Source organism: Leiobunum rupestre, chromosome 8 (assembly GCF_980474605.1).
Source record: "Leiobunum rupestre chromosome 8, qqLeiRupe1.1.hap1, whole genome shotgun sequence".
Classification (NCBI taxonomy): domain Eukaryota; kingdom Metazoa; phylum Arthropoda; class Arachnida; order Opiliones; family Sclerosomatidae; genus Leiobunum; species Leiobunum rupestre.
In genome coordinates, this window is record NC_143391.1 from 18876285 (window position 1) to 19019895 (window position 143611).

At 37.7% G+C, this 143611-nt stretch overlaps 12 protein-coding genes across 17 annotated transcripts; 6 read left to right on the top strand and 6 right to left on the bottom strand.

The window, feature by feature from the left end:
• The first annotated feature begins 10338 nt into the window (after positions 1–10338).
• LOC149932622 (N-acetylneuraminate lyase-like) lies at positions 10339–101728 on the top strand. 2 transcript variants are annotated; one of them, XM_090156126.1, is made up of 10 exons: positions 10339–10346; positions 99353–99410; positions 99473–99543; positions 99681–99771; positions 99847–99904; positions 99966–100041; positions 100095–100187; positions 100263–100408; positions 100473–100604; positions 101127–101728. In XM_090156126.1, exons 2-10 carry the CDS (start codon positions 99376–99378, stop codon positions 101304–101306), a joined length of 882 nt encoding a protein of 293 aa, XP_090012252.1. In that variant the 5' UTR covers positions 10339–10346; positions 99353–99375; the 3' UTR covers positions 101307–101728. The 2 variants fall into 2 exon arrangements, with proteins under 2 accessions (XP_090012252.1, XP_090012251.1); XM_090156125.1 differs by lacking the exon at positions 10339–10346 and adding an exon at positions 99096–99203 and having other exon boundaries at positions 99355–99410.
• SMC6 (Structural maintenance of chromosomes 6) lies at positions 33197–36742 on the top strand. Its single transcript, XM_090155102.1, has 3 exons — positions 33197–33279; positions 33342–36289; positions 36355–36742. Exons 2-3 carry the CDS (start codon positions 33358–33360, stop codon positions 36633–36635), a joined length of 3213 nt encoding a protein of 1070 aa, XP_090011228.1. The 5' UTR covers positions 33197–33279; positions 33342–33357; the 3' UTR covers positions 36636–36742.
• LOC149932624 (uncharacterized) lies at positions 36773–39147 on the bottom strand. Of its 2 annotated transcripts, none has more exons than XM_090155103.1 (8): positions 39042–39147; positions 38091–38195; positions 37878–38029; positions 37732–37820; positions 37544–37663; positions 37149–37238; positions 36949–37062; positions 36773–36876 (listed from the first exon to the last, which is right to left on the bottom strand). In XM_090155103.1, the coding sequence occupies exons 1-8, from the start codon at positions 39074–39076 to the stop codon at positions 36811–36813; spliced, it is 771 nt and encodes a 256-aa protein (XP_090011229.1). In that variant the 5' UTR covers positions 39077–39147; the 3' UTR covers positions 36773–36810. The 2 variants fall into 2 exon arrangements, with proteins under 2 accessions (XP_090011229.1, XP_090011230.1); XM_090155104.1 differs by having other exon boundaries at positions 39050–39146.
• COX5A (Cytochrome c oxidase subunit 5A) lies at positions 44709–45564 on the top strand. Its single transcript, XM_090156135.1, has 2 exons — positions 44709–44899; positions 45082–45564. The coding sequence occupies exons 1-2, from the start codon at positions 44827–44829 to the stop codon at positions 45468–45470; spliced, it is 462 nt and encodes a 153-aa protein (XP_090012261.1). The 5' UTR covers positions 44709–44826; the 3' UTR covers positions 45471–45564.
• On the bottom strand, positions 45667–48138 carry Dic1 (Dicarboxylate carrier 1). The gene is made up of 9 exons (XM_090156127.1): positions 47525–48138; positions 47405–47456; positions 47060–47340; positions 46962–47003; positions 46783–46897; positions 46617–46709; positions 46479–46559; positions 46365–46421; positions 45667–46269 (listed from the first exon to the last, which is right to left on the bottom strand). Exons 1-9 carry the CDS (start codon positions 47569–47571, stop codon positions 46165–46167), a joined length of 873 nt encoding a protein of 290 aa, XP_090012253.1. The 5' UTR covers positions 47572–48138; the 3' UTR covers positions 45667–46164.
• On the top strand, positions 49335–50112 carry LOC149932627 (histone H2A-like). The gene is made up of 3 exons (XM_090157495.1): positions 49335–49494; positions 49564–49857; positions 49921–50112. The coding sequence occupies exons 1-3, from the start codon at positions 49476–49478 to the stop codon at positions 50028–50030; spliced, it is 423 nt and encodes a 140-aa protein (XP_090013621.1). The 5' UTR covers positions 49335–49475; the 3' UTR covers positions 50031–50112.
• Etfb (Electron transfer flavoprotein beta subunit) lies at positions 50542–52087 on the bottom strand. The gene is made up of 5 exons (XM_090155549.1): positions 51977–52087; positions 51665–51823; positions 51217–51375; positions 50928–51149; positions 50542–50862 (listed from the first exon to the last, which is right to left on the bottom strand). The coding sequence occupies exons 1-5, from the start codon at positions 52031–52033 to the stop codon at positions 50692–50694; spliced, it is 768 nt and encodes a 255-aa protein (XP_090011675.1). The 5' UTR covers positions 52034–52087; the 3' UTR covers positions 50542–50691.
• PTPMT1 (protein tyrosine phosphatase, mitochondrial 1) lies at positions 101636–103258 on the bottom strand. Of its 2 annotated transcripts, none has more exons than XM_090156128.1 (5): positions 103018–103258; positions 102530–102700; positions 102377–102457; positions 102128–102319; positions 101636–102061 (listed from the first exon to the last, which is right to left on the bottom strand). In XM_090156128.1, the coding sequence occupies exons 1-5, from the start codon at positions 103021–103023 to the stop codon at positions 101918–101920; spliced, it is 594 nt and encodes a 197-aa protein (XP_090012254.1). In that variant the 5' UTR covers positions 103024–103258; the 3' UTR covers positions 101636–101917. The 2 variants fall into 2 exon arrangements, with proteins under 2 accessions (XP_090012254.1, XP_090012255.1); XM_090156129.1 differs by having other exon boundaries at positions 102763–103257.
• A 311-nt stretch (positions 103259–103569) lies between these two features.
• ND-49 (NADH dehydrogenase (ubiquinone) 49 kDa subunit) lies at positions 103570–105754 on the bottom strand. Its single transcript, XM_090155288.1, has 9 exons — positions 105636–105754; positions 105218–105428; positions 104947–105148; positions 104772–104884; positions 104477–104715; positions 104283–104402; positions 103979–104204; positions 103777–103918; positions 103570–103708 (listed from the first exon to the last, which is right to left on the bottom strand). Exons 1-9 carry the CDS (start codon positions 105725–105727, stop codon positions 103671–103673), a joined length of 1383 nt encoding a protein of 460 aa, XP_090011414.1. The 5' UTR covers positions 105728–105754; the 3' UTR covers positions 103570–103670.
• A 6447-nt stretch (positions 105755–112201) lies between these two features.
• LOC149932631 (uncharacterized) lies at positions 112202–116471 on the top strand. Its single transcript, XM_090157155.1, has 4 exons — positions 112202–112319; positions 114922–115917; positions 116109–116329; positions 116397–116471. The coding sequence occupies exons 1-4, from the start codon at positions 112202–112204 to the stop codon at positions 116469–116471; spliced, it is 1410 nt and encodes a 469-aa protein (XP_090013281.1).
• Positions 116472–119646: 3175 nt separating this feature from the next.
• On the bottom strand, positions 119647–121375 carry ORMDL (sphingolipid biosynthesis regulator orosomucoid 1-like). 3 transcript variants are annotated; one of them, XM_090155307.1, is made up of 5 exons: positions 121237–121375; positions 120999–121135; positions 120751–120928; positions 120527–120678; positions 119647–120462 (listed from the first exon to the last, which is right to left on the bottom strand). In XM_090155307.1, the coding sequence occupies exons 3-5, from the start codon at positions 120922–120924 to the stop codon at positions 120327–120329; spliced, it is 462 nt and encodes a 153-aa protein (XP_090011433.1). In that variant the 5' UTR covers positions 120925–120928; positions 120999–121135; positions 121237–121375; the 3' UTR covers positions 119647–120326. The 3 variants fall into 3 exon arrangements, with proteins under 3 accessions (XP_090011433.1, XP_090011431.1, XP_090011432.1); XM_090155305.1 differs by having other exon boundaries at positions 120992–121135; XM_090155306.1 differs by lacking the exon at positions 121237–121375 and having other exon boundaries at positions 120992–121229.
• Positions 121376–129567: 8192 nt separating this feature from the next.
• On the top strand, positions 129568–130590 carry LOC149932633 (uncharacterized). The gene has a single exon (XM_090157156.1). It carries the CDS (start codon positions 129568–129570, stop codon positions 130588–130590), a length of 1023 nt encoding a protein of 340 aa, XP_090013282.1.
• The last annotated feature ends 13021 nt before the right edge of the window (positions 130591–143611 follow it).

Consider the following 143611-nt stretch of genomic DNA (forward strand, 5'->3'; position numbering starts at 1 on the left):
ATACTTAGTTTTTTAAAATTTTAATTACAAATTTATTTAAATACACTGCTGGTTGTTTTTACTCTGTAAATAATTAATTTTTATGTTGTTATTCTATCATAGGGAATCTTAAGTAGTTATACAAAGGAAAAAAAACGGGTTAATACAATGTAAAGGAGGTTGGTTGACATATTTCATTCGTACTATTTTTGAATATCATTTAGCAAATCTGTTAATTAGAATAAACATTTGTTATTATGACAATCGAGACAAGTTGCTGCATTTAAGGACAATCACCTTGAAATTTTCCGTCGTACTTGGAAGATGTTACTTTACCTACATAATTTACACGTTCAACCTCCCAAAAATATAAAATATAAAACAAAACTCTCATGTTTCTCCTTTCTTATATTATATTTTTTTTAAATTAGATAATTGCTTTTTTATTATTTGATGCGTATTATGTTTAAAATAAAGTTTGGTGAAAAATAAAGCTAAAAAATAAAGTTTTGAATTGAGTTTACGCAAATAATTTAAATTAACCATAAGGTAAACACTTATCAAAATGATACCTTGTTGTATGTCACTTCTAGATTTAATAGTAAACATAATTTAAAAAAATTACATATAACAAACTTGCACTTTAAACTCTATCAATACAGACGGAGTTTTTCCCGTTATTTACATAGTATTATAGAACCCACTTGTTAAATCCAGAACCCCTCGGGATATCTATTCATTATAAAAAGGGATGCATATTGTGAAAGAAAAATACGTTACAGACTCCGCTCTATTAATCTCCTGTCAAACATTCCTTCACGTTTTAAGGAAAATCATATTTGTGTGGTCGGTACAACGAAGAACAATATAATTAGCTCCATTATGAAAAGGGATAAAAGCTAAACCCTAAACAAATTTAAAAAACATTTAAAAACTTACAAATAGCTCGTACCAATAATATTCAATTAACAATAATTTGGTTGTCATTTGGGTTCTGATTTATTAAGAGATAAGCGACTAGAGATTTTTGAAAAAATATCTTCACGGAAAACGTATGTATAGTTAAAAATTTAAACGTGGTTAGGTTTAATATCCGTTTTTTTTTCCGAATGATTTACATTCTATTTTTTAAGTTCTGAATAAATTTTAAATTAGAAAATTCTTAGATTTTTAATTGGATTGTTAAAGCATGTATAAATCTATACGTATTATAAATATTGGAATATAAAAATTTCTACTATAATTAACGATCGGTATTTTAGATACAAGTATATAGTTATAATTTTATTTATTTTTTAAAAACTGAGCAAATTTATTTTGAAAACAACTTTTTTGTTTTCAAAGAGGAATAGGTATTTACGAGAATATTGTATTAAAATTAAGGATGTATAGAAACTCCTCGAAATAATATAAAAAATACAAAATTATAAACTGTTTTTATTTACATTTTTTAACCTTTTATTAAATAAATTTAAAAACAATTAAGATTAATTATATTTATATACGCTGTTTACATTGCAAATGTTTTACACAAAATTAATAAAAATTAAAACATTTTATTCTAAAATATATCCGAGACAATATGAAATCAAGTCAAATATTTCATGTTATGTTAACGTAATTCTGATAAATGCAATAAAACATTAATCGGGTAAAAGATGAATCCATAATTAATTCTAGCGGTGAAATTATGTAAAAATGTTATTAAATACAACACGGTTCAAATATCTTATACCCCATATGTCATCTTCAAAACTTGTTGTAGCCTATTGAACCAGAAAATGTACAAATACAATAAACAGACTAAGATAAGATAAGAACGATTTATTCTTAATTTGTTACGTTTATTCAATACACGAAGAGTAAAAGTTCACGAATGCAAATTTTTCACGCGGACAAATACATGAAATTAAGTTTTAATACGCTTATAGTACTTAAGATACCTAATATTTCCAGATAATAAGGCGTACGTAAAGTCTGGTACCTTACGATGTTCTTTTATCTGATTTTAAGTTTAATTTACCCTTATATTTCTTTTTTTTGTCAATTTATTTGCAGGCTTTACATGGAATTTCAGACCATTCAAACTGATCTTTTATTAATCTCGTATTAGCTCTATTATTATCCTACCACCGACTGTAGAAATTTTCGAACCACCTGTCAGATGTGTATTACGAAGAAACAACCTAATCATTAATAAACTAAAGTCTCTAGATTCTTTACAAGGTTTTATTTACTTTTTATCAATTTTAAATTAATATTTTAACTCTATCAGTATTTTTTTAATTTTATTTTGGCGAAATTCGCTCTGCAATCATAAAAACTGAAAATTTAAATTTTAATAACAAACAGATGAAATCAGAAGAGCATTGTGAATTTAACAGAATTAATAATGAAACGTTAATAACGGTTTAAAATTCAAAAAATAATCGACTTAAATATCTTCCCTTTTTAGGATCATGTTTCTGCAATTAATATTTATATTTTGAATTCCACAATTAATGTAAAATTAAAAAACGTGTACTTAACAGTTGAAATGTCTTTGTGATTGGAAATACGATAACTGGTCTGCTTTTAAATCTGAAATCCATAAATCAAACGGTTTTATGATACAGGTTGTAGAACATGTCGTATAATTAGTAAATAATAATTTAAGCTAAATTGTTCATAATCTGATACCTTGGATTAAAAACAGAATATAATTTGTGTTAATTAATGTTTGGTTTTATCTTTTTATTAGAATAACAAAATTTAAGACCGTTGCGCCCGTACATTCGAAAAAGCACACAAGTTCAACAAATTACGTTGCCTGTTTAAACACGTAAATAATTCCCTCTATATAAAAACATATACGATAAAATTAAATTGTTTTATAATTAACATTCGATAGTGTACAAGGTTACGCTTATTATTTATTAATATAAGATAAAAGTATTTTTGAGAAAATTCACTTTATTCTAGTGAAATCTTGCTATTTTTTTAATAATGATTCTTATATTTTTTATCTTAATTTATAATAAAAGCTCTTACAGATAATTGATTTATAGAAACTACGCTTACAATATAAAAATACAAAAATGATACTGTTTTTATTTATTTTTACGTTTTTAATAATTAAATTTAAAAACATGTTGTTTATATTCAAAACCAAATACATTCCATTATTACCAATGATGCTGTTGTTCAAATGTAATGTGTAGGGAGAATTCAGCATAAAAACCGCTCTTTTAACTACGTAAACACATTACAACAGCATAAAATCAAATAATTTGTTAGTTAATATTTATCATTATATTCATTTAATTATACTAATTAACAATTACAAGTTTTAGCCCGAATTTCAAACCTGATACCTAATTTCGTAGTAAAGAAATATCTTCTACGAATTAAGGTAAATATAACTATATTTAATTGTATCCTTATAATATTTATAATTTTGTTAATGTTCTATTTTTACAACCTTTAATTTTTTTCATATTACTAATTATCTATTAATTAAATAGGCTATTTTGTACATATTTGTGATTGTCTTATTTTTAAAAAATGCTTATTAATTGTATAATTTAATTTGCAATTGTTTAAAAAATAATTTTATTGGTGTACATTTTTTATCTTATTTATTTATTGCACTATCCTGGTAGCCAATACATTTAGTCTTTTGCGAAAGAAGTATTATTATTAATAGTTGTTAAGTATTATAAACGATTGTATCTTCAAAAAGTAAATTGTCAATAAGCTTTGTTTTTAAAACCATTCATTTTTATTTACAATTTTTTTTCAAATTAGAGGATTTATTAATTGATATTTTATTAATATCTAGCGGTTGTTTGTAAAAAACCAGTTTTTTCTTCTCACTGGCTCTGTGGAATGTCTCCTGGCGAAACGTGATCTGCGTTTTTAATTTTATCGTTTTACCGCCGAGATGTGTTACAATGTAAGTGACAAGATAAGGGTAAAATCGATTTTTATAAACATTTTTGCGTTTGAAAGTGTGATATCGTTATTAAATTGTTGAAAAATCCAAACTAGTTTTAAAAGGTTGTAATGAGTGGATAAACTCTACACGTGACAATAATTAAGGGGTGGTTATCAAATCAGTTTTACAAGGCTAATGCAATAGAATGTTGAACCAGTTCTATCCTTGAGGTAATTATAATTTATGAATTTAAAGATATACCTCGCAATTAGGCAGAATTTCATAGATCGTGTCGTCTACAATCGCTTTGCGTGTTTCTCGTAACGACAGTTCACCAGAAAGTTAAAATTATAAATCAAATAAAGTAAGTCATATTTAATTTAAAAATAATGAAAATTATTAAACTTAATTTTGTTTTAATTTAGCCACCAATAAATACCCGTTCGTTTACTGTGTATAGTCAGAGAAAATTATATCTACGTGTATTCACAATTTTGCTATTTTTAATTTAAAAAAATTAATTATTTTTTATTTATTTTAAATAAATGGTTTTTGGAATTTTTATTGATTATGTAACTTAAAAATGATTTTCCAACTTTAGAATATATTATTTTACTATTAAAAAATAACCAGACATCCATTTATAGTTCTTCGAGTTGCAAAAGTTAGTGCTCGGCAGTCGATTAATTTTTATCCATGAATAAAATAAGCTCGGCTATATTTCAATATTTATTTAAATAACCAATAGTTTAATAAAAATTGCAAAATTTTTAAATAATTGAAAGTGAATAAGCCTATTATTTAAATAAAAAAACAATTACTTAAATAAATACCGCTTTTATTCAAATAAATGCATCGTTGCGTAAAAACATAGTTAAATAAGTTAAAATTGTATTCTTTTTCCCATCCTTTTTTAAAATAAATCGGAAAATTTGTGGATAATGAATAAACAATTGCGAACACTAGCAAAAGTATCAATAAAAACAACATTGTATCTTCAAAAATGTAAGAATTATTTTATATTGGTAAAGTAATACGTTTTTATTGTAGGTGGATAACATTATACTTTTGAATTGCTAAAACATTGTATCTTTAAAAAGTAAATAAATTGAATTTTTTCATAATACATTAGTGACTATATCTCTGGCGGATATCGACCGATTAAGTTCATTGTTATGTTTTTAAAATGTTTATTGATTGTTTATGTAATTAATTTATTATTTTAAAATAATTGTTTTTCGGATTTTTATTTGATTATATTATTTTAGAATGTATTAGTGTACTATTGAAACCAACAAGCTATCCTGTTTGGGGAAAATTACACCTTTGTATTGCAAATGTAAAAACATTGTATCTTCAAAAGTAAATAAATTGTATTCTATTTCGACCGGGGTTATACATAAGGGGCTATATCTCGGGCGGATATTGACCAGCCCCATTGTAATTTGTTTTAAAATGTGTATTGATTGTTTATTTATTTATTTCCAAAAAGTAAATAAAGTTTAATTTTCAACAGGGGTAAGTTGGATATCACGTGATTGGTTGTGGCCAAAAGTTGCCAAAGCTATAAAGCGAAGGTTGCGAATTTGTTTCCCTATTAACTAATTAGCATTTTAAATGGCGAAAAAACGAAAAAACGAAAAAAAACGATATCAAAAGTGAATGAACGTTAGTAATTGTGGGGTCAAATATTACCGTCGATATCTCGGTCCGAGCTTGTTCGATCGTGTCCAAACTTGTTGGGGTGATAGACCGAGGCTTAGGGATTGTGGTCAAGGGTCAAGCGGTGAGGTCAAGGATTATCTTCAAGGTCAAATTTAGAGTTAAAATTAAAATATGTTTTTCGACTTTTCCCAAGGTCAAAACTGGTTTTTGTGGAAATAATTTTGACGTCATCATTGGTGAATGGGTCTCTCGAACAATCAAGGTATTACCACATTCCAAACAAGGGTGTGGCCACAAGGACAAAACCAGGGGGAAACATAAGTACTGTTCAAAGCTATCGGCCGCCATCTTGGATTTCGGTCAATGAACTCGTTAAAAGGGACTTACCTTCTACTACTAAAAGATACTCCTAACATATGGGGTTTATATCCGTATAACATTATTGTACCGTATTATACCGTTTAATTAATAAGTAATAACGACTTAACTATAGCTTACAATGATTCCACACGAAAATTTCTAACTGCCGTTATTTAAATCTCGCGCACGGCGAAGCTTGTCCCACTAAATTGTCTCCCCCCCCCCCCCCCACCCACCGCTAACCTACCGTCTTCTCGAAAGTTTGAGAGACGCCCACGAATGCGTTGACGAAGGTACGTGTGAAATATCCAGTAAGCGTTAGCTATTATTATCAATCCAAGGTGTGGTCTAGAGGGCAATCTCCTTCGCTGTTTGGATTACTTTCTCATCAGGGATCACACCACTCATGTCAGGGTCGAGAGTGCTTCTTCTGCACCATTCTCGATCACGAGAGGCGTACCTCAAGGCAGCTCCATCAGTTCTATCTTATTCAGTGTTATGCTGGAAGGGATCCCAGGGCTGTGCCCCAGCTTAGGGGGACAGAACATGGAAAACACGCGGACGTCTCCCTGTCAGCCTTATATGGTCATATGCAGCTTTCCCCTAATAACATCTCGGCATATACCGTAACCTGGGGCTCAATTTCCAACCCCTTAATTGCCAATGCGTGGTGATTTCTAAAGATAAAAAAATACCGGATACTCTAATACTTAAACTCGGCAGTACAATCCTGTCTCGGGTGCCGACTTGACGTTACTTGGGCGCGATCATTGACTCCAGTCTCTCCTGGAAACCACACATCGAGGCGCTAGTTTCTTCTTCTATCAAAAGACTCTTGACTGCAAGCCATTTCGGCGACCGCTTGGGGCGCGGGAAGGGGGTTTCTAAGCCTCTTACATTCTCACCTCATCCGCTGCAGACTGGACTACCGCGGGGTGGCGGAGTGGTTAGCACTTTCGCCTCGCAGCAAGAGGAGCCGGGTTCGATCCCAGCTTGTGGCACTGGGTGCAAACTCGGAACAACTCCTTCTGCGTTGAGTTTGCAAGTTCTCTCCCCACTGGTTTAAGGGGTTTTCCCCCGAGGTCTTTGGTTTCCCCTTCCATAAAAACTTGTTGAGGTTAACGGTAATAGTTAGTGTAGGGAGCTGTTGGCTCGATCTCGTGGCATGCAGGGCTTGCCACCACCCTCCTACGCATTGTAACCCGGCCACCTGAATTAAGGGCTTCAAAAGTCGCATGATGACTTAGGCCTAGGGTGGTGCCTTGGGTATTAGCCTAGCTGATTATTAGCTGATTATTAGTTCTCTCTACGCCTCAGCTTCCTACATACTGCTCAGAAAACTCGACAAATTATCCTGACGACCCATATGTTTATTTTTCATGAAGGTCACTGACCCGTGGGGGAGTGAAAATTAAAAACATGTATAAAGGAAAAGAACGGTATATAAAAATTACATTTTTCCAACATTTATTGGCTTTTATACAGGGTGTTTTTTTATGCTCGAAAAAGTTTTCTAGAAAGTTGAAATTTGTACTGTACATTATACGTGCCGGGGGACACTTTGTACCAAAATTGCATCTAAATCTAAAAATATTTTCACTTTTTTTGAAAATTTAAATTTTAACCGCTAGGTGCTATAAGAAAATTGTCAATGCGAAAATTGTAGAGCGTCACCGAAAACGTTGGCGCGAAAAAAATAGACGTCTTTTCACTGACAAAATACGACTTGAAAAAGTGACAAGTTAGGCAAGCTAAAATAACGTTTTTTGAATTCCATTGGGAGAGTAGTGTAACTTTATGAAAGTCAGAAATTTGTTAATCTGGTATTTAATGCAATAAACACCGCTGAAAAATCGAGGAGACAATGGCGAAGAAATTAAATTAATTAATTAAATTATTAATGGTGATTTAAAGTACATAAGATCTGGCGACATTGCTGGCCAATGTGCCGAACCGTTTCACCCTATTCATCGTTTTGAAATACAGTATTTTGCATTTCGGGGGTCATGAGGCTTTGCCGAGGGGCTGATCACTCCGCGTAATCGGTGTACAGAGCCGTACCTTTGACTGTACTAATGGGATTAGGCGTAATCTTTGAAGTCCCTGCCTTTGGCAGTGCTAATCTAAGCGTAATCCGGTGTACAGACTTTCTAAGAGTGGTTAGCCCCTCGGGCGTGGCACTCTTTTTGAAACCACAATCTGGCTCATTTAGCTATATTGACTTTTCCTATTATTTTTTACCTCTCCGAGGGGACCCAGTCCCCTAGGACGGTATTGGTCTTTTTCATGCGGTATGTGTCACAACGTCAACAGGAAGTCTACGAGTCGTCCACTACCAGATATCGAATATAGCTATTCTACGGTATCTTCATCAAGGGCGAGTGTTGAAATAAAATGAGCGTTAAAGATGCGGCAAGTATTTCGTAAGCCAGAAAAATACAAATACCCTCTGTAGATATTTCTTTCATTAAAATTTGCTTCGTATTATATTTAACTGATAAACTTGTTCTGTAAATAGGATTAAATTCAATTGTGCATTGTTTTAGTAAGTCTAACTCGCTGTTGTAACTACTTAATTTATAATATTCTGAATAAATTAAACTCGGTTGTTTCGTCTCAATTATTTAAATTAAAATTAAAATTTTATACCGGGCAGGGATTGAACCGAGATTACGTTTTTACTAAATAACTCTGAATTACGGAGATATCTTTAAAGGTCCTCTCGAGAAATTAATACCACTAGGGACCATTCTTCCGAGGAGAGGTATATTTTGGCTGGCCAACTTGTTTAATCTAATAGGCCTGTGTTTGCATCTAGTCGTATTCGAAACCTATTTTAACCCTGATAGGCGAGAAGATAAATAGACCACAGGTTTAAAGGTCTGTAAAAACCTTAAATTTATTTAGTATTTAAATAACTGTAATACACACTGTGTAACATTATTGTCGTAATCAATCTTATCAATCATGCCTCAATATTCCAGGACTGATCGTACGGAACTAGTGGCCATTTACTACGCGGAAGGTGGAAGAAATCTACTACGACGAGTGAGTGAGATCTTTGAGCAACGACATCCAGATAGAAGACCATCCATAACTACTGTAAGGCGAGCTGTAAATGACTTTCACCAGAATGGTAATGTTCAACCTCGATTTCGTGGGCGTAGTCAGCGGGATTTGGACTTTGAAAACACCGTTTTAGCCTTTTTTGCCGCATACCCACGTAGTAGTTGTGCCGCGGCGAGTAAGGATTTGGCTTGCAGTAAACTCGCATTTGGGAAATTTTACATAGGCATAAGTACCATCCTTTCAGAGCAACGCTTCACCACGGTTTACGAGATGGAGACGCTCAACAACGGCTGGATTTTTGCAACTGGCTGCTAAATTCCGTGCACGATGACCCACAATTCCTCCGTAACATGCTATTCTCGGATGAATCCACGTTTGCACGTTTGCAAGAGACGGCCCTTACAATCACCAAAATAATAATGTTTGGGAAGACACAAATCCACACTGGGGATATGAACACCGTCACCAATTTCAATTTGGGCGATTGAATGTTTGGATTCGTCTTGTTGGAAACCGGTTAATTGGTCCAGTATTCTTACCGCAAAATCTAAATGACCAGAGTTATTTAGATTTCTTGAGAAATGAGCTAGAACAACAACTTGACGAACTGCCGTTGGCGCAACGAGCAAGACTGTGGTTTCAGCAAGACGGTGCCCCGCCTCATTACCACAGAGCCGTGAGAGAGTACCTAAACAACGAATTTCCACAACGACGGATAGGGAGAAACGGTTCCGTACACTGGCCAGCAGGGTCGCCCGATCTGACTCTGTTGGATTTCTTTCTTTGGGGCTTCGTCAAGGACCAGGTGTACGCCACTCCGGTTGAGACCCTTGAAGAGCTGCGTCAACGAATTGTAAGCGCTTGCCGTGAAGTAACCCCGGAAATGATTCAAGCCGCCTTCGACAATATGATTGTTCGCGCCCAAGTCTACATCGCAGTCGAATGTGGTATTTTCGAAACGTAATTATAAATGTTGTTTGTAAGTAGATAAATAAAATGTCTCTTTGTTTTTAAAAAAAATTCGCATTTTTCATCCTACGAAATTAAATCGTGTAATACCTTCTTCGCCATTGTATCCTCGATTTTTCAGCGGTGTTTATTGCATTAAACACCAGATTAACAAATTTCTGACTTTCATAAAGTTACACTACTCTCCCAATGGAATTCAAAAAAAGTTATTTTAGCTTGCCCAACTTGTAGCAAAATAAACACCCTATATACAGACGTTGTCGGAAAACGTTTCTATTTAGCGCGGGTCACTAATAACCCACTCCACTGCAGAGTGCAGACCAAGCAAAAACCCCGCGGCAGAGTTGACAACATAGGAACTTCGTTTCCCGCAAGCAAAAGTTGAAAAACCCGTGGAATATAAAGTGCCTTTCATTTTCTATTGATTCTAAAAGGAAACTCTGAAGTCGGTTATTGTTTTTTAATTATGGTTAGTAAGGATTTATTAATAATACCATGGCAAAAATTTATAAAACCCGCCCATAGCCACCGATGGGGCCTGAGGGAGCCCAGCCCCTCAAAAATAATTTGTGCCCCCTCAAAAAAATTTGAGAGTGACCCCATCGTGCCCCCTTAAAATATCATTGTGCCCCTAGAAATATATCCAAGTAAGTAAACAAAATCAATAAAAAATATCCAATTCGAATATTATATTTAGTTAATTCCAACTGTCCAAACTAAATTATTTACTTTCGTGTACTTTGCTTTACTATATTAGTATCACTTCCACCATTTGAAGTTGAAAGTTTTAGCTGTAGCAGAAATAATAATACGGCACGTAATCAGGTACAAATATTGATTGGACTAAGGTTAATTTCCCGTATTACTGTAGTCTACGAGTATTGTACTTCTCGTTTATTCATTTTTACCCAAGTATATTAACTGCGGCTTATTTAACTCTATTCCCTCCGTGTAGTGACGTTCTATGGTTCAGAATAATAAGCGTTATATGGTTCAGAATAATAGAAGGTTCTCAATAGGCGCTTAAATAAATCATCCTCCCAGGAAATCGCCAAGGAGTAATATTTCCGAGAGCCAGGACCCGCTAGGTATTGTTTATATACTGCTTGTGGAAATAATGGAAACATTTCACCTGTAAACCGATCGTCGAATTTTTGCCAAGCCTTAATATGTCAAAATAAAGCTACCCGGTTAAAAGGGAACGCTTGTTGCTGCCGTAAAGGTGAAAGAATTCTATTTTTTTAACAAGCACTATATGAACAGTCCTGGCTCTCGGTAAAATTACTTCTTGGCCATTTCCTGGGAGGATGATTTATTGACCGTGTGGGACAATTCAGTCCTCTCGTCCATCTGATTAATCAGGGTGAGATATATGTAACGGTCACGTGGGGACAGGGGGGGCACCAGTGGCGGAAGTATTCCGACCACCAGTTGGAAGATTGGTGGTCGTCCTCACACCGCCATCTACAATCTCTGCCTCCCAGACGCTTGGGCTTACAGGAGTACGCCACTACTCCCGGCCAAGCTTCAGTGTTCGGAAGCTTTTGTGTGGAACATGGTGAAGCAGACGCTATTTTAACAGGGTTGCCATGCATTTTTTGTTCTATATTATTTATTTAACACCGAAAATGTATCACAACCCTGTTAAAAAGTCGCTTGGCCGGTCGACATTCGGTTTTACAGTCGAAATGTCCAAGGGGAGTTAGGGTCTGCCAACCTTTACTTGTTTCCTCCTCCAAAACGACGTCGGGCCACAGTTGGCCCATTTTCAAAACGTGACTCTATTAAATGTGATGTTTAACCGACTCCGATACGTCGCGTCGTCGGGCCGACTGCGTAAAATTGCGTATTTCTGACTTAAAAGTGACTATAATAATGATTAAATATCATGCTGTCACGAAAGTTAATGATAATTTTTATAGATACAATACAACGATTTATTGATGAAACTTATTTACATAGTATTGTGTAAAAAAATATTAATTCAAGTGAAATTAACCCGTTAAAATCGAAAAGACGGCGACTGTGTACGGTAGATGCTTGACGGTGGAAGGTGACTGCTACACCCTTGAAAAGTCGAGATCTTTCCCGACACAGGTAGATTCTCATAAGGCCGAGCTTTTTCAGCTTTAAGTTCCCCGTAAGAGTTCTAGCTAGTAGTTCTACGTCTTTCGAGAGAGGAGGAAAGTGTAGGGGATTTTCTGCCTAAACCCTGATCGCTATTCCTAGCCTAAAGGAATCACTGCGAGTGCGAGTACTAGCCTACATTAATTTCAATGGTCCTCCCTCCTCGCGTAACTTGTTTATTTAGGGTTAGCGAGGTCATTTAGAGCGTCTAAGGGTAGATTGCTTGGGTTACGGAATTTAAAGTTGTCAAATAAACGAAATAAAGTTAAAGTTTAATACATTAATACACTGCACATTAACAAAATATTTATAAAGAATGACACTATAGTTATATTATTTACACTACGACCACTCTGGGACCTTACGATTAACATTACGGAGGTAACACTCTCCATAGGAGTTAGTCAGGTTCTGGGACCCTTAAAGGGACTTTCAAGAGACCCTCTAGTCAATTTAAAATACGTCATTCGGTCGCCGTTCATTGTGAAGCCAAAGTTACGACCGAATGACGTATTTCAAATCGACTAGGTCTTTCTTGAAAGTCCCTTTAACGGCGAAATGCCAGGGCCTAAATTGCCTAATTGGTAATATTGTACTTATCCAAAGTCCTTTTGCTTGGGAGCCCAGTTGGTCCCTAGCAGGCCGCTTTCTTTTGTTGACACTGCGGGAACGCGCACACGCACTTTCTACGCGGCACCGAGGGGTAAGACACTGTGCGAACTCGGTGTACACTGCCGTACCTTTGACAGTGCTAAATGGAACTCGCGAACTCTTGAAAATATGTACCTTTAACAGTGCTAAATGCACGAACTCGGGTGTACAGATTATCTGAGACTGTCTTACCCCTCGCGCGGCACAACCCAACTTCACAGTCGTGGTTGGCTCATCCAGCACGTTGCGCGGATATTATATCGGACGGCGGATTTATTGAACGCGCTCAACAGGCGATGGCTCCGGCTTTCCCGCGATGGACGGATTTTGAAATGACGTTTTAGCGCGCGACACTACAGGTTCATGTCTTGGGCACACAGCCTTCTTTGCGTGCTTTTTTTACCAAACAATATGTAGAGGTATTTTCACGCGCAAAATTAATTTTAAAAGCCGTCAATGGCGGTGGCCACGGTGCTTGCATTTGGGTCAAGTGCGACTCATTCGGAAAGTCCGTGCTGACCAAAGCGTAAGACGCTCACTTTTATGAAAAGGGTCCCACGAGCCGGTCCCTTCAAAGGGACAATACGTTTTATGATAGTTTTTTAGCATTAGATTATATTTTTATTGGGAAAAATGAAAAACTCTGTGTATGTAAATCGTGTAAAAATGATTCAAGATACAGCATATGATTGGAGTATGTTTTATACCTTTCCCTAAACCCTAAATCATCATCATCATCTACAAAATAAAACCAATATTACAATAAAGAAATTCGGAAATTGATAGCGAACAAATGGCTGTTTATTAAGCCTTGGTAAAGACTTACCAGAAATAAAATTTACATCCAATTATCTTTTTCCCTTTTTTTAGGTGGATAAATGAACATTGTTTCATAAGTTAATGAAGAAAAATTCAATTTCTATTTAGTTCAAATTAAGAAGGACAATTCTAGCTAATTTAAATCCGAAAAACGAAACTGTACGCGCCACAACATGGTAGCCACAATGACTAGGTTTATGTTCACCCCCACCCCCCTCTTCCTCCTTTACGGTTGACCCTAGTTTTCCGTTAGTTCTTAACTATACCGCCAGAGCGCACATTTAACAATCGCCCGAAGCAAATATTCGGGAACGGGTTGTCCCTGTGTTCATTAGTCCATGGCCTCACTATGTGCGTCGGTTCGATTCTTGCCAAATTAGGTAATTGCTTCTGTTAAGTTAAAAGGAACCACCTATGGACTGCATTGTACAGGATGAAAAATTGGTGAATAAGTAGATAAGTCCATAATGAAAAGGGATAATAAAGCTAAACCCTAAACAAATTTGAAGAAATTTAAAAACTTACTAATAGCTCGTACCGATAGGTCTTCGAGCGGATGAAAACGCGAAACTCGGACCAAATAGATCTTCGAGTGAATAATTAAATTAAATAAAAAAAAAAAAAATAGCCAGAAAATCCAACGGTAGACCGGTTTCGTCCTATTTGGGACTCGTCAGTACCGTGCGGGAAATCTGGCTTGCGACTATAACACCGAAGACCTATCGGTACGAGCTATAGTAAGTTTTTAAATTTCTTCAAATTTGTTTAGGGTTTAGCTTTATTATCCCTTTTCATTATGGACTTATCTACTTATTCACCAATTTTTCATCCTGTGTAATTGCTTCTGTGTTTGCTCGGGTATCAAAGTATGAGCGGATCCAGTATCTGTAATATATTGAGATTTCTACCCTCTCTTGTCCAGCGCCGGCCCTAGCCCTTGGTCAGGGTAGAGCGAGATATTTTTTTCTATTGTTGCCACGCCGCCCCGCGCCTCTCAAAGGGAATTTTGGCGCCCCTTTCCACCTGGCCGCTGTCGTGGCGCCTAGAGCGACCGCTCCACTTGCTCTACCCTAGGGCCGGCGCTGCTCTTGTCTAATACTCATCTATATCTTAATAAGAATGTATTTATTTATACTCAGGGAGAAAGAATATGTCGAGATTATTTTTAGCGTTTCTCCAATTCCACCCGTTGGGCCCCCCGGTATGCTCCTCCGCTTTAATAAAATCAAATAATACCGCAATCTCATTGGTTCTTAAAAATTACGTTTTTCTACGCGATGAACGCTGCTGCGAGGACGCAAAAAATAAGACCGCCTCCTTTTTTCCTTTCCCCACCTTAGCGTGACGGGGTTAGGTGCTCAACGTGTCCGTCGATAGTCTCGACATATTTATTCTCCCCGAGTAGAAATAAATACATTCTTGATCTTAAGTTCTTAACGAGTCCGATTGTATCCAAAATAGGAGTAGTCTAATAGGTGTTTCAATAAAAAATATGACTGCTTTTCCGACATGGAGGTGTTATACGTTAGGCAACGGGACATACCACTCTAAACTCCTATTTAGTCTTTGGATTTTTATTATTTCGTATTTTTGACAGGGCTACCAGGCGATAATATCGTGACTCTGTCGTTGGTTACTTACTAAGTTACTCTACAAAGCAGTCGAAGTGCCTCGGCCTAGCGTTTTTATTATTGTTAGGCTATTAAGTTTGCTTTAAGATGGATAAAAAAAATATAGACCGAGAGGTATTACTTGTTGTATTCCAAATTGTTTTAGAAATACAATAACTTCAAACAATATAAGCTTTCACTAGTTTCCTAAAGAAAATACGATAAGAGAAGAGTGGGTTAGGACTTAGGAGCAAAGTTGGGCACACTTTTGCAGATAAATGTTTTTCCTATCAAAATATAATAGATGGCGTTGCTATCATTTTTCTCTCATTTTTTTTATTTCAAATATTTAAAGTATAGATTTTTTTGCGATTTAGATTCAATAGATGGCGGTAAACTCTCAATGAATAAATAAAATTTCCGAGATTTTGTGTCTATATATAAATTAACTCGCGTGAAGTAGTTGAAAATTTACGATCGTATCAGTATCAATTTTTTCCTTAATGACTTATTGGTAACTATCAATTATATATATTTTTTGCATTCTACATATAAATCTTTCTCTCATATAATTTTTTTTACAGATAAAAAGCTATAAATCATACCCCCAATAAAAATATTTTTTTTGTAAACCTATCAAATCAAACTCATCAATGAAATATGTTATAAACTAGCCTATCAAATCAATCATATCAATGCAATGTTATTTATTAACCTATCGAATCAATACTATTATTTTTTAATTTTATCAAATAAAATAATATTCGCGACCGAAACATCTCTAGGTGGCGATGCGGTGCCTTAGTTTTCCCGCCACTTCTTGCGTGTGTAGCGTCTGCTAGAGCCGAAAATAAATACATCTGGGGTCTATGACGTGTTGTATTCTAATAATAAAACTAGTAACTTCTGAGGAAAATATTATATATTTTTATATATTTCAGCTCGATTTAAAACTTTGATTGTTAGTACCGTCTGCTAATGCGCGACCTGTTACTGCTTCCGTCTGCTGCCGAATGAGGGCGTATCCATAGTTTTCGGTCGCGAATACAGCGAAATAATTAAAGGAAAAGTCCAGGTTGGGTAAAACTTGGGTCTATTTGAAAGATCATGTTTAAATATACTCAAAAATATCAGTCGTAAAATTGTATCTTTTTTTAATGACGAGAAATTAATTTTTAAACGAGCGAAATTTACCGCCAAGCGAGCTGCCATTTTCTTTCGCCTTCTCTCCGCAGACCGCACGCGGAGCAAGCGCGCACGGGGAACAGAGCGCTGTTAAAGGCTGCTATAGCGCCAGAGAGAATTTAGCGCGAACAGCGCATGATTAAAGTCCTAAAACGTCACCCCGAAACAAAAAATGGCAGATCGCTTGGCGGTAAATTTGGCTCGTTTAAAAATTAATTTCTCGTCATTAAAAAAAGATACAATTTTATGACTGATATTTTTTAGTTTATTTAAAAATGATCTTTCAAATAGACCCAAGTTTCACCCAACCTGGACTTTTCCTTTAAATAATTTTTTTTCAAAACAATCAATTTTAATTCCTCGTTTGCGAAAAAATGATAATCACAAATGCTTTGTTTAGTATATATATATCACAATAGGTTCAATAGCTTTGACATGGAGTTTGACATTGTAAAGCCCCAGCCTCTTCCAGTCAATAATACGATAAATATGAGGTAAATCAAGTAATAAGTAAAAATGCGATGCGAACTTTCGATAGAACTTTCGAAACGTCCCATTGGAGTTTAACCGTCACGTGATAATACCCCCTCCGCAAGCTCATGACTAACCTCACGGCCTTTTCACGTTTGCAGCAAAGACTATATAGCGATAGCTTATATAGTCTTTGGTTCGCAGCGAGACATAAAGAAATCCGTGTACCCCTCCCCTCTCTTACTTCATCCCCCCACTTTGAGGAGGGAGGAAACGGTTTGAAGTTTTAAAAAAACAGTCACATGGTTCACATAATTATCCTTAATATCTGCCCTTTTCTCCATGTTCAACTCTTTGTAAAGGTAAAATAAATCTTTCAAATCAAACTATAAAAAATCGTCAAATAAATTTTATAGAAGATAATTTTAAAAAATTTTGATAGTACAGGAATAAATTTTTCTATAAAAACTTTAGCTTTTCATATCATAACTATCAAATTTTGAAATTTTTACTAAGAGATGGCGTGAAAAAACATATTTCAAAATTTCAATATTTCTCAGAAAAACGCAGGTCGCATTAGAAATTTACTCAACCTACATAACATTTTCGCGACGGAGATGGCTCTCTTCCTTTTTTGAAACTCACAGAGGACACTCAATCGTTATACCAAGTAATTTTATCGTTTGCTTTATATTTTTGGAAGCTAGCAACTTGTGGTTTTCCCTTTCACCTACGCCACTCGCTACGCATATACCGCGTGCGTACATCTGAAATCAGACCCTCATCATGGCATTGGCATTACCGTCTGTCAGTGGCGGCCTAAGGGGGAGGGCGGTCCACCCCGGGTACCAGGGCAGCAGGGGGTGCCATCGGAGAAGCTCGAGGGGCGGGGGGGGGGTGCAAATCAGAACGATTAAACTTGAAGAAGACGGACCCGTGAAAACTTCTGCACGGTCCTGGGGGGTGCCACAAAACACTGCCGCCACCCCGGGGACCCAGCCTTCTTAAGCCGCCACTGCCGTCTGTTCTACCGTTTGACCTGACCACCGATCCCGAGAACCTTAATGCTGCATGGAAGAAATGGTGTATCAAATTCGAAAATTATCTAATCGCATCGGGTGTTAAAGACGCCGCAAGACAGAAAGCTCTCCTAATACATTGTGTAGGCCTGTAGGCGACCAAGCTCAAGAAATTTTCTATGCCTTACCTGGTAGTCCAAGAGCCCATGACAAAATAAGCATGTGATAAGGTACATGGTGGCTCAAGGTATTTTTTAATTAGGTTAGTGATTTGTAACAAAGAACTGTTTGTCTTACGGGTCAAAGTGGGGCTTTCCGGAAATACGAACCACGTGACGTCACTTCCGGTGACCTTGAAAATTGATATGACCTGATATTGGTATCATTTGATACTAAAAAAGTATAAGACTAAAAAAGTAATTTTGTCTTATACATGTAAATTTCGGAGGGGCTCGAAATTAGTTTTTTAAACTTATACGCCTCTTGGTTCAGATTTGAAGGTTAATTTAGCGATATTTGGTAAGAGCACGATGAGACCAATCGAATGATACCAATATCAGGTCAGTAACAGATTTTAGAGGAACTACCGATCTTTTAAATAACCACAAAACAAAATGTAGACTACGAAATATTCAAGTTTAGGAGTTCCAAGCAATTACCAAGCGAATCTAATGACGAATACCATATTCGGTGTCATCATGGAATAATTAATTAGTCCATGATGACACCGACACGGAGTTGAAAAGACATATCGTACAAACCTGCACATCTAAAACGCTAAGGCGTAAGGCCTTACAAGACCCGTCGCTTAACCTTGAAAAGCTTCTGCAACTGGGAAGACTTTTAGAGATATCAGAAACACAAGCATCGTCAATAGAAAAGACCACAAACCACAACGACGACACACGACACGAAGCGAATATAATTCGTAAATTTAACAAGCCACGAATTCAAGAGACTACCAACCATGAATCCAGTAACAAGACTAAACACGAGTCAAACAACAAGAGTTGTGGCTTATGTGGAGGATCATATCCTCACGTAAATCGATCGTGCCCAGCGAAAGGCAAGAAGTGCCATAATTTCAATAAACTGAACCACTTTAGCAAAGTGAATCGCTCATCTAGAAAAAATTATGAAAAGAAATAAGAACCTAGTACCATGTCATCAATATTCAAACCTAAAACCAAATCGAGACTACAAACCAGTGGCGTAACGAATTGACGTGGGGCCCAGGGTTGAACGCGAAAAAGGGGCCCCCACCCTACGTGTGGCAGTGATTCCCCAATTTCCCACCCGGGCCACCCCTTCTTGTTCGCGATCGCGATGGGGCCCCTTAAAGGTCGGGGGCCCAGGGAAACCTGTCTGGCAAACCCCGTGTACGGTACGCCACTGCTACAAACTATGCAACTACCCAAAATATCGCACGATTTCGATGATGATGAATTTTTGTTTACACTTCGGGACCGATCTCGAAATGAAAATTACCTACCGACCGTTACCGCCCAAATCGAAACAACACCTATTCAAGCTATTATGTGTTGTAAGTTTTGGTTCTAATTAGTCAATATAGATAAAGAAGATGTGAAAAGGCTTTATTACATTCTGTGTGCGTTCTCTTTGTTACAAGGGTTTATATACGGTGTGAGACCCGGAAATACAAATAGATAAGAACCCGCGTAAAAGGCGTGAAGCGCCATCTATTATAACAACTCTTTTTCTTTTTCTTTTTTAACAATCAAAAAGTTTTGGTTTTCTAACGTGGCGTCCTGAGCGGGTAACCTGGTTCGCCCTTGGTACAGATGATGGTGAGCAAGTGAACGGTGGACAGGTCGATGGTATTGGTGATGGTGGAATGTAAGAATGAGCTCTGGGCAGTAGAGTATTCTGTCGGTTGACGATAGGTGAAAGACTTTCCCAAGGCCCTGGTGGTAGTACTGGGTCATCTTGCGAAGGTTTAGGTAGTAGACCTGTTTCTTGGAGGTTGATAAGTTGAGGTACCGGTATTGTAGAATGTCTTGCATAGTAGAAGTTTCCTGTATCCTGCCTTTCATTATAAGATTTTCGGTTTTGGTCTTTGGCAGTAGTCTGTGGCAGAAGATGTGCAATCGGATAGGGGTCCGGTTTCGTCCACCTCGGCGTCTGTAATCGTGGACGTAAGTGGACCCGTGTTCTTGCCATCCCTTGTCTGTATATGGTATGAATGGGGTTCCAATGCTCTCGAGATGATCTCAGCTGGCAGCCAATAGCGGTGATCGTCCTGGTAATATACAGCATCGCCGGGAGAAAAGGTTGGAGTTATTGGGTAGTGAGTTCTTGATTGCGCCTGTGCCATCATGCTTTGACGTTCTTGTAACGTGGCTTGAATATGACGGATCGGATACTGAGTTTGAAGAGTTGCTCGGGAAGTAGTATTTTGAGTTCGTAGGTGTCGCCCCGTGAGCATCTGTGCAGGAGTTGGAAGGTGTCCGATCGGGGTGTTTCGGTATTCCATCAGAACGTAGTGGAGGCTTTTTCCTTTTTGACGTGCTTTTACCAGTAGGTTCTTTAGTGTCTGTATGGATCGTTCTGCCATTCCGTTCGACCTGGGATAGTGTGGGCTGCTTGTAATATGCGTGACGCCCCATCTCCGAAGGTACTCTTTGAAACGGGTAGAGTTGAAAGGAGGGCCGTTCTGGAGGGCCGTACCGGGCAAAGTGAGGCTCTAGGAATCCTATAATTGCTTCAGTATCAGTGTTGCGCAGCTCTTTGGCCTCAATGAACTTGGAGAAGTAATCCACCAAGAGTACCAGTTTCTGGTTGTGGACCTGGAAAAGATCTGCACTGACAGTCTCCCATGGTAGTTCCGGAACTTTGTGTTGGTGGATAGGTATCGCTGTATTTGCCGGGTCTCTAGTCCTGCAGACTTCACAAGTCTTGATGTACTGAGTGATATCTGTTGTCATCTTCGGCCAAAAAACATGCGTCCGAGCTTTTGATAGGCACGCGTTTACACCTTGGTGAACTGAATGTAACTGCTTCATTACTTCGGTTCGCAATGTGATTGGTACCACAAGACGATCTCCTCGGTAGATTAGGCCTCCGGCTTCCTGGATCTCGTCCTGGTAGGCCCAATAAGGGATAACAGCCGGTGGTAGCTTGTTCTGCGAACTAGGCCATCCCTGATAAATGTACGTGCCGATTGCCTGGAGAGCTGAATCTTGGCGAGTGGCTTCTTGAAAAGCTCGTTCTTTCTCGTCCGACAGTGCCGTTAGGGAATAGAGTGACGCACGAGGTCCTTCCATCTCGGAAGTGTCCAAACTTGTCTGATAGAGCGCTGCTCGAGAGAGGGTATCAGCGATCTTAAGGTTTTTTCCAGGAACGTATGTAAGTGTAAAATGATATCGCATCAGCCTCAAAACCATTCGCTGTAACCTGGGGGAAAGAATTAAGATGTAAGGGTTTATGTACAATTGCTGTGAGTGGCTTGTAATCTGTCTCTAATTTCTCTATATTGACGTGGGTTCCGGAAATGTAGTTCTTGAATCGTTCACAAGCGAAGAGTACTCCCCCTAGCTCTTTTTCGATCTGCGAGTATCTCTGATGTGTCTGGGTCAGGCTCGTTGATGCATATTCTACCGGTTTGCCATCCTGTATGAGAGCTGCCCCAATTCCGATTGCACTCACATCGACGGTGATCATACATGGGCGTAGAAGTTGGTATATCGCCAAGACTGGTGCAGTAGATATTAGAGTTTTCAAGGAGTCGTAGACGTTCTGCACGTTTGAATCCCAGTGAAAAACAGCATTCTTCTTAAGAAGGGCCCGCAATGGAGCAGCCTGTTCAGAGTATGCTGGAAGGAATCGCATTATATAGTTCACCATACATAGAAAACACATTAAGGCCTGTGCATCAGTAGGTGGAGGCAGATTGACTATGGCTTTTATTCTTTCCGCATCAACTGAAACTTTATCTGGTGTAATAATGTGGCCCAGATATTTTATCCGCTGTACGGCGAGTTGAATCTTGCTCGAGCTGAAAGTTAAGCCATTTTCGTGAGCAGTCTGTAAAACCTGAGTTAGTAGATCATTATGTGCTTGAATACCAGTCGCAGCAAGTAAGAAATCGTCAGTAGCAATATGGGTGTTCTTGAATTTGTCCAACGGGAAAAGTAGTGACATTACCTGTTGAAAAACTTCCGAAGCGGTACATATGCCATAAGGTAGGCGCAGGAACCGAAAAGTAAAGAATGGGGTTGCTAATGTGCAGAGGAATGAGCTTTCCTCTGTCAGTTCGATTTGCCAAAAAGCGTTCTTGGCGTCTAAAACGGTAAAGATAGTGCAACCGTTAGCTAAGAAAAAATATCTTGAGCGGTCGGTGATGGGAAGTGCTGACGGAGTACGGCATGATTAAGCTTTCTTGGATCCAAGCAAAGACGTAGGCTTCCATCGGATTTAGGCTCTTCAACAAGAGGATGGACCCATTCTGTTGGGGTATGTACAGGCGTGATAATACCATTCTTAAGCATTCGTTGCAGCTCTTTATAAACGGGTTGTTGTAAGGCATGCGGAAGTTTATGGGCAACCGATAGGAAAGGAACAGCATCTGGTTTTAGTTTGATGTGGTACCTAATTGGCATTTTTCCAATTCGATCAAAAATTTCCGGTAACTGATTAATGATATGTGTGGGATCGGGCTCCGGGCGGACTTCATTTAAGGCAGCCATATTCGTGGCTAGTGATCGAGGTTGGCGTACTCTGAGGATCAGACCCAAAGTCTCTGTAGCGTTGGCGCCCATTATAGCTGTGGTGCAAGCGGGTGTTATATAGAAAGTCAGCTGTCGCCTACCTGCAAACGATGCGCAAGAAAACGTAGACATGCCCGTAATCGGCACGATGTGCCCAGTGTAGGCAGCGATGCGTCGAAGTGGGGGTAGTATGGGAGGTTTCACTGGTAAGTCATTGTAGATATGCTGTGGGAGAATGTTCACCTGGGATCCAGTGTCGAGCTTGAAGAGAATTGAAGTTTCATTAAGATTTATATATTCATACCACTCGTCATTGTTGTCCGTAGGGTCGGAAGTGTTGGAGTCACATGTAACCGTCAAGGTGTGAAGGTGAAAATCCGAATCATACATGTAGGTACTTGGAGGATTGAAAAAGAAACGTGGTGGTATGTTTTCTGTTGGCAGTGATCCGCTAGATCCAGGAGAGTAAGTTTCCGGGTAGTGTTCGTAATAGGGTAAGTATGCTGCGTGACTATCTTGAGATGGTTGTAAAGAGTAAGCCGTTGGAGGCTCATCCATATGTATTTGGTCGTGGCTAGCACTTGAGGTAGTAAGGGCTTGAAGGGTATTTGAGCGGCAAGAGGCTGCCCAATGACCTCTCCGGTGGCAATTGTGGCAGGTGGACTCTGCTGCAGGACATCGACCCTGGCGGTAATGGAGAAGACCGCAGTTAGAACATTGAGTTTGTGTTGAAAGTGGGCGATAGGTTGTGTTAAACTGCTGTGGAAACGACAGGTGAAGTGGAGGTAGAGATCGTTGCGGTGCTAGCTGATGACGCTGACCTCGAAGGGGAAGTGGATACCTCATTACTGTGGATCGCAGTTGGGTTCGGGAGTTAGGACGGCGGTATTAAAGGCTAGGTTGTCTTTGGTGGTACACGGCATCGATATTTGCCGAAGGAGGCACTATGGAAGTCTCATTGCGGTGTAGTGCAGCATGGGCAGTAGAAGTTTCGTCAGCTTGGCAAATGGCTATTGCCTGAAGCAAAGTAAGGTTTTGGCGGGTGAAGAGGTTTCTTCATAGCTCCGCCTTATAGACGCCTGCAAGGATCTGATATCATACAAGAGAGTCATGAACGTCGCCAAATTCACAGTTTCGGGCCTGGGATCGGAGGTCAGTCAAGATCTCGTCAAACGGCTGATGTTGTTTCTGCTTGGTATGGAAGAAGGTGTAGCGATGGGTGCATAATAACTGACAAATGCTGCATAAATGGCATCAAGCGTAGGCTCATCTTGACCTTGTGCTATAGGTATAACTAAATCATCGTATATTTTACGCCCAGCTGGACCCAATGTATATAGGAATACGGCTTTTTGAGTACTTTCGGTTTCGGTTGATAACTTCATGGCGACAGCAAAAATCTTGAAATTTTCCTTGTACGCGGTCCAGGCTGCGGCAGGATTGATACTGGACGGATCGAAATGCTCCGGACTCCGGAAGGCTGATGGCATTGCCATGGCAAAGGTTATATAGAGATAAAAAAATATAACGAATAAACTTAAGCTATCCCACTTCTGACACCATGTTGTAAGTTTTGGTTCTAATTAGTCAATATAGATAAAGAAGATGTGAAAAGGCTTTATTACATTCTGTGTGCGTTCTCTTTGTTACAAGGGTTTATATACGGTGTGAGATCCGGAAATACAAATAGATAAGAACCCGCGCAAAAGGCGTGAAGCGCCATCTATTATAACATATATCCTCACGTAAATCGATCGTGCCCAGCGAAAGGCAAGAAGTGCCATAATTGCAATAAACTGAACCACTTTAGCAAAGTGAATCGCTCATCTAGAAAAAATTATGAAAAGAAACAAGACTATACGTTCTGAAAACCTTACAAGCACGAGTAATCGCCATAGCACACGAAGGACATTTGGGAACGGTAAAGACGAAGCAACTACTTCGCACATGGCGATTAATGGCTTCACTCGGTAAAATCCTCAGAGCTGCTGAAATCTCCAATACCGACTGGAAAGACGACCTTCAAACCTTCTTAAGAATTTATCGTATTGCTCCACACTGCACTACCAACGTCGTTCCTTCCTTTCTAATGTTCGGACGACCCGTACGCAGTAAGCTACTAGCCATACCAGCGAACGACGAAACTCGAGAAGCATCACCAACAAACCTAGAATGCCAAGACGAATTCGCCAAAGCAAAGATAAAACAATACAGTGACAAACGCAATCGAGCGAAAGACTGCAATCTGAAAATCGGAGACACCGTTCTCGTTAAAGCTACTCGAACGCACAAACCTTCTACATACTTTGACCCTACCCCTTACACCGTTACCGACATCAAGGGTACTACTTTTACCGCGGAACAAGATGGCAAGAATATCACGCGCAATTCCTCATTCTTCAAGCTCATCCCACCTAAGACGCCGGAAACCGTTCCTCCATTAGATGGCTCGGCATCCAAAACAAAATCCGATGAAACCACTCCAAACGTCGTTCTTCCAACGAGTTCAATGCCCATGACAAGAAATACACCAGCGATCTCAAGATACGAACTACGTCTCACTCGAATCAAACCCAAAAGGTTGATTGACGAAATGTAATATGCTCCTTACATTACACATGTTTAATATACTGTAAAACCCGTTGATCTTTTTAAAAGAAAAGGTGAATGTAATATATTGAGATTTCTACCCCCTCATCTATATCTAAACGAGTCCGACTGTATCCAAAATAGGAGTAGTCTAATTGTGTGTGTGTACAAGACAATGCCACGCCATAATAAAGCTGTTAATTATTACTAGTTTTGAGTGTGTTATTATAGAAATTGACTCGACCTACATCACAGTATCCATTTCGAATGTTACCCTTTTGTCGTTAATAGAGATTCGGACTCTGATTGGGTGTAATGGATTAAACAATTCCTTGCTTGTTGCTTTGTAATTGACTAAATCTCTGACGTGGAATAATCCAATGGTATTCGTCACCTTGTTCGATATCTTGTCGTTGTGAAATTGGTTCAGTGACATTGAAGTTTGTTTCATTCGGTGTGACGTAGCTAGCTCGACGACTATGATCAGTGTTCCGCAATTGAGATTGACCTCTATATTGTCAACGTCCTCTACCATATCCTAATTCGTTTCGTCTTCCAAAATATTGTCTTCCAGGTCCCCTTCCAACAGATTGTTGGCGATCGTAGTGTAGACCTGCTTTTGCAATATTCCCTACTCGATTACAACTGTAACATAGCTGTTTTGAATGGGGGGAATCTCATTCGTTGTGTTGACGACTAGTACAACGGACACATGGTTTAAGTTCCGTCCCACAATTCCTAGACTGTGATTGAAATAAATTGTTGTTTAGATTTGTAGCGTTAGTAGATGTGTTGTTTTGGGAACGTTTATTAGTTTGCATTCTCTTTTGGTATTTCGATATCTTGTTTACTGTTTCTTTGTTGTCAGCTGATTCTGGGTGAGCTTTAATGTCTTTCGCTTCTCGATCTACAGTTTCTAATAATTTTGCTATCTCTATCGCTTTAGTTACGTTCGCATTACGTTCAGCTAGTTGTTTCTTCATTGCTGTATCATTGTTAATACCACATACGATACGATCCCGTAACCTTGTATCCAAAGAACGACCAAAATTACAAAACTCGGACATTTTTCTTAACGCAGCCACATATTCCGCTACTGTTTTTCCGGCTTGTCTTTCTCGTTTCTAAAATTTACAATGTTCAACTGTTTCTAAATTAGCTGGTTCATAATGATTTGATAAAACGGTGGTCAGTTCCTCGTATGACTTCTCAGTAGGTTTTGCTGGCGCTATTAAATTTTTTAGAAGCGTATATATTTTTGTACCAATAACTGTCAATAATATTGCTCTTTTCTTTACTTAAATATCAGTGTTGTCAACATCTTCACCCATTTCTTCCATAATATCATTAGCAATGAAATATTGTACTAATCTTTCGAGATATATTGTCCAAGGTTCTTGTGTTTGATCGAATGCAGAAAATTGTCCAGAAGCGGTTGCCATAATGCTATACTCGATAAGAAATTGCTGGTAGGTTAGTTTTATCTTTCCCTGGTAAACTTCTTTGTTTACTCTCTTGAAATTATAATGTTCGATTTGTTTTTATTTTATACTAAGTTGTCGATCTTGCAATTATTAATTTTCTTTTAACATTGATTTATTTATTTTACAATTGAACATTTATCTAACTTATAACTAACCTTAACACTACCATTAGTCAAAATCATAGCTTCCGTCTCCGAGGACATATTCAGCAGCCGATCTTCAATACGTTCTTCAGTAATTATTTCCACTATTTCCCCCTCAGTACTAGGGCGTTTACGTTTATTACCTGAACTCTCAGTGTATTAATATACGGTACGGGGGTGTATGAATACTTGATTCTTCTTGAATGGAACCAATTAACTGGGGGAAGATAACCTGAAAATTCGTTTTGTACGGATTGTTACGAATGCGAGGCGTCCCTAAGTTAATTAGTTCCGTGCTCCTTGTACGGGAGATTTGGTAAAACCTCTGACTGGTTAGTGTTTTTAGCCATAAGAAAGACTTAATTGTTCGTCCACGTCCCTCCCCACCCACCACGGAGCCCCACACGGGGACTTTCACTTGAAATCCAGGGTATACTCAGCACTATGAACCCATCATGGACACCGATTGACCTACTATTTTGCAACTGAGCTGCAAAAAGAGACCCGCTTGATGTAGTGACGGCCAGCACGCACCATCTGTCTCGCCATAGTCCGAAACCAAAGGAGCGTATTGCAGAGAGTTGCTCCGGAGAGCAACTTCCGCTCAACTCCCAGGGACTCCTTTCCATGACTTACAGATTGCCTTCCACGGCAAATGAAAGGGCAACACAGCATGTCCAACCAAAATAAAACTTGAAAAACAGGACGTCCAATACATACGTATTCATAATTATTTGAACTCCCCATGAAATACTTAAGGAAGGGAGCTGCCAACAACAGTACTTTATGAATCCCCCTGCGTGGACTTGAAGGGGATAAAACCAAGCTCCAAGACAACAACGGCACAGCGAAGAAACCTTCAGTGCTAACGCTAAAGCTTAAAAATACAACCAACAGCCAAACAAAGCTTACCACACTCTCTCCCGGAGGGTAGCCTAGTTGTAACTTTATCGAAGACCATTCTCAGCTTAACCATAGGGATCCCAAATACGAGGAGGGATTGCGTGATCTTAGAGGCTAGATGAGTCCAGTCAGGGTTCAAGGTTGTGCCCCATTGAGGGGGAGGCTGTTTCGCAGCTGTCCACTCCCGCCCGGCTTGAGCTAGCCCCATCTTATTTACAGTAACAGGTTGTCAGGTAATCCGGTTCATTGGTATTTAGAATCATGAGAGACAGAAAGTAAGAAACAGTACAGAAACCACAGGTGAAATATTTAAATGATTTATTTCGATGGTCAATGAGCCCCTACATAACAATTTACCACTTATTAGAGCAAGCTGCCAATTTAAGGATCTATATTTCGAAAGGTATATAAATAATAAACAACATATTTATAAAGTTCTTAGTACTTTATAGGGTGATATATTATCTACTAAATATTTTGATTGTTCTATTTATTATTTAAACAACTAAAAACAAGTGAGTTTGTGTTATTTTGTGCGGTCATCCGGTCAGCACCAATAAAATTAGAAACTCGTAGTCTTAGATATCGATTTCTAAAATACTTGATAATTAAAAACTCTACTTACCACACGGCCCTCTTCGCGCTTTGCTATCGCGTCGGAAGCACGCTATCCTTCACTCGATTCTGAAACCGAGTAAATCTTCCATGGATGCCTTTTCCTACAAGGACATTGCTCTTCTTTTCAATTTAAGAATCGTAGAACATTTGAACTATTATTTCCGTGGTTTGATTGTTGAAGGTTTACTTTTTATTATTTATCTAATTGTAAGCTCCAAAGTAAATAACTTCTTGAAAGTATCTAACCAAAATAAAGTCAACAACCGAACAATGCGATTCAAAAGAACATATCTTTCCCAAGAACAGGATGCTATAAACTGAATACGCCCATGGGCGTTATACAGGGTGTTCATTGAAAACGACCCAGAGCTAATAATCGAAAAGCTATTTTTCATAGGAATTTGATATTTTCAGATCGCTTAGTACGCACAGGGGTCAATAGACGATACAAAACTCAATGACCTTAAACCATATCCTCAAGGTCATTATCTCGCTTACAGACTCGGTTCCAAATAGAAAGGTGTGCGCCATCGCATTTTATGTCAAGTAGCTCTGAGTCGATGAGGTGATAAATAAAAATGTTCAATGACTAAATATCAACAAAAAATTTATTTAGATTAAGCTCAAATTAGGTCGGTGGAAATTTATTAGGATCTAAAGAGTTATGGCGCACACCAAAAGTAGCATAAGACCCAAAAGTGTGTCAGCTGTACCTTCGCGCCTATTAAATTTTCTAGTGAGACCTAGCCACACTATAGACTTCATAACCTACTAGTTGGAATAGTGCTAGCAACATTATATTTAGTCTATGGTCTGGCATGATTTTCTCTCTTCGATTTACTCGCCCGTAGATATACGTTCTAAAACGCCTCCCTCGGCGGCGCTGGAGTAACTCGATTTTGATGACGTATTTCAAGACCTCTTCGTTTCCCTTTTTACTTTGCGACAAACTCTCATTATCTACTATACCGTTCTGACACACTTTTGGGTCTCATGCTACTTTTGCGCACACTTTTCGAATTGGAACCGACCTTCCAAACATAACTGTTTTCGAGGTACATTTTGAATGACCTTGAAGACATGGTTCAAGGTCAACCAAATTTTAATAGCCTAAGATATCATACCAGAGTTAATTTGTCCGGAAAATGTCGATGCCTTAGCATAAATACTTTCTAAATTATTAACACCTGAGCATGATCTCTTGGACAGTTTTATTTATGACCTTCTTGTTTTTTATGTTTATTTTGTTAGCTTCCTATTGGCTAATTTGCATCGGTTCCAATTCACTTGGACATAAAATGCGATGGCGTAAGCCTTTCTAATTGGAATCGATTCTCTAATACCAACGGTTCTCGAGATAGATTTTGAATGACCTTGAAGACATGGATCAAGGTCATTGAGTTTCATATCATCTGTTGACCCCCTGTGCGTGCTATGGGATATGAAAATATCAAATTCCTAGGAAAAATAGCTTTACGATTAATAACTCTGGATCGTTTTTAGTGGACACCCTGTATATAGCGGCCATTTCAATCATTATTAAAAATTTTGATTTCTCAGAAATATGGTCGTGTTATACGTCGACAAAATCAAAATTTACCACCAGTTTTCAGGATTACGATAATTTATTTCTAAATTAAAAATCTTAAATCCGTAATTTTCTGTCCATGATTGTAAATGATACTATAATTTGCTTTTATGCGCCTGGCAAACTGATCCCTTGTTTTTTTAGATCGATAATTTTTTGGTTGTGATACGATAATTTGATATTCATATGGCACGCCAAACCGGACAAAAATAGTTTTACTCTCTTTCGCTCTCACAATGGTAAATAGGCCCTCTCTCTTATATCGTTAGCTCTCTCGCTGTCCCAAATTACGAATATATCGCCCTCTCACTGACATCCTCTAGCGCGCTCTCTCTAACATCGTCTTTCACCCTCTCTCTAATATCCTCTAGCACTCTCTCTCTGACATCGTCTTTCACCCTCTCTCTAATATCCTCTAGCGCGCTCTCACTGACATCCTCTAGCGCTCTCTCTCTAACATCGTCTTTCACCCTCTCTCTAATATCCTCTAGCACTCTCTCTCTCTCTGACATCGTCTTTCGCCCTCTCTCTAATATCCTCTAGCGCGTTCTCACTGACATCCTCTAGCGCGCTCTCACTGACATCCTCTAGCGCCCTCTCTCTAACATCGTGTTTCACCCTCTCTCTGACATCCTCTAGCGCGCTCTCTCTAATATCGTTTTTCACACTCTCTGACATCCTCTAGCGAGCTCTCACTAACATCCTGTAGCGCTCTCTCTAACATCGTCTTTCACCCTCTAGCGCACCAAACCGGACAAATTTCGTATTTGCTCTCTCTCTCAGACTGCATTTGCTACGTACAATAAAAAAGGCCTTTAATTTTTTTTTAAATAATTTTCTTCAATTACTGTAGGATATTTAATTTATTCAAACTTTTTCAAGTGTCTTTTTAATTTGTCTTCCGATATTTCAAATATTTTCTCCATAATAAAAAGGTCTATTGTATTAATTAAGTATATTTTTCTTCAATTGGATATCTTTCAATATCGTGTCTCAAGCCCAGTTCACACTATACAATTAATTGGGCCACTTAATTGAAACCAACTAATTGTAAGCAAGAAAATTGAATAGTGTGAACAGAAAAATTGTAACCATTGTTCCAACTTTTTCTGTTCACACTGTACAGTTTTCTTGATTCCAATTAGTTGGTTTCAATTAAGTGGCCCAATTAATTGTATAGTGTGAACTGGGCTTTATTTATAGGTTACGAAAGACAATATTTTAAATCATACGTTTTAAATAAGTTATTTAAAATAGAAAAATTGCACATACAATATGTTTTCAATTTTAAAAACTTAAATGCGTTGTTTGTAAAATAATAATAAAATTTTCGGAGGAGCCGCGAATAGCAACTGATACCAAACTTTATCTTCATCGAAACCAAACCTAAACGATCTTGGTCAAAGTTTACTTTATCTCCGCTTCACGACTCGCGGTTTGTTTTAATTACACCCTGGATTAATTAACGCAGTCGTTATGAAATAACTATGATTTAAATAAATATATAAGTAATTTTTATCCATGATTATAAATTACGTTTAAGGGGAAACCCTGCTTAAAAGGTATATTTGGTCATTTTATAGGTGTTTGAATGAAAGTAAAGTCGTTCTGTTTTCTGAAACGTGAACTACAATATGGGCCTCAGTTTTCAGAGTAAACCGATTTTTGATTAACTGTTTTGTTAACGTAATTTTTTACAATTTTACGCACAAAGTGAGATAACAGTATGAGATAAAAGGCTGTTGTTGGTTTTATTTTGATAAATAATTAGACCAGGTTTCAGAGTAATTCGATTTTTAATTTAGGGCATTATTTATTGTCTAACAAATATTTTATACAGAAATTTAATCATCATTTTCGATACATTTATCGCCTAATAAATTCTGTTTATGTATGACGTATTACACTTTCAACACTTCAAATCACGTAGCAACTCTTAATTTTTAATTTGCGTCCTTTTTGGCCGAGATTGATAAGTTAAAAATACTACAATTTGAATAAAAAACATGTACAATTTACTTCTGGTAGCAAATTTTTCACTGAGTACAGTATCAATCTGTAGAGTGCTAATTTTAAATTTAAAACGCTGTTTCCATCTAGTGATTATTTTCAGTACTAAACATTTGACCAGTGTATTTTTCTCGACGAACCTTGTCATTTGACGGGTTTCGCTTTAAAATATATTATTTAAAATAGAGTTGACAAAGAGCCACGAGTTCGAAAGCTCCTCCGAAAATTTTATTATTATTTTACAAACGTCGCATTTAAGTTTTTAAATTTGAAAAAATATTTAACTTATGATTTAAAATATTGTCTTTCGTAACATATATAAATAAGACACGATATTGAAAGATATAAAATTGAAGAAAAATATACTTAATTAATACAATAGACCTTTTTATTATGGAGAAAATATTTGAAATATCGGAAGACAAATTAAAAAGACACTTGAAAAAGTTTGAATAAATTAAATATTATATTATAATATATCCGAGAGAGGGTGAAACACTATGTCAGAGAGAGCGCTAGAGGATGTCAGAGAAGGTGGAAGACGATGTTAGAGAGCGCGCTAGAGGATGTCAGAGACAGAGAGAGAGCTAGAGGATGTCAGTGAGAGCGCGCTAGAGGATATTAGAGAGAGGGTGAAATACGATGTTAGAGAGAGCGCGCTAGAGCATATCAGAGAGAGGGCGATATATTCGTTATTTGGGACAGCGAGAGAGCCAAGGGCGTATTTAAGGGGGGGGGTTCAACCCCCCCCCCCGAAATGCTGATGACTGGGGGGGGGTGCCTAATAAAAATCAGTGAAACTTCCGTCAGCAACCTCCCCCTTGAAATTTTCCCTCAAAAACCCCCCCTGAAATAAAATCCTGGATACGCCCTTGGAGAGAGCTAACGATATAAGAGAGAGGGCCTATTTACCATTCTGAGAGCGAGAGAGAGTAAAACGAATTTTGTCCGGTTTAGCGTGCCATAGATTCAGGAACTGGCAACACTGCATAGTTTTGTTGTAGCACGGCCAACTTTGATTTCTCGCGCATCTCTCGCGCTACAGCGGCCATCTCATTCGTTGACGTTTCTGTGTTAACCTATGAGCAAAAGATGTGTATGACGTCAGCGCCCCTAGCGGATTATTATTTTTAGTATAGTTTTTACATTGGGGACAATATAACCACCGAGCGTGGCGCTGAACTCCTACACATTATAGTACAGTTTATAGGGGGAAAATCCTTTCTCGCGGAATTTCGACGAATGTGTTGGCCGTAGTAGCGCGAACAGCGCGTGATCAAAGTTGGCCGTGGTTGTAGAAAATCCAAGTCAGTTACGGGCCGTCTACTCTTCACGCTTGTTTTTAACATTCTGGGCGCCAATTCTCACTATTCTGAGGTAAGCCTAACGGTAATGTTAATTTAGTTTAGTAGTTTAGTTACGTTGTATTTGTAATTTAGACAAAAATTACCTAAAATGAGTCAGAAAAGGCATAATGGGGGTGAAGCAAATCCAAGAAAGAAGAAGAGAACTGATAATGAAAATATTATTTTAGACAATTCGGTCACTTTAACGTTATCTAATACTATTGGTGAGGCTGGTATTATAGAATCCATATGCCTGGAAAATTTTATGTGCCACAATAAACTTCAGTTTTCCTTTGCTCCTAATGTGAACTTTATAATTGGACGAAATGGCTCTGGGAAGAGCGCTATTTTAACTGGTTTGGTATTAGGATTGGGTGGAAAAGCCAATGCTACTAATAGAGGGACAAGTGTGAAGGGTTTCATCAAGAATGGCAAGAATTTCTCAATCATCGAAGTTAAATTACATAATTGTGGCCCAGAAGCATTTAGGCCAGAGGATTATGGATCTGTAATAACTATTGAGAGGAGAATCTCAATAGATGGATCAAGCACTTACAAACTTAGAAATGAGAAAGGGCGTGTTGTGGCAAATAAGAAAGAAGAGCTAATCAGGATATTAGACCAGTTTAATATACAAGTTGATAACCCTATCGCAGTTTTGAACCAAGAAACTAGCAGGAATTTCTTGAATTCCACTAGTGGACGAGATAAATACAAGTTTTTTATTAAAGCTACTCAACTTGAGAATATTATGAACCACTACAAGAACGCATTAGAAAAACAATCTTTGGCTAAAGATAGACTAGAAGCAAAACAACAAATGCTACCAACTTTGAAAAAGGATATGAAAGTTAGAGAGAGAGATTACATCAGTCAACAGAATTTGGCTAAACAAAGAAATCAAATTGACCAACTAAGGAAAGAGTTTGTCTGGTCACTAGTTATTGCTAAGGAAAAAGAGATTGATGACAGCAAACAATCTTTGGAGAAGTTGAAGGAAGAACTTTCAAAAATTCAAGAAAATCAGGAGAAAATTGAGGGAAGTGTACAAAAAGCTCAAAATGACAAAGATGAAACTGAACAAAAAATACAAAAAATTGTAGATGAAATGAACGAAATTAAACCTGTATTCACTCAGCTAAAGCAAGAAGATGCAGACTTGAAACAAGACAAAAGGAATAAGGAACTGTCTCTTAGAAGAATAACAGGAGATCTAAATTCAATAAATTCAGAACGAAAGGATTTATCCAACAAAATTAAAGAACTCAAGTCAGTGGGAAACCAAGACTATAGCCAAGAGCGGCAACAAAGGGAAGACAAATTAGAGAAGTTGGGGAACGAGAGAGCGGAATTGCAAGCGAAATTGACCACAACTGACAATTCCTTAGAACAACTTAAAGGCTCGGTTAAACATTATGAGTCTGAACTGTTCAACCACAAACAAGAAGATCGTAATTTGCAGCGGCAAATTGAAAACTCATCTAGACTACTAGCAAACTTTGAAGCTAGTCGTACAAACCGGTTCAAAAAATATGGGGCTTATATTCCTGATATCTTGAAGAACATAGAAATTGCAGCTAGACAAGGGAAATTCAGAAAAGTACCTAAAGGACCAGTTGGAGCATTTGTTGAAGTGAAAGATAAGGCCATGGCTCTGGCTATTGAATGTTGCGTGGGTGGAATTCTTTCAGCTTTTTGTTGTGATAACCATCAAGATGAAAAAGTTTTACTGGAAATATTTAAGAAGACAATATTGGAAGGCAGTAAACCACCTGTTGTAGTATCTCAGTACGCGGAAGAGATATATGATGTCCAGAACCACGCAGTACGGAGCAACACTTATAAAAGTGTTTTGGAATCTATTGTTATATCAGATCCAGTCATTGCCAATTGTCTAATTGATCAATGCGAAATTGAAAGCGTGCTACTCATCCCAGATAGCCCAACTGCTAGACAGCTGATGATGCGCAATCCTCCCCCTCATTGTGGCAAAACATACACGGCTGGAGGAGATCTAATTTACCCAGCACCCAACTTTAGATTCTACTCTTCTAGTAAGACCAATGTGAGATACTTAACCTCCACTGTTGAAGATCAAATCAACGAGTTAAAGCGAGAGATCGCAAATTTCACTAGTCAAAAAGAACAGCTTGTCCAAAATATCAGGGAAACTCAAAACATTTTATCTCAAAATTTGAAAGAGTGTAAAGCGACAGAAGCTCAACTGAACAAAATCCGTCAACGAATAAACAGATTAAACTTAGAAATTAATGAATTGAAAAACATTGAAGATCCAGAACCACCTGATTTTGCAATTTTGGAACAGGAACTTGAGGAGTTAGATATTAAAGTGAACTCATTGGAAGAAAATTTCTTTGCAGCTAAAAATGAGTACGATATAGTAAAAAAAAAATATGCTGAATTACAAGGGAAAATATTAGAAATTAAAGGAAAAAATGGCAACTTCCATGAAACTTGCGACCCTTTAAAAGAAAAACACCGGAAGCAAGCTGCCATATTAGACAGTTTGACAAATCAAAAAAGCTCTAACGAAAGAGAAATCCGAGAACAAGAAAGAAAAATAGTGGATTTCCAAAATTCATTGGTGGTGTTAGAGAGAGAAGTCAAAGTCCTTGCTGATCATACGGAGGCAGTTTGCGAAAGAGTTGAAACGCTAAAATCTAGCAAAGCGATAGAAAGAGAACTGTTGGAATTACAAAAACATGTAGAGAGTGAGGAGAAAACCAGGGGCTCTAAAGAAGAGATCCTAGCTCGCTTTATGGAAGCGAAGGAACAATATAATTCTATCAAATATCAAATTGAACAATACTGCGAAATAATTGACAACATTAAGGCAAGCTTAGATAAGAGAATTAAAGCTCTTAAGTTATTTAGAACACAGATGGAGATGCGCATCAAATACCTTTTTCTTACATCTCTAACTACTAGAAACTATAAGGGCAAAATAGTCATAAACCACAAGAAAGAAAGTTTGGAACTCTTAGTTCAGCCATCTCAAGATATTGCCAAATTGAACACTGGTAAGAATGAGTGAAAGGTTTTAATTTAAATTAGAACTATATTAAAAATTTTTTCATGTAAATAGATATGCGGTCTCTGTCTGGAGGAGAAAGATCTTTTTCAACTGTGTGTTTCATACTTGCACTTTGGGATGCAATGGAATCCCCATTTCGAATCTTGGATGAATATGATGTTTTCATGGATATGGTGAACAGACGTATGAGCATGGCCTTGATGCTGGAGACGGCGTATGAAAACGCAAATCATCAGTTCATTTTTCTCACTCCCTTGGAAATGCCAATTGAAGATAGAGAAAAGAGGGCGAAAATTTGTATGATGCCGGATCCTGAGAGAGGGGGTAATTAAGAAATAGTTATATTGGTTTTACATTGTATACACTGTAACTACTCGTATATTGTATTACTGTTGTGATATAAGATAGTCAAGGTTTTCACGTTTGTTTTATTGTAATAAAAATGCATAATTTTCAATCATACTCATGATGTAGTGATTTTATTAGGTTTTAATACAATTTTGTTGCTTAGAAAAATTGCTTAGTTTTTGGAACCATGCAGCTTCTTATTTTTGAACATTTTCCTAACTTGTCCTGAAAAAAGTTTGGTTTTTTTATAGGGATAAATTTTTTTAAAGAATTAGAATTTGTAATGATTATCAATACCCTTTTGAAACAGGATTCTGATGAATTGAAAAATCTATGGTATTGGTATTCTTCTTGTTGACCATGGGGTAACTTGTTTTCTTGTACAAGACAAACAATATTGCATAGTTGATACTGAAATAAAACCTTGATTCTCAGAATTTGGGACACAGATGGTGATTAACTTTGGTCTTGATTTCCTGGTTACGAAAGAAACTCACCACTACGGAGGTAATATTTTCTTCTCCATTGGCTATTTCTTTACAGGCATCCACAGCTTCTTTTGTGACGCACTGCCCCTTATAACACATCTAATAATAATAAGCTATATTTACATTTTATAAACTGAATTTCAACAGGCCTGAGGCCCTTTTAACAGTGGTACAGGGGAATTTAAACTGCGTGGGAGGGCTGTGGCTAGCCCTGCCACAGATAACCACTAGCGTACCTACACTAACTATTGCTTTGAAACCTCTGCTAGTTTATAAGGTAACGGGAAAGATATTTATATGAGTAAGGAAAATAATTTTGACCTCTTTAACTAACAATATCAAAATCAAATAGCTTGAGACATGGCTCTGTCTAATTATTTTTGAAATAATTTTTTATTACTGACCCATTTGTTTTCATATGATTCTGGCAGGTCTTCGTGACAAAGAACTCCATCTGGTTGTTGGAAACTGGTTGACTTATTTCCATATCCATCAACTATGCAAACGAATGAACATTTAAAAGCCTGCAAAAGAATTTAACCATTTTTTTGTATTGAGCTGTTAAATGGTTATCCTTATTTTAAGCAGTTACATATTCATGATAGTCCATCACTAGCGTTTGTTTGCTGTAAGTATCCACACATTTTTTCATCGGATCCAATCTTTCAACTTTTTGGTCTCCTAAAAATAAGTTTTTTTTTAAGAGGTAGAAAAAATATACAGGGTATTTAAATTCACCTAAAACTACTACAAAGAATAACAAAGTGAGAATCATCATTATTTTGGTACTCATTTTTAGTTGAATGCAGTAACAATAATAAAGGATAGTTAGAATTTGTCTTTTATATAGTAAAGAGCTGGGCAATGTTTGGGAAAGGAATTTCTTAAACCTAATGAACAATAAAAACATTGTTAAGCTTTTATTGATATGTTCCAATTATTTTGTTTTACCGAAATGTAGTCAGAGCAAGAAGATAAATGATTATTATGAATGGGCCATCTGCCAACCTGAATGGTCCTCTACATTTTCCCAAGCAGATGGAACGAGCAGAACCACTGGAAAGATTAAAAAAAAATTAATAATTACAAGTAAAAAAGTTAGTCTGACCTCAATGCTATTGTTGCATGAGTAACTTCAAGGGTCTCCCTTTCAAAGATGAAAAATGTTCGGTTTTACATTTAGACAAAAATAACCCAAACCTGTGGTTATAGTCTATTTGGTTCTACTATAAAAACCACACTCTCTGAGTGGGATTTGGGCGTAATCGCCTTAATAACCTTAGTCTACTTCATGACTTCTACAGTAATTTACCTTTCAATTAAATAAATCAAATAATTTTTGATGATTTTTTTTCTGTTAACTCTTCCCAAACCCATGGCCATTCCCTTAAATTAAATAAACAGCGTGTTCACACTAACCACGGTCTCAACTATTTTGACTATGACGTTATCACTGACTGGAATTCCTTACCATTGGAGCTAGTCACAGTGTCTAAATGAAATGCTTTTCGGAACAAAGTATATAGTTATTTATGTGGCCCAGCCGCCCTCTTATCTCTAATTTTAATTCCATTGTTATTTTTAATTTAAAATTTAAAATTTTTGGTCGTTTTTAATTATTCATATGTAATTACTCCACATTTGTTCTCTCATTGCTTTTTTTTGTATTTTGTATCATTCCGTACCGATGCTCAAACATAAGCCGCATTATGACTTTTTGAGCAAATAAATAAAATCAAAGTTTTGGAATAACTATTCAGGAACGCTCGAAAAGCAACAAGGGCTTGTGCACGAGCTTTGTTACAAGGAAGTACGATATACAAAAATATAACAAAACAGCCGAAGTAAATTAAAAGAACCAGAATAATACACAAAGTAAGTAAAAAAAGAGAGCAAAATGACCCTGTAACTGATATAGGAACATAGGTTTCAGCCATAATAGGAACAGTAATAGAAAACTGTTAGAAAACTTTATATAAATTTTCAAATAATTTCTGAAATGATAAAGTATGCTATGTCAGCTGAGCTCACTTATGTAGAGCCACCTTGTTTCAAAAGGGTGTCTTAATGACAGCTCCAATAAAAACCTTTCGCTTCATGCGAGTGATTCTTTTAAATCTGTAAGTGCCTGCGCAAAAGCCGTTTCGGCTTGGTAGGCCAAGTTCCTATTAGTGAAATTGTTGTGTACTAACATTGCTAATTATCAGACTGATTAAATATAATATTTTAATGTTAACAACAATTTGAAAGAACACTTGAGTGAATAACTTAGCTTCCGCTATCCGTCCCCGCGATCTCCGAAGTAACCCCAGAGATCCTGGCAGTTATAGAGATGCGAAAAAAGCAGCGAAACTCCGTCGAAAACCTGACAAAAAAATGCAAGCATCAGCGCCGCCCTTCGGCCGGAAGGAAGCGCCCGTTTCAAGCTGAGAGACGCAAAAATTGTAAACAACGGTAACAATCCTAGGATCTCTGCGATTACTCCCCACGTACAGGCGTCGCTGCGATCGGCAAAAATTTGAAAACTGGTTTGCTTAGGGTATAGGGAGTTTCGCATCTCTATAACTGCCAGGATCTCTGGTAACCCCACCTCAAGGTTAGTAAATTTTAGGCTATAAAAGGTTGCCTCGATACGCTGTGGTTGCTAAGGGCTAAGGTTGGTAACTTCGTTGCTAACGAACATCGTGATGTCAGTGAGATGAGATCCTATTGAAAATCAATGGGATCTCATCTGGGTGATGTCACCAACAGACGAATTATGGAGGCAATCCAAAAATTCTTTCAAACCGTTTCTCGATCGAGACCCCGTTGACCCCACCTCAGCCCGATATTTCCTAATATCTCTTTTTGCCTTAGAGGTGGCGCCATCTAACCCTTGTTAGGTTATTTACATTTTGTATTAAATGAATATTACAATACTTCCCTCTTTTTTTTTACAATGCTAAGAGGGTAAAATAGAAAGAAAATGATGGATCAGTGTCTATATCGGGAGGGAATCTTCCTCTGCCGTATAGGTCGTGATGAGGGTACACATGGTGCGGGTGAACTCGTGACAACCGGACAGTGTTGTTGAGGTAGGAAATCCAATCTTCTTTGGATCTGAGAAGGAGCAGGGTTGCCAGTGCGAAGCGGAGTTTGAGATCGGATTGGAGTGCGTTGAGCCATAAAATGTGGAGAAGGCGTCGGTTGTGGAGTGACTGGAGGCAGTGATCCAGCAGGTGTGTGCCTTGTTTGGAGTCCAGTTGCAGGAACTGGTGTTGAGACAGTCGGTGTTACAACCACACTGGGCGTGAATTTCTGTATGCCAGGCTCTCGGACAGGTTGATTTGGTGGAGGAACAATCGGTGGAGGCTGTATAGGGCCTTCTTTGCGTGGACGCAATTGGTTTTGATGCCTGCGAATTTCACCATGCGGTGTTTGTACTGTGAACATCATTCTGCCAATGCTACTGGATATTGTGCCGATGAACCGAATTTTCCGAAGTGTTGGATCAGTTATTGATGCATCTTCGAGTTGGTGTGGTGTCAATGGTCCTGCCTGTGCTATATTCTTCACCAAGAACACATACTCAGCAGGTACTGGTGTATTATGTTGCGTAACCGGTAATGGTGACCTGCTCAAGGCGTCGGCGTTTGCGTTGGAAGAACCTTTTCTGAATCTTATTTCATAAGAGTAAGCTGATAACATTAACGACCAACGCCGTATTCGAGCAGCCGCCATCTGGGGTATAGGTTTATTAGCAGCGAGAAGAGTTACCAGTGGTTGATGGTCCGTGTAAAGAATAAATCTTTTTCCGTATAGATAATCTTTAAATTTGATAATTCCAAATATGAGAGCTAGTCCTTCTTTGTCCAGTTGCGAATAATTCCGCTCAGCCGGTGTTAAACTACGGGACGCAAATGAGATCGGTTTTTCCTCACCATTTATGATGTGCGATATTACTGCTGCTACCCCCACTGGAGACGCATCACATGCTAATGTCAGTTCTTTATTTACGTCGTAATGGACTAGGATATTAGAAGATTTGAGGGTGTGCTTTACACAGTCGAATGCCTTTTGTTGTGCGCTTTGCCATTTCCACGCTGTAGCATGTTGCAAGAGCTTGTATAATGGAGCCAATCTCGTTGAGTTGTTGGGAAGAAACTTAGCGTAGTAGTTTAGTAATCCAAGAAAAGATCGTAATGTTTCGACATTCTTTGGTACAGGGGCGTCCATAATTGCTCTCATTTTTACCTCTTGAGGGTGAATTCCCTGTTCATCTAGTTTGTGTCCCAAAAACTCTATTTCTCTTTTTAAGAATCGGCATTTCTCTCTTTTTAATTTCAACCCATATTCTTGGAATTTTTGAAAAACTGCGTCCAAAATGCTAAGATGGTCAGCCTTGTCATTTCCTCCGATGAGAGTGTCATCTTGGAATGGCGAGACCCATTTGATGTTGGCGAGAATCATGTCCATAAGGTGTTGAACGATTGCTGAAGCTGACGCTATTCCTTGTGGCAAACGGTTGTATCTGAACAGTCCCAAAGGTGTGGTTATCACCGTGTATTTTCTGGAGTTTTCATCTAGTTCTATTTGATTGTATGCTTCACAAAGATCTAATTTGGAAAACCATTTACAACCTGCCAACCGTGCAAAAATTGCTTCAGCTTTTAGTAAAGGAAACTGGTCGATGTTTAATTGTGGATTTATTGTGCTCTTGTAATCCGCACATATTCGTATTTTGCCATCGGGTTTTTGCACACATACGATTGGAGAAGCGTACTCGGAGAAACTGATTTTCTCAATGATGCCTTCACGTTCCATTCGGCGTAATTCATCTTCAACAGCCTCTTTACGGGCGTAGGGAATTGTTCTGGCCTTGCAGTACTTTGGTATTACATCTTTTATGTAAAGATGAGCTTTTATATCCTTCAGCTTTTCCAAGCCAGGAGTAAAAAGATTTGAAAATTTGTTAAGGAGAGCATCTAAATCGTTATCGCCAGTTTGAATATTGTTGACCGTGTTTAATGTAGTTGTAGGCGGTTGTAGATTGAGTTTGGAATAGAGCCATTTACGACCACAGAGATTTGTATGTTTTCCACGTACTATAATGGCTGGTAGATTTGCCTCGTTACTTCCAAATTTCACATGCAGGTTAACTTTCCCTAAGATGTTAATTTGATTTCCGGTGTATGATTCGAGTGCACGTGTGAAAGGTTTAATTTCAGAGTTTGTACCGGCTAGTTGGAAATCTTTTTCGTGCAGTAGAGTGTATCCAGAACCACTGTCAATTTCAAACTGAATGATGTGTCCATTTACCGTTAGGTCTATTTTCTCCGGTGGTGGAACGTCATCTTCATCATCTATGTTTATGTCATTTAATCTTTGGACAGTGTGCTCAGACTGTGTGTGGATGTTGTTTCTGATCTGGTGAGAAAACTGATATATGATAAATGTCTGCTTCATAACTTTCGTAGTCGATGGACTTGGTAATCGCCTCAATGTTGTTTGAGCGATCATGTTTCATGTCAGGTGATTTTGGTCCAGATGTCTCCGGTGGATTTAAGCACGCCTTTGCTATATGACCTATGCGGTGACATTTGTGGCATTTGGCCTCCTTAAACGGACATTGATATGACTTGTGTTGGTCGCTTTTACATCTTAAACAACGGGTATAATCTGGTTGACTTTTCCCTTGTTGATATATTCCTTTGCTTTTATAATTAATCGATTTTTCCTGACCTTTGGGGAAAGGATGGCTAGTTGATGGTTCTTGACCTTTGGGGAAATGATGTTTTCCTTTCTGATTTGCTGAACTCTGCGAAGTGTTGTGTCTTTTACTTTGAAGTTTGAAATTGACTTTATTCACTTATACTGTCTTTTCCACTTCTTCAGATTTGAGTTCTTTTAGGCAACGTTTTGAGGTTTCCAGCGCTATGAGAATTGCTGTTACTTTTTTTAATGTTAATGTTTTCTTATCCTCTTCTTCGGCTATCAGTTTGCGTTGCATATCATCGTCATTTATGCCATATATGATCTTGTCAACTATCATTTCGTCCGGTTTATCAAATTTACAATTTACTGATAGGGCTTGAAGATCCGCTATAAAAGCTTCTACTGGTTCATCGATCTGTCGGTTTCTTCTATGAAATCGCAATCGAGCAATACTTTGTAGGCTTTGGATTGAAATGTTTGTTTAAAGCTGCTGTCAGTTCAATATATGTCTTGTCTTTGATTTTCGCAGGGCGTAACCGATTTGACAATAGGCTGTAGGTGTCTGGAGTTAGTATTGTTTGTAATACAGCCTTCTTTTTATCGTCCTCAGTAATTGCATTATCTGTAAAATAAGCCGCTAACCGTTCTTCATACTGTTCCCAGGCTTCCTTTTTATCATCAAAAATGTTCAACTGTCCTATCATTGCCATGTTTTCGACGATGGAGAACGATTTGTGGTGTTGTCACTGGATCCTTGTTCTGATTGTCAGTGGCGGCGCCAGGAATTTTCGCGAGGGTAGGCAAACCAAATAAATGGGCCCCCGACCCGGGACCCCACTTTTCTCAACGAAATGCTTCAATAAAATAAAGTAGTGATGTATATGACGAACAAAAAGTTCTAACAACAGTAAAACGAGTCCAAATATAACAGAACTGGTTTTATTTACTAGGAGATACCTCAAAAATTTCTAAATACATTATCGACAATTGTTTCATTGTTATTTATAAATAATTTTATCTCGTGGGACAATTTTGAGACCCTTTCTAGATCAATTTGGGGCCCCTTATAGGGTGATTTTGGGGCCCCTCAAAATTTTAAGGTAGGCAGTGGCCTACCTGGCCTACCCCCTAGCGCCGCCACTGCTGATTGTTCTTCGACAAAGGAAAACTTTTTGACCTCGTGGCGGGCGAGTTAAGCCTTTGTTCTTTCGGTGGGTGATGTCGTTTTGGATCTCGTCTAAATTCGTGCGTTGTTAAGATTAGTGTTGAGATCCCATCTCCGTCGCTATTTTGTTGTGTACTAACATTGCTAATTATCAGACTGATTAAATATAATATTTTAATGTTAACAACAATTTGAAAGAACACTTGAGTGAATAACTTAGCTTCCGCTATCCGCCCCCGCGATCTCCGAAGTAACCCCACCTCAGCCCGATACTTCTTAATATCTCTTTTTGCCTTAGAGGTGGCGCCATCTAACCCTTGTTAGGTTATTTACATATTGTATTAAATGAATATTACAGAAATATATAAATAAATAACCTTTAGTATAAAAAAAATTAATAAAACAAGAGAAAAAAAAGGAAATTCCATAAAGAATAAAGTAGGTGAATGTGGAATATGATTTTTGGGTTACAATAACATTATTACAGTCATTGATCACGCTGTATAAGAAGTGGTTGTGCCGAGTAGAGGCATGGATTAAATAACCTAAGGTTATTTAATCCATGGTAGAGGTAACGTCCATGGTTATGTTGCTTTGAAATTTGGCGCATTGGGTTTTTTTTCATTACCAACGAAAGAGAGAGATGGCGCTTTTTAGCTCTTTTTATACGGTTCTATCTTGTTCTATGGTTCTATTTTTATCGGACATAAAAAAATCACATAACCAGCCATATTCTGACTTCTGAGTGGTTGCCCTTCAACTCAATCCTAAGTCATCTGTGTTGATTGATAATTTGAAGGAATTAAAGTCGAAAGTTAAATTTATGTAATGGCTTTGAAAAGGGTATCATTAAAAGCAATATGTCAATACTCTGGGATCCGCACAGCATTACTTGGAAATGGTAAGATATCTTACCATCTAAAGGTCATTACAATTAGTTTAGGCCTTGGATACTGAAACTTAGAGAAACAAGGGTCGTCTCCTACCATAAAATAGAATGATTTATCATATAACTGACAAAAGAATGTGTACTACAGGTCTTGGAGGATAATGAAAAAATTTATTCTACATTTCACTATATAGGACTTATAACCAGACGATCAATGTCTAAACATAGCACCGAGTCTGACTCGGAATTTGATGCGAGATATGAAGCATTTTTCAACAAACCAAACATTGATGGCTGGGAAGTCCGAAAAGGCATGAATGATCTTCATGGAATGGACTTGGTTCCCGAACCAAAGATTGTTTCTGCTGCTCTTAAAGCCTGCCGTAGAGTGAATGATTACGCTTTGGCTGTGAGGTTCTTGGAAGCCCTTAAAGATAAATGCGGTGGCCAGGCAAATGTCATTTACCCTTACATTATTCAGGAAATCAGGCCTACCCTGACTGAGTTAGGTATTAACACCCCTGAAGAAATGGGTTATGACAAGCCTGAGCTTCATCTCGAAAATGTATTTGACATGCATTAAATGTGTATTCAATTGATTTATTAGAAATCAGATTAATTCAAATATTGTATAACAGTCTAAATAGTATAAAATAAATTGTTCATTTCTTGTTTTAGGTTTTTTGTATTGCCAATTTACTCCGTAACTATTAAACAAAAATGATGACAAATTATCAAACATAACATTTATTAATCTCTAAAACTTAGTCAACCCTAAGCTAGAATCTGAGAGTATCATCAATAACTACAATGTTAACTCTGTTAAATAGTTAAGCAAACTACATTTCTAAACAGATCACATTTCCAATTCCTTGATTAAGCTTATTTTAACAGTAAGAAAAATTTTGTAGTACCGACCCAAATTGCTTAAAAGCACCCATTTATTCTACCTAAAATATGAAACATAGTAATAAATTTGGAATGTCAGACAAATGATGTGTAAAGCAAGTAGCAAAACTAAGAAATTGTCTTAGGCAAAAATTATATAAAACTGAGCTCATATTCTAAAATTCTTAATTAAACATCTCAAACATCTCGTAAAAATTTGGCTAACTAATAATGTTTCATTCTAAATACTTTACATTCATTTTCACAATAAAGCTAACCATTTGTAAAATACTTGTACAACCATCAAAAATTATGTACCCTAAATATATATATTGCTATTTTAAATGACATATAACCACAGTTAAGTCTTAGATTTGTGCGACTGTGGACTATATTTTCGTAGAGTAAAAGCCAAATTTATGGCGTAATTGTTCAAAAAATACAAAAGTTAGGATAGTTTGAGGAGCCAATCGAACAAACGCTGGAATATACCCCTGAAAGGAAGCGATATATGATTTGTATTGGGGTTATTTAATACAGTGCATAAAATAATTTGTCATTAATATGAGTAGGGGGAAGGGAGGTGTACCTTAAAAAATCCCAGGGGTCCGAGCTGGGCAGTAACTGATATGCAGTGTAACAAATTCTAAAATAAATAATATGAAAGTTTTAAATATTATTGTCAAACAAACCACAAACTTACTCTATATTCTCCAGGCTTAGAATTCATTACTCTAGTCTTTAAAACGTCTAAAGGTTGTGTCAATGTTGTTGCTATAGCACCCTAATTTCAAAGATAGTAAAAGATGAATTTATCAAATATATATATTATTTATATTACCGCCACAAGACTTGCTGAGAAATGTGTTACGAGATTATCTGAGAAATATGGAGTTTGCACTAAAAGTTGTTTAATTTGATCATATATAGACAACTGGAAAAACAATTTTGATATAAATAAGGGTGATGATACTGATGAATTTGCTTTAAAGTCAAAGTCACATAACCTGTCCAATAGTCATGAAAATGGCTCTGCTTGTGGCCATTGTAGCTCCTGAAAAAAGTCTGTTAAATCCCTCAGTCTTGAATACTTGATATACTCCATCAATAGCGTGTTTATAGCTTTTAATAACATAACATTAATAAAAACTCAATCAGTTGAAATGACTTAATGTAAAATACACACTTTCGCCTACTATCAACGGGCAACTTAATATCATTTTGCATTCTAAAATGATTTCAAATTAAATATTTAATTATCAAATTAACAATTAATATTTTTACCTAACATTAATCATATCTCCAGGAGTTCCAATCAGACCTCCAGCCGCTCCACTCGCACCAGCGAATATAACTTTTTTATAGAATGGCAGTTGTTCTCCAGGCTCAGTCCATTTCTGTTTCATTACCTCGTAAATACCAAATCTGGTTGTTGAATAAGTTAATTGTCTCAGGAGTGAAGCGCTCAGACCATTATAAAGAGCTAAAACACCTTGGGTCTTGATTATATTAAGGGTGTTTCGTACTATTCCTATGTGCCCTTCTTGTTGTGTTTGAAGGTGCACCTTTAATTAACAATGTATTTAGCAATCAAAAAGTTTAAAGTAAAGTATTTTCATAAAATATTACTTTTAACAGATCTAAGGGATGAGTACAACAAGCCGCTCCAGCACTTGCTAAGCTAAAGAAATGAAAACCTTATGCTAGTTAAAATTACTTCATAATATTTTGATAAGTTTGAGAACGCACCCTCCAAAATACCATTTTGCTAATTTCGGTCTATCTTTTGATTCCATTTTAAACGAAAATATTAATTTTAAGAAGATTTCTGGAAGTTTAGGTTAGTCCTTAATGATTTTATCGCATATCTGGCATTTGTTCTTTTATTTATTTAGAGATGAAAAGAAAGATCCTTAAGAATTGCCAATCAAAATAATCAATTCGATATCGCTAATATTTTTTATTTTGAGTGGAACTACACTACAATGGTCCATAAAAATGAATACAAATTATAATACCAATATGGTATTGACATTAATGATAAATTGAAGTACTTGCATATTTGACGTAATTAATCAAAAACAAACAGAAAATACAATAGTCTTGGTAGATAATTCGAATTAAGGATCATTTGCTAGCGGCGCAACCGTGCGCCATTTTTGTTGTTCCGTACCCTAGGGCCAAAGATATTTTAAACTCGTACCCTACCAAACCTACTGAGAGCTTTCCCATTGACGGTTTTGTTACGAAGCGTGTACCCTTTTCCGGCACGTGACCTCAGAAAAATCGGGCTCCATCGGTTGCGGTCCGAATCTGTCTCTGACGTCATAGATCTCGCCCCAATCGACTAGAGTAAAACCGCAAATGGAACATAACATTATCATATTCCCGTGCTTTGTTGTTTTTCATCTGCTAGTAACATTAATTTTCGCGTCTTGGTCTGCCATTTTGCGAACAAAACTAAAAGGAACACGCAAAAATTTGTTCCTTTCTCGATCTCTATCCGTTGATCTGTCAAAATGGGCAGATCAGTTTTGGGCGATCTTGGAGCACCCGAGAGCGGGAAATGGAACACGCGAAACTTGATCGGAGCAGATCCGAGCACGCAAATGGAACATAAAATGTTGACCAGAGCGCTCGAGAGCAGTCAAATGGAAAACGCTATAATATTTTGAATTTTTTGATATGTTAATTTAAAAAAAAAAACGTTCTTATGACTTTTTAATTTGACTGTAGCAGACGCTAGATCATAGGCGTTACCCATAGACAGGCTTGGAAATAAGCGGTGGTCACTGGGTCAAAGACCAGTTTATTAATTGCTCGGACCAGTTTTTTTATTCAAAAGCTAGGGGTTCATTGGTCCAGTGTCCAGTTTATTAATTCAAAATTATCTACAGTATTATTATCCAACTGGTCTACGTGACCACTTAAATAATTCAAGAGTTGGGAGTCACTGGCCAAATAGACCAGTTTAGAAATAAACCTTATTTCTAAGCCTGCCAATAGATATAGGAAACGTATATAAAGGTCTAGATAAAATATTTCAAAGGGAGTGAATACGGAGGTGACAGCTAGCAGAAACGCGTAATTTCTGCAGGCTATCCTTATAAGACGCTATCTATCGGTAAGAAAGCTCGTGCTATCGTCGCGAGAGCCATCATCTCCTGCTTAAAAATTATACTAAAAGTCACCAACAGATGGTGTCTAAAGACTAAGGCCTGCGGAGGGGTCAAGCACTTAGTACTAAAATGCTAAGAGAGCTCGCGCTCTTGGTCACGTGCCTTCCTCGGTGTCTGCTAGGTGTCAATTCCGTATTTTATGTTAGGCTTAGACGCCCCGAAATTTATCTAGACCTTTATATACATTTCTTATATCTATGGCGTTACCTCGGAGAAGATAGCCTTTACGCCATCTAGACTCATTTTGGTCGTGAATTGTTAATAAATTTACGTCATAAATCAATTAAACCTAAAATATGATTGGATAATCTATGGATAGTTGGACTTCGACATATAAAAAAAAGCCAAAACACCTCAAACTAAGGTCAACGTAAAAGCGGTGTCGAAGTTGGCCTTTGACAAAAATAAAATGTTTTGGCGCAATTTTTTGGCGCTCATTCTCGTTGAAAGAACCGACACTTTCGAACGACGATTTCGCAGTTCGTGATCTTATTATTTTACTTTCATCTTAAAATCTAAATATGTCTGGACGCGGTAAAGGTTAGTAACGGTCAACTCTTACATGTATTTTCTTGGTATGTTAAATTCTGGTAATTCTGATCTTTGAAGGTGGTAAAGCCAAAAGCAAAGCCAAGACACGTTCCAGTCGTGCTGGACTTCAATTTCCAGTTGGAAGAATTCACAGGCTTTTACGGAAAGGCAATTATTCTGAAAGAGTTGGAGCTGGTGCACCAGTATATTTGGCAGCGGTTTTGGAGTACTTAGCAGCGGAAGTATTAGAGTTGGCTGGAAACGCAGCGCGAGACAACAAAAAGAGTCGCATCATTCCTCGACACTTGCAACTGGCTATTAGGAATGATGAAGAATTAAACAAGCTTCTATCTGGAGTTACAATTGCCCAAGGTACAGTTTAACAACTCAACTTTTAAAATAAACTGATTAACGTTAATTCAATTTTTTTCCCAGGTGGTGTTTTGCCTAATATCCAAGCTGTCTTATTGCCAAAAAAGAGTTCGCAATCTCAACCTGCTAGTGGAAAGCCGGGGAAAAAAAACACTGCCAGCCAAGAATATTAAAAAATTTTATGTTGATATTCATTGTATTATAAACATCTGCAAAAATTAATGTTTTTAATGAAATAAAACTATTATAGTCTTATTTTTCTATTATGTTGTAACAAACTAGGTGGGGAAAATTTTAAGTTGGAAGAGCAATTTATATCTGGGCCATTGAAACTGCAATGATTAAAACTTGCCAAATCATGAATCTATACTATTATGGTCAAAATTGCTGTTGGTATATTTTATAATAAATTAACAATATATTTGGTCCATATGACTAAGTTAATTACCTAATGCTAAGTAATTAACATTTGATATTACCTATTTACCCCACTGTTTTTTCTTGAAAAGACAGCAGAAGCAGCCTACGAAGGTAAGTGTATCAAGCAAATAAAACTAGCTCATAGGTATGTTAACTTTCTCAAACCACCAACACATGGAAAATAAGTGGAGCCTGAATTTTCACCCTTTCAAAGCAACTGCTAACAACAACAAACTGATGTAGGAAAGAGTAAAATGTTCCCGCTGTGAGTAATCATAATTTAATGTTTTTTCTATAGTTTAAACAAAAATTAAATGGTTATAAAATTTGTAGAAAAGGAAGAATATTAATTTTTAACATGATACAATATGGTAACATTATACATATCATAAAATTTATTTTGCAGGTATATTTCTATATTCTTCCCAGCTCTTTCAATTTTGACAACAATTCATCCACTGAGCCAACTTTAGCACCAGCTTCTCTGACTGGAGGGTCTTCCACACTGATGACATTGATTTTTTGGGCTATTGTCACCCCAAAATCCGAAGCCTTTTTCTTATCCATGGGTTTCTTTTTGGCTTTCTAGATAACAAAAAGCTAAGAGGTTAGCTTTAAAAGATTGGAAAAAATACATACTACAAAACAACCATAATATTAGGAAGAGTGGCGTAACGAGGTTCGTTTAATCTCAAATCAGCGCTGACAACTGCGGGTAGTTTCACACTTATAGTTTCCATTCCACCATCAACTTCTCTCATGACTTTTATAGATCCATTCTCTCTTTCTAGTTTGGAGGCGAAAGTAGCTTGTGGCCAATCAAGATTAGCAGCAGTCATTTGAGCAGTTTGGTTAGCATCATCATCAATAGCCTGAAATTATTAAAGATACAATGAGTAACTATGATATATCAACTAATCTTAGTGGGTATTTGCAGACCTGTTTTCCAAGGATAATTAAATCAATTTTTTCACTCTGAGCAATGCTAGCTAATATTTTTGAAACATGAAATGGTTGCATAGTGTCATAGTCTGCTCCATCTACTTCTACGTGAATTGCTCGATCAGCTCCCATAGCTAAGGCAGTTCTTAAGGTTTCCTAAAAAAATGTTATTGTAAGTAACTCTACTCTTTAAGAAAAATAAATGCAAGGTCAATACACATATTTTGATTCTTGCTAACTACACTTAAAGGGCAACTCAACATGAAGGGTGAAAGTAATTAAAAGCCCAGTGTTTTCATCCTCCTTTTCCTCTGCCCTTAGCATCAGCGTACACTACGTTTTATCAATACAAAATTTCAACAACACCAGACAAGTTGCATTGACCTTTAACTTTTATCGAGCAGTTCATATCATCCATTGTCATTCCTAAAAAAAGGTAGTTTACTTGACATGCAGTTGGTCCACAGGAAACAGCAATGATTTCACTTGCCAGCTTCTTTTCTTTTAGTCTTACTGCTTCTTCAACAGCAATTTCATCAAATGGATTTAAACTGTGCTTTACACCTTCAGTTACCACACCAGTTTTATCTGGTTTCACTCTTATCTAGCAAAGCAAGAAATTATGGTTTGACCAAGTCTTAATAGTCAAAGTAACATTGACAGAAACTTATGTAAAAATTTAAGGTTTACAAATCATATAAAAATATTAAAAATCTATTTTTATCTTATAAACATTTTAAATTAACTTATTACATACTTTAACCGCATAATCAATGACTCTTTTACAGCCTACAAGCACTCGCATAGCCGCCATGTTCCAACTGGTGTTAGAGAACGTATATGACCCAATGAGGTAGAATAAATAGAGATCCAGGACCCACCGTTTCGCGGGACAGTATTTGTTGAGTTGGAGATGTACTGATTTAGATGTAAATTATCTTAATCAAATCATGTTGGCGCCATCTATCGTGTTATTGGAAAACGATCTTTGTGACATTTTTAAAGTGGCGAAAATCAATTAATGTTAAGTTCCTACCTTTGTTTTGCCTAGTTTTTTAATTGGCTGTCATAAGATTTCGCCTGTTGTCAGTTTTTTCTATTTTCGTTTGTTTTTTTTGTAGCTGGTACTTTTTTTTGTTTTTAATTTTTCCTCTTCTTTGTTCTGGTGCTAAGACCTTTTATGTAATTTTGGAGTGTGTGGTGCGAAGACCCCGCTGTCATAGGCACCAAATAAATGTCTTTCTTATTTTGAAAAAAAAAATAATATATTTTGCAAAAGTGTCTGCTTATAGAAACTGATGGGGCCAACACGATTGGAACCAGGCTTAGAAATAAACGGTGGTCACTGGGTCAAAGACCAGTTTATTAATTGCTCGGACCAGTTTATTAATTGCTCGGACCAGGTTTTTTATTCAAAAGCTAGGGGTTCATTGGTCCAGTGTCCAGTTTATTTATTCAAAATTATCTACAGTATTATTAACCAACTGGTCTACGTGACCACTTAAATAATTCAAGAGTTGGGAGTCACTGGCCAAATAGACCAGTTTAGAAATAAACCTTATTTCCAAGCCTGATTGGAACGTCCTTGTCCCGCGAATCAGTGTTGACAATGTTTTTTTTTATTCGATTGTAACGTGTGGGACAATTCAGTCCTCTCGTCCATCTGATTAATCAGGGCGAGATATGTGTAACGGCCACGCCAACGGGGGGATACGTGGGGACAGGGGTGGGGACACCCGTGGCGGAAGTATTCCGACCACCCGTTGGGGGATTGGTGGTCGTCCTCACACGGCCATCCACAAACTCTGCCTCCCGGACGCCTGGGATTACAGGAGTGAGCCACTACTCCCAGCGTTGACAATGTTTGAGGACCGAAAATCCCACAGCCCAGTTACAAAATTTTCAGCCAAACCCCAAAAACGTTTTTAGCCACGGCCCCTCCCAAAACTCAGCCGAAAAACCTGCCAAATATTTTTTAGTTTCATAGACTAGCGCGGTAAAAAAATAAAATTAAAAAAACTATTAGCAAATCAAAAAAATAGTCAATTTGATTCACAAAAAGCTAATAGTTAATATTTGACAATTTCGAATACATTGCTAATTTGTGTAATTCTATGTGTCTAGCTATGTTTATGAGCTGCATCACTGTGTGTACTAGGCTAAAAATAAAAAATCCCACAAAACAATGATTTTCGCTTAAAAATCCCTTTATTCCACACAGCCCATAAAATCGTGATAAATCCCACAATGTGGGATTTATCCCACACATTGGCAACACTGCCGCGAATCCCAGATTTGTTTGGATCTCTATTTATTAGAATAAATAGATATGACCATAGAGATAGAAATAAGTAGAGACCCTGTGAAATCTGCGAGTGTGAAGCCAAGTGTTGACCCCCCCCCGCGTCTTATGTATCAGAGGGATACAAATACGTGGCGCCACCTACATTCGGGAAAACCTCGTATTCACTTGTTGTGGTTTGGAGGTGGACAACGAAAGATTGTATATTGCTCGAAAGAAAAATGAATTAATTAACTAAATGTAGGAGATAAAAAAGGTGAAATTACCTATAATAATCAGATAAAATTACGAGTAATAAGTAAATCTCCTAATGTATATATATATATAGCTTCTTTCTGGAGTTGATCATTAATGTCTCTGCTTATTTGCCTCAGTCGTATGTTCTTATAAATATGGATGATTCTTTTGATCAGAGCATTAAGATGGTGTTGCGAGCCAAGTTCGTCATCAAACATGTGCTCATTTAATGTTGGAAAAATGTATTCTGGGAGTAGCTGGCGCATTACCAAACACTGTATTTTTAAATTGATGTTTTTAGCGACGGTTTTTATTGGTTCAAAGATCCTCACTGCTTTCTCTGCTAAACTTAAAGTCTTAACAACACAAGTCGATGGGTGACATAGTCCACCCTTGTCCTTTAAAAGGAGTAGAAGTTTATTTGGGTATTTTGTATAATAATGATCTTTTAGTGGGGTGTTTGTGTTTCTTTCGCCTAAAGCAGTTAAACAGGTTTGGCATTTTAATTCATTTCTGAGTTTCATTACGACAAAACCACCTATGTAAGGAATAATATTTTCTCTAAAGATGCTAGATGTGGATATTTCATCAGTAATATCAGGAAACTATACACTCTTTTACGAAATCGGCCATTTCATTACAGGCCTAATTTAAAATAGTACCATAGATATAGGAAACGTATATGAAGGTCTAGATAAAATATTTCAAAGGGAGTGAATACGGAGGTGACAGCTAACAGAAACTCGTAATTTCTGCAGGCTATCCTTATAAGGGAGGTATTTATGGAGGTATTTGTATTAATTACGGAAAACGCATGAGGCGATTTGGATTTAATTAAAATTTATTTAACGAAATGAAAATTAAAAACAAACATGTTTGAATCAACGTCCGACAATACGTTTCGGGTCTTACAAGATCCTTTGTCGCTATCTATCGGTAAGAAAGCTCGTGCTATCATCGCGAGAGCCATTGTCTCCTGCTTAAAAAATTTACTAAACGTCACCAACATGCAGATGGTGTCTAAAGACTACGGCCTGCGGAAATGTCAAGCACTTAGTACTAAAATGCTAAGAGATCTCGCATTCTTGGTCACGTGCCTTCCTCGGTGTCTGCTAGGTGTCAATTCCGTATTTTATGTTAGGCTTAGACGCCCCGAAATTTATCTAGACCTTTATATACATTTCTTATATTTATGAATAGTACAGGCTAGAGCACCTGCACGTGCTCATCAGCTCGAGACGTCGCGTGCACTTGACCGCATGAAGCGGCCTTGCATGCACTATTTGAAATCAGACCTGTAATAAAATGGCAGCTCTCACAAATAAGGATATAAAAGAGTGTATAGAGGTATGCACTTGGAATGTCTAAGGTTCCATTGGGACGGTGATACCTAGGAGTAACAAACACAACACCCCACACAAGGAGAACGCAACCCGTCAAAAGTCGTGGATTTTCTTGCGTACATTTTTCATTGGCTAGACGCCTTAGCTGCTGCCGTTGGAAGGGGAAAATTTGGAAATTGTCTTCCCCCCCGCCCGTAAAACGTTCAGCGTAAAGGCTCGTGACGCTCGTCCAATGAAATTCGTACACAACCCTTCGTTATCGTGTTTAAAGGCTAGCTGCGTTCTCCTTGTGTTTGTTGCTCCTAGGTGATACGAAAGCGCGTCGAGAAAAAGGCGGGGCTTAACTACGTCAAGTGTTGGACGTAACAAGACATTTCAAATTCATTGGCTCGAGGTTTGACGCGAAAAGAATGCCTCGTCATGGTAACAAATAGGCGATCTTCCCGCGCTAAATTTAAAAAGCTTATAAAATGACGGATTTGAAAACCTCAATTTGTTATCGTACTTAATATTTTGAAGTAATTATGATAATCTTCGCGAAAGAAGTGTAGTGATACCTAATTTCAGGTAATTTTGTGGTTATAAAATAGATAATCTGTGCCGCGTCAAAATTCTGAGAAGGAATTCTTCTCTTGAGAAGAGTTCTTCGTGAGAATTTTTCTCCCCGTGGGAACTCGCTAAAATGCGTCAAATGTAAAAAGACTTCTAAAGATGGCGGCTTACGAAGTTACGATAATCCCACAAACGTTGTACACTAAGCTTTTGACAAATAATATTATTTTTACTGGATTTCACGACAATATATGAAGGAAGGAAAGATTTTATTTATAATTTAAAAGGAAAGATTTCATAGGAAATTAACTAACCATTCTATATTCTCTGGAATTAATTTTCGTCCACAAAAATATCATAATGTTTATTTTCTTCAGCATGAAGAGAACTTATTAGAATATTAGCTGCCATTTTTATTTGTAATTTGACCGAGTGAGAATGCTCGGAGGCATTCTCACTCTTCTCAAGAGAACTCGTGAGAAGAGATTACGTCACCTCCTGCGAGAAGGACCGTCAAAATTTTGAGAAGTGAGAATTCTCACTATCAAGGGAAGAATTCTTAGAATTTTGACGTGCCCCAGGTAAACTAATAATATAATAACCACGACTAGGCTTAATGACGAGTTTTCCTTTACATTGTGAGGTATAGCAGGCTTATTTACCCGCTTTTATACCCTAACATGGCGGCGTATTTTCATGCCTAAAATTAATTTTAAGATTCATCAATTGCATCTTCTTTGAGCCGTGTTAGATATTTCCCGTTTTTGCCAACGCGATTGTCACTTTCCTTAAAGTATTTTTCACACACAAAATGATAATCTCCAGGTTTTAGTTCATTTAAGCGGTTTATAGCGTTAAGTCATTTTGTGTACAAAATTCGTTGGGGAAATCTTTAGCATAAAAATGGAAAAGTACAAAAAACATCATCTGAAACAGTTATAACAAGTTGGCAAGCCAAAATATACTTCTCCTCGGAAGAATTGTCCCTAGTGGTATTAATTTCTCGAGGTAACCCTCAAAGATATATCTTCGCAATTTAGAGTTATTTGTTAAAAATTTTATCCCAGTTCTATCTCGCCTGGTATAAAATTTAATTATAATTGGAATAATTGAGACGAAACGACCAATTTTAATTTATTCAGAATATCATAAGTTAAGTAGTTACAACAGTGAGTTAGACGTACTATAACAATGCACAATTGAATTAAACCCTTTTTCCAGTACAAGTTTGTCAGTTGAATATAATACAAAGCAAATTTTAATGAAAGAAATATCTACAGACGGTATTATAACGACCGTTCGCTTTTTTGGTTTATAAATTTAACGGAATCGGGCCGATTTTAATTAAACGATAGTTTATCGAAATTTTGTTAAAATAATATTCCCTAAGGCCGCGCGATAAATTTACGAGAATAATTCCCCGTCGCCGTTATATCGCATATTTAGTTGATTCGGGATTGCCAGAATTGTAATGTTGTGGGCGAGTGATTAGAAATAAAATGGCTACCAGAATTATGCAAAATTATAAATGTTTATTTTTATTCAGAACAGTCTATGGAACGTTCTAGATTTAACTTTCATCAATAACCCAACAATATATATCCCTCCTACGTAATTGTGCAGAACTGGTACTCTAGTGTCCAAGACTAGATTTGTCTTAGTTCATCGTGATTGAAAAATAAACCAAAACACACTTACACAAATATCAGAAATTATACCGAGTAATTTTAACTAAATTCAAACTACCTTACTATAAACTCTTGTCTTAATTAACAGCTGAGAGCTGTTCGCTACTAATATCTTCCAATCTACTTGCGTTGCCCTTTAATTAGCCTCACAGGTTGAGTTGATAATTTCAAGAGTATAATTAGGTTATTCCAATTCAAAAAAACCAATCAATTTTATCTTACAGCTGACTTGAGTTAGTTCACAGTTACTTTAACACTTTCAGTCTTAAACACGCACTGTTCATAAATATAATTTATACATATTTCATTAAATATAAGATTAATATAATTTATAAATATTTCATTAAATATAAGATTAATATAATTTATAAATATTTAAAATGATGTAGAATAAATTATAGGACCTAACGTTATAACTTTGTAAATGACATTCGCCAAAGCTGTTTTTTAGAAAAACACCGTAACTTAACAAGCGTTGGTGGCTAAGTGGTTAGAGTAAATCTCTTGCACGAGGCAGACCCGGGTGCGATTCCCAGCCGGCGCCAAGAAATCGCGAAATGATACTACGACGAATACCGTGAAAAATTGGTGGAAACCCTGCCATTGGACGTTGAGAGGTTACATAACACTCAGCATTCGGTCCGTCCCAAAGTCATTAAGTATAAACACAACATACTCAACATCTACAACCATCATATCACAGACACACCACAATTTCTACACCCACAACCGACATAACACGAACTTAACATGCACAACCATCAAAACACAAACACAACACTCCCAACCGTCATAACACGAACTCGACATTCACAACCTACGCATAAACATTACAAAAACGTAATACACCAAACCATCACGATGGTGAGCGAAAAAACATCATCCAAACCAAACCGCAAAATAATCCGTTAACGCTCACCGTCACACGGTGGTTTTGCCAACACTACGAAAAACTGCGAACGCAGAGATTTCGAGACATTGCGTACATTGATTAACCTTTGCACGGAAAATGCGAACGCGTTCGCAGGGCAGACAGACAGAGAGACACGGTGATTGTATAACCTCTCCTAGGGGACTTTGTCCCCTCGGAGAGGTAACAAGTTGGCAAGCCAAAATATACCTCTCCTCGAAAGCATTGTCCCTAGTGGTATTAATTTCTCGAGATGACCCTCTAAGTTATATCTCCCCAATTCAGAGTTATTTACTAATAACGTAATCCTGGTTCAATCCCGCCCGGTATAAAATTTTAATTTGAATTATAATAATTGAAACGAAACAACCGAGATTAATTTGTTCAGAATATTATAAATTAAGTAGTTACAACAGTGAGTTAGACGAACTAGAACAACGCACAATTGAATTTAACCCTATTTACAGAAAATTTTTATCAGTTAAATGTAATACGAAGCAAACTTTAATAAAAGAAATATCTACAGAGGGTATTTGTATTTTTATCGCTTACGATATAACAACACAGAAAACCTTCTTTAAACCACTTCACACGAAAAAATGATAATTAAAGCCAACAATACCGCCCAAAAGCTCAACACAATCAAAATTAAAATACAACTAGCGGTATTAATTTCTCGAGATGACCCTCAAAGTTATATCTCCCCAATTCAGAGTTATTTACTAATAACGTAATCCCGGTTCAATCCCGCCCGGTATAAAATTTTAATTTGAATTAAAATAATTGAGACGAAACAACCGAGATTAATTTATTCAGAATATTATAAATTAAGTAGTTACAACAGTGAGTTAGACGTACTAAAACAATGCACAATTGACTTTAACCCTATTTACGGTACAAGTTTAGCAGTTAAATATAATACGAAGCCAATTTTAATGAAAGAAATATCTACAGAGGGTATTTGTATTTTTGTCGCTTACGAAATACTTGCCGCATAGTTAACGCTCATTTTATTTCAACGTTCGCCCGATCAAGATACCGTAGATATCTGGTAGTGGACGACTCGTAGACTGTCGGAACCATCCTGTTGACGTTGTGACACATACCGCATGAAAAAGACCAAAACCGTCCAATTTCCAATATCATATAATGACTCGCACACCCAGGATATCAATGACTGCATTAGGAATCGTAGATATCCAAATATCCACACCACCAAAAAACTTATTAACAAGAAGCGAAAAACTTACCATTCACAAAGCACAGAAAGCCACTTGACTAAACGTATATCAATAAATGACCGTAGAGGGAATAGTTAGGGTTCTTTATAAATAAACACAAACGAACCCAATTGATGAACTGCATTAAACATCTTAATCAGCCGAGAAAACGTTTAAAATAAATTACGACCGAGATGAAAACCAGACCAACTCGATATGTTGTTAATAAATGAATTATTAAGCTTGAAAACCAATACGCTAAACCTAATAGATAAGAATATACGACTGAAAAAACTAAATAAATTACAAAAAACTAACGGGTTCTACCCTTTATCTGCTGACTGCGCTAAAACAAGATTTGACCATTAAATATTTTGAAAATGCGACGTATACACTTTGAAGGTTCCGTCAAAAATTATCCTTTCCCAAACGTAAAGGTTCTCAAAACATTAATACACAAAAAATAAGTAAAAAGGTTCCTCCAAAAAATTTACCATTTTGCGGAAGAAGTAAATAATTTTAAAAGAATAAAAGATAAAACAAATATACAACCGCAAAAATAAAACGTCAAATAATAGAAGAAAAAAATCTTTAACTCCATTCATTAAAAAAACCCTAAACAAAAGTACCAAATTGAAATAAAGCAACTTATTATATTAAACAAGATTAAGTCTTTATAATTTTTTCGTAAAAAAACCACATTAGGCCTTCACAATTTCATTCGTAAAAAAATTCAAGACTTTGTTAACTATTATGCTTACAATGAGTGTCTTATTTGCAATATAGCTTGAAGTTATCGTTGGTTCTGTGGTAGAGCGCTCGACTGCCTAACTGAACGGCCCGGGTTCGAAACCTGGGTGACGCGTTTGTTTTTAATCAAATGAGAAATCGCTAAATTAGAATTTCTTCGATGCAATAATTTAAATCTTCCACGAAATCTTGCTTTATTTCAATTAAACCAAAATTTCATACTCTATTAAATACGCTTTCGATAAAGCTGAAGGTCTAATTTTCAATGAATCGTAATAAGTGTCGGTGGTTCTGTGGTAGAACGTCCGCCTGTCAAACAGGCGGTCTCGGGTTCGAAACCCGCCCGATGCGATCGCAAATTGATACTAAGACGAATACCGTGAACAATTTGTGGAAACCCTGCCATTGGATGTTGAGAGGTAGCATTACACTCAGCACTCGGTCCGTCCCAAAAGTCAATAAGAAAGAGTTGGAGTGATACCACCCGTACATACACACCACAAACTCAACACCCACAAACGACATAACAATAACACAACATTACCACCCTACACATAAACATTACAATAGCGAAATATCCAAACCACTGAATTAAACCTGTCGTGACGGCGAGCGTTGACGAAAAAAAACCACCAAACCAACCCCGACTGCAAATTAATCCGTTAACGCTCACCGTCCCACGGTGGTTTTGCAAACACGGTTTTTCGACTTTGTTCCCTAATTACTAGCAACTGCGAACGCAGAGATCTCGAGAAACTGCGTACGCAGTGATTACACTTTGCACCGAAAATGCGAACGCGTTCGCAGGCCTGACAGACCCACAGACCCACAGACAGACCCACCCACAGACCCACCCACAGACACGGTAACAGCGCAAGTTTTAACCAATTTCAGATTTAAAAAGTTTAAATTTGCTGTATTTTATTCTGTATTATATGTTAATAAATCATACTATTGTCGTACATTAGCAAATTCACTTTATTTATGAAAATAAAAACTTAATTACAAGTTGCTTTAAGCCTATAAAGCTTAGTTTTTGAAACTTTCAATTTCAATCTCGCGCGATTCTTAGTTTCCCGACTAGCACATGGGTGGCGCCACGTATATTTGTCCATCTTATAGATACGACGGGGGATGAATTTTCCGGAACATGAACGAGCGCACCTCGATTCTCAATAGTTTCTCTACTTATTTCTATCTCTATGTATATGAAAAACTAAACCCTGTGTAGCGTATTGCTATAGCAACAGCTATAGCAGTGGACTCCTACGTTTCAGAAACGCATTATCGACCATTTTTGACTTTTTGAGTTTGAATGCTTCTCAAACTAATTTTAGGGCACTGATTGTAAATTTGAAATCCATATTTTACTATCTGTTCCAGTTTCCGAGATTTAAAATGCAAAAACGCATTAAAATCGAAAAGTTTCAAGGTGTTTAAGATTCGCTAGCATTCAGATAAGCCACATCCTGGTACAAACCCACTCTTAAAAGACTTTTTCCCACCGCACTTACAACTTACCGATGTGGCTGTCACTGCCTCTACTAGTGTTACTAACGTCACTGGTACCAAACCCAAAGATTTCCGTTCCTCCTTTCCACCACGTTTTCAAGACCCTTCACTCCGACCCTCCGTCCCGTTAACAGGTCCACCATCCTTTGCTAGTCATCACCATGCCTCTAACTATACACAATCACTTGGATCTCAATGTTTTGATGCAGATTTTCAGATACCCCCCAGTTATTCGCACGATTACTACCCGGCTCGGCCCTTTCGATAAGGCCTCTTCTCTTCACGTTCGCGCTGCAACCTTCCGCCCCTCATGTGGTACATACGTGCGCTGTGTTCTTAAACAATTCTACTGGCTCCCTATATTTCCCCAGTGTTTCCTCTGTTTTTTTTACCAATGCTAATGGTCTCACTCGTTACAAACTTGATGAACTGTCACAAGCCATTACCAATCATCGCACGTCTATCATCGCCATCACTGAAACATGGATGAACACTAATATGCCTGACTCTGAATTTCTTATCATATTTCGCCATGATCGTTTAGATCAACAGTTTTATCACGGCAGCGAATGCCTCCTGACCTAGTGGAGGAAGAAGCAAATTGGGAAAGTGACTCATTAGTAATACAGTTTAAAAAAATTTAGTGTTGGAACACGCACCAGTTTTAGGAACTAGACTAGACCAATCAATATCTGGATAATTAAAATCGCCTAAGATCCAAAAGGCATAGTGATTGTTATCACAGTAATCAGAGAAAGAGGTAATGAGCTTGAGGATATAATTGTGATTATTGTACACAGTTTTGTTAGAACGATAGAAAACTCAAACTAAAGTCGAAAGGGATGGTGAGACAACTAAAGTGGCCACAATTTCAACACCATGAAGATCAGAACCTTCCGAACAGTCAATGGCTAGTATATTAAAGTCAAAGGGCCGAATGTTTAAGGCATCACGAAAAAATAGAGCACAACCACCATGGGGGTTTGTTGTACCACCACGGGGAGCTAGTCCTTGCCTCTGACTCCGGTTTAGTTTCCGATGTAAATGTTAATTTATCATCCCCGCTTGGAAAATGTGACCATGCATTTATAAGTTTCAATGTTACATTATGCTGTGATTCCCCTATATTCCAACCAAAGCCCAATTTTTTTAAGACTGATTATGCATTGTTTAATGACTTCCTGTCTAAAATCGACTGGGCCCTAGTATTTCATGGTTTGTCAGTTGATGATGCTTGGACCTCTTTCTTAACAATATTACATGGTGGTATTTCATATTTTGTCCCTCTTAACTCCCCGCCTCGCCCTACCACTATCCCTCGCCGCAAAATCATCAGTCAATGTGCTAAATCCCAGGCTTGGCGTCGTCTTGCACTGTCAAAGAAAAGGTTGCCTGCTCCATCTATTATTGAACGTAACGCAGAATTGTACCGTAAGGCTCGCAATGGTCACACTAACCATATTCGTAACCCACGCTGTAAATATGAGAATAATCATACTCATCTAATTTCCAGTAACCCTAAATCTTTTTACTCTCATATTAATAAGTTTCGGACAACTATATAGGGAAAAACCACCCAAACTCTGTTTATACTATATCTGGTTGCCCAATCAAAACAACTCTCTCTGAGAGAGACTTAGGCGTCATGGTCGATCCGGGGCTAAAGTCATGTTACCAAAGTTACTAAGAAAATTCGATCCACTACTGGTATAATCCGTCGTAATCTTCTCTCTCGCTCTCCTAAATTAATTAAAACACTATATAATTCCCTTATTCTCCCTCACATAGATTACTGTTCTCCGGTCTGGAAACCTCATATGCAAACTGATATTCTAGCCCTTCAGAAGGCGCAGAATTCCTTTTCCAAACTTCCATATAAACTATCTAAACTCCCAGCCCCTACTCATCTGCAAAAGCTTCACATCGATCCTATTAATATTCGTCATCGCCTCAATAATCTTTGTCTACTTCATGACTTCTTTACAATAATTTACCTCTTAACTTTGCTGATTTTTTTACTGTTAACTTCTCCCATACCCGTGGCCATTCCCTTAAAGTAAACAAACCACGTGTTCTCACTTCCCACCGTCTCAACTATTTTGCCTAAGATGTTATCCACGACTGGAATTCGTTACCCTCGGATCTAGTAAAAATTTCTAATAAAAATACTTTTCGCAATAAAGTTTCTAGTTACCTCCGTGGTTAAAAACCAAAATAAAAATCGCACGTTCACTGTTTAAATTTGAATTTAATTTTTATTTTTATTTCTATAGTTCAAAATTGTCTGTTTTTTTAAGTATTGACATGTACACCTACAGTCTACTGTTACTTTAGGTTACCGATGCTCTAATATAAGCCTAGTTCTGGCTTTTTGAGCAGCTCTCTCTTGAATAAATAAATAAATAAATACTCCGCAGAAACGCATTAACAACCGTCGATAATTTACACATTAAGTTGTTATTAACCAATAAGAGTCTTCATTTCATATAATTTCGTCTTCTCTTATTTCTTCAGCTGTATTCCCAGGGGCGCGTAAAAATTCTAAGAATTCTTCCCTTGATAGTGAGAATAGATAGCTTGGCTCGGTTGATCCGCTGGCCGCGGCGATCCACGGTGATGTAGCCGGAAGAGCAATCATCGGCCAACTCCATATCTTGAGAAACGCCGGCAAATTCCGAGGAAGAAGCAGGCGAATAAAACAGGACGGGGAAAGCTCAAGAACTAGGCAGGATAGGGACTGGGAAAGCTAAGACAAAAGAAGCTAAACCAAATTGGCTTAGAAAAAAGGAAATAGAGTGGTTTCAGTTCGTAGCTTTGGCTATGACCGCCATTTTGTGCGGGATTTTTTCTCTATGGGAAAAAGCGTAGGTGACGTCGAGTCACGTGATACTGAAATCACTGTATAGGGAAGGAAAAAGACGGAGACAAAAAAAAGACACGTCCTTCCTCACCAAAAACCCGGGAAAACCTGAACCTGTAAACCTGTTAGGATGATTCTTTCGAATTTATTGACAACTAGATAGAGCAAGCTCCTCTTCGGCGAAACTTTTAACGTAAGCGAATCTATAGACTCTTTTACCGGTATTTCGCTGGGCGCGTCCATCTTTAGTTTCCCCCTTTAACCCCAATCTCTATACCTCTGCCCAAAGACCCAAGCCTGGACTCCCCGCCGAGGGTGGAGGTAATGGCGGGGGACATACAAGAGAGGGGTATAAAGAAGCAAAAAAGATGTGTATTCATTATTCGCAAACTAGAAACCACCCGACTAGCTCAATATTTAGTCTTCAAAGATAATATAACTACGTACCCTAGATTCGAAATTACGGCGTTTCTCGATAGCGCGTTTTCTCGTGAGGCTTTTACTGAGTTCGAGCCAGAAGTCGGAAAAAATTGGGCTCCATAGCAGGGTGAGAAATAAGGAATTTCAAAAGATAACCCAAGATTATATTACTCACCTTCAGTTTTCTTTCGTTTAGAAACATTTTTAGAGCTACAGGCATGAACCATTATTGTTTTAAAACAATATAACGCAAAAATATCTGGTATCTTGAAAACCGCAAGTCAATAAACCACGGCGCAATTTTCACTAAAACTTTACGTTTTAACAAAGATAATTTAAACTCGTACCTTAGATTCGAAATCACTCTCTCGCGCGTTGCCGATAGGGCTTACCCACTTCCCGCCGGAACTCAGAAAAAATTCGCTCCATGGTTTGCGCCTTACCGCAACCGATGGAGCCCGATTTTTCTGAGGTCACGTGCCAAAAAAGGGTAAACGCTTCGTAACAAAACCGTCAATGGGAAAGCTCTCAGTATTCGAATCTAGGGTACGAGTTTAAATTATCTTTGGTTTTAACTAGATGTCGTTAGCCCTGCTAGCTCCATGGAGGCAGTTTTTTCCGACTTGCACCGAGAACTCAGTAAGAGCCAGCGTTTACGTGCAAGGAGATTGATTTCGAATCTAGGGTACGTAGTTATATTATCTTTGCCCTGTTAGATAACAAATAAGGAAGCGAGAACATTTAACACCCCAACTGATCTATCGAATAGAAGACAGTGGCAGATTAATTATGAAGACCGCCCCTACACTTGAGCTTTACTAGCACTCCCCCATTCCTGATGGCGAGTCTCAAAAGCAACCAAAGCATTTTTGACATTTCAAACATTTTACGCAAGGATTCTATATTTTTAGAATAGAATCCTTGTTTTACGATTTCAAAAAGAAATGATTCAGAGCGCCATCTGTAGCAAGCAAAATGAAAAAAACAAGCGATATTGTATCCCCCTCTAATGGGAGCGTGCACGGGCCTTGATAATAACGTAGGCAACGGTCGGAGGGGGCTTCTCGTAGGGCCGAAATTTCGCTATTATCATATTATAATCGGCTATGGGCCTATGGCAAGCCATTCAGGACAAAATGAAATGAAATTATAGAGCTACCTTCTTACAAATATGAGCCTAACTTTTTAAAATATACGCCTACCTTTTTAGAAAGAGGGCTACCTTTTTCGAAATATAGGTGTACATTTTTAGTTATATAGGTTTATTTTTTTTCGAAATATAGGGCTACCTTTCAAAATATAGGGCTACCTTTCAAAATATAGGGCTACCTTTCAAAATATAGGGCTACCTTTTTCGAAATATAGGCCTACGTTTTTAGATATATAGGTTTACCTTTTTCGAAATATAAGGCTAACTTTCCAAACAAAGGCCTACCTTTTTCGAAATATAGGGCTACCTTTCAAAAAATAGGCCCCCAGACTTTCGGGGTTTATTGTCTCACAATTTCACAATGCATTTTGGTCACGAAAATAAAGTGACGAAATAAATAAATTGTTTTGTTTGCGTTAACCCTTGGAGAACCAGGTTATTCAGTTTTATGCCTTTGGTTTGATTATTTAAGTGCGTATTTCAATGTTAATAGTGGTATTTCCCTAATCATAGTGCTCTTACCCAAATAGTGTTTTTTCTCGATACGTTGGGAAATAAAGTTTTATGACGTCTTTATCAGAGATTCTATATTAGCACATTAAAATACATCAAGAGTTAAACGAAATTATATTATCGCCGTGGCGAATTTGTTTTTTTTTTGGCGGGCCTCACAGCCGCAAGTCTAGTTGTGTCTTGCGCTCGCTTGCGCTTTTGTTAGTATTTCTCAGTTTTGGTTTTTGCCCAGTTTTGTTATTTTCATTTGTCCCTTTTTGTTTTGTTGCCCCAAGGGGGGAAACAAAATTATAGTTTCCCCCTGAATCGGGTCGTCTTGGATAGGGGTGTTGGATAGGATTACCTCGCCGTGTTTGTAAAGGCGCGAGTTCAGTGGAGTTTGCGGTTGAGGCTGTGAAGGGCGCTCCGGGGGTAACGTCAGAGTCTTGGCCGACCGAAGGGGTGGTGGTTGGAGGGAGCAGGTCACCTCGTACTAGCCGCAAAGGCATTTTTCGAGGGTCGGAGTTTAACGCAACAACTTCGAGGTAAGCCTGCCCCCTCCGCTCTTCGTTCATCGTTCTGCTTGGCGCCATCGTTTCACTTGGCGCCGTCACGGCGGGTTGGCCTTGTAGAAGACTATGTTACGAAAGTTTCAAAAATTCTCCGCTAACACCACCGAAGCGGCGCTACGGTTGTGAAATCGCTGTCATGTTTATTACATAAATATTACTTAAATATAAAAGCTCTTGGTGTTCGGTTGTACACATCGTAATTTTGTATAGTACAGGTACCTATATTCGTTTTCAAATGTTTATATATAGCGCACGCGCGCGTGAAAGTGAGTTTTTGGTTGCTGTTAAAAAAGGTGTTATTTTGCGCGTGTAAAAATAAATTAACGGCGAGTTCTGTTTTGAAATAAGAGGAAAAAGGTTTACCGGTTTTTATGTCGGAAAAGTTCGCGTCTTTTATTTCGCTGTTCACGACACTTGGTTTAAAAGTTATTAGAATATTTTTTAAGTAACGTAATATCATTAAACATAGATGGCGATAGCGTCACTAACTTTTACTTTTCAAACTTTTGAATCCGTTTCCTGGTCAAGGGGTGTGATACTTATCGGAGTAATACGCGATGCTTACAACGTATAGCCTGAAGTAACAAATAAGTGTTACACGAAGTAACAAATAAGTAAATAAGTGTGACACTTATCGGAGTAATACGCGATGCTTACAACGTATGACATGAAGTAACAAATAAGTGTGACACATGTGTGACACTTATCGGAGGCCGTGAATTTATCTCTGGCATTTTCCAAGGCCGTTCTAATATGACCTGAAGTAACAAATAACTGTGACACTTATCGGAGGCCGTTCTATTCGCGGCTTGGGCGTGGGGATTACACAGCGTGGGCATTCAGAAGGTCGCGGGCTTTAATTTAAAAACACTCTATAGTAAAAACGTTTGTACTATAGAGTGTTGTTAAATTAAATTTTAAAGAAACCAATTTAACAATGTTAAACTTGATATCATAGGTCGGGGGCTCTGGGCTTCAAAGATCGCCAATGCCCTAGGTTAGGCTGGGGCTCGGGAGCGCAGTCGCTCTCTTTTGTATATTAGAATGCTGATCTCTCCTTGATATATAACGGTTCAATTGATAGCCGGGCAATGAAATAATATTATCGCCTTCTTGGTGAACTTGTTTCTTATCTCGTTTTCGCCCACTTTCCTGCTTTACTCGTTTTCTTAGTCTTGGCTGCTTCACGTTTCCCAGCGGTGGTAGCCACGCCCGAGGGGCTGATCACCCCGCGTAATCGGTGTACAGAGCCGTACCTTTGACTCTACTAATGGGATTACGCGTAATCTTTGAAGTCCCTGCCTTTGGCAGTGCTAATCTAAGCGTAATCCGGTGTACAGACTTTCTAAGAGTGGCGGATGATGCTCCTATTATTTCGGAGGAAGAGGGAGACGGTAAGGATTATTCAGAATTGGAGGAATTTGTTAGTAAAGGGACGCAAAAAAGGCCGTGTAAAACTTTAAATGGTCCAAATTCGAGAGTGGCCATTCCTAAAGTACCGGATCAAGGAGTTACGCCATACCGGCTTATAGTGAGAGCGCATGGTGATAAATTGTTCGGGATTGGTCCTGAAAATTGGTATACACGTGCCTTGAACTATACTCTCGACTACCTAATTTTTATTTTTCCAAAAAACCTACTGGAAAAAAAGTTAATTAGCAAAAAACCCGCTTGTTGCCGAGGACGCGAGCATCTTCGTTTGATTTTGTTTAAAACTTTATATTCTAAGTTGCACCGTATCTCCGCTACAATAGTGTCATAGCACTACTTAAAACCTGATATGGAACCACATCGAGATATTTGGTTTACTTCACGTTTTTTACGATTTCACCTTTTTCTCTATAGGGAAAAATGGTAAATCGCGTGTTGCTCGGGTGGTAAAGGTGGTAAAGTCATGAATTTTTTTTATGGTGAAACGTGTCATAGCACTACTTAAAACCTGATATGGAACCACATCGAGATATTTGGTTTACTTCACGTTTTTTACGATTTCACCTTTTTCTCTATAGGGAAAAGTGATAAATCGCGTGTTGCTCGGGTGGTAAAGGTGGTAAAGTCATGAATTTTTTTATGGTGAAACGTGTCATAGTACTACTTAAAATCTTATATGGAACCACATCGAGATATTTTGTTTACTTGACGTTTTTTACGATTTCACCTTTTTCTCTATAGGGAAAAATGGTAAATCGCGTGTTGCTCGGGTGGTAAAGGTGGTTAAGTCATGAACGTCCCAAGTAGTTGTTTACACAAATATCATTGTTTTTAGTATTTTGGAAAAATTCATGATTTTACCACCTTTACCTCCTACAATCGGGCGAAGAAGAAGGTGAGGGAAAAACCGGGAAAGCGGTTCTTCTCTCAGTGGCGGATTTTTAATTGTGGCCGGTACAACGAAGACCATTAAATACGATCCCGTTCATGAACTAACTTCATCAAGGACGGGATAGGAAAAACACGTAGTCCCGGGAAAATTGTGCAAATTATTTTGTAGGCGGCATGGCTCTATTATTCTTTGTAAAACCCTTTCGAGGAGAGTGGAAACCTAGTTATTCTGTGACAATGGCCGTGGCTCTATCCCCACAGTACCGACTTTGATGACATCAATTCCGGGTGGGTAAAATACCCCACAGGAACAAGACCGGCGGTGTCAAATCTGGGGACCTTTGAGGCCATCGCACTGGACCGTTCCTTCCAATCCAACGCCCAGGGAACTCGGTGTTAAGGAATTGTACCACACCTCTTCGATTGTGAGGAGGCACACCGTCATGCTGTAACCAAAGGTGTGGGATGTCGATCAAAGATACATGTTTCAACGCTTCTGCAACTTCATCCTGTAGGAAGGCCAAGTAGTTCTCCCCATTTAGCCGATTCGGTTGAATTTTTTTTCCAATAACGTGATCTCCTAGTAGACCATCCCAGACGTGGAAGCGAAATTGGACCTGATTGTGGTGAAGAAATCCCCAGTGTGGATTTTCTGTTAAACGGTCTGTTAAAAGGGCCGTCTCACAAGAATGAGCACTCTTCGCGGATTTCGCGAAATGGCTCTTCTGCTTGTATTTTTATAATGGAAATAAAACTATACCCCAAACCATAAGTAACATCATAACCATAAGTATGACAGCTATAGCTTTGCTATTTTTTGTTTATTAATACAATCTACTTCCACCACAAAAAATACTAATAAATTAGGAGCGAACAGTCCTTACTGTCCTTTCTATAAATCCCTAGCTAAACTGGGAAAACACTTTCACAAAGACAATATAGTGCACTTCCGTAGGACTTTCAAACTTATTTATTCCTGGTTTTAAAAATTCTGTTTACGCTCAGTCTTATTATGGGTGACACTTTAGGAAATACCAACCATTTTTTGGTTGGTATTTCCTAAAGTGGTGTAGAGAGGGTAGAGCAGGGGGGAAAGCCGCCACTGACGCCACTCAGTAGGGGGCGGAAAAACTGTTCGATGACCTTTCTGACAATGAACTAACAAGGAGAGTACCCGAGGTGTTTATTGCCGATTTTGTTCAAAGTCGGCCGTAATGTAGACCTATATGAGATATCCCAAAAGGAGACGTTGCACTACCCATTCGATTTGCCATGGCAACCGAAAATGTTTTTGGCAACTTAAAGCAAAAAATCTCCATTTAAAAAAGCATGGGATTTTCTCGGTTTCACAGGGTCCTTCCTACGAAAATTTAAAAAAAATTAAAATCACAAAATGGGTAATTTGGATCACATTTAGGTAAATTTCATCAAGTTTTGGTAAATTGGAACATTTTTGGGGTAAAATTGTAACAATTAATTTTGGGTAAAATAAGGAAAAAATCTTATTTTTGTTCTAAGTGATCAAAAACATTTTCGGTTGCCATGGCAAATCGAATGGGTAGTGCCACGTCTCCTTTAGGAATATTTCATATTTCAGATAGGTCTACATTACGCCCGACTTTGAACAAAATCGGCAATAAACACCTCGAGTACTCTCCTTGTAAGTTGTATTTTAGATATTTTTTAACGCAAAAAGGGCGCCAATCAAGAAATCTGTCCCGGGCACCACAAACTCTCCCTACACCCAGTGGCGTACCTAGGCCCTTTGACGCCCGTGGCGGATCACAAATTTTCCGCCTCTTCCAATTTCCAAAAGACACGAAACGCAATGTAAAGTATATAAATACATAAACTAATTTGGAGATATTATAACCCATTCATTCTGTCGAAATGAACAAAAAGCTAGTAAGAAAGATCTCACTACGAGAAAGACAAAACGTTCACGATTACTAAAAACACGCAATTGTTTTCTTGAATGGAAAATGCCGTCCGGGGCGGACCACCCTAGATACGCCACTGCCTACACCACAGTACCCATAAGTCCAATTTCCCAAATAAAGCTCAGGTAGCCTACGTGAAGATAGTATATTTCAAAAATATAGCAAGCCGATAACTGATCTATGTACATACATGTATCTACATGTATTAAATTACTAATAAATGAATAAATTAATTAATGAAAAATAGTAATAAAATCATAAACGTTAAATGAGTAGCATTTTGAACGAAAATTCACTATTTATCCAGACAACTAGGTTGGGAGGTTTGCCAGATTTGCCAGATAATCCTTTTCGGAGGCGCCCTGGTTCGTGTAAAATTGGGCCAAACCTTCTGCCTCTATACACAAAAGTAAATAACCACATAATTAGTATTTTATAGAATGGTCTGTTTTGCGCGCGCTTCCTAAAAAGCTACCTTTTTTTCCAAACCACAAGAGTTACGTGATTTTGGAAATAAGGGAGCGAAAAATTAAAACTACAACGAAACTAAGAAAAAATCATTAACTAAAGATTATAATAAACTCTCCTCCGTGGGAAATATCTAACTTCACATTTTCCTTGCAACATCTTTTTAACTACCGAAACAAATGTTTAAATAAAGCGCGTCGATCAGTATTAAATTTCTACCGACTAGGAAGCTATAGAGCGATCAACGTTTCCAAGACTTGCGAAGACTAAGGCCTGCGCCTTAGTTAATGCAATAATTTCACTTTGTACCTTTGGGCATGGCTGCCATTATGGGCTCATTTTTTATCTAGATGGTAAATCTCGACCAACATCGCTGTGGTTTTACTCTATCCGTTCTCGTGAAGAATTTCCTAAAGGGATGTTTAACATTTATGAATATAGGCGGAATAGGGAGTTACATACTTTGCCCCGAAGTTAGGCGTATGATAAATGTACGAGTTTAGGTTCCTGGTAAATATATGAGTTTAGGCGTGTGAGCTAATACTTAAAAGTACTATCTTAAAATAAAACACCCTAAAAGTGGAAAATCATTCAGACTTCACCAAAGCCTTACGTCATCGAAAGTGGGATGATCCTCCATGCAGGCATCGTCAAAGCCATACTCATTGAGTGACTTCATCAATCGAAGAAATTTAGAAAAGGGATAATGCAGTCGGAAAAAAAAACCCATTTTCTATAGATTTATAAATGGGAAATAAGTCCGAAAATTATACTCTCGCGTTTGACTCGATTAAACTAAATTTTTAATAAATTTAACCTTTTCCTAAAAGTAGGCTTAAGCGTACGTATTAAATTCGAGTCAAAGAAAAAGTTCGGCTTCCAATAAGCGAAAATCTTTCCAGCCTAGCTCGCACGCAGAGCGTACTCTCTTCGGAATCAGATGGCCCCGAGTTCAAACCCGGGTCTCGACGCTTCAAATATTTTACAATGAGTATTTTCATATTACGTAAAAACATTAAATTAATTCTTTTGAACATGATTTAATTTAATATAAGGACATTATATAGTTTTTCAAGTATAAAATTAAATTTTCTAAAATAAATAGTTGATTTTATAAAATGTCTTTACGCTTGCCCAACTTGTTGAAATGTTGCCCTGGAATAGTTCAGCCAATCCCTAAGAAGGAGTTCATAAGCTCTTTAGTGGGAGAGAAAACTGATAAACAGCTGAAGCAAGTAGGCAACATTTCAACAAGATGGCCAAGGTTATTTATAAAAAGAACTATTCAATGTAAAAATCTGAAGCGTCGAAAGCCGGGTTTGAACTCGGGGCCATCTGATTTCGAAGAGGGTACGCACATGGACGAATCAACTACGGGGACGCCCTGGTCTATCTCATTTCCCTTGAATCGGTTCTTAAAAAAGAGGCAACGCTTTTTTCAGGTTTGCCAGGCAAATACGTTTTTTGCTACCGATTCAAACGTCATCAACAGGAAACCTAATTCTAGAATGTCGCCATCTACCGAAAAATAGTTTTGACCGTTTTTAGGGGCGGATTTGAAATTTTTTGTTGTTTAGAGGGTTAGAGAACCACTGAGCCTTAAATATAATTGAGTAAAGCATGGACTAATTAACAACAGGGACGGCCCAGATCTATAACATTTCCCTATAAAGACCCCAAATAAAAGTGTTAACGCGTTCAGCAGCGTTGCCAGGCAAATATTTTTTATCCTGGTGATTCAAACGTCATAAACAGGAAACTGATCTTTAACGGTTTTAGCGGTTGTGATTTGAATTTTCAAACGTCTCTCATAACCATCCATGTTATCACGTTAAATAACTATAATTTTATAGTTATTATTTTAGTATAATTGGTATAGTTAAATGTTCGGTTGTACACATCGTAATTTTGTATAGTACATCTACCTATATTCGTTTTCAAATGTTTATATAGCGCACGCGCGCGTGAAAGTGAGTTTTTGGTTGCTGTTAAAAAAGGTGTTATTTTGCGCGTGTAAAAATAAATTAACGGCCAGTTCTGTTTTGAAATAAGAGGAAAAAGGTTTAACGGATTTTATGTCGGAGAAGTTCTCGTCTTTTATTTCGCTGCGCACGACATTTTTTGGTCCGTCGAGCCGGATACATTCGTCAACTTGATTATGTTCCTCAACTAATCATCGAATCGGCTATCTTTCCGTGAGAGACAGTGAAAATTAGCGTGGATTCTCCGTTGGAAACCGTTTAAACCATCGATCATATCCCGATCGTAAACGAATCAACATAAGTCATCATGGATGTACTGGTGAGAAGAAGAGCAGCTATCAAGGGACAGATCACCAGGATTGAAAATGCGGTGGGTCAAACAGCAACGAATCTATCTGACGTTGGCTTGAAGCTGTATGTAGACAAGGTGGAAAAACTATCGAAAGACTTGGATGAGGTTCACGATGCCGTAGTTGCAAATATCGATCCCGACGACGACGACTTCGCGGATCACGAAGATGAATACAACCCTCTAGTCGCTCGACTCGAAGATCTGACAATCCTACTCGTCACTGAATCAAATGAAAGAGCAGCAAACATTCCAGTGAGACAAGTCAGACCAGCTAGTGATGTACGTTTACCTAAGCTGGAACTTCCATCATTCAGCGGTGGTTACGTCGATTGGCTTCCATTTCATGATCTCTTCACGGCCACCGTACACAGCAACGAATCGCTCACCGGAGCTCAGAAGTTTCAGTATTTGAAGTCATCATTACGAAACGAAGCAGCGCTCCTAGTTCAATCTATTCCGGTAACTGACGCTAATTATCTGGAAGCTTGGGATATCTTAAACAATCGGTTCAACAATACCCGGGAAATCATCGATGCACACGTAAAACGTCTCTTCAGTCAAACTAACGTCATCCAAGAATCTTCATCCGCTTTACGAACGCTCATCGATACCACCGCCGAATGCATAAGGGCGCTCAAGGTTCTCAAAGAACCAGTACAACATTGGGACTCCATACTACTTCATCTTGTAAAGGAAAAACTGGATTCAGAATCTCGCCGACAATGGGAACTTTCCCTGAGGGGGACCGAAAGACCAACTTTCGAGGATCTCGTTACATTTCTTGAACAACGGGCCAGAGCCTTAGCAGCAGCTCCGCCTACAACTACTGCAATCAAGTCGAAGCCTCCATTACATCAGAGACCGAGTACAAAGGCTCATCATGGTGCTCTGAGCGAGACGTGTCACTTTTGCAACGAAACACACTCTGTATACAAATGTACCAATTTTCTGAATGCATCTTCGGACGAGCGTTGGAACATGGTCAAGAGGAGTGCCATGTGTTTCAATTGCTTACGAACCGGTCATCAAAGCAATGACTGCAAATCTGGTCATTGTAGGAAATGCAACGCACGACATAACACACTTCTACATCAAGAGAAGGAATTAACGAAGACGAAGGCAACCTCCGGTGTAGTTTCATGCCCATCTCGTGAAATAATTGGATCAACCCAAGTTATCTTGGCAACCGCAATGGTCCAAGTCAAGGGACTTGACGAGCAACTTTATCCAGCCCGAGCGCTTCTGGACTCGGGTTCTCAAGCCAGTTTCATCACGGAACAATTCACGAGGAAACTAAGATTGAAGCGAACACGTTTCAACGTCTCAGTTGACGGAATTGGAGCAACCGGAATGAACACCTCTCAAGGCAGTGTCATGGTGAATATTCAGTCAAATATCATTAACACGTCGGAGGTCATCGTCGAGGCAATCGTCCTGAAAAAGGTCACGGATTATTTACCTAACAGTCCGTTCGATCCTGGAAATTGTCTACACTTGAAAGGCTTAACACTTGCTGATCCAACTTTTCATAGCCCTGGACAAGTGGATATTTTACTAGGTGCTGACGTGTATCTAGAGCTCTTACAAGATGGCATTTGCAAGGGGAAAGAAGGTCTTCCAGGTGCCTTTAATACTCTTTTCGGATGGGCAGTTTCCGGTCCATTGCTGATGTCCGGAAGAAGTTCGAAAATAAAGGTCCACCATTGTTCATTGGAAGCAGATTTGAAACATCTTTGGGAGCTAGAAGACATCCAGCCTCGAAGAATACTATCTCCAACAGAAATTCAATGTGAAAAGAACTTTGAAGAATCACATACACGTGACTCTACAGGAAGATTCACTGTACGATTACCAAAGATAAACGATGCACCAAAACTTGGAGATTCTAAACAAATGGCAATCCGTCGATTCTCTCACTTAGAACGACGTCTACGTGTTAACCCGAATCTCTATGAGGAGTACCGCAAGTTCATGGGGGAATACATTGCCCTTGGACATATGGAACTCATTCCCTCGAATGAAATAAAAATCGAAACCAATCCATCTTACTACGTGCCTCATCATGCGGTATTCAAAGAAGACAGTACCACCACGAGAGTTCGTGTGGTGTTCGACGCCTCTGCCAAATCTACAACTGGAGTTTCCCTAAACGATCATCTGCTAGTGGGGCCAAAACTTCAAGATGATTTTTTCAATCTCCTTATTCGCTTTCGTCAACATCGCATTGTAATGAAAGCAGACCTTGCCAAAATGTTTCGTCAAATTAGAGTACATCCAGACGACTCCGATCTTCAAAGAATTGTTTGGCGAAACAACTCACACGAACCCTTGCTCGAATACCGTTTGCTAACGGTTACATATGGAACCGCATCAGCGCCATACCTAGCAACTAAAGTCTTGAAGCAACTCGGCCATGACGTGAAAGAGACACTTCCGTTGGCATCTTCGGCTTTACAAAATGACTTCTACATGGACGATCTAATGACAGGCGACGAAACGATTGAGAACGTTTTAAGACTTCAGTCAGAAATCATTCAAGCTACATCTCAAGCAGGATTTGAAATAAGGAAATGGGCGTCGAATGAAGCTGCATTATTGGATACACTACCAGCCAACATGAAGGATTTACAAAAGCCACTATGCATCGAGAACGACGAATCAGTCAAGACTCTCGGCCTATATTGGACTCCTTCGGCTGATAATTTCTCGTTTATGGTTACTTCTCCAGCGTCAAGAAGTTCAATCACTAAACGTACGATTCTTTCGGATACAGCAAGGATATTCGATCCTCTGGGACTGTTGGCACCAGTAACCGTTCGAGCGAAACTGATGTTACAGGAAATGTGGCAGCTAAAATTGAATTGGGATGAGCAACTTCCCCAACCACTTCAAGCTAAATGGAGGTCGTTTCGAACCGATTTACCAGAAATTGAAAACATTACGGTTCAACGGCACATTTCGCAAGCTAATGCTACAGACATTAGCCTGCATGGATTTTGTGACGCATCGGAGAAAGCGTACGCAGCTGCCGTATACCTGAAGACGGTGAATAACAACGGACAAATCAAAATACAACTGATCGCTGCGAAAACAAGAGTCGCTCCGCTCAAACAAATCACACTTCCGAGACTGGAATTATCTGGTGCATTACTTTTGGCTTCTCTGATTCAACTGATCAGGGAGTCATTGAGATTGGATATAGCTGATGTTCATTGCTGGTCGGACTCAACAATCGTCCTAGCTTGGTTGAAAGCTCCACCGCAACGTTGGAAAACGTTCGTAGCCAATCGAGTGTCAGAAATCCACGAGAAACTACCGAGAGCGCAATGGCATCACATTGCAGGAGACAACAACCCTGCAGATTGCGCTTCTCGAGGAATATCCGCTAGCGAACTGGGAAATCATGGTCTCTGGTGGCATGGACCGCAGTGCCTTATTTTCGCCGCAACAACGCAAGAACTACATGAACTCTCAGAGCCAAATGAATGTTTATCCGAGGAAAGACGAATTATTTCGTTAGTAACACATCATCAAATGGATTTCACGCTCCTTTCCAAATTTTCAGCGCTTAAGAAACTCATTCATATCACCGCCTACATTCTACGTTTTGTCTTCAATTCGCGAAATGCGACAGAATTGAGGATTACTGGACCTTTATCGAGGGAAGAGAACGAAAAGGCGCTATCCCATTGGATTCGGGTCGTCCAAAGCAACAGTTTTAACGAAGAGATAGCTTGCCTTAAACAAAACAAAGAATTACCACGGAAAAGTAAAATCCTTTCGATGCGTCCGTACATCGATCAAGATGGGATTCTTAGAGTTGGTGGCAGACTTTGCCACTCCAACTTACCATACGAACAAAGGCATCCGGCACTGTTACCGAGACAGAGCAAATTAACAGAACTTCTAATACAACACGAGCACGAGAAACATTTTCACGGAGGTGCTCAACTACTAACTTCTGTCTTACAGAAACGTTATTGAATCGTCGGTCTTCGTGATGCCATACGTTTCCATATCAGAAGATGTGTTTCATGTGTACGACAGCAGGCAGTCACTGTAAAGCAACTTATGGGCGATTTACCACCAGCGAGAGTAAATCCTGCTCGGCCATTTTTGAAGTGTGGAGTCGACTACGCAGGACCATTTACCCTTAAACTAATGAAGGGACGAAATCACTTCAGGTTTAAGGGATACATTGCCGTCTTCGCTTGCTTTACCACAAGATCAATTCATCTTGAACTTGTCAGTGACATGACCACCGAAGCATTTCTGGCAGCATTGAAACGCTTTGTTGCTCGACGAGGAAAATGCGCCGACATTTACAGCGACTGTGGAACCAACTTTACAGGAGCCGATCGAGAGATGAAAACATTCATCAAATTCATAGTCTCTACAAACAACAACGATCAAGTGTCACGATGGCTCGCAGACGAAGGAATTAATTGGCACTTCAACCCGCCTGCAGCGCCACATTTTGGAGGCCTCTGGGAAGCCGGGGTGAAGTCCGTCAAGTATCATCTGAAACGAGTTCTTGGCACCATGGTTCTAAACTTTGAAGAAATGCAAACGCTTCTTTGCCAAATCGAAGCTTGCTTAAATTCACGTCCTTTAACGGCGTTAAGCTCGGATCCAAACGACTTCAATGCGTTGACACCTGGACATTTCCTAATCGGAGATGCGCTCACCGCAATACCCGAACCAGATCTCACTTCTGAAAACGTCAACCGCCTGTCACGTTGGCAATTGGGCCAACAAGTACTGCAGCACTTTTGGAACCGTTGGCGAAATGAATTCCTCTCTCGCCTTCAACAACGTCCAAAGTGGACTACACCAAAACCGAATCTACGAGTCGGCGACTTGGTCTTGCTCAAAGATGAAGATTTACCTCCAACCAAGTGGAGAATGGCAAGAATCACTGAACTTCATCCAGGACAAGACAATCAAGTTCGCGTCGTAACTGTCAGAACCTCTGACAAATCACTGAAAAGACCCGTAGTTAAAATATGCCAGTTACCACTAGACTGATTTTAATTGTATTCAAACTGTTTACTAAGGGTTATTTATGTATGCAAATGTAACTTTTCGGACTTTTACTATCTCATTTGAAATTCGTTATTTCAAGGCGGGCGGAATGTTCGGTTGTACACATCGTAATTTTGTATAGTACATCTACCTATATTCGTTTTCAAATGTTTATATAGCGCACGCGCGCGTGAAAGTGAGTTTTTGGTTGCTGTTAAAAAAGGTGTTATTTTGCGCGTGTAAAAATAAATTAACGGCCAGTTCTGTTTTGAAATAAGAGGAAAAAGGTTTACCGGTTTTTATGTCGGAAAAGTTCGCGTCTTTTATTTCGCTGTTCACGACATTAAATGATACGTTTTCCACCTCCGATTCTAAGATAGATTCGAAATTCATCATAAGAAAAGGTAAACAACTATTAAGCCTTGGTACAATCATTTATATTTATGAATAATATTATATTATGATAATAATAATTACCGTAACAAATTTGGGAATTGCTTCCAGACGGTAAGCAGAATATTTTACTGTATGTACGATCGGAAAAGCTCGACATTCTAAATTTTGACGACGATTAAAGGGCAACGTATGGCACGCCAAACCGGACAAAATTCATACACTCACGCGCTATCAAATTTTTGGGGTCTATCAAATTTCTGACCCTCTCGCTATCAAATTTTTATACCCTCGCGCTATCAAATTTTTATACCCTCTCGCTATCAAATTTTTATACCTTCTCGCTATCAAATTTTTATACCCTCGCGCTATCAAATTTTTATACCCTCTCGCTATCTAATTTTGTACCCTCGCGCTATCAAATTTTTATACCCTCTCGCTATCAAACTTCTCTCTACTTTTTTATATGACAGTTTCGTCTGATTTGAGAAGCGTACTTTACTTAGCCAAAATAAGTGATAATTTGGTCAAGTTAAGTGAGAACAAGGCCAATTTAAGGAGAACTTCGCCAAGACAAGTGAGAACGTGACCGCTTAAAAACGATCCTGTTTCCAGAGGTTGGCAAAAAATCCTCTTTTGTGTAACGAATTAAAGTTTTTTCTTAAGCCATTATCCGAAGACATTTATCTAGCTAGCCCTTACTCTTTGGTGACATCAGTCACTCACACCGTCACACGTAAAGGAAATAATAAAGACGATAAATAACGTTAAAAAAACCACCTATGGACTGCAATGCAAAGGATGATAAAATTAGCGAATAAGTAGATTAGTTCATTATGAAAAGGGATAAAAAATCTAAACCCTAAACAAATTTGAAGAAATTTAAAAACTTACAAATAGCTTGTACCGATAGGTCTTTGAGTGAAAAACTAAATAACTTATTTAGTGGACAGAAGAAGACATCGATTGTATTTTAGTAGGCTTGAAATATAAGTTTTGTGGACTTTTGAATACCATAAAGTTAATGACAATTGTAGTAATGGTAATGTTTAATACAATTTCATTATTTGAACTGTTTCAAATCGTAAATGACAATTTACTATAAGTTGAAGGCACAAAACGTAAATGTTGAATGAAAACATTTCTATAGATTCTAAACATAATTTTTACTTTTAAAGATATGGTTGTTATGGACCCGTGTAAGTGTTCCTAATTCATGTACTGCAGTCTCAGGAAGACACGATCAAAAAATTGCAATATTGAAATCCATTCATTGTTTTACTACCGAAGCCTGGTAAGGCAATCTTCTTAACCGGAATGTTGGAAACACTTCAATTCCGGGTTGTTACATAAACAACGATACAGGGCCAATAACTCCAAATGAGTTTTAGGTACAAATTTTAAATTTTCAGGACCCATTGAAAATTTTCATGACCTTGAACCATGTCATGAAGGTCATTAAACATTTAGCTCAAAAACCATTAGAGATACAAAGCTGGTTTCAATTTCCAAAGTGTTCTCCGTCACATTATAGGTATACGTTACTTTGATCCTACCTATAATTTGACCAATAACAAGTTGCAGAATATTATACAAATACAAGAAGGTCGTGAAAAGTATTCATGCTAGATTATCAAAATTTGCTAGCCGAACTAATCTGGTAGGGTGTCTTAAGAATTTGCAAACTCGTTACATTCAACTCATGGTTCAAGCCTAGGTCATTCAAGGTTAATCTCGAGAACCAATGGATATAAAGGAATAGTTCCAATTTGTAAAGTGTGTGTGAATTGAAATTTCAAGTCGAAATGTCTTGGACCCGATGCAAAACACCATGATGAAAACTTTCCAAATTGGAACCATTTCTCTAAGCCCATTGGTTCTTGAGATAAACTTTGAAATAAAAATTTACGTTGCTTAAAATTTCAAATTATCAGCTAAAACACATTTTGAGTTATTGGCCCTGTATCTTTTTTTTAACTACACCCTGTATATGTCGTCTAGTAAGTGTACTGTTGAATACACAAAATTGTAATTCCCCACTCCCCTTAGAATACTTGAAAAAGTTTTTTTTTTCTCTCCAATTTTGTAAGTTATTGAAATATATGTATTTGATGAAGACTACAGAGTATAGTTGTTAACCTAATAATGTATCTAAATTCTAGTTTGAGATTTCCCGACTTCGCAAAACGCTCAATCACTTTTTCTAGTTTTTTCAAGTTCTAGAGATTAGAGAATACAAGGTGTCAGTGGCGATTTTTCCCACAGGCGCACGAGGCGCGCGCCCTAGGGCCCCCGATTTCTAGGGGCCCCATTTTAGCCGAAAAACCGAAATCCATTAGAAACGTTTAAATGTGCTACATGGAAGTAGCTTTATTTTTCGTAATAAATATTTTAAACAAAATTAAATTTATAAAAATAAATAATTATTAATTTACATACAACACTTGTTTCAACATGAAATAAAATTTTCAGGCCATACTAAGCTACTCTATACGTTATCTGAAAATTCCCGAAATACAATACTGGATACGCCCTTGGTTTAATTCTTAGATGGCCTTGTGGAAAAAGGGGCCCCAAAATCAAACTGCGCCTAGTGCCACAATTTACCCAAACGCGCCGCTGCAAGGTGTGGAAACTTTGTTTAAGCAAACGAAAATGAGAGCCCCTTGTTACATTTTCACATTCCATATATTGAATTTTACAGTTATTTTTCAATTATATTTCGCCGAGCTCGCCCATTTTGCCCCACCAAAGAAGATAGCATAACCGAAGCCCCGCAAGACACAGTGGCTTAGCTGAGACCTCAGAGCCCCCCCCCCGCAAAAGTCTCTATGTATCAATTTTTTTATGGTGAGTGGGGGTCCTGCCGACTATCAGCTACGCCACTGTCAGGACCGCGCAGTGAGGGTAGATCCCAGCGAAATGTATTCAGGGTTCGAGTGGGGGGGTGCAAATCGAAGGTTTTGGGACTGATTGCCAACCCCCCCCCCCGAAAAATTGCTAGGTGCGCCACTGCCCCACCCTACAAAAATGTCTGCCCCTCCATACTAGATCGGCTGTCCCATGGCAAAACGAAATATCCAACATTTTTATGAAAAATGAGTAAATTTGGATTTCTTTTGTAGTTTTACACCTTGAGTGATATTTTCAAACGAAAAAATTAATTAGAAACGTAAGTATAATTAAAAAACGTTTTGCCCATTTATATTTTTGCAAAAGAAACCAAGTGCAAAACGAACTATCTACACTTTTTATAACGTTTTGCCGTGGGATTTTGAAAACACATGGCGAAACGATCCAAGTGCAGCACATGGTTTGTTTTGCCCTGGTTTTTAGGGCTTATTTCTAGCGCACCATTAACGTTTTTCTTATCTGATGGTCTGGATCCGCACCTGTTGGATAGCGCAGTGGTTCTAGTCTCATTTCTATTTCTATGATCGTAATATCATTGATTTGTCAGGGTGTTTGGAAATGAAATTTCGCAAGTCGAGATACGTGACTAATTTAGACAGAAATTGAAATTAGGATTCCTCACATGTTTTCACATTAAGTCGATTAAATCGTAATTTACTGTTTGGCCAACGTATATTTCTCTCATTTACTATTTCACTTGAGTCTTGAGAGATATTGAATCATAAGTAACATAATAACATAAGTATGACAATTAACGAGGTTTACAACGAAACTGATTTTCATAGTTAACGCGTAATCAGGATGTTTTTATCAGCACAGCGCCCCCTAGAGTCTAAAATATGCCGAACTTTCGCCTAAGCCGAAATATCTGGTTTCCGATAGATAGGCGGAATATTAGCCTTAAATGATCAAAATTAATATGTTTTTCTCGGCGCTACGAGCTGAAGTATGTTTTTGGGCTTGTATGATTCGCACGCGGGCTTCAAAACGTGCTCTCCGATATTAGGCTTATTTTCGTATGAAAAACTATTCATTAAGAACGGTAAGTTGCGAATCCAAGTCGCAGCTTAAAGAGAGTATCAGTGCCGAAAAAAGGTTCGGTTTGAAAATTAGCATTAGTAAGTGTCATACTTCTGGTTGTTATGTTACTTATTTTATTTTGTGTCTTTCAAAAGTTAAGAACAAGACGTACGACGGTCAGAATACACACAATCCTCCTGATGTGTTAAGTTTGTTTGCAGGCCCGGTCTGGCCCGGGCGGCTAACCGGTGATCGCTGGTCATATCGGGGCCAACTCAAATTGGGGCCGCCAAAGAGGAAAAATTTGGCATTAATGGGGCCAACACGATTGCATAGCCGGTGGGGCCCTGTTTGTTTGAGCTATACACAGCAAATCTGCAACGCCGGTGACCTAACCAATATATATCCACGGTCACTCATAATTGTATTTACACTTATTTGTTACTTCTAGTCATACTTTGAAAGCGTCGAAAATTACTTAGATCAGTGTCACTGCCACACTTATTTGTTTCTTCTAATCACACTTATTTGTTACTTCTGGTCAGACGTTGTGTGTCACACTTATTACTTCTGGCCATACGACGAATACTAGTTCGATCATGGTCACACTTAATTGTTACTTCTGACCAGACGTTGAAAGTGCCGCGAACTTCAAACGGCCTTGAAAAATGCATGAAGGAATTTCTATAAACACGCGGATATACAATGTTGGAAGTTGCGGGGGTCCGTATACTCTGTCTAAAAGTAAAAAACCTTACTTAGAATTAAAATTAAGGAACGTAATTGTAAATCTAGGTTATACGAAACCACAGCTATTCAAAAATATAACTCATGAATATCGGACTTAAATTAAGGAACGTTATGTAGACTTTTAGGCGAAAATATAAAACCCCACAAATTGGGGTCCCGTAAATTACGCAAATTTTAAATTTACTGATATAACCGAAGGTAAAGGTCCGCTGAATCCTAACCTAACCAAAAATATATTTTTAACGTTATCGGACTTGATTTTAAATAAAATATCTACCACACAAAGCTAGACCACCGAAATTAGTAATTTGCCCAACTTCTAGGGCTCCGATTTCAAAAATTTATGAAGGGCTATCGATGCCAAGGTATGTACAGTCCCGATCAAAGGCTTCTGGCCGTTTTCTCTTGGCAGCCATATTTTAGGTAGAGAGCCGAATGAGGGCTTCTATGATAGAATACCCTCACGAAAATAATATGGATATAGGGTTTCAGTTTTCAAATCGGATTTGTGGTTGTAAAGTTATTGAAGAAATAGTGATGACGGAAAACATGAAAATTAACCCTTATTTAATTCTTATGTGCTTTGTTTCATATTATGACGCTTCGAATATGCGTAGACACGACAAATTATATTAATTTTTTCATGACGTCATTTTGGAGGGGTTTGGCTTTTTCCGGCTTTGCTCGCGCCCTAATTGTGGTAGGGCATTAATTTTCGCTGCATATTATTTTCGTGGGGGTTTTCGTTCATAGAAGCCCTCATTCGGCTCTCTACCTAAAATAGAAATAAAATGGCTGCCAAGAGAAAACGGCCAGAAACTTTTGATCTGGACTTTACATTCTAACGAAATATCATTGACTTTTCTAGCCCTAACTGTTGAAGTGACACGCGCGACACGGCGGCATTGGCTACACTGTACGTTAAACTAATAAAAAATGATTTTGCAATTTTTTTGCAATTAAAAATTAATTTTGCAGGTTTTTAATGATGGGTTTGCAATCTCTTAGGTATCGTACAGAAATCCATTCACTGCGTGACCGAACTAAAGCGCCTTCTAAGAGTTTTCGAAGTGACACTTTGGAAAATGAATAATTTTAAAACAAAATATCTCGCGTTATTTATCAGTTTCATAGCGCGCGCTATATTTTTGTCGTTTAACAGAAATAATTTCTCCAGAAAACCCCGAGATTTTTTCCCTATTTTAAACGTCGCACAATGGGGTATTTTTGCGATCTGGCCGGACAAAAGTCGATTTCAAAAATTAATGCGGGGATAGAAACAATGGTTACTACTTATACTGAAGTGTCTGACGAATGTCTTACAACGACCCCTTCCCCCCTCACTGTATCACGCTAGCGCTCGCGCTCGTGCCATTCTGAACTTGCTCGTCAACTGGAGAGCGGGTACAGTTTTTCACGACCTTGACACTTCGTTATTTGTTCGTATAATTTGAAGTGTAAGCTATGGATATTACTCAGGCAGGTAAGTGGGTGTACTATTCATTGGTTTTTAATATGATAAGTGATTTTTTTTTAAAAAGCGCGCGAACGTTTTAAATAAGTTATTTTAACTGTTTTTATTCATTATTTTTCTCTAAATCTGGGTCGATTAGTTGTACTTCCAAGTACTTCCCGGGATATATTTTAAGTTTTTTAGTAAGCTCAGGTCTTATTCTTCAAGACCCATTTAAAATGGGCTGCTACTATCTGCTATTCTTGAAGATACACTTATCTGAAATAAACCGATTACTGTTAAGTTCCCATCCTGTCCTAACCGGAATGAGGCAAGTATACCTAGAATTTTTTTTATTCCAAAACATACTTTTTATCGCTTATAATACTAGAAATTAACCTAAGAACATTTTCTAAATCGAATAAAATTAAAAAATAATTTTGTCCGCCCAGATCGCACAAATACCCCACTGTGCGTCGGCCGCTTCTAACGCCCTAAAGTGGGGGGAAAGGCTTCCTTTGATCTCCATTTGCCACACTCCGCTTTCAAAACGGGATTCGTCATTTTCGGCGATTACGGTCGTAGATCAGGCCTACTACTTTAGGAGAGGGGATATTGGGCGAGATCACTTTCATAACGGGTGTTTCTATATGTTTCAAATAGTTTAGGTTTCGCGGCATCACGTGGTCTCTTTTTCAGAGAAACTATTATGCTTTGGCTGGGCAAGGGAGGGAAGGATTGTTGTGGGAGGGAAGCGCGTCTCTTTTGTGTCGTTTCAAAAAAAAAGAGATACAAGTTTTAGTTTAGGTTCGCGGCAATCGCCGCTGTTTGTGCGTTACCGCTACAGATAGGCTGATAGGGAGAACAGTTACGTTTTAGTTTATCCTTATATTGGCCTTGTTGAGGCTTGTTCTCACTTAACTTGACCAAATCCTCAGTTAACTTGGCCAAGTTCTCACTTATTTTGGCTAAGTAAAGTACGCTTCTCACATCAGACGAAACTGTCATATCAAAAAGTAGAGAGTATTTTGATAGTGAGAGGGTCTAGAAATTTGATAGCGAGAGGGTAAAATATTTGATAGCGAGAGGGTCAAAAATTTGATAGACCCCAAAAATTGGATAGCGCGTGAGTGTATGAATTTTGTCCGGTTTGGCGTGCCATAGCAACGCAAGTGACCATACAGGGGGTAAATTATCTTATAGATAAAAAGAACGACTGCGCATGCGCTATCTGCCATAGCCTTTCCCTCTGTAAAAAAAGCAGAACCATATTTGCCGAATTTATTTTGTATAAATGCGCCTCTCGCGGTTTTTACGCAAAATCCATGCATTCTTTAGTCGCGAAAATGGCCGAAGAAAGAGAAGTCTCCGAGCTAACCGACAAATCGGATCCTAAACTTCTACAAAATAAATGTAATAAAAAAATATAAATATTCTGTCGGGGTATAATGATAGGGAAATTGTTAAGGGAGACGGGATATAGGAGTGTGTGTGGTGTTGAATTTTCTTAATCCAATGTGAGGCTAGCGGCAGAGATTTACCGCGTCCAAGGCCTAATGTTTCAATTTCCATTATTAAAAATATTCAATTCACAAATAATTTTATTCCAAAACATTGTTAAATCGAAAATATCAAAGTCCAACCCAGTTCTTTTCCCCATAATAAATAAATTAAGCTAGGCCTAAATTCCTGGGTTCGTTGATTGCGAGCTAATTCAGCGAAGAAAATCGAAAAATTCGCGAATGAGAGCGAAATTGCGCCACGTGGCTACACCAAGAGGAATAAGGCTTTCGCGCTGTATAAAATCATCCTTGGAAAACCTACTTACGGCTTCTTGAAGAAAACATAGTTCCCCCCCTGCATGACCACTTGCGTTGCCCTTTAATTTAAAAGACTAATATATTAGCAGCACCGCATGGTAATCTCGTGGTTCAACTTTTAAATTCCAAGCATTCCAAGGAAGCTTCTTTCCCTATTTTCTCCCCCCCCCCCCGCTTATTTTGAATCACCAGCCTATACAAGCATTTCCTGTTATGCCCGCGAATACCGCTAGGGTGCGTCGTTGCTTGTTCTTTTTACTTTTTTCCCGGGCCGGACCGTCCCTGTTGTTAATTAGTCCATGGTACGCACTGCCACCTCAGTAACGAAGCGAAAGGCAGTCTCGGTTTCCCTATGTTCCGCGGGTTGCTTTCTCTTCGCCGGTCCGCCTTCGCCTTCCTTACTAACGTGGGTCGGCGGAGTTTTCCGAGAGAGAGAGGGAGAGACACGTTTATTTCCCCATTCTAAAAGGAGAATTCCTTCCTCGGCGAAGATAATTTTACCCCCTTCCACCCCCTAATTGACCATTTTGGACCTTCTTGACCACTCCTATCCGAAATTGACCATTTGTGACCACTCCTACCCCAAATTGAAATTTTTTTAGCATCTTGACTACTCCTATCGCAAACTGATAATTCTTTACCATCTTGACCACTCCTATCGCAAACTGATCATTTTTGACCATATTGACCACTCCCGGTTCAAACTTGCCAGTTTTGTTAATTTGAACCAATTTTCACTTTGACAGACCGTTTTTACTTATGTTTCACATAGGCCTGACAACGTCAAAATTTCATGATTTCGCAAAGGGGGGACCCTTCGATACCCATGAAATTACCGTATAAAATTCCATAAGGAATATCTGAATTCCATCCGCTGTGTCCCGAATTAGGATCCTTTGTCCGGAATTGGGAACCACCCGTCCCGAATTAGGCTCCTTTGTCCCGAATTGGGAACCCTTACATGCGTTGTTAATTGGGCTCTCATTTTAAATTGAAATGTTTTTCTTACGAAATTTAAACATTATTACACCAAGAAACATTTATCGTCGATCCTCAAGACCTCAAAGTATTAATTTACTAAAAACATCACGTGTTTAAAGGAAAAATGCCTTATTGTAAAAAGTGTCACGAATTAGGAGTTCGCACCCTATAGTTTCCTGATATGATATTATAAAAGTGGACAAATATTTGGAAATTTTACTTCAATTTGACCAAAAATCAAAAGTTGAATTTGAATTCGCTCTTACTTTGTTGTTAAAAGTTTTAAACGACAAATTTATCTTTTTCATAATGGTTGTAAAAACAAATTCACAATATTTCAGGGGATGGGGGGACAAACACAAGTGTTATCCCCTAGTAGAAAATTTAGGTGGGGACATTGTCCCCTTGTCCCCTTGGTTGCTACGCCGTTGCGCTACTGTAAAGTTTAACAGCACATTTTTCTAATAACTCTGACCAACTGAAAGGAAATTACTGATTCATTTTACATTTTTGCATTTCTCAAGACCTCTTATACACTAGAGTGGGGTTTGAAATGTCGAAAAATAAATTGTCGCTTGCATTGCATGTAAAAAGCAATTTTGTTTTACGAAAACATAGAATTGACCCTCGTGAATAAAAAAAAAATTTTGACAAGCTTGAAAATTGCTAACAGGGGGGCGGGAGGGGTGGAAGTAGACACGCCCCCTTTTTGGTTTTTATTATATTTCTAAATAACTACTTATCTTAGAAAAAAAATCTCAACGGTTGTTTGACGAGTAGGATTAAGGTTATCAATGTGAATTTTAGCAAGACTACAATGGCGTTATATGGGGGAAAGCAGTAGTTTCAATTTACCCCACCTAACTTTAATTTGATAAATGGCAATTTATTTTAACTTTAATTACATTTTAAAAATTATTAATGCAAATATTAATGTAAAATAGATCTATGTGCTTCTAAATATATTTTTCTTTCTGTCATATGACCAATAGTGTTTATATGCTGAATTTTTACTTATATGACATTAAGGCTATGCATAATTTTTAAACTAGATGTCAGACTCCTAAATAATTACTATTTATCTTTAATATGTATTACATTAAAATTACAGCACCTTTCAAAGTAAGTGTCGGTTCCAAAAAGGGTGTTAGATCTACGTATAAAAATATAGGCGATGAGAGCGTAGGCAATGGTCCATTGAAGGTAGTTCTTGCTTCTCTACTTAATAAGGGCCCCATTCTACAGGAAATATCATCTTCTAAGAATGACTCAAACCCATTTACAGCTTTTCTTCTTAGTTACATGAGGCAATTGTTAACGATATTGGAGTTTATTCGCGCGACACGAAACGCGAATTTGCAAATGCACTTAATAGCAACTGAAAAGCTCGCGAAGTATTTTTTTGCTTATGACCACCTGAACTACGCGAGACTACTCCCTTTATATCTTTACACTATGCAGGAAATCGAAACAGAAAGACCAGAGGTTTGGCAAGAACTTAAAAAAGGTTATTGCAGTGTTACTAAAAGTAAAATTCCGTTTACATCTATTGGTTCTGATCACTCGATTGAACACGAAAACCGACGACTAAAGGTCAACGGAGGCATCATCGGAATAACTAAAAATATGGATGCGCTTCAACGTTTCTTTACAATATCGGCGTATATCGCCCATGCTTGCAGAGTTTCCGACTTCGAAAATACTTTTGGTATTTCTGATAGTCCCAAAGAAGATAAACACCACGAACGTTACGGCCGAAAGTGAACACGTAAGGAAGAAAATGTTATGAGGCTTCGCAATATAATAGAGTCTCACGGTGATCCATTCCAAAATCAATCAGCGGATCTTCAAAACATGGATTCAACTACTACTAGCGACATTGTCATGAGATATGAAATTGGAAATCAAATCATTCGTAACTGAATGAATAAATAATGGGAAATTTAGTGTTTGGGCTCCGATGAAAAAAATTAAGCTACACTCACGTAGGAGAGATAATAAAAATAACTGAAGAGCGTGACCTTTTGCAACTATTTATAATGATCGCAAGGAGCCGAGATATGGACTTGAAAGAATGTATCGGAAAGTATGAGTTTGGGGCTATTCCACGTGGACTATTCGCTAGTGACGGTTCCCTTCTCTTACCAAGTGATAAAGCGAAAGTTCTTCACGTTTAAGAATCTTTTACTTTGGAAACGATCAAAGAAGAAGTTCAGAGAGATGGAAAAACCGAAATAAAAAATATTGAATCTGTGGCGATAAAATATCTATAAAACGGCTTAGAAGCGAAAGAGCACAAAGAAATTACTCACAATGTACTAATAATAGATGGGATGGTTGTAGTACAATCAATGAAGAAAACAGATAAAATTAAGACATTTAAAGATCTCGCAGAATCATTCGTTGATATCATATCTAAAATGTTTTTTGGTTATGGGATGGTTACAAAAGGTAATATTCCTGTTGACTCTTCAATCGCCACTCATTCGCACGAAGAAGCCGATACACTTTTAATATTAAACGCCCTCCACGTAAAGAAATCTGCTAGTCTCTTTATAGAATCTCCGGATACTGACGTTTTTCTTTTAATGGTATATTTTTACCCTTTCCTTCCAAAATGTACTTTCTTTGTTAAGAAAACGGGAAAATCACGAACTGTTATAAGAGTGTCAGCCGTTCATAAAGCTCTCGGAATTAATCGCCCCAACGCCATACTTGGTTTTCACGCGTTCACCGGATGCGATATGACCGGAAAGTTCTCCGGACGCTCAAAAGAGAGGTCGATAAAAGAATTTCTTCAGTGTTATGATAAAATACTTTATCCAATCCAGAAACCGAAGAAAATCTTTTACGATATCTTTGCAAGCTATACAGGGTCTTTTTTTTTGCTCGGAAAAGTGTTTTTTTTTCAAAAACTATTTATAGTACCGATTTCAAATTTGGAAGGTCAATTCTCTATACCGGGGGACATCAGTTTGAGAAATTTGAGCGTTTTCGGTAATGTTTTTCACCAATTTTGGAAAATTATTTTTCGACCACTAGGTGCGAGATAAAAAATTTCTATTATAAAGTTGTAGGCCGTCATCGAAAACCCTTAAAAATTGTTCACTCGACGAAAAACAACTTATTTATCAGTGAAAATTCGAGCTTGAAAAATTTACAAGTTGGTGAAGCCAAATTACGATTGTTTGAAACGATAATTGAAAAGGGAACAAGTCTAATACAAACGTAGTAGAGTTTTCACACTTGAAAAAATGTACACGTTTGGTTTTTAAATGCAGATATTTTATTCACATAAATTTTTACAAAACATTTTCAATAATATCACCATTGGCTGCAACATAGGTTTGTGCGCGGACAATTAAGTTCTCAAACGCTTTCTCTACCATTTCTGGTGTGACGTCTCGGCAAGCACTGATTATTCGTCTAATGAGTTCCTCCCTAGTTTCAATGGGCGTGGCGTATACCTTTGCTTTAACGAATCCCCAGAGAAAATAATCCAGCGGTGTTAGGTCAGGTGACCTTGCTGGCCAATGCACTGGACCATTTCTCCCTATCCACCTTTCAGGAAACTCGTTGTTGAGGTGCTCAGTTACTTGCCGGGGAAAATGCGGAGGGGCGCCATCTTGCTGAAACCACAACTGACGTCTTTCAGCCAATGGAAGGTCGTCGATTGCGTCACTCAGTTCGTTCTGTAGAAAATGTAAATACCTTTGGCCGTTGAGGTTCGTCGGCAGGAAAAAGGGACCAATCAAACGGTTTCCAACAAGTCCAACCCAAACATTGACCCGTTCAAATTGAACCTGGTGATGATATTCAAAACCCCAATGTGGGTTGATGTCAGACCAAAGATGGCTGTTTTGATGATTAAAGGGCCCATCTCTAGAAAATGACGCTTCGTCGGAGAACAAAACATGGCGCAAAAATTGTCTATCTTCTTGGACAGCATTTAGTAACCAGTTGCTAAATTCATAACGTCTTTGATGGTCTCCGTCAATTAGTCCTTGGTGGAGCGTAGCTCTGTATGGGTGATAGCGATTCTTACGAAGAATTTTCCACACACGATTTGCAGAACAACCCAAATCAGCAGCGGCGTTAGCGCAACTGTGACGAGGATATGCCACAAAGTACGCGAGTACATTGTTCTCGAAGTCTAAATCCGGTTGACCCAATCCGCGAAACCTAGGTTGCAAGTTACCAAATTGATTGAAATCGTGAATTGCTCGTCTTACTGTATTTACAGATGGTGCTCCATTTGGATGTCTTTCTGCGAAGATTTCAGTCACTCTTCTAAGGTTTTGCGCTGCTTCTCCATAGTAAATGGCAACTATCTCGGTACGCTCAGCTACTGAATAACGAGGCATTGTTCGAAATATTATCAAACACTGATAATAATCTCCCAAAGTTTTCCTTTAAATACCCAATGCATGTTTAGGATTGACCTATAGCCTCGTGTTTTTTAAATCCGGTCGTTTTTTTAACCAAAGTTTCAACTGGATTAGGTAATTCGGTTTCAATTATCGTTTCAAACAATCGTAATTTGGCTTCACCAACTTGTAAATTTTTCAAGCTCGAATTTTCACTGATAAATAAATTGTTTTTCGTCGAGTGAACAATTTTTAAGGGTTTTCGATGACGGCCTACAACTTTATAATAGAAATTTTTTATCTCGCACCTAGTGGTCGAAAAATAATTTTTCAAAATTGGTGAAAAACATTACCGAAAACGCTCAAATTTCTCAAACTGATGTCCCCCGGTATAGAGAATTGACCTTCCAAATTTGAAATCGGTACTATAAATAGTTTTTGAAAAAAAAACACTTTTCCGAGCAAAAAAAAAGACCCTGTATAACGCTAAGAAAGAACAGAGTATCGAAGAGTTTCGCTAGCTGTTATATTCGTCAAGAGGATTACACGGAGAAAACCTTCCTCCGACAAGAGGCGCAATGAGATCTCATATATTGAGGGCCCATTACCTAGCTATGATCTGGAAAGGTGCGAACTGTAGCGAGTATGACATTTCTTCCCCGCAAGAGTTCGGGTGGACGAAAGACGATAAACCTAATAGTTACAAAGCAGTTTTATGTTTTGAACTTCCTGCACCACAAGCCATCCTAGAATTGGTGAAATGTGGCTGTAAGACCGGGTGCAAGGGAAATTGTTCTTGTCGAAAAATTGGTTTAAATTACAAGGACGCTTGTAAATGCGTTGACGAATGCACCAATGTTCACCAAATTACACTGAATGAACCAGAGAGTTATTCTGATTAACACATTTTTAACTATAAATTTATTATATTAAATAATATGATAATATCAAGAATGTATTTATTTCTACTCAGGGAGAATGAATATGTCGAGACTATCGACGGACACGTTGAGGCCCTAACGCCGTCACGCTAAAGGGGGGGGGGAGGAAAAAAGGAGGTGGTCTTATTTTTTGCGTCCTCGCAGCAGCGTTAATCGCGTCGAAAAACATAATTTTTAAGAACCAATGAGATTGCAGTATTATTTGATTTTATTAAAGCGGAGGAGCACACCGGGGGCCCCAACGGGTGGAATTGGAGAAACGCTAAAAATAATCTCGACATATTCATTCTCCCTGAATATAAATAAATACATTCTTGATAATATATTATATAGATAGTCACGGGTCGCCAGATGTGTATTTAAATTAGTGTTTTGGGGGCTCGATGACAGAATTTCCAAAATAAAATAAAAATATTCTTTTAAATCGTTATTTTTGGGTAAAAGGGGAATAAGCGTGTATAAAATATCAACGTACATCAGATAAGTAACAAATCGGCACTAGGTGGGGGTACATTTAAAATTACGCCATAAAAACACTATTGGTCATATGACAGAAAGAAAAATATATTTAGAAGCACATAGATCTATTTTACAGTAATATTTGCATTAATAATTTTTAAAATGTAACTAAAGTTAAAATAAATTGCCATTTATCAAATTAAACTTAGGTGGGGGTAAATTGAAACTACTGTTTTCCCCCAAATAACGCCATTGTAGTCTTGCTAAAATTCACATTGACAACCTTAATCCTACTCGTCAAACAACCGTTGAGATTTTATTTCTAAGATAAGTAGTTATTTAGAAATTATCGGAAAAACCTCAGCTACGCTGAGAAAAAGGGGATATATAGGTACACCTGGGAATTTTACTGCGGCTAAGAAGGGACAGGTATTAGTGAGGATGGTATTAATTGAAAACGCCCTAACTGACATCGTACCTAATGACATCTTATTTAGTGAGCTTTTTCCGATAATATCTGACCCTTCTTCTGAACTGAGGAATAAAATAAAATTTCAGGACCATTGTACTAAATTTTAATGTAAACAATAATAAAGATGGTTTCAATTTTACAATAAAAAAAACTCCTTTTAAAAAGTTGTAATTCGTTATAAGTTATTTATTTTGTCTCCAAATAACACCAAACAGCTGATGTACTGTTATATTAAATGTAGTAAATTGAAATTAAAATATGTACATTGAGATACAAATTTCATTGTTTATAAAATTATAACATACACAGATGATAACTTTTTTTCATGTTTATACTTATAAATCAAAACAGCTGCTGATTCAATATTGAAATATATTATTTTTTGTAATAAATTTGTCATTCCAGAAATAAAATAGTTTTCAAAATATGTGCAATGTTACTTATCAAATCAACCATAAATACATTTTCAGTGAAATTCTTAAATTATTTTGCAAATTGCATACAGCAAAGTTTCTCTCCATTTAATTTAATTATATTCTATCTATAAATGAAAATAATTTTAAACTTAATAATAACATTATACCATATTTAATAAATGTTCTGGTGCCACATCATCATTAGAACCATTTTTAGAAATGATACGAGTGGCACCTTGGAAATATCAATTATAACTAAAGGAAGGGGTGTAACATTTCAAACTAACACTAAAATACTAATTCACGAGTTCAACAATTAAAATATGTCCCAATAAAAGCCTCTGTAAAACTCCAGTGCGAGAGTCTGTAAAATAAAATACAACACTTTTCATGTTGTGGTGAGATTTATAAATTTCATTAGTTTGCTGCCTTGATGGTGTGAATTAAAAATTTAGACAGTCAAAAGCCAAAAAAGCAGTCATTAAAACTTGTAAATAAGTCGCAAGATGACTTCGGCCCCCAACCTGAGCTGTAATTAATTAATAAAATTTAATTGAATTGAATTGTTTATGAAGATTTGTGAAAATACCTTATTCAGGTTTTTCTCACAAGAAATGGTACATCAGCTTTGTAAGCTCACTAGAATTCTAATTTCGGCAATCGCTCAATTCTACACACCTTTTTTCTTTTGGATATCCAACTGATATATAAAAGAGAAATATATGGCAGCATCTGCACAATGAGTTATAAAGGACTAACTGAGCTCAAATAAACCACTTTCTCAGCCATTTGATATCATTTCACAATCAAAGAAAAAAACGAATATACGGCGCTAGTCCAATGACATTTGCTAATCATTGTGTATCCATTCCATTGATGTCGTATGGACTAACTGACTTGAAATAAACTGGTCTCCAGCCACTGGAAATCAAAGAAGTACACCCCTTCTCCGACCAAGATAATATTTCTACAAGGTCTCTTTTATTCTCCGGTCCCCACAGTCCCATGGGTTAGACAAATATACAGCACTAGTCCAATGACAGCTGCTTTATATTGTATAGCAATTCCAGTAATGTAGCAGCCAGGGGCGTAGGAAAGTTCTAGAAGTTGGAGGGGGCCAAGTGAAACCAAAAGGGGTCTGGAGAATGGTTTTTAATTTTTAATGGAGTGTAGCTTCTCGGAATGCATTTTTACATTTTTCTACTATATACATTGGCGGGAAAAGACTGAAATTTAAACGCAGTTGAGGTTCTATAAGCTTTATACGCTTTTAAAATGATAATTTGAGCCTTGCGTAGATTTCAACTGACCAAAACGTTGGAGGGGGCAATAACATTAGTTGCCCCTCCCAGTAAAATTCTAGGGAGGGGCATTGCCCCCTTGCCCCCCCTGGTTCCTACGCCCCTGGTAGCAGCACGAAACCTTTACTGACTTAGTAGATGAATATTTGGCAGTAATTGAACAGTGAATTATCGAGGAATGAATGATTTGAAATAAACTGCTATCTAGCCATTTGATACGAAGAATTAGGCCACTACTCCCATCAAGAAAATATTTTCACAAGATCTTTCATATTCTTCAGTCCCCACAGTCCCACGGGTTAGCAAAATATACGGCACTGGTCCAATGATATATGCTTTGCATTGTTAAACCACTAATTTTACAGTACAAAAACCTTTTCTTTCTTGATTGTTACAAGTGTTGTGAAGTAAAATATTGTTGTCTAGTCAAAGCAAGCTAAACAATTAATCAGTAACTCCTAGTCCTATAGATGATTAGTTGTAAACTTTCAACATAACTTAACTCTAAATGCATTATAAGAAACTACAATATACGGGGAAGGGGGCTCTTTCTACATTAAAAAACAAGTTGGCAAGCCAAAATATACCTCTCCTCGGAAGAATTGTCCCTAGTTGTATTAATTTATCGAGATGACCCTTAAAGATATATCTCCGCAATTCAGAGTTATTTACTGAAAACGTAATCCTGGTTCGATCCCACCCGGTATAAAATTTTAATTATAATAAAAATAATTGAGACGAAACAACCGAAGTTAATTTATTCAGAATATTATAAACTAAGTAGTTACAACAGTGAGTTAGACGTACTAAAACAATGCACAATTTAATGGAACCCTCTTAACATTACAAGTTTATCAATTAATACGAAGCCAATTTCAATGAAAGAAATATCTACAGAGGGTATTTGTTATTAGTTTTCTCACTTACGCAATACTTGCCGCATCTTTAACGCTCATTTTATTTCAACACTCGCCCATGATGAAGATAACCTGGGTAAAACCGATACCCTTTCTTAGTTCTTCTTTAGATAAACCCTCGTCTCCTGCCATCTAATATTCAAAATTTGCTAACTCTTATTTAAAAAGCACTACACCAAATTCAATAAAACAAACCTCGTGGCATAAAACAATTCCTTAATAACAACAAAAAACCTACTTTAAACCATTTCACACAAAGAACAATAATTTAATGCTAACAATACCGCCCAAAAGCTCAACACAATTAACGAATTAAAATACAAAAGCCCAATCGACCAAATTTCGGAGCCAAAATTACCAATAGAAAAATATATAATAACAACCCAATCAATCAGGCTTCAGAGCAAAAATAATTAATAGAAAAATTTATAATAATAACCCAATCAATCAGACTTCAGAGCAAAAATAACAAATAGAAAAATATAAAATAACTCAATCGATCAGGCTTCAGATCAAAAATAACCTATAAAAATATTTATTATTAACCCAATCGATCAGCCTTCAAAACAAAAATACTTTATAGAAAATATATAATATTAACTCCATCGATCAGGCTTCAAAGAATAAATAACCGGAAGAAAAATATAACGCAATCAAGCAACAAATTCCATCAAAAATTTAGACACCTTACCATTAACAAACAGGAATTTTTTACGTTATTATTATGAAACCGGATAAGCTAAATAACACGACGTACACACTGTAAAGGTTCCTCCAAAACTGGACGTTTTCGTGGGAAACAAATAATCTCAAAAACAAAAGATAAAAATATAAGATCAAAGAATAGACAAACAAGATTTGACCTTTAAATTTTCCCCCAACCCATCTGTACTGCTTGAAACCCCCTGTATCCAATGGCTGATTTACTCTCATGACGAACAAATTAAAATACGCTCGTCCTTGAGTCCCGATTGACAGTGCGAAATTGAGCCAGTGCGAAATCCGATCCGAAATTCCAAAAACAAACTTAATGACCAAACGTATACTTGACTGAGTATTAAGGCGAAGCGCAACGACCGCGGGTGTTACACAGAGAAATTACCTTCGGCGATGTCACGTTAGACCTAGTATTAAGGCGAAGCGCTAGGTATACCTTCGGTGTGTACCTCCGTGTACATGCGGCGATGCCACGTTAGAGTCGCGAATGAGAGTCAGAAAAAAATGCGACGGAAGGGGCTTAGAGTTTTATAATGTAGATATGCTCAACGACCTAGTATTAAGGCGAAGCGCTAGGTATACCTTCGGTGTGTACCTCCGTGTACATGCGGCGATGCCACGTTAGAGTCGCGAATGAGAGTCAGAAAAAAATGCGACGAAAGGGGCTTAGAGTTTTATAATGTAGATAAAAACCCTCGGCATCGTATCGATTTATTTAACGAAGGTTTTTTCGATTCTGCGACTAACTTGTTCATATAAATCGCGATATTCCTTATCCCTGTATAAAAATATCAATTAGATAATCTTGAGCTGCTTCAATCTAGGAAAGATAACTCGTTTTATCCAGACCCCCGGAGGGAACTTTATAGAAAGAGTTCCATCGTTCCAGAACTCAGTTGCCTTTGTGATCATCCGAAGAATCGTTGATTCATAAATCTTCAAAATGACCCAACAAAAGTTGAAAAAGGTGAAAATTACCACTACATTTTTAAATTATAGACAGTTTAAGAAATTCACGAGAAAATAAAATTGGGAGATGTTTGCGTTTACTTCATTTTCATGAGTTTCTGAAACTGTCGGTTAATGATTTTTTTAAATGAAACGGTTTTTCGTCGTAGGTTTTAGAATTTGAGGGTCTTATGGTTGCCCCTTTCACCGCGTTTATGGAAAATGGGTAAATTTTTATTAATCAGATTATAGCTAAACGTACCGTGATATATATATTGGTTTAAACAGCGACGTGAATGATGAATTGATACCAAGTTATGTAAAGTACTTGGTGGAAAACAACGTTAGCGGCGCATTTGGTATTGAATTTATAGTTTAGAAGCCCAAGGGAACTCCGTTAACTAAACGAACATTATGCTCTAAAACGATACGGAGTTTTAATGGGAAACTATAACCTTGAGTACCTTTTAATTAATTTATTGGATTTAACCTCAAGTAAATGGATCAAGCGGGGAGGCACTATCTATGAATGTAGATGAACGAAAACGAACTGCCGAAAAATGGATCAAAGCTGGCAAAAATTACAAGTCAGTTTTGAAATAACTTTGGCTTTCATGATAATCATATAGTAATTACGAACGAATACCTATCTTATCAAATAGCATGAATCTGATAGTTATTCATATTAGCGCAAACTGCATTATGGATACCAAAGAATTGGCGAGTTTATTTCAAATTTTATATTGTTAATACCACTAACCAAGAAACCGGTCGCCTGCAGGCTCGTCATGCAGAGAAACATTGCGCCGACGCCATCGCCATTTTACCTCCAATTTACTATAGACCAAACAACAATAGTAAGTATTTGTTATTGGTAAACAGCGTTATTGTTGATCTCCTTAATTTCCAGAGGAGTTGATCGAATACATGTCGGATATAAGCGCTTGCGCGCCCAACACGCCGCTGATTTATTATCACATTCCTTCCATGACTAACGTTCATTGTAATAACCTTGATATCCTCACTATGACTGCTTGATAAATAAAATTTGTAAGCCCACTTCATTGTATTCCGTCAGTGAATCTGAATTCATTCGTGACCGAAGCCATTAAGGACATACCTAATTTAATCGGTTGCAAATATACCAATTCTGACCTCAAAGACATGGTTAACGTTCAAGCTAATCATGGAAGTTATTTTAAATTGATGCTTGGGTGCGACGAAGTAGGATTTAAATCTTTACGTTTCAACAATAAATAAAGATAATAATAGATGTTTCTATTATCAGCTGTTTTTAGCAGCGCTGGCTTGTGGAATCACTTGTTCTATTGGTATCACCCACAACACGATGGCTAGCATCAACTACCAAATTTTCAAATGTTTCAAAGAGAATAAATGGAACGAAGCTTGGACCAATCAGGTAAAACATTTTCCCGTTTTTCTGACGTGGTGGGCGTGACCTAAATCGGAAAGCTCGCTGCTGCAATATTATTAACCGGAAGTGTATCATATACACTAACATGGTAAGTAAACGCCCCTCCGACCCCTTCCTAACCCCACCTGCTACGTTACTGCCTTTACCTCTCCCGAATTTACTGAAAACTAACCATGGAAGAACATAGCAGAAAGTCGCATAAAAACGTTTCAACGTTGAGATAGTTTTAACGCCTCCTGGAAGCTACATGTAGCTTCTATTCCTACCGTATATTTCCTTGTCCTAACTATCGTAACGCAAGGTACTGGTAAAAAATCGATTGAAAATATTACTGATTATGCATATTAACAGGTGTTTTTTATCAGATCTGCGAGTTCTCTTAGATTATTGGTCTGTGGGTAACTTCTACCGCGATATTGATTATTTTGGGGTGGAGCGAATTAATTTGTCCTAAGCAGCTTGTTTTTTAATCTCAGTTTATATTTTAATTAAAAATTGTTATTACAGATGAAACTAAACAATATTTTAAGTAAAATGTTGAAATGGGGTAATATATTTCAAGTTTTGAAGGCTACGATGAATACCACCACCCCCATCAAAGTTGGAAATCTCAGATTACCAATGTGTAACTTGAATGAGAGCGATTTGAATGGGTTGTTGCAAGATATTAAGATGATGAACCTGTAAAATTGAGAAGCAACAAACACAGCACCCCACACAAGGAGAACGCGACCCCTCAAATGTCATGGATTTTCTTGGGTACATTTTTCATTGGTTAGACACTTTAGCAGCTGCCGTTAGAAGGGGAAAATTAGGAAATAGTCTTTCCCCTTTCTGTAAAACGTTCAGCGTAAAGGCTAGTCCAATGAAATTTGTACACAACACTGCCTTAGCGTGTTTAAAGGCTACCTGGGTTCTCTAGTGTTTGTTGCTAATAGATAACATGGTCTGGAATTGACTTTCAGAAATAAGAAAATAGTCTTTGGAGTGAAATATTTTTATATAAATTTAAGTACAGGGGAGTGTCTTATTATTATTTTTTACTTTCACAACCAATTGTATCAAGGTAGCTTAGTTTGTAATAAACTAGTTTTTTTGTTTGCTTTTTATTACTTAGTTTGGTTCTTTTAGTGACAAATACTTTCTATTAATTGGTAAAAAATGAGAATTAGAATTCCAAACTCCAGTACCTCTCAATTCCAAATTAGTAAAAAAATTAAATTTATCACATAAATCTAACATTAATCCTAAAAAAAAACATTAAATATAAAACCTATTTGGGATGATTTAAAAAATTTCTAGAACGATTTATCAGCCTCTTTGGCCATTAAATTGGTTTCGTAGAAAATGTTCAAAGCCTGCCACTGAGCCTTATGAAGTAATATATGAGGTCTTCTTGTCCTCACAAAATCAACGGCTTCAACTGGTGTCATTTGATGTTTCTATGTATGAATGTTTATACAATTAGTAAATTTTCTTTCAATATAAATATCACGTGAATGACTAACTTTCATTAAATAACAACCCACAAGAGTAGCGCTTCGCGTTCTACCAGCTTTACAATGCACGTAAACACTTTTTCCCATATTTTCTATTTCGGATATAAACTTAACCCCCAGGTGAAGTTTTTCCTGAGAAGGTGCCTCAAATATATCAGTGGTACTCAGTTGTAGAAATTTAACTCCATGTTTTGCCCATTCCTTGAAATAAGACACATTTTGACAACCAAATCTAAATGTTGTTTACTTTTACATTACCTCCGCAGACGGTGTCCAAAATCTCAATTCATAATCTTCATTCATAGACACTACACCTCGTACATTTTCTTGATTTACTAACTATTTCAGAAATATATATTGGAATTCGTTGCATATTTTTTTACAAGCTTATAATATTACAACTAGCTATACCTTTTCCGCTAGATTACGAAATGGTAGAGCCCCTAAGATGATAGTTTCGTCAATTCGGTCGTACCATTTTCTGGAAGATACTTTCTCCATAAAAACATTATAGAGCAGTGTTGGATAGAACGTAACTCTGGCAAACATTGTTTTTAAGAAACACTTTAATATCTTCTTAATCTAAAAATAAATTTTGAAATATAATAACATTCATGTTAATATTAAGTAAAAGCATTACATACGCTATGTAATTCAATTTTTGATGAAAAGTTTATTATTTTTTATTTGAACTTCAGCTATGCGCTTTTCTATTTCGATTTATGTGAATTTGAAATATAATAGGAGCCTTTAACAGTCCTTGGAAGTATATTTATATACATTTTATGGAATTTATTTTTTTGCGTAAAGGTATAGTCAAATGGTAATAATTATGACGGTTGGTTACCGTCCCACCAAATAGATCATAAAAAAATGTGCATATTTAATATCAAACGTACGTTCATTTTTTGTAAAATTGTTCCTGTCGGCGCATAGAAGAGACGAAATTACGTAACATTTGACCGGCGTAAGTTAAAGATCCCATCGAAATTACAATTTATCCGCACTGACGTACACGTCTCAAGGTTGAGGAATTTCAATCTCCTGTGGGTGGGGAGGCATTTGCGAAATTATTCGCACCCCTAGCGCCCAGAATAAAAAAAATTATATAATTTCTACTATAAACGCTAGCTTTAGGAATGGCCAGTTTTTCGCCTTAAAAAATCAGATATAAACAAACGTAAGGTGGTGGGGAATGTACTTAGTCTTCACTCCCCCCCCCCCCTTCATTGTATATAAGATTTCAAGTGCTCCTAAATTAGGCAACTAATCTTGATTTTTCTTGCAAGATTGGTAAGAATTCCTACCCTCTACCTCGGCTGCTTTAACAATAAAATACTTGGCAGATTTCTTGTTAACTTAACACACTGACTGTTAAGAATATGGAAGGAAGATTTTGTAATTTAGAGTTAAAATCTGTGTAGGTTGATCATTCAATAAACAAGTCTCAGTTTCATAACTTATAACGCATTATTTTATTTACAAATTCTCAATAATTCCCAAATGAAATTTATCTCTATGAATATTTCTAATATTACTACGAATAGGTATGTTAGCGATCAATCTCTCCAAAAACCACATCCAGAGTCCCTGAAATATAAAGGTTAATTTTAATAATCATGTTATAAGCTATTTTTATAAAGTAATACGAAAATTACCAATTATGGCAACGATATCAGCCAAATAGTGGTTACGACCAATATAATCAATTGCGGCCAAATGAGCAAAACCAGGAGCTTTGATCTTGCATCTATATGGTCTGCTAGTTCCATCGGATATTAAATATACTCCAAACTCTCCCTAGATAACAATGCATTGTTAAAATGGTGGAGGAGTAATGTGGAATATAATGTAATCCACCTTAGGAGCTTCAATAGCAGTGTAGGTAGTGCCTGGTGGTACTTGAAAGCCCTCAGTATAGAGCTTAAAATGATGAATCAAAGCTTCCATTGACGTTTTCATTTCCTCTCTTTTAGGAGGTACCACTTTATTATCGTCGATCTTAACTTCTCCAGCAGGCATTTTATTCAAACATTGTTCTATAATTCTTAAGCTTTGTCTCATTTCTTCTACTCGACACAAATACCTAAATTGAGGCAAAACAAATTTCTAAGGAAGCCCAATTTCAGTATTAATAATGTTAAATAATAAATATTATATTTACCTATCATAGCAATCGCCTTTAGCACCAATTGGTACTTCAAATTCAAAATCTTCGTACGAATCATAGGGTTGCGTTTTTCGTAAATCCCATTTAATTCCGGAGCCACGAAGCATAACACCACTATGAAAATAATTTAAACAGCATATTACACCAAATGCTTAATACTTTAATAGTTTTTGTAACTTTTATCTTACCTAAATCCCCAGTTTAATGCATCTTCAGCGCTTACAACACCAATATCTTCTGTCCTTTGAATCCAAATTCTGTTGTTTGTTAGTAAATCCTCCACTTCGTCTATTCTTTGACTATATTGCTGAGCCCATTGATAAATATCATCCATTAATCCCAATGGCAAATCCAAACTAACACCACCAGGCCGAATATAAGCTGCGTGCATACGGGCACCAGAAACCCTCTCATAAAATTCCATTAGCTAAATAAATTAAAAATATTAATATTATTATACCACCTTTAATACTTTTTAAATACTTTTTCTCTCTCCTCAAATAACCAGAAGAAAGGGGTCAGAGCACCTATATCTAAAGCATGAGTGCCTATTGCCATAATGTGGTTCAATATTCGAGTTAGTTCCGCAAAAAGTACTGTAATTAAAAAATTTGCAATTAAAAGTTATTAATGTGTTGATTTTATTGTTATAACTTACCTCTTATGTATTGAGCTCTCTTAGGAACCTGTATGTTTAATAGTTTTTCCACTGCCAAAGAATAACATTGCTCATTGCACATCATAGAAACGTAGTCTAGACGATCAAAATAAGGTAGAGCTTGTAAATAGGTCTTATATTCAATGAGTTTCTCAGTGCCACGATGGAGTAGTCCAATATGAGGATCAGCTCTCATTACAACCTTAAAAATTTCCAATCATTAATAAAATATAAATATTGAAGAAAATAAAGGCCGACGTATGGTTATTACCTCTCCATCTAATTCTAAAACAAGCCTTAAAACTCCATGGGCTGCTGGATGTTGGGGTCCAAAATTTAGCATCAGATTCCTAACTGGTTTTTCTTCAGGTGGTAGTTTCCCATTGAAAGGAGGTACGACCCATTTTGTGTTTTCATCTGGGAACATAACAGGCCCATCGAATTTTTGGAAAAATTCTGTATCTGGGTACCATTTCTTGGTTCTATTTCAAAAGGGTTGTATTTTATACGAGTCTATTAATAAATCTTGAAAGAATAAATATCAAAGTTGAATCAAAGCAGATTTTGTTATTGACCTTCTGAGGGAAGGCATTATGGGTAAGGCTACGTCAATTATTAACACAAAAACCGTATGAAATTAAAGATAAATACAATTTTATTTACTCTTCTAATTTTAAATTTTTGCTCACCTTACAAATAAAACAGAAGGACCAAAATCTCTGTATATTTTTGAAGAAAGTTGGACTTGAGAAATTTTCTTTAACGCTACCCGAAGCGCCATTTTCTAAATTATCTCTAAAAACACTTTTTTTATCGTTCAAAATGAAAGATTGAATGTTTAGGCTGGTGCGTTAAATTGGTGCTGGGAGGACGAAAGGATTGGTGTAAGCTAAATATACAAAAAAATAAAAAAAAGAATAGGTGAGTCTGAAATCAAAGATAATTTAAACTGGTACGAGTTTAAATTATCTTTGCTGAAATATAAAATCGACAAATACAATAATAATACTTTATTGTCAGGATAGAGAAAGTGAAATACACTTATTGGGCTCCTGAGTACGCACTTATATTACGTACACCAAGCATTCCAAAACAATATTAACATAAAACAAAATAATACAAAACAAGATTACCAACACAAGACAGAGATATAGATAAAAAAAAATAAACAAAAGGGGGCAAGGGGTTGATGAGACGGGAAATAATACGGATAATAAGAAAACTAAGCGGAACAGTATAAATTATTATGTACAGACAACAACAGGTGAATCGGGGAAGCTAAAGAGATTGAGCGGTAAATAGTACAACAGTACACTATACAATAATATAAAAAAAATTCAGATATTTACAAGGGGGAAATGGGGAATGACTAGAAGGTCCAGCCCCGAAACTTGTCCAAACGTGATTTAAAAGAACCAACCGAGGATTTAGTTTTGACGGCAGAGGGGAGCTCATCCCAGTGGTTAATAATACGTTGAGTGAAAAAGACCCGTCTGGATAAACAGCTGCACCTGGTTTTGTACAGGGTTGGTGCTTTTCGACCAGACCATTTAATTGTAAAGAACTGGTCGGCCGTCAGGTCATAGAAACCATGGACAATCTTAAAAGTTTCAATGACGTCAGAAAGGGACAAAAGGCCCAGGCGCTTAAGGCGGTTAGGATAAGGGAGGGTATGCAAACCCGGGACAAGTTTCGTGGCTTTCCTCTGCACCCGTTCCAATCTATCAACGTCTTTAACAAGGTGAGGAGACCAAATGCTCGAGCAATAGTCGAGATGAGGACGGACATAAGCACTATACAAAATCTTAAACGATTTAGCACTAAAAAAAAGAAAAAGATCGCTTTAATAGATAAAGGGCTCTCATTCCCCGGGCTGAAGCAGCTTTGCTGTGAGTGTCCCCCAACATTCTGCCCAAGAGCATCACCCCCAAATAACGAATGATATTTTGAGATTCGATTAGTCTGCCACCAAGACGTTACTCCCACAATGCAAAACTAATGATTTGGTGTAGTTGAAACTCATACCGTTCGAGCCCACCCAATAATCTAATGCATTGATATATGATTGAAGTAAAAGAGCATCAGACACAGAGGTTATTCCACGGCCGACCTTGCTGTCATCAGCAAAAAGTTTCAAAAACGACTCCTTGACCACAAGGGGGAGATCATTGACAAAAATGACAAAAAGTGTGAGGCCCAAAACAGATCCCTGGGGAACACCACTAGTGACCGAGCACCAGGACGAGGTGACGCCATGAAAAACAACACGCTGAGACCTATTACTTAGGAAATCAGCAATCCAGTTAACAATGATTGGGGGAACCTCTAAGAGCTCCAATTTGCGAATAAGTAGGGAGTGGAGGACTGTGTCAAATGCTTTCCGTAGGTCTAAGTAGATAAGGTCAACGGCGTCCCCATTATCAAGACAGCGCGTGACAGCCTCCATAGTCGAGAGCAGATTCGTGAAGCAGGAGCGTCGGAGGAGAAAGCCATGTTGGTCATTAGAAAAGAACGACCGTTTTGAAAGGAAATAAACAAGAGTGTCACGAACATGTGTTTCGAGCTCTTTACTGGGGAGACAGGTCAAACTAATAGCTCGAAAATTGTCTACCGAGCAGGAATTGGGGGACTTTTTGATGGCAGTGACATTTGCCTGTTTCCAAATTAACGGCAGCCGACCCGACGCAATAGAGAGTGTAAATATCGATAACAGAGGGGATGCAAGAATGGCAGCGCCCTCTTTGAGAAGACGGGGATGAAGATCATCCGGCCCTGGGGATTTACTAATGGATTATCGATTAAGATAACGCTTGACAGTGGCATAAGAAAGACCAAAGTCTGTGGGGCAAGAAACTTCATAGACGAGAAAAAGTCTCCCAACAGGACCGCTTCAGGATGAGACTCAACTGAAAAAACAGATTGGGAGAAACTGTTCAGGGCCTCCACAATTTCAGACGGGTCACGGATGACTGTCCCAGCCAAGTTCTCAACCACTATTAGTGGTTTTTTAGGTTTAATGGAGCGTGCAATGTGAGCGTATAGGGCCTTAGGGCTGCTAGGGATGAAATTAACTAACTGAGCCTCGTACTGGAATTTAGAAGAACGAATGTGATTGGTAAGAAGGTTCCGTTCGGTCGCGAAAGCGTGCCTAGTCAAAACAGACGGGGAGAGACGAAATGCTCTAAACGCGGCACGCTTTTCCCTAATTAAATCATCGGTGTCCACTGTCCACCACGGTTCCCGACGAAGCCCTGAGCGCTTATGGGGTGACGGAGCCACTTTGGGGATACTATCGTCGCGAGCGACAAGGCGTAAAAAGGTAGACATCATATCATCGAGAGAGGGGGAATTATGAACTGCAGACCAGTCTTTCGTTAAAAGGGAAGCGCGAAAAAGGTCGAAATTCCCACAGTTGTAAACAAAACGTACAGGCAAGGTAGGAGAACTAGGGATTGTAGGGTTTACACGCAAAGAGAAGGACAGGACGTCGTGATCGCTTTTCCCTAAAGGAGCTAGGTAGGCCAAGACAAACTGTCGCAATTTGCAGGAAAGGGTAGTGTCAAGGAGACGTTTTTCAACCTATCGAAACCCTCTCGAGGTAGAGGCAGAGCTCCAATCAATACAGGGAGCGTTGAAGTCGCCCAAAATAATAACTCGATCGGTCAACATACTGCCTCTCTCAATTTTCCGCAGGAGTGTTTTAAGGAAGTCTAGGGAGGAAGAAGGACTACGGTAACAACAAAGTAAAAGCAGCAATTGACCATCCAGTTTAAGTTGGCAGACCAGTATGTTAGGGGAAGTGAGCGAGTGATTAAGAGAGGCAGCAAGGGAAGAACGGAAGTAAAGCGCACAACCCCCACGATTGGTAGTAGCACAGTCAGAGCGGAAAATGTCATAGCCCTCAATGGCGGAAAGTTCAGATGGAGTGTCCTTCTTCAACCAAGTTTCGGTAAGCGCAATGATGTCTGGAACACGGTCCCAAATCAAGAGTTTAAGTTCATAAAGTTTATTAAGTAGTGATTCCACATTAGTTAAGACGATGGAGAAAAAAACACACGTGGTTGAGAAGAATTCGGCCGCACAGGGATTGAGGGAGGAATGGAGAGGAGAAGATTGTCAGTGCCCCCGTTGAAAGTTAGGAGAGCCCAGGGGGAGATAATTGGGAGAAGCGTTAGCCCCCCCCCCGTGGGAGCTTGTAGGGGTTGAGGGGCACCCCACTGCCGGCTGGATTGAGAACGTTGGGGCATCGGATATCACGTGTAGGAATAAATGAGTGGAGGCCCCTGAAGGGCAGAGTGCCGAGAGTCTTGCGTTGAATGATCTGGCCCCTGGGAGCGCATGGGGGAGGATGGGCGGTTCGTAACTGCAGCAGTTATAGGCACTACTTTGTAGTTCCGGATGCCAAGACCACGTTCACCTGCAGTAAGTCGGGTCTGAAGTTCAACCACAGCTTTCTGGTAACGAGCTTGCTGGTTCCTAGTACTGTATGGACGCGTAACCAGCGTAAAATTTGGGTCCTGCCGCCGGTCAGAGATGTGCTTCAAAAATTCCCTTTTTTTGGGAATTGGTATGGAAGAGAATTTTGATTGGTCTAGGAAAACGCCCATGAGGCACAGGCAACGCCCTAGGAAGCTGAAAGAAAGATATACGCAGAGGGAGATTACTAAATTTCAGCAGATCCCGAACACACTGCTGACCAGAAACATCATCGGAGGTATAGTGTGATCTTCCGGCACATTCAGTAGGATAATATTATTACGTCGGAGGCTCTCCTGTTGGAAGTCCTCCAGCGCATCAACTTTGGAGTGCACCTTCTCCAAGTGAGTCTTGTCCCGTTGCTGCAGCATGGGTTCCATCCGTTCAAACACCATATTAGCAATTTTGGCTGCATCAACCTTGGTATCTAATAATACTGAATACTTGCTCTCCTGTCGTTGCAGGATCGGGTCAAGTTGCGCCAGAACATCAAACGCAACGGATGGAGCATGGTTATCAAATTTCTCATGAATGATTGTGTTACTGGAGGATAAATCTGTTCTAACGGCGGAGAGCTCAGATTTCAACAGATCGGTCATACAAACGAATTGAGCCCTATTTGAAAGTTCAGCTTGGTCAAATTTCTGTTCCAGTTTGAGAACACTGGCGTTAAACGTAGAAATGTCAGCCTTAGTCTGCTGAATAGTAACATCAATGCCATCGATTCGAGAGTTAACCGCACTGTTATCAATTCGCAAGGAGGCAGTGTCCCCGTGGAGAAGAGCAAGTTCATCTACAAGATCAGCCTGTGCCTTTAGAATACCACAAATACATGTGCAAAGGAGTAAATTTTTTGGGCTCGCGCTCTTGATATATTAGTAGATAATAGGTCAAAATTATTCGCTTACAACGGGACGAAAAGTCCATACTTTTTACGCTTTTGCAAATTATTCGCGTTCCAATTTTACTCAAAATACACTACACCGTAAACTATTGGTAGATTTTCGGTGTATTTGGTGCTACACTTTTTACCCCTCCTCGGTAGTAGGGGCAATCCGTGTACATAGGGTATCATTTGTCCAACTGCTCATTTCTCCAACTACCAAATGCCCATATCGCCATATGCTCATTTGTCCAACTAACCATTTGTCCAACTGCTCATTTCTCCAACTGTTCATTACACCAACTCCTCGTGTCTTGAGGAGTTTGTGTAACGAGCAGTTGGAGAAATGAGCAGCTCCTAACACCAACTTCTCATTTCTCCAACTCTAACTTTTTATAGAAATTTTGGGGTATAAAATACCAGAAATACAACTAAAAATTCTACCAACTAAGGGTTTGTTCAAATAGTTCAATATGTAAAAATTCATTCCAAAACAAATTGATATGACTGTGGAATATGAAAATGAGTTGCATAGTTTTAGTTTACACTAAGGTTTACAGTTGAAATTAAATTAACTTTTTAAATATCAGGCTAGTGGATAATTATGAAGAATTACTAGTATACATGAAATAAAATAAATGTTAACCTTTTAAATATCAGGCTAGTGGATAATTATGAAAAATTACTAGTATACATGAAAAAAGTAAATGTTGTTATAATAATAATAATAATCAGATAGGCTATTACCCAAGGCACCACCTTAGGCCCAATCATCTAGCGACTTATAATGCCGTTAAACAGGTGGCCGGGTTACAATGCGTAGGTGGGTGGTGGCAAGCCCTTCATGCCACGCGAGCCAACAGCTCCCTACACTAACTATTACCGTTAACCTCAACAGGTTTTATATGGAAAGATGAAACCGAAGACCTCGGGGGAAAACCCCTTTAGCCAGTGGGGAGAGAACTTGCAAACTCAACGCAAAAGGAGTATTTCCGAGTTTTCACCCAGTGCCACAAGTTGGGATCAAACCCGGCTCCTCTTGCTGCAAGGCGCAAGCGCTAACCACTCCGCCACTCACCTCCATTCCGTTTTTCTATGAAAAAACGTAAATTATGAAGATTAGCTTCTACTATTTGGGTCTATAATGGCATCCATTTAAGGGCAGAAAGTCTATCAGCACTACTAAGACACTGAAGAGCGAAATGAATTTTAGAGGCAAACACTGCTTTGTGGAACCACTATCTTATCTTCCTGGAAAACATAACCACCTGAGTACCAACAAAACTTTAATAGGTCCGTTTCTACCCTGGCGCCATTGCTATCTAAAAAACGAACTACAACTCGATTTTTTTTAAAAGGTTGGTGATATAGTTCCTTTAAGAGATTAGATCAGGTTCTGATATGATAAAGATAGATCAATAGCCATCACTCCCTTCACGATCAGTTTCTCTGAGTAAATATAAATAAATCTATGTTTACAATGATTCATCTGTATTTGGTATCGGGTGTATATTAGGTGCTTCATATCATTTAGAGTATAGATTTATTACCAAAACATAGTAATACCGTTTTCAGACGATAACATACTAAGCCAATTTCGGTATACTTTAATTCGATAAATGATACATTGACGAATATTGTTTTGCGGTTCAAAACGTTCAGCAATTTTACAATGAAATATTTGGAAATCCAAGAATAAGTAGCTGGTTTTGAATAAAACATTTATTTATAACTACTACTACTACTACTACTACAATATAAAAAAATCAACCTGATAAAACGTATAAAGAAAAAAAAATACGAAAACTAAGTCAAACTACAGCGGCGCTTCGAATAGAAGTTTGGCCGTGGTATCTCAAAGGAGTCAAAGTTCCTAAGAAATAAACGACTTCGAGAATGGCCGGCGCCGATGGGGACAAAGGAGAAGTTTACCGCAAATTTGGTTTTTACGGGGAAGCGTCCATCGTCGTTTCTCAGTGCCTTAGATTCATCAACAGACCATATAGCTTGACAAGTAAGTTTCAGTTAAAAGCGAAATCAAGCCGTCAAAGAAGATTATGCCGCGGGCGGGGAAGTCGGGTCAGCATTTTCCCGCGTCAGAATTAAAATATTCAAATATGAGAAACAAAATGTGGATAAATATCGGGCCCCCACCAGAAACAATAAACAAAGTACCCTTCCTAACTCATTCGAAGTTGCTTACAACATGGCGAACAAAATCATGTTAAACGAGGCAAATATACACAATTTTAAATTTAAATATAACGAACATACATGAACCAAAAATGGCTTTAATTTCAAAACTGTGCCAGCTTTCGGAGGCAAGCTCCCTTTTGAAATATACGAACTCGAAACAAATACTTAAGGGGAGTGTACCCGAGGTGTTAATCACCGATTTTTATGAAACTCGGGGGTATGTAGACCTTGGGGTAACATGGATTTTCACCAAGGGAAAAGTTACGCTGGGCTTCCGTTTTGCTATGGCAAACGAAAATATTTTTGACAACTTAAAATGAAAAAATCTACATTGAAAATCCCATTTCTCGAAAAATCAAAAAAAAATTCAAATACCAACTAAAATGCTAAATTTGAACTATTTTGGGTGAAATTCATCCAAATTTGGGTAAAATTGACAATTAATTTGATAAATAAAGGAATATTTGAAAAATTTTACCTAAATAGGATATTGTCAAATAATTTCTTTTGAAATCGTCAAAAATTGGATAAATTGACCACAATTGGGTGAAAAGACCAAAATTGGGCAAAATGATAAAATTTGGGTAAAATAATCGAAATTCGTCCAAATGACAAAAATTGGGTAAAATAGTGTTAAAACAACTAATATCGGCGACAATTGGGTAAAACAGCCAAAAACGTGGCTAAAAATTATAAAAATTGAATAAAATGAAAGAAATTTAGTTAAACAACCGGAATTTTGGTTAAATAAATGAAATAGACTAGAATCGTGTTGAATTAATTGTATTGACTAAAATGAACGGAATTGGATAAAAAGAGCAGTATTTACTTAAAATAAATAAGTTTCGACTACAATCGTCTTAAATCAATTGAAATTGCCTAAAATAAATCTGTCAAACTACCAAAAGTGATGAAGGACCAAAATAGATAAACTTAAGAAAACCTACAAAATAAGGTAAAGTAAAAAGTAAAAAGTTATCGATTTCGTTGTAATTATCGGCGTCAATTTTCGAACCGATGATTAAAGGGCCCCAGCGGCTTTTGAAATTCGTCAGTTTCCCGCGCGAATTACGGACATAGGGAAAGCTTCGACACGTCGTCTGCTACCTGATTTTCTGGGTGAATTTTTCAAACACCGATGGGGCCCTTTAAATAATCCTGGTTCTCTTCTGGACTTTCTGACCAAAACCACTAATTTTCTCTGAAAGAGGCATGCTTCACGTTTCCCGTTACTGATTCACTTTCATGTAGTCGTCCTATTTGTTCTAAAATTCGCTTTGTTACTGCCGACAAAAGTTTTATTTTCCATGTTATTACTACGATTATCACATTCATTTTCAATGATTAAACGTCCTGTGTTATTGAACCTGAATTCAAACCTTTTCAGTAATATAACACGTTAGTTTATTATTAAAATTACTTATAACTTCATCTTCACATTCTGGACATTTTTCGTGAAAATTTAAAAATATAGAAACCAAAATTTTAATTGAATATGTATACGTCTGTTTCTAATTTAGTAAAACTCTGCAACTATATGTTACTTAATTTATTTTGAATATACTTGATATTTAAATCTGTAAATATTTAGTTTAAATTATTCTATCTACCATATTTAATATAGTCGTTATGACTATACTAAATATTTTATTTTTATATCTTGGTTTTTTCAATTTGAGTTGTTTATGAAAAAGGTTTTTTTTAAGTATATTTTAAAAATTATACTTTACGAATAGCATTAAATATAATGCTCTGATTTATATTATTTTTTAGTCATTAATAAAATAAACTCGGTGATATTTAAATAATATTTATTTAAATAACAAATACTAAATGCTACTTTTATTCAACGAAATGCGTGGTTGTATATATATATATATATATAATTTTCCGATAAATAAATTTGGTGAAAATTAAGAACATATATAAAAATATATGTTCTTAATTTTCACCAAATTTATTTATCGGAAAATTCGTAAATAATGAATAATCAATTCCGAGTACTAATTTTAATATTCCTTTGGTCGCTTTATCCAATTTAATTCGTTTTCACCAATATCGTAAGCTAATAATTTTAATAAGATATACTCTCCCACAGAACTAATGTATTCAGCGATTTCTTCCACGACAAATTCACCTTCGGTATAGAGTAATTCCAGTGTGACGTAGGCCTACGTCACCCATGCTATAAACAGAATCCCAATCTTGAAATGACAATATGTTTAAAGAATATAATTGAATAAATATTCATTTGAGATTTTAATTAACAACGATTTTAAATACTTCATTTCACGAATTCACATACGGCGCCTTTATTTTACCCCTCTTACCATATCGTTGAACTTGGTACCATAGTGGATAACTTCCAGAACGAGCTTGATATTGAGATAATTTTAATTCCGACTTATTGCGTCCACCAGTTGTAAAAGGAAGACATATTAAAGAAGCGACCTCTGGTCTCCTTCAACTGATAAAAACTCCGACTCAAGTAACTCTCAAAACTGTAACTCTAATAGATCACATTTACGTCAGTCACCCAAATAAGATCTGTTATAGTTCAGTCATTCAAGTTGGTTTGTCAGACCACGATCTAATTTTATGCGTTCGAAAAACACAAAAATTAAAGAAAATCACGAAATTTATGAACACTCGTACGATTCGCAACTTTGATGCCGACTCTTTTACTGCCGCTCTTTTACAGACTTTTACTGTTATTCCAAATTGTTCGGTCGATGAATTATGTATCTTTATTAGAAACACTTTAATCACTTCTCTTGACAACTTTGCACCAATTGTTTCGCGTCGCTGCACACTGAATAACCCGCCGTGGCTTACTTCAATCATCCGCCGATTATGTCATCATCGAGATCATCATAGATCGCGTCGTACTGGTGTGAATGCAGAGTTTCACGTTATTCAGTATCGTCATTATCGAAATCTAGTAAACAATCATCTCAGATGTTCGAAAACCTCTTATATTAGGTGGGAAGTTGCACACTGTGATGGTAACTCGCGCCTCTTGTGGAAAACGTTTAAACGCCATCTCTCAACACCTCGACTACCAATTACCCAGATTTCTGTTGGAAACGATACTTTCGAAAACTCTTATGATATTGCTTGTGCTCTGAATACTCATTTTGTTGGTATTAGACCCTGGCCCAGCGTACTTCCTTTGGAAGATTTTAAGACTGACTTTACGTTTGAGCTACAATCAGTTACCGTTAAAGACGTTTTCGATCTAATAAAGAAAATTTCTCCTTATAAGGCGACTGGATCTGATGGAATTCCATCTAAAATTCTAAAGGGAACAGCTACTATCTTAGCGAGACCAATTACCCAGTTAATCAATATGAGTTTCTCAACTGGACACTTCCCGGAAGATTGGAAAGTTGCTCGAATCTGCCCTCTGTATAAGGGTAAAGGTGATAAGTCCGACCCTATATGTATCGCCAAATCGCGGTTCTTCAGGGGATTTCCAACGTAACTGAACGTTTAGTACAGAGACAAGCTATTCAATACTTAACCGATAATGACTTGCTTTATGAACTTCAATCGGGATTTCGGCCAAGACACTCAATTATAACGTGTATTTTTAATATTGTTGAAGAAATGCTCAGTGCTCTAGCAAATGGACTTTATGTTGGTGTAATATTTTTAGATGTGGCTAAAGCTTTTGACTCGGTGGACCACAAAATCCTACTGCATAACTTAAAGAAAATAGGTTTCTCCTCACGAGCGTTATTGTGGTTTGAGTTCTATTTAACTGAACGAAGCCAATTTGTAACGGTCAATGGTGAGTCTTCTGAAGTAGCTGATTCAACAGTTGTCGTACCCCAGGGTAGCGTTCTTGGACCATTTTTTATTCTCTCTACATGTTAATTATATTGCTCTAAAGCACAGTATTGCCCACCTTTTTGCCGATGACGACGCCACGTTACCGATCGCTAATTCTCCCGCTGAGTTAATCTAAAAAATGGATATGGATTTTCTGAATATGGAACGTGCATATGACGATTTGCACTTGTCTCTTCAGAAATCAAAATCAGTCTTTATGATGTTTGGCTCTTCCCATAGAGTTTCTCAATTTCTAAACATTCAAGCGCTACCTATAAGTGGTGTCACTCGTGTCCAGAATGTGAAATACTTAGGAATCTACCTTGATGAAGAACTTACTTTAGCAACTCACACCAATTACGTCTCGAAGAAAATTAATCAGCGTTTGTGGTGTTTAAGAACTCTGAAACCCACCTTGGACGTGAGATTATTGAATACCTTATACAAGTCTTTAGTGCAACCACGTTTTGACAACGGTGATATTTTTTATAATACCGCTTCGCATTACCACCTTCGCCCTCTTCAAGTACTACAAAATCGGGCTGCTAATATAGTTATTGGTGCAAAGAAAAGATCGTCGGCTTCTCTCGCTCGCTCTTCCGTGAAAAACAAAGTTAAAACAAAGATATCTCTTTCACCTTCTGATATTTATGTTCAAAGTTCATATTGGTCAAGTTCCGCCATATGTCTGTCGTCAACCATTTCAAGCGAATTTCCAGTGTGCATCTAGTTATTCATTGTCTCCTGCTTAAAAATAATACTAAAAGTCACCAACCGTTGGTGTCTAAAGACTACGGGCTGCGGAAAGGTCAAGCACTTAGTACTATAATGCTAAGAGAACTGCTAGGTGTCAATTCCGTATTTTATGTTAGGCTTAGACGCCCCGAAATTTATCTAGACCTTTATATACATGTCTTATATCTATGGGCCAGACTAACTAATGTAGTTCGGTATTCATGGTTGAAATGAATACATTCATGCTAATATGGCAGCGAATACGAAAAGTCCCAAAGTGAAAGCTGCATTGCCACGCAGAACGGCTATAGCGTTTCTTTAAAGTAAAAAATTAACGGAACGTGGCTCACCAATAGCTTCATGGAGGCTACGACCGATCGCATGAGCCAGAGCCAAACCGTCAACACAGATTAAAGAACCATCAGTTTTGATTCTCAAGACCGGAGCAGCGGCGGCGGAAGGAAAATATTTGTTGGGGTACAAAAGCAAAAATCTGTCGCAGCCCACAGCACTCCGTTAAAATGTTTTTTTTTTGTTAAGCCAAAAACGCTGATCATTTCAGTTTTTTGTTTGCTTATCTAAATTTGCATGGCATAGTTGCTATTGATTATCACGACAAAAGACTTTTCAATAAAACATCTTCAAGGAAATCGCCAAGAAGTAATATTTCCGAGAGCCAGGACCTGCAAATTACGGTTTATATAGTGCTTGTTGAAATAATGGAAACTTTTCACCTGTACGGTATATGCAACAACTGTTTCTTTTTAACTAGGTACCTTTTTTGACATGTTTAGGGCTGAAGATAAATTATTGAAGCGCCTATTACTCATGACTGGGTCTCACTTACTAGTCCCTCCACGAAGGCTACGAGTTTTATCCACATGGTCCTCCCCTCAAATTTCACACAAGTTGTTATAGAACTGACGCGAGAGTCTGATTCCGTTAGCAAAATTCTGTATTCTACCAGCTTGTTGCTAAGAAAGGTAAGATTTCTAGCGTTACGGACCTTCACTCGTCAGGTCAAAACTTTCTGGCGTACATTCCCACGATACACCTCTGATACCGTTCCAGTCCTCCCGTATCGTGCCCAGCGATGACCCCTATCGCATTCTCTGCACAGGGAATCCACAAGCTCGTGATGAAGCCTGAAGGTCAAGCCGTACAAAGCCCCTGGTCCTGATGGCATGGAATCTATTGTTCTCCGTCAATGCGCAGACCTGTTTCAGCTATCTTACGACTCGAGTGAAATTCCAGCGGACTATAGCACAGAAAATGTTACTAATGTCCCTTAAGGTGGCGACGCTCACGACCCTGCTGAGTACAACAGACCAATTGCATTATTGTCTCAAGTTCTCAAACTGGATGAACATATAGGTACTTGCAGTATAACCGTTACTAGCACGGGTTTCGCAGTGGCTTTAGTCCCGAGACTCAATTCCTTTGTTGTTTTGAGGACTGGACGACGAGCCTTGAGAGTGCGGGAGTGGTTGATATTGTGTTTCTGGATTTTCGTTAGGCTTTTGACTCCGTGCCTCAAGGTAAATACCGTTATCCATAAACAGTGTCTGATTCGAGTCGGGCCGATTTTTGCCAACTTGAAAATCTCTTGTTGAACCACCACTTTTGCAAATTTTTGCATAATGCTCATACCATAAGACTATCAAGGCGTCCCTAAGTTTGCAACGAATGGGATTTTAACAAGGATAATGACTGCTCCCAGTGCTTCATAGATGGCAAGAGGTAGTATAGGTGGTAGGGTTGAGAGGGTTTGTTCTTTTTCTCCGCCAAGTACCGTAGATACTATTTTTGAATTATCCCGCGCCGGTCTAGTGCTGAATACAGGGACCATTATTCTGAATTCAAAGTTAGGGGGGCCTTGATAGTCTTATGATCATACCTTAAAGGTAGTATGAACTTTCATGTTTATCGTGGATCAACGAATTTCGAATTTCTGCCTTCAGGTTTAACATAAGCTAGGGATGATTGGCGATAGTTACGTTAAAAATAAGTTGTAGCGCGTGTTAGGGGACGAGTTTTTGATTTAGTTCATACTCCCTTTAAACATCTATAACATCGACTAGGACCAACCACGAAAAGTATGAATTTTTCATGGGTTTTAGATGTTAAAATTTATTAATTGCACACCCCAAAAATTATTCCATCATCCTTTATGACATTATAGGGAAACTATGATTTTCTTACCGAAGATTAATGCTGGAGAATTTGCAGTAGTAACTTCTCTAATAATCGAATTGCTTTTAGTAATTCTTTGTTTTGGCAGACGCAAAGGTGATCAAGAAATTACTACTTTTTGACCCTAATGGTGCATATCAGCAATATATGTGGAGTTCCTTGGTTGATACCTCCATGAATTTCTTTGATCTTGTTTGATGCCCTTGTATTTATTTTTTTAAATTTTTCACAAAATATAACTTACTAAGTTTTCTTTAAAATGAAAAATTAATTTGAAACCAAAATAGAACAGTTGCATTTAAAAATTGAATTCTTTAACATATTAGATTCAAATAAAATTCTGTAAAGGCATTAGAAAGTTTTATTTCGGAAAAACTGAAACAAAAATGCCTCTTTGCTCACCTTAAAAATTTACAAACAATCTCATTTTTAGCTGCATTATGGATAATTTCTTTAAAATTTTAAAATATTACTATTTTACAAAATAGTATACAATGTTGAATCTATTTTTATGAGCGTTTTTAGAATAAGCTTGGAATATGTACTTTTTGTTGTGTTAATACGAAAAAATCAAGACATACATGTATATCATTGAATTTAGATATTGGATAAGTTGAGAGCACAAAGTAACGGGCTAAGAGTGTTAAAATGTTGAAAATAATTAATAACTGCCATTCTTTAGTTTATAAAACCAAATATCAGATCATAATACAGCTATTTATGGAGACAAAATCAGATAAACTAAAATACAAATTCTCAAGTTATAAAAATATCATATATTTCTTTAACATTTAATTATTCTTGTCACCCACTGAAATATTTCATTATCATGTTACTCAAAATTGAGCAAGATACATACATTTACAAAGAACTGAACCTTCAAACAATTTTTTCTATAAAACACTCTTTCTTAGCTTATGGTTCATTTTTTTACACTTTTTTACACAATATATTTATTATTTCACAAATTCACCAAAAAATGTTATCTGAAACTCAAGAATGGTTTGGTCAAACGTGAATGATGTACCAAAAAAGTAAATATCCTTTTAAGAATCTCAACTTCTCAGTATTTGTTTATTCCAAATATTCGGACCATGTGAAATTGGGGTAATTTTGGCAACAGTACTAAGACAAGTGAGGAAACATTAGCTAGAAAATGAAAATGGTCATATTTGGTGTAGAAACTGGCGAGAAAAAACCTGGAAAGACAACATTTTGAGTTGATTTTATGGCAATGGCATATTGAAAATGGTTAGGCCTTACAAAATAATTGGCACGACAGTCAGAAATTTCCGAGTGGCAGTAAATTGCTCGCCATTGTCTATTTGTTCCCAATGGGTTAGTAGGCGAACTTTTCCTTGGTCACCGGGTTCCCACGGGGTTCCTTTGAGGGTGTGCAAGAAAATAAACATGGCCTAAAAAGACAATCAAAACACACTTTCAGAATACTTGGCTGTAAGTGGGGCACAATGAACAATTAGTTATACCAAATTGTGGAAGACATTGGTTAAAGTCCAAACCCAAGCTACTGTCAAAAATGGAAAACTAAGAAGGACTAAGTGAAATGTCAAGACGCCAATACCATAGGTTAGCCACATTCCACGGCTATTTAACCATGAGCTATTTGGGTTCACCTCTCCTGGTGTACCCCCAAGCATCATTTAACTATAAATAAAGAATTGGTCAGATGCTGGATTTGGCTGACTTCACGCCGCCAAAACATTTTACTTTTAACCTTGGTTTTTTTTGTAGAAAATATTCTTGCGTATGATTTCAAGAGATCCAAAACCGTACGTCACGAGAAAACCCAACTCTTCACCACTTTGTAATCGCGATCTCTCTGGATTCTCGAGCGATTGTGACGATGTAGGGCTTTAGAAAATGAACGAACATATGAAGAGTTAGAAAATATTGTTATTTGTTGCTATAAAAACAAAATACATTATATTTTGAATTCTTATTGGATATCTCACCGCATTCATTTCTATATGTTGTCAGCTCTCCCCGCAGCTGCAGTGAATAAATTTTTCATTGTCAATCTTTGGCCAATGGCCACGTGATCGGATTCGACCAATCGCGAAAATTAAAATTATACGTCCATCGTGTTTTGGAGATATGACTAAGATATATTATGTAGAGCGACGACAGGAAAAAAATCTTCGAAAACACACGGCGACATTTTTAAAGACTACTTTAATCCCCTAGATATGGTTACGCTGTCGATAACCTACATTTATTTTGACATACAAAACACAAGCTAACTTGAAAGTTGTGAGCTCCAGATGTCAGCACCTTCCCGAAGAAGACACGATTTGGGGCCTTAAAAAAGCGCGTCCACTTTAAACCTGTAACAGTGGTTGAAGATGTTCTTTAGTTTGTGACAATTTCATTAATTTACAAAAGCAGAACTATATCATTTCCTGCTAATAATAATTAAAAATTTTATTTTTAACAGTTAATCATATATTATTACTTGTTTTATTTAATCGGGAAATAGAGGCTTCAATAAAACTGCCAAGAAGTAATATTTCCGAGAGCCAGGACACGCAAGTCACTGTTTATATAGTGTTTGTTAAAATAGTGGAAACTTTTCATCTATACATTATGTAACAAGTGTTCCCTTTTAACCTGGTAGCTTTTTTGGTATAATAAGGCTTAGCAAAAACACGAAAAGGTGAAAAGTTTCATTTATTTCAAGAAGCACTATATAAACAGTCCTTGCAGGTCCTGGCTCTCGGAAATTTTACTTTTGGGCGATTTCCTAGAAGGATGTTTTATTTAAGCGCCTATTGGCGAGTTCCATCTTGGACCGATATTTTGACACGGTAGGCGTGGCCTAAATCGGAAGGCTTACTGAGGTACATCAGCCGCTTTGAAGCGCCTCAAGAATTCTGTTCAACTATTACTACGATAATCTTAGTCGGGGCCATAGATATAAGAAATGTATATAAAGGTCTAGATAAATTTCGGGGCGTCTAAGCCTAACATAAAATACGGAATTGACAACTAGCAGACACCGAGGAAGGCACGTGACCAAGAGCGTGAGCTCTCTTAGCATTTTAGTACTAAGTGCTTGACCTTAGTATAATTTTTAAGCAGGAGACAATGGCTCTCGCGACGATAGCACGAGCTTTCTTACCGATAGATAGCGCCTTATAAGGATAGCCTGCAGAAATTACGTGTTTCTGCTAGCTGTCAACTCCGTATTCACTCCCTTTGAAATATTTTATCTAGACCTTTATATACGTTTCCTATATCTATGGTCGGGGCTTAGGCGGCAGTACGTGCGATAACGTTAGATTAGGCTTAGTTCATTAAATTATATAAGTTTAGAAATGAAATGGTATAAAGTGATTTTGATTAAAAAACTTCAGTCATATTCGGCTTACTTACAAACTTTTAAAGAATCAATTACAAAAACCAAAGGTCTAAAACTTACTAAGCCTAATCATTTATTCGTCAACAACGGCGCATTTTGTCAAAACAGTCAAAATTGACGTGAACGCTACAGCTTCTCTACGAAACTACGTCGGAAATCAACTTCAGCGACTCCAAGTTGGTCCACATTGAACTAAAATTAACCATGATTTTCCTATTCCCAGTATTAATGCGTGCTTTTTAAAGCCTGAACAGTGAGTCCCCTTAGATTCTCGGTCCATGGTTCAATTTAAACAAAGATAATATAGACATCGATCTCTCTAGTTTGGAAATCATTGCCGAGCGTAGTAAAAAATTACCAACTATTTGCGACCTAACTAGGATTTTAATTTGTACATTGGACATAATTATTTTGGTTTTACTTTCGATTTGCGAGATAAACAATGGACAAATAAAAAATTTCTATCCCATACCTTCGCCTGTACTAAGCTTTCCGCTTCCTCAACGTAACACTCTACTTGGGGTTGACAATATTGAAACCTCGAGAGCCCACTATTAATATAGAAGATCATGAACACTGCGCACAATAAGGTTAATTTTCATTATTGAAGTTCTTTTGAGGGCAGATTTAACATATTTTCTTTCTATACCAACAACCCTCTCTTTGGGCTTTTTACCTTTCTTTGAGGCTGAGGTACTTTGGATTGTAGTTTTGTTCACTGTGATCCTTTTTTTTTGGAAAACTATTACTAGAAGTACTTAAGTTTAGTTTGGGAATAATGCCATAAATATAAAATATTATTTTTAAAATGTATACCTCTTTCTAATGGAAGAGCTGCGTATAGAGTGCTAGCAGTTGATGCGTTTTTAAAAGTTAGTGACGTCACAGCCCTAGCTTCCGTAATGGTTGTCATGAAAACTCGCGTTTTTTCTCAATAGACGTTTAACATTGGTGACGTCGCAGGGTTTCAAGCTGTTGGCACTCTATTGGCTCTTCATCATCACTATGGGTGTAAGAAGACGCGAAAGGTTCATCCCAAGAATAGTAACAAAAAGTAACACTATCTGATTTTTCCGAGTTTAAAATTAAATGAAATATAAAATATTAATATTTACCTGACAAAACTATTAGTGGAGGTGGCGATATCCCTAAAGTCGCGTACGTTTGTAATCTAAACATTGTTCAACTTTTTTCAGCCATTAAAAAAAAACCCGTAGAAAGTCTATGACGTAACATGTACCCAAAGTTGTGACGTAGTTCCGCGTTTGCAACATTTTTTAAAAAGGGGCGCTAGTAGTCGAGAATTTTTATCTAGGAACCTTGTGCTACGTTGAGAAGACGCGTTTTTGAAGAGGATAGCTGTCCTGGCGAATCTTTTATTTGTCTAGGATAAACCGTCAACATTTCAGCGCTTTAGCCAGAAATTTATCTATATAGAAAGCACAATTTTTATTAAAGGGGAGTAATAAGTAAATAAAATAATAATCTGCTAAAGCGCCTAATGAATTCTTTTTAACGTAATTAGCGGTATTAAATCTGGTGGAAAAAATGTGAAATTCGTTGATCCACCTTAAAAATGGAACAGTATACTTACTATAAGTAATAATTAGCACTGATTGGCGAAGGACTTGTGGGAAGGTATTTCTTAACGATGGAAATCTACGTTAAAATAAACTTTTTTTTACATAAGGGATAAAATAAAATAACTTATTTAAATTCGCATACGTTTGAATTTATTATACCTAGAAAAATTAGGGGTCTAACATACACGTACGGCATTTCAATCTGCTTGGCAGATCATCATCATTTTAAATTCGATTTACGTTGTAAGCGATTATTCAAATTCTTTTTAGAAGGGTCAATCAGTTTTTGATGGAGGTTTGGAGAAATGTTTGGAAACTAATTTTGAACGTGAGGGGCTATAGTAGCTCCCCCCTCCCCCCTTCAATTGGACCTACCGACATCACGGAGAGCGAGAGTTATTCTTAGAACCAGACATATTTGTATATTTTTAGATTTTGCGCACCCGACAGATGTTTGGGAATTTTTGGTTTAGCACCAAAACGAATGAAATAACTTTGATAAAATGTAATACAAAATAAATAAACATAATCAACGAAAATGTCGAGATGAAATTTGTTGACTTTTACGAAGACTAAATTGTGTTATTGTTCAGACTCCAAAGACTTCTTTACCTAAATCTGATTATGAACTAGATGCTACTAAAATTTGAAACGTAATTTACGTAATCGTTCAGAGTTTGCTTTCGGATGGTAAAAGTTAAAAACATTCTGGCAGCTCTGGTTACAACCAGTGGTGAAATAACTACCAGCCCGCTTGGATGTAAATCTTCAATTATTATAAATGATACAAAAAACTTCAATGGGTATTCACTCGATAAGAGTTTCGGTAGTAACATCTGAGCCTGAACTGTCAATAATTTTTAGATACATGGTGTTAACTAAAAAACGATACAGGGCGAATAACTCAAAATGTGTTTCATCTAAGAATTTGAAATTTTCGGGACACATAGAACGTGCAGGGGATCACTTGACAACGGAAATTTCCATCACCTTGAACCATGTTTTCTATGTCATTTAAAATTTATCTCGAGAACCATTAGAGATACAAAGTTGGTTTCAATTAGAAAAGGTTCCCCGTCACATTTTAGGTGTAAATAGTTTTGATATCTCCTAATTTGACTAATAAAACGTTTAGGGAATTTAGACAAAGGTCGCGATGAAAATAATTAACCAGAGACCAGGTTGAAGTGCTATTAACTCTAAACGTACTCATGCTAGAGTATCAAAATTTACTTAGACATACTCATCTAGTAGGAAGTCTTTAGAATTTGCAAACTCGGATGACATTCAACTCGTGGTTTAAGGTCAATGGATTTAGAGAAATTGTTCCAATTTAAAAAGTGTGTAAATTGAAATTTTAAATCTAATTGTCTTTAACTCGATGCAAAAAACCATGATGAAAACCTTTAAAATTGGAACCATTTCTCTAAATCCATTGGTTCTAGAGATAAACTTTGAATGACCGTGAACCAAGAATGTATTTATTTATACTCAGGGAGAATGAATATGTCGAGACTATCGACGGACACGTTGAGCCCCTAACCCCGTCACGCTAAGGGGGGGGGGGGATGAAAAAGGAGGCGGTCTTATTTTTTGCGTCCTCGCAGCAGCGTTAATCGCGTCGAAAAACGTAATTTTTAAGAACCAATGAGATTGCAGTATTATTTGATTTTATTAAAGCGGAGGAGCATACCGGGGGGCCCAACGGGTGGAATTGGAGAAACGCTAAAAATAATCTCGACATATTCATTCTCCCTGAGTATAAATAAATACATTCTTGCGTGAACCGAGTCTGCAAATTATAAAGACGCCCTAACAGATGAGTATGACCAAAAAAAATTAATACTCTAGCATGAGTATTTTTACCTCTCCGAGGGGACAAAGTCCCCTAGGAGGGGTTATACAACGACCGTGTCTGTCTGTGGGTGGGTCTGTGGGTGGGTCTGTGGGTGGGTCTGTCTGTCAGGACTGCGAACGCGTTCGCATTTTCGGTGCAAAGTGTAATCACTGCGTACGCAGTTTCTCAAAGGGTTGGCAAAACCACCGTGTGACGGTGAGCGTTAACGGATGCATTTGCGGTTTGGTTTGGATGGTGTTTTTTCGCTCACCGTCGTGACGGTTTGGTGTATTACGTTTTTGTAATGTTTATGCGTAGGTTGTGAGTGTTGAATTTGTTGTGTTTGTGTTCTGATGGATGTGCATGTTGAGTCTGTTGTGTTTATATGGGCGTTTTCTCTCCAACTTCTTCTTAATGACTTTGGGACGGACCGAGTGCTGAGTGTAATGCTACCTCTCAACGTCCAATGGCAGGGTTTCCACCAGTTGTACACGGTATTCGTCTTAGTATCAATTTGCGATCGCACCGGGCGGGATTTGAACCCGAGACCTCCTGATTGACAGGCGGACGTTCTACCACAGAACCACCGACACTTGTTACACCTTATTGAAAATTAGACCTTCAGCTTTATCGGAAGCGTATTTAATAGAGTACGAAATTTTGGTTTAATTGAAATAGAATTGAAATTGAAATTATTGCATCGAAGAAATTCTAATTTAGCGTTTCTCTATTGATTAAAAACAAATGCGCCACCCAGGTTTCGAACCCAGACCATTCGGCTTGGCAGTCGAGCGCTCTACCACAGAACCACCGATAGCTGCTTAGATTCACTGAAATTAAGACAGGCATCGTAAGCATAATAGGTAATAAAGTCTTTTTTTATTAATGAATTTATGAAGGCCTAATCTGGTATTTTTTAAAGGTTAAATCTTGTTTTAGCGAAGTCAGCCGAGATTAGAGGGTTAAAGGGTAGACCCTGTGGGTGGTCCACTTTCTTAACGACCTATATATAGTTCTGTTAATTCAAAGGAGATAATTTAACGTTAATTTCTTTAAAAGCTGGCGGTTAGTCAAGTGGCTCTCTGTGCTTTGTTGATGGTAAGGTTTTTGCTTCTTGTAAATACATTTGGTGTGGATATTTGGATATCTACGATTTCTAACGCAGTCAATGATTTCTTGGGTGTGCGAGTCATTATATGATATTGGAAATTGGACGGCATTGGTCTTTTTCATGTGGTATGCGTCACAACGTCAACAGGAAGTGAACGAGTCGTCCACTACCAGATATCTACGGTATCTTCATCAAGGGCGAGTGTTGAAATAAAATGAGCGTTAAAGATGCGGCAAGTATTTCGTAAGCGAGTAATTCCAAAAAGCCTCTGTAGATATTTCATTAAAATTTGCTTCGTATTATATTTAACTGATAAACTTGTTCTGTAAAAGGGTTTAATTCAATTGTGCATTGTTATAGTACGTCCAACTTACTGTTGTAACTACTTAACTTATGATATTCTGAATAAATTAAAATTGGTCGTTTCGTCTCAATTATTTTAATTATAATTAAAATTTTATACCGGGCGGGATAGAAACGGGTTAATATTTTTAACAAATAACTCTAAATTGCGGAGATATATCTTTAAGGGTTATCTCGAGAAATTAATACCACTAGGGACAATTCTTCCGAGGAGAGGTATATTTTGGCTTGCCAACTTGTTCGAGTTGTTAGCCCTTCAACCTGGTCTCTGATACATTATTTTCATCACATCCTTCATAAATTTGTCTAAATTATTTCGACTTGTAACTGGTCAAATAAGGAAATTTCAAGGTTATTTACCCTTAAAGTAAGTTTCCCACTCGTAAACGTCCATTTTCCAAACAAATTGGTCGTTATAGAAGCCGTTGAAACTCCCGAAATCAGCGGTCCAGTGTTTTCTCATCCCAACGCTGAAACGCTATCCGAACTGATCAGATGTGGTAAGCAAGTTGCCGATCCTGCTGCCGTTCACGTCAAGGACCAATTATGTGTTGAAATCCTGATTGGTTCAGACTTCATCTGGGAAATTCTTTCGGGAGACTCCTTGAGACTCAATCAATCGCTTGTAGCCCTGAACTCAATTTTAGGATGGATTGTCAATGGCCCAACTAAGGCACCACCACTATCCGTAGGTGTCAATACCGTAGCAGTGATGAATATTGCCACACCAGAAGACACTCTCTTGTCTAACCAACTTCAATCCTTTTGGGAATTAGAGTCGATTTGAATTCGCGAAGGGACTAAAGACTACGAGGTCCTCCGAAACTTCGAAGAGTCCATAACCTTCAACCAAGGAAGATATCAGGTCTCCCTACCTTGGAAGCCCAATCGCAGTCAACTTGGACAAAATCTAGTCATTGCGACAAAACGAACTCGTAGCCTTCTTCAACGGCTAAGAGGCACACCTGAGCATTTCGCCGCTCCGTAATACAAGACCAATTAAAGGCAGGAGTCATTGAAGAGGTAGACCCGGCGTCACCAGTTCTCCCTTTCTCTTGGTAGGCACTATCCGCCACCATTTAAACGGTACGAAGCCGTAAAACCAGCAGCTTGTAAAGCACTTCGAAATGGTCTGTACGTCGATGACCAACTATCAGGGGCAACTGATGTCACCACAGCCTACCGCCTATCAATGGATTCAGCCGAAATCCTAAAGGACGCCGGGATGAATCTGCGGAAATTCAAAAGCAATTCACCCGAATTACGCCAGCTCTGGGGTTCTGAAGCTGGAAAAGATGCCCCACTCTCGTTCTCCAGCTCAACTGACGAGAAGGTCCTGGGCCTTTCTTGGAACACAGAAACTGACTCCTTATTTTTCAACATCAATGCCCTCGTGAAATTTTTAGTAGACCACCAAAACACTAAACGCTGGGTACTGAAAGCCGCAGCTCACATTTTTGATCCACTTGGGCTACTAGCCCCCTTTACAGTAAGAGCGAAGTTCCTTTTTCAAGAATTGTGGGAAGATAAGCGGGACAAAAAACCCAAATTTCATTGGGACTCGGAGCTACCCGAGGAGCTAGCTAAGCGTTTCAATACTTGGTGCAATGAGATTGCCAATATCCAAAACATCGCAGTCCCCCGGTTTTACTACCAAGAAGTGCGAGAAGAAGATGTCTCGTCAAAGGAGCTTCACTGCTTCGTCGATGCCAGCTGCAAAGCTTACGCCGCAGTAGCGTACATCCGCTACGAAACCAAAAACGGAAGAATATTAACCGCCTTAAGCCCCATTTTCGTGCTCGCTGGTAGCGGGTAAAAATCGACAAAATCCGCTTCCGCTACACACTTTTTCACTTTCCGCGTCGATCTGTTTCAAACAGATATTTTAGATTAATTTTCACGCTTGCGAGTGGCGGATGCGAATTTTGACGATTTTTATCCGCTACCAGCGAGCATGAAAATGGGCCTTAAGTCGCCTCCAAATCTCGCGTGGCTCCGCTTAAAACTCTAACCCTACCACGCTTAGAACTCATGGGTGCATTGCTGGGTGTCCGGTTAGTGAACCATTTATTGAAAACCCTGTCCATTCCTCCTACCAATGTCAAACTTTGGACTGACTCAACCATTGGATTTCACTGCATTCGCGGGAACGCCACACATTGGAAACCATTCGTCTCGAATCGCGTTCGCGAAATCCAGTCACTAACTAACCCTCAGGATTGGAGCCACTGTAAAGGGAAAGACAATCCAGCTGACCTTCCTATTAGAGGTAGAAAAGCCAACCAACTGGCAACCTGTATTTTGTGGTGGAGAGGCCCGGAATGGTTGTCTAAACCTCTACCGAAAGAATCCATTCATCTAAGTGACGAAGAACTTGAAGATGTAAACACCAATGAGCTTTACAGCGAATTGAGGAGCACTGTTCGAACAGTCAGCAATTGCTTAGGCGCAACTGTACCCGCTCCGGAACCTATACTGGACCTCAATCGGCAAAGCATTTTAAAGAAAGTTTACAGAATCACAGCTTGGATCCTACGCCGCACCTTTAATCTTCGAAATCCAAATGAAAAACGGCAGGGTCCGCTCACCGCCCAAGAAATAAACGAATCCGAAAAACTCTGGATCCAAAGGGCGCAACAAGATAGCTTTCCGGAAGAGGTTTTTGCCCTAAGCGAAGGTAAACCAATACCCAATAAGTCGAAAATACTAACTCTTAGCCCATTCTACGACGAAGACAAACTGCTCTCCGTGGGTGGACGACTGGTGGAATCTAATCTAACATATAAGGAACTTCATCCGCGGATTCTAGACTCGCAACATCGACTCTCCGAGCTCATAGCATTAGATCACCATCAGCGAATCATGTGTGCCATCCCCCCCGCCCCCCTCCAACTCCAGTTACCCGAGGATCCTAAACAATACCAATACTTTACGCGCCAAAAGTCTTCTCTCACCAGAAGGACTCTACTCCTTTCACGTACAGCATCTTTGCCAGCCATCTCCAAAAGTTGTGGCTGCCGCGACTGTACTATATTCCATTTTAATAATCTTTAAGCTCAATTAAAAGTTGTTTTGTTTTCAAATCCGTTTCCACTAATTTCGCGATATTAAAAGTCACGGTAGTCCCGCACCAGTTTACCCTTTAGGTATTTTTCATTCGGTACCCAAACCTATAATAGCTCTCCCAAGTTCATCTTTAACTTCTGAAATTTATTGCGGTACAACCTTCCTTTTTCTTTCCTCTCCAAAAATGCATTCTTTCAGCTTTTGGTTGTAAAAAACTAAATAACCACATATAAACAGCAAAGGTGGGCAATCCCGTATAAAATCTCGTCATCTCATCATTGTCTTTAATTTTATGGACACCCCAAGTCTTCTGTGCTATACGCTCCTCCAGGTCTTTCACTTTTGCCTTTAACACGCGATTTTCTACTTCCATATCGAAATACTCAGTTTGAGTACCCTGGGAATACGCTTGTTTACAATCAGAATGCTCCTTCGTTGATGTTGACAAACTAATATTTCCTGCAGCTGATGAAGTTAATGAAAGTGTGAAATTTTCCTGAACTGGTAATGGTGAGGTAATAGGATCTGTTACATCAATATTAGCCATTGTTTCCAATAGTGAATTAGTGTCAGTCATTGATGCTTCTGAAAAGGTGTCTGTCGTAAACTTGGAAACCGTAGCTTCGTTTATACTTATATCAGTACTGGCATAATCGTGGAATTTGAGAGATAGTATCAATATTTTCCTCTCCAGGTGTTTTTCTAAAAAACCTTCATATAACTTCTCCTGGTATTAAAAACAACCAAGGCTTAATTAGAAAATTAAAAAAAAAACTAAAATTTCTATATATACAAGATAAAAAAATCAAGTAAATTAAAGGTATATATGTCCCCTAGGAGGGGTTATACAATCACCGTGTCTGTGTGTCTGTGTGTCTGTCTGTCTGTCTGTCCGTGCAAAGCTTAATCATTGCGTACGCAGTTTCTCGAAATCTCTGCGTTCGCAGTTGCTAGGAGGGGTGGCAAAACCACCGTGCGACGGTGAGCGTTAGCGGATTAATTTGCCGTTGGGTTTGGTTTGGATATTTGTTTTCGTTAACGCTCACCGTCGCAACAGTTTTAACTCAGTTTGATTGAATATTTCGTTATTGTAATGTTTATGTGTAGGGTGTGAATGTTGAGTTTGTGTTATGACGGTTGTGGGTGTTGTGTTTGTGTTTGTTGTGTTAAGATGGTTGTGGGTGTTGAGTTTGTTGTGTTTGTTTTTGTTGTGTTTGTGTGTGTACGGGCGTTTTCTCTTCAACTTCTTCTTATTGACTTTTGGGCAGTAGCCCCGCCAGGGATTTTATGCACGTAGGCCCAGCCTGAATTAGAGGCCCCATCTATAATGTTTATTTAAAAAATTCCCGAGTTTCAAGGATTTTTTTTATTTAAATGTTTTAAATTTTGACATGATTTCTATTTTCCCATTGAATTTTTTAAAGGCATTTTAATCAAGGAATGACACTCTTCGATTAGTTTTTTTTCCAAATTCGTCGACTACTAACTTTGGGTTTTCTTTTAAACAATTCGACAAATCACGATTTATCGACAGTGTAGCCAGATTTGAAAGCCTAAATTCTCCCATAGTTGTCCGTAGACGTGTTTCAATTCTTTTGAGTGAACTGAAACTTCTTTCTGAGATTGTATTTGCCACAGGAATGCAAGAAACAATTTTGTAGTATTTCACTAGGTCGGGGAACCCATCTGCCATTTTAATTAAATAGTGGAAGCAGTCGATTACGCTGGTAAATTTCTTGGGGATAATTAAATTTCTGGCTATATTAATTTGGCTTTTTAACGAATTCAGGTCGAATTGAAACCGATTATAAGTGTTACAATGGGTTACGATATCGTTTTCGTTAAGAAAGTTTTCTGAGTTAGGGTCAGACGCCATTATACCTTTGAATAAGCCAGAGTTTTCCAATAGTCGAATTTTCATTTCTGAAATAAATTTATCAACTAATTCGAAATAGGTGGACCTCAACTGGTCAATCAGGGTTTTTGCTTCCGTTTCCCTGCTACCCGTTGTACTCGTTACCACACTATGTTTTAATCTCTTGTTAGGGATTATTTTACGTTTCCGTAAAGCTATCGGTTCGCTGTTACGATCAGGTATTGCAATAAAAGCAGATTCTGCGATTTTAGTAGCTTCTACCCAAATTAAATCAAAACGTTCCGAGTTCCTACATTCTTCTAAGGTCTTAACGGTAGCTTGGCAAATGGCAACGGCTTCCGTTAAAATAACTTTCGAACTTTGCAAGTATTCCGACAGGGAATTCGTTACGCCTAATACTTCGTCTAGTGCGACAATTAATATTAAGTTGTTAAAGTTATGTAATTGGGATATATACCCACGACACTCCTCTGGTTTTCCGTTTTCAATTAGATTCTCTAACGTTAAAACTACGGAATCGAGTCTATTTCTAAACTAACTAACACCTTTTTTTTTACTCCACCACCGAGTGTCGCAGCTTTGTGGCATTTATCTCATAGCCCAGATCTTTTTGGGAGTTTTCAAAATATTCGCTTCTAATAACCGAATTGCTTTGAAAATTGTATATGGCCTGAACCAAACCAAGTAGTTCCCTAACTGCCAATATTTTGGAGCAACAGTCAACTAAAACTAAATTTAAGCGGTGCGCGTAGCTATGCACGTACGGCCTACTGCCTCTTCTACTTTCACCCTCACTCCTTTTACGTGTCCGCTCATTACACTTGCCCCGTCATATGTCTGTCCAACGCAATTCTCCAGTTTTAAACCACCCTCTGTCAAAAGATTTATAATTGCCAAGCTGATATTCTCAGAATCGAACTTATGTAAATCAGTGAAACCTAGAAATCTTTCTACGACACCTATTTCTATTCTAGTATATCGAATACAAACGCTTAGCTGCTCCACCCCTCCATTGTCTCGGGTTTCATCGGCAATTACAGAGTAAAACCCACCGGATTCGATGACCTCTTCGACAATCATTTTCCTTACTAAATTTGCACAAATGTCAATTATTTCATTTTGTACAGTGCTGTGAATATATTTTGCATTATTGGGCATACTCTCGCATTTGGCTTTCAAATCAGGACATTTTCTTTTCAGAAGTTCTAAAATTTCAATAAAATTTTCTCTGTTTCCAATTTTATCGGCAGATGTATTCCCACGTGTGCAGATAATACCTCTCTATTTCTAATTACGTCAAGTCTATGGTGGCCATTAACCTGAGACGATATTGATCCACGAGATTTTAATTCAGTGTAGTCTAAATACATTCTATAGGCTAGTTGGTGGGAAGATTTATTCGAAGTGAAATGTTCTTCGAATTTTTTCGCCATATTTTTCCAATCCGAAAATCCGTTCACAAATCCAGTATTTCTACTGCCTAGAAAATGACGGCAACAAAAGCAGTAAACTGCATTTTTTGCAACTGAATACTCAAGCATTCGATATTTGTCGTACCAAGAAGAAATGAAACCACGATTTTTACCACCCATTAAAGTTTTAGGAAAAGGATTGAGTTTAGGCTGAACTGGAAGGCAATCTTTATCTAAACTAATATCCAATTCGTGTAAGCGCACTTCTGTTAAATTAGTTAAATCTTGCACATCGGCAGATATAGTAGGGTTTCTAATAATTTCGGCTTCATTACTTAGTGCAATGTCTAAAGCAGAACTGACGTTTGGAAGAACCTCAGAAATATTACCACCTTCGAATTCTAAACCCTCTTTATTTCCCAAGCTTTCCCCGGGACTATCATTATCAGTAGCGGCGCTAAGGGTGGGCTGAAGTGGGCTTTAGCCCCCCTGCATTTCTGAGAGGGGCCACATATTTATATTAATAGGGCCACATATTTATAATTAAGAGGCCACATATTGGAATTTATGAATTTTCTTTATCTCTAGGAATTTGCTTTATTTACCCAATAAGATATAAGACCATAAACGGATAGATTCGGGAGGAACGGAGCGGAAATTGAGAGAAATTTGAATGTACAATAGAAAGAAAAGAAAGGGAATTTAGGGAAATACCCCTGGTATGCAAGTGTCCTCTCCAGGTCGGATACAAGGTCATAGGGGGTCCAGTAAACGCGACGAGAGCTCCAACAATAAAACGACCTTGCTTTTCTCGCTTCCTGGAAAATGTATAAGGGGTTACTAAAATTTTAAGGGCCACAAAATTCTTAGGAGCCACAAAATAATTAGCCCACCTGTGAAAAAACCTTAGCGCCGCTGCTGATCATTATGACTCTTGCCTGACGATTTCAAAAAACGTTCCATTGCGCCTTTCTGACTACTAACAACACCATCTTCTCTCTTGCGTTTCTGGCGTTTTTGGGCCCCAGATAAAAACTTTCGGGTGCTCATATTTTAAAACTTAATTTAAAACCTATTCTAAACGAAGCTTGTAATAGCTTAGTAGTCTCGAAAAGACTGTTTGGATAAAGCAGAGCTATAGTATATGTAAATATAATAGCTAATTAGGTTTCAAAAAGGCAGTGGGAAAATCAGCTATAAATAGCAATTTAGCCTTGAAAAAGGCTGTTTGGAAAATTAAGCTACAATAGCTTATTAGCCTTGAAAAAGGCTGTTTGGAAAATTAAGCTACAATAGCTTATTAGCCTTGAAAAAGGCTGTTTGGAAAATTAAGCTACAAATAGTTTATTAGCCTTGAAAAAGGTTGTTTGGAAAATTAAGGTACAAATAGCTTATTAGCCTTGAAAAAGGCTGTTGAAAAATCAACTATTAAATCTAGTTAAATTCTGGCCAAAAGAGACTCAAAATTGAGAACTATCTTGCTCAGGAGACGAAAACGAAATGACGATTGACGAAACGCGAGGCCCTAATCACTGACGGACCCCGTTCGATGGTCACTGAAATCACGTGACTTCGCAAAAGAGGGAAAAGGGGAAACCCAAATTCCTCAATATTTGAAAGAATAACCCCTTCCTATTAAAGCAATAGGCTTGGGCTTTACCTCTGCTGGGATGAGAAAGAGTGAAATCCAGTTTTGGCAATCCCCCCCTCCGGTCCTCTTCACTGACGTCGTCAAATTCCAAGAAACTAAATGTCTTTGTTGTGTGTATTGTAGCTTCTCACTGACACCGAGGCAAAAAGACAGTTGTCCCTGCACTTTGCGGCCTAGCATGACGTATTTCCCCCTCCTGGCGTCACCATCTCTTATCAGTCAATTCAAAAGAAAAAGTTTTTTCAAGGGGAAAATCTATAATCACGGACAGCGTTGCCAACCGTACTCTAATTATAGTACATTTCGATAAAATTAACTTTCGATTTTCTTCGTTTCCAATCTGTTATATTACTCTCAGTAGGCTAAAAATGGAAATATCAAATCTTATTTTACAAACTAGTAACTAAAAATTTTGAGGGTTATAATAGGCACCGTTTCAAAAATTTAGAGGCCCCCAAAGTAGGCCTACACTTTTTCCACGTAGGCACGTGCCTACTTGTGCCTATTGCTGGCGGGGAGCCTGCTTTTGGGACGGACCGAGTGCTGAGTGTTATGGCAACCTCACAACTTCCAATGGCAGGGTTTCGTCCAGTGTTAGAGGAGGTTTTAAAGTGTATCAAACGCCTTTAACCTGTGCTACTGTTTCTACTTTTTTTTTAAATTTGCGGGCTGCTTTTTTATTTTTCTTTTCTAAAAACAAATTTATCGCCGTTGCAACAGTTTTGATTAAGCGTAGTTATAGTGTTGTAAGCCGAATAAATCCACTCCGAGGAGAGGTAATATTACGGTCTTGACCGACTTGTTTTTTAACACGTGAAACAGTATATTTAAGTTTACGATTCGCAACTGTAATTTTAAGAAAATAGTTCGTAGTTTTTGCATAATATATGTAAAATGAAAAGTTGTTTAAAATATAAGTTTTCTGAAGCAGGTTTTGTTTCAAACGAAAGTCACAAAGTAATTTATTGCTTATTGCTTATTGCTTATAATTTGAAGATAGAAATGGTAGTACGACAAAGGTAAAATTAAAATTGAGACAAAATATAAAATTTTCAATCAATTTTCTAATGAAAGTTCCGTCATATCTTGTGATCTATTTATTCCGCGGCGTTGTGGTTAGTATCGACTGAACTCGACCCGAAAATGTAAAATTTTGGGATTTTGTTTTCCATATTAGAGGTAAAAACACTTTATTCAGTACAAAATCGGTCATAACTCGACAAAGGTTTGTCAGATGGACCCGTGGATGGTCGCATTCTGCCTCCTCTTGCCCCCCTTGCCCCCCAAAAACTATGTTGTCCACCCCGCATCGCTGCGGACTCATCGGATCCTCAAAGTAGACACCAAAATGGAATTTTAAGGCCACATTGGAAGTTGGGACGAATTTTGGCGCTGGAGAGCTCTTTTTCGGTCTCTTTTAGCCGTACTAATTGTCTCTTATCCTATTAGATAAATAGAGAGCAATGCTTAATTTGTTTATCGATTTTCAGACATAGTTGTTCTTAAAAATGATTAGAGTACTAAAACTACGCTCTGAAATAGTATTAGCAACAGGTATACACAGAGTGGGGCATTATCAAACAAAACAATAAAAAATTAAAAAATACTAAAAGTTCCTAATTATAATATATTTAATATATTGATAAACGTGCTGGTTTTATCTAGATAATGTTTTTAGTTTTATTCAATGATAAGGTCTAATTTTTTTAAATTTAGTTTTGTAGAATTTAATTATTTAATCTTGATTGAAGTTTAGACGTTTAACTCAAATAACAGATAAATTAACGTCCGTGGCTATTGAATTAACCATTTGTCTTTTACTCCCCCGGCGTTTTATCTCTTTAACGTTAATAATAATAAAAAAACATTCTTCATCTTTATTAGCGACTTGCGAAACAATATTTTATTCTTCAAATATTTTACAAGTTATTTAAAACAAGTAACAAGTTGGCAAGCCAAAATATACCTCTCCTCGGAAGAATTGTCCCTAGTGGTCCCTAAAGATATTTCCGCAATTCAGAGTTATTTACTAAAAACTTAATCCCGGTTCAATCCCGCCCGGTATAAAAATTTTATTTTAATTAAAATAATTGAGACGAAACAACCGAGTTTAATTTATTCAGAATAATATAAATTAAGTAGTTACAACAGCGAGTTAGACGTACTAAAACAATGCACAATTGAATTTAACCCTTTTTACAGTACAAGTTTATCAGTTGAATATAATACGAAGCAAATTTTAATGAAATAAATATCTACAGAGGGTATTTGTATTTATCTCGCTTACGAAATAGTTGCCGCATCTTTAACGCTCGTTTTATTTCAACACTCGCCCTTGATGAAGATACCGTAGAATAGCTATATTCGACATCTGGTAGTGGACGACTCGTAGACTTCCAGTTGACGTTGTGACACATACCCAGGGTTCATACAATATTTCAAAAACCATTTTCCCTGATATTTCCAGGTTTTCCAGGGTAGTTTTGAATATTTTCCAGGTGTATTTATTAAAACAATTGGGGTCTCTAAAATGTTAAAAGCATTACTGTTACACTTTCTAATATAATATAGTCAAGATTAAACGTATGAATTTAATACTAAGTAATAATTTCAAAAATACTAAAACAAATTGCACATAATTTGGAGTTCTCATAATCATTTTCCCTGATTTTTCCGGAAAATTTTCATTTTCCCTGATATTTGCCTGACTTTTTGCTTTAAATAAATTTCACGGATATTTCCAGGTTTTCACTGATTTCCATGTTTGTATGAACCCTGATACCGCATGAAAAAGACCAATGCCGTCCAATTTCCAATATCATATAATGACTCGCACACCCAGGAAATCAATGATGTCCAAATACCCACACCAATAAAAAATGTATTAACCAGGAGCGAAAAACTTACCATTCACAAAGCACAGAAAGCCACTTGACCAAACGACAGCTCGTATATCAATAAATGACCGTAGGCGGAATAGTTAGGGCTCTTTTTAAATAAAAACAAACGAACCCACTTGATGAACTGTATTAAACATCTTTATCAGTTCGTGAAAACGTTTAAAATAAATTACGAAGTAATGACGACCCAGTTAAAAACCAGATCAACATAAGTGTAAGAGCATGATGTATACAACTCGATATTTTCTTCATAAATGAACTATTACGCTTGAAAACTAATACTCTAAACACTTAATAGATAAAAATATACGACTGAAAAACGAAATAAATTACAAAAAACTAACGGGTTCTACCCTTTAACCATCTTATCTGGTGACTGCGCTAAAACAAGATTTGACCTTTAAATTTTCATACGTAAAGATTTTAGACTTTAAAAACTATTAATATACTCTTCCGCTTAAGCTTAGCTTATAATTTTCTTTGAACCGTAACGTGTATCAGTGGTTCTGTGGTAGAACACTCGCCTGTCATGCAGGAGGGCTAGGTTTCGAATCCCGCCCGATGCGATCGCAAATTGATACTAAGACGAATACCGTAAACAATTGATGGAAACCCTGCCATTTGGACGTTGAGACGTTTATCGTAACCCACAGCACTCGGTCCGTCCCAAAAGTCCATAAGAAGAAGTTGGAGAGTAAAAACGCACACACAACAAACTCATCACCCACAACACGAACTAAACATTCCCACACTACACATTTACAAAAAACAAACTTTCCAATAAAACAGAGTTGAAACCGTCGCGACGGTGAGCGTTAACGAAAAAAACAACCGCACCCACTCCAAACGCAAAATCATCCGTTAACGCTCACCGTCACACGGTGGTTTTGCCTCCCTTTAAACTGCAAACACGGTTTTTGACTTTGCCCCGGTAACGCGTTTTGGACTTTGCCCCGGTAACGCATTCGCAGCACACACACAGACACACAGACCCACAGACAGACAGACAGACAGACAGACACACACACAGACAGACAGACACGGTGATTGTAAAACCCCTCCTAGAGGACATAGTCCTCTCGGAGAGGTAAAAAGAAATAATTCATTGTAAATGCTGTAAATAATATATTTTGATGTATTTGTGAAAGGCCCAATATCCTTTCTTTTGTATTTCATTTCGAAATTATTGTAACAAGCTTAGCAGGGGATGAAAATTGGTGACGTAGAATCCGGTGGTTCAGGCATGGAAATAACGCATCGGACTGCGTGCGCTTATAGTCCTACCCAGCTTGAGAGCCCCCCTCGAGGGGACTCATTAAAAAAGGGTCCACTCTCCGAAGGCGGACCAGAGAAACTGTAAATCGTCAACGGGTAAAGACCCAAAATAAAGAAACCAATTTGTGGTAGACAACTAGAAAAATGTTGTAGTCAATAATAGAATAGAGATAGTTATAGATCGGACGCGACCTGATAATCAACTAAAATTTCCCAGTAAAATAATTAAAATTCTTCAGTCTAATTAAATAAAGCGGGTCTTGTTATATAAACGGGAACAAACCCTAGAATTCTACAGGCAAATTTCAAATTTTGGAACAGATAAATACCACCATGTCCGAAAATATGATAACGAAATATATACATGTATTAGGAGTATAGGGTTACTTTATATAGATCAAGCTGGTTTTCGAATTCCTCCAAGCCCAGCCACTCGCTGGAGTCTTGACAAAAGGGGTACGGACCAGAGAGAGTGCCACAGAGTGGAATGCAAGACCGGGCCCTTCCCAAAATAATCCCTTTCGGTGAAATAGACCTAAAAAGTACTAATGGAGCTAAAGTATTTCGAATAAAGTAGCCATAGAGAAGATGTACCAAAATAATGGTTACATTTTTACGGGAATATCCTTAGTGAAAAGATTCAGAATAAGAAAAATTTTAAGATCGGAGAAAGGTTGTCAAGGAAATATCAATACGGGGCTTTTATTAGACTTTCTTTTTTATAAGAAAGAACCCGTCCATTATAACTTTCACTGAAATCGATTTGATAACATTGTCCAAACAGTTACTTTGTTTCTGTCCTCGTCTATCCTGTTTAGGGCAAAATAACTAAAATCGTTTAAATGGCTTTGTTCAAATATTTATTATTTTACATGGTTTTCGTGTTTATTCTTTTATCCAAATTTTCCAGAATTTTAATGTTTTTTGGAAAACTACACTAAAATGTGATTCATGTAAAATGTACTCCAGTACCTCCTATTCTGCCACAGGTAATTTTCCATATAAGTGATACTTTGCGATTTTCACCTTCATTTATTGCTTAAATTAGGTTTGATTGTTGTGAAAACTATATTTTTAGTTAGCTCTCGTCAGTATCATATTAAGTTTATATTTAAATTTTCAGTGTGATACTTGAATTTACTACCAATTAATCTCCAATATTGAAATCCTCAACGGTACAAGGGAAAATTATACTTTGTTCGATAGATGAGATCGTAGTCGTACTCTCGCGGCCACCGTCTTAATTTCGGTCCCTTGAGTGCAAGCATTGGGCATAATAATAATAATAATAATCAGCTAGGCTAATACCCAAGGAACCACCTTAGCTGTCCTTCTAACGGTTAGGGCTAGGAAGTAAAATGATACATCAATATATAAGGGATATCAGGCCCTTGTTGGGGTTATATATAGTTGGGAACTTGGAGGTCCACATCTTGTTTAATCGAGAAATCGTTATGAAAATTTCAAAATCAACTTAAAATCGCGAAAATCAGCCCAGATCTCAAAATAACCTCGAAAGATTTGTAAATCTGAAAAACCACCTCAAGAAACTGAAAATAATTTTTAGAATTGGACTCATTAGATCGAAAATCTTAAAAATATTTTGAAATATCGGAAAATATAAGTAAACAGTAAGAAGTTTATGAAATTTAAATTGTGTTTTTTAAAGGAAAGCTTATTTTTCATACACATTTTAGAAGTAAAATGTTTACTGTCATTAACTAAATGGAGTCTTAACCAGGTTTATGACTGATGAGCCTCAAATAGAGTGGAACCGGAAATTATGGCTATTTTAATTACTTTTTAATTCGTTTTGACTCGAAGTCCGAGTTTCGCTTTTTTATTTAATTATCGAAGACCTATTCCTTATTCCCGATACGCGTGGTGAGGTATAGTGCCATTTGCGGACAAAATACAAAAATAACAAATTGTCATGTACATTGTGTTTCAAAAGTTTATGCAAAAATTTGAAGGAGTTGTAGGGGGTGAGTTGAGAAGTATGCCTGTTTTTTCCCCATTTTCCTACGATGAGTGCAAAGATCGCCAAAGAGCTTCAAAGTGTGGCCTACTAGCCCCTGGAAGTAGGCTGCAACGAGCGCAAAACCAAGAAGTGAACATTAAGGTTTGGGTTCGTGTCATAGTTAAAAAAAGGACTTTGTAAACAAATCGAGGTAGCCAGCGTAATAAAGTAAACTTGAACAGTATTTAAAGTCGTGATGGACCGCGATTTATCATCACTTTCAAACTGCAACAATGGAGTTCACTTTGAAAGAACTGGTGGATATTTATTACGTGTATGGACTAGTGAATGGCAATGCTTCGGCTGCTCAACGTTTCTACCAGGAAAGGTACCCGAACTGGCGCATCCCCGTCTCACGAACTTTTACCAATATCCATCGTTGATTACGTACATTCTGGGTACGTTACTTAATTTTTTAGTTGAACTTCTCCGCGACTGGTTCGTTACAAACTTATTGTTCGTTTTACAGAACAGGAACGAAGTAAGTCGACCACGGGTTGCCCGTAATGTTCAGTTAGTTATGTGCTTGTTGCAGAAGCATTCCAGGGGCTAGAAGGCCAAACTTTGAAACTCTCTGGCGCTCTTTTAAATTATCGTAGGAAAATGGGGAAAAAACAGGCATACTTCTCAACTCACCCCCTAAAACTCCTTAAAATTGTTGCATAACCTTATGAAACACCCTGTATAAGAGGTGTCATTTGCGGGCATATTATATTTACCTAATATATATCTAATGATTTTATTTGAAATGCGTTATTTTTTATAATTCAATCTAGTAATCTCTTTTATTCAAGTTTCGACTTTTTTATTTGAAGATAATTGTATAAGTTTTTTTTAAAATTTAGCTAATTTATGTATATATATAAATTTTCTTCGCTTTCGAAGTTTAGTTTAATCATGGAAATAGTAGAGACGACTAAAAAAGCCCTGAGGAATTCTGGATGGTTATCAGTATCGGAGACAAAGAATTAATAAGGCCGGTCGGTTAGCTGGAGTTGTATTAACGACCAAAATCAAGGTTGTAACGGTCGTATGAAAACCTCAGAAAAGTAATTGTTAAGCGTTTCGCAGCACAAATGTAAGCCTGATGTAGGTACAAAATTTGGGATTGGTAACTGATTATAATCTAAATGAAGATTATAAAATGCAAGTGAGAATGTGTGCGGCATTAGCTCATAATCCGTTAGAATAAGTGATTGATGGATGGCTCACACTACAGGAGGACACTCCACACCACCCAAAGCTAATTGAGTTTTACAACTACTTTGTTAGTCAGTGGCTTGAAAACCCAACAATAACACCTGAAATATGGAACTGCTTCATAGAACAAATAATTCCGTCGAAGGGTGGAACAAAAAATTGAACGATATAGTGCGAAAAGCTCAACCCAACGCCTACAGACTTATCAAATGTCTCAGCGAACTAGCTGAAGAAAGTGACATTCATATCGAACGTAAAGAGCTAAAATTGGAAGGAAAGCGACGAAAATTAAAGTGGATGAAACTGGATAAAAGGATTACCAATATCCTTGAAGAATTAATAAAATCCGGTGACGTTAAAAAATGTTTAAGAACAGTGGCTTTCGTACCAAAACTTGAATATTATTGATCAAAAAATAAAGATTTTCTTGGTTTAACCCATTTATATTTTTTACAATTTTAATATAGCTTCTGGGAGGCAGAATTTGTGGATGGCCGTGTGAGGACGATTATACCAATCCCCCAACGGGTGGTCGGAATACTTCCGCCACGGGTGTCCCCACCCCTGTCCCCACGTATCCCCCCCGTTGGCGTGGCCGTTACACATATCTCGCGAATCATGCGTGATAAAAAAAAACATGAGCTCGTGGCGCCGATAAAAACGTTTTTAATTTTT

Excerpts from the sequence above, each read along its gene's own strand:
- SMC6 (XM_090155102.1), top strand. The coding sequence starts at position 33,358 with ATGAGTCAGAAAAGGCATAATGGGGGTGAAGCAAATCCAAGAAAGAAG. Across the intron at positions 36,290-36,354 it reads TATTGCCAAATTGAACACTG|ATATGCGGTCTCTGTCTGGA; the intron begins GTAAGAATGAGT and ends TCATGTAAATAG.
- LOC149932624 (XM_090155103.1), bottom strand. The coding sequence starts at position 39,076 with ATGGCTGAAACCTATGTTCCTATATCAGTTACAGG. Across the intron at positions 37,063-37,148 it reads AAAATATTACCTCCGTAGTG|TATCAACTATGCAATATTGT; the intron begins GTGAGTTTCTTT and ends GTTTTATTTCAG. Across the intron at positions 36,877-36,948 it reads CAGAATCCTGTTTCAAAAGG|GACAAGTTAGGAAAATGTTC; the intron begins GTATTGATAATC and ends AACTTTTTTCAG.
- COX5A (XM_090156135.1), top strand. The coding sequence starts at position 44,827 with ATGGCTTTGAAAAGGGTATCATTAAAAGCAATATGTCAATACTCTGGG. Across the intron at positions 44,900-45,081 it reads CACAGCATTACTTGGAAATG|GACTTATAACCAGACGATCA; the intron begins GTAAGATATCTT and ends TTCACTATATAG.
- Dic1 (XM_090156127.1), bottom strand. The coding sequence starts at position 47,571 with ATGGAATCAAAAGATAGACCGAAATTAGCAAAATGGTATTTTGGAGG. Across the intron at positions 47,457-47,524 it reads GCAAAATGGTATTTTGGAGG|CTTAGCAAGTGCTGGAGCGG; the intron begins GTGCGTTCTCAA and ends TCATTTCTTTAG. Across the intron at positions 47,004-47,059 it reads GGAGATATGATTAATGTTAG|AATGCAAAATGATATTAAGT; the intron begins GTAAAAATATTA and ends AAATCATTTTAG.
- LOC149932627 (XM_090157495.1), top strand. Across the intron at positions 49,858-49,920 it reads TGGAGTTACAATTGCCCAAG|GTGGTGTTTTGCCTAATATC; the intron begins GTACAGTTTAAC and ends TTTTTTTCCCAG.
- Etfb (XM_090155549.1), bottom strand. The coding sequence starts at position 52,033 with ATGGCGGCTATGCGAGTGCTTGTAGGCTGTAAAAGAGTCATTGATTAT. Across the intron at positions 51,824-51,976 it reads TCATTGATTATGCGGTTAAA|ATAAGAGTGAAACCAGATAA; the intron begins GTATGTAATAAG and ends TTGCTTTGCTAG. Across the intron at positions 51,150-51,216 it reads TAATTATCCTTGGAAAACAG|GCTATTGATGATGATGCTAA; the intron begins GTCTGCAAATAC and ends TAATAATTTCAG.
- LOC149932622 (XM_090156125.1), top strand. The coding sequence starts at position 99,180 with ATGACCCAACAAAAGTTGAAAAAG. Across the intron at positions 99,204-99,354 it reads CCCAACAAAAGTTGAAAAAG|GTTTTAGAATTTGAGGGTCT; the intron begins GTGAAAATTACC and ends TTTTCGTCGTAG. Across the intron at positions 99,411-99,472 it reads ACCGCGTTTATGGAAAATGG|CGACGTGAATGATGAATTGA; the intron begins GTAAATTTTTAT and ends TGGTTTAAACAG.
- PTPMT1 (XM_090156128.1), bottom strand. Across the intron at positions 102,320-102,376 it reads TTTGGACACCGTCTGCGGAG|GAATGGGCAAAACATGGAGT; the intron begins GTAATGTAAAAG and ends TCTTATTTCAAG. Across the intron at positions 102,062-102,127 it reads TGGGTTGTTATTTAATGAAA|AAACATCAAATGACACCAGT; the intron begins GTTAGTCATTCA and ends ATTCATACATAG.
- ND-49 (XM_090155288.1), bottom strand. The coding sequence starts at position 105,727 with ATGGCGCTTCGGGTAGCGTTAAAGAAAATTTCTCAAGTCCAACTTTCT. Across the intron at positions 105,149-105,217 it reads TTTTAGAATTAGATGGAGAG|GTTGTAATGAGAGCTGATCC; the intron begins GTAATAACCATA and ends GAAATTTTTAAG. Across the intron at positions 103,709-103,776 it reads TGATATCGTTGCCATAATTG|GGACTCTGGATGTGGTTTTT; the intron begins GTAATTTTCGTA and ends TTTATATTTCAG.
- LOC149932631 (XM_090157155.1), top strand. The coding sequence starts at position 112,202 with ATGGCCGGCGCCGATGGGGACAAAGGAGAAGTTTACCGCAAATTTGGT. Across the intron at positions 112,320-114,921 it reads CAGACCATATAGCTTGACAA|TTGTAAAAGGAAGACATATT; the intron begins GTAAGTTTCAGT and ends TGCGTCCACCAG. Across the intron at positions 115,918-116,108 it reads AATCTGCCCTCTGTATAAGG|AAATGCTCAGTGCTCTAGCA; the intron begins GTAAAGGTGATA and ends ATATTGTTGAAG.
- ORMDL (XM_090155307.1), bottom strand. The coding sequence starts at position 120,924 with ATGATGCTTGGGGGTACACCAGGAGAGGTGAACCCAAATAGCTCATGG. Across the intron at positions 120,679-120,750 it reads CCAATGTCTTCCACAATTTG|GCCATGTTTATTTTCTTGCA; the intron begins GTATAACTAATT and ends TTGTCTTTTTAG. Across the intron at positions 120,463-120,526 it reads ACTGTCGTGCCAATTATTTT|GTTTTTTCTCGCCAGTTTCT; the intron begins GTAAGGCCTAAC and ends TTGTCTTTCCAG.
- LOC149932633 (XM_090157156.1), top strand. The coding sequence starts at position 129,568 with ATGGGTGCATTGCTGGGTGTCCGGTTAGTGAACCATTTATTGAAAACC.